The sequence below is a fragment of the Mustela putorius genome, unplaced genomic scaffold, assembly GCF_011764305.1.
Source record: "Mustela putorius furo isolate JIRA1106 unplaced genomic scaffold, ASM1176430v1.1 tig00537295_pilon_pilon_pilon, whole genome shotgun sequence".
Classification (NCBI taxonomy): Eukaryota; Metazoa; Chordata; class Mammalia; order Carnivora; family Mustelidae; genus Mustela; species Mustela putorius.
Genome location: NW_025422433.1, coordinates 1,157,707 through 1,288,474, shown reverse-complemented (window position 1 = coordinate 1,288,474; position 130,768 = coordinate 1,157,707). Strand labels below are relative to the sequence as shown.

General features: G+C 48.1%; 4 protein-coding genes across 30 annotated transcripts; 2 read left to right on the top strand and 2 right to left on the bottom strand.

Annotated features, from left to right (window-relative positions):
* The first annotated feature begins 4,813 nt into the window (after window positions 1-4,813).
* Window positions 4,814-29,850, top strand: PGBD1 (piggyBac transposable element derived 1). Of its 6 annotated transcripts, XM_045073954.1 has the most exons (6): window positions 4,814-5,161; window positions 10,257-10,339; window positions 11,245-11,646; window positions 23,957-24,086; window positions 24,826-24,922; window positions 27,992-29,850. In XM_045073954.1, the coding sequence occupies exons 2-6, from the start codon at window positions 10,316-10,318 to the stop codon at window positions 29,544-29,546; spliced, it is 2,208 nt and encodes a 735-aa protein (XP_044929889.1). In that variant the 5' UTR covers window positions 4,814-5,161; window positions 10,257-10,315; the 3' UTR covers window positions 29,547-29,850. The 6 variants fall into 6 exon arrangements, with proteins under 6 accessions (XP_044929889.1, XP_044929892.1, XP_044929890.1 ...); XM_045073957.1 differs by lacking the exon at window positions 10,257-10,339 and having other exon boundaries at window positions 11,250-11,646; XM_045073955.1 differs by lacking the exon at window positions 10,257-10,339.
* Window positions 29,851-39,915: 10,065 nt separating this feature from the next.
* On the bottom strand, window positions 39,916-78,682 carry ZSCAN31 (zinc finger and SCAN domain containing 31). 10 transcript variants are annotated; one of them, XM_045073972.1, is made up of 8 exons: window positions 61,705-61,813; window positions 51,382-51,853; window positions 50,301-50,451; window positions 48,725-49,823; window positions 48,601-48,630; window positions 47,722-47,802; window positions 43,913-46,767; window positions 39,916-42,190 (listed from the first exon to the last, which is right to left on the bottom strand). In XM_045073972.1, the coding sequence occupies exons 2-4, from the start codon at window positions 51,760-51,762 to the stop codon at window positions 49,024-49,026; spliced, it is 1,332 nt and encodes a 443-aa protein (XP_044929907.1). In that variant the 5' UTR covers window positions 51,763-51,853; window positions 61,705-61,813; the 3' UTR covers window positions 39,916-42,190; window positions 43,913-46,767; window positions 47,722-47,802; window positions 48,601-48,630; window positions 48,725-49,023. The 10 variants fall into 10 exon arrangements, with proteins under 10 accessions (XP_044929907.1, XP_044929904.1, XP_044929908.1 ...); XM_045073969.1 differs by lacking the exon at window positions 48,601-48,630; XM_045073973.1 differs by lacking the exons at window positions 39,916-42,190; window positions 43,913-46,767; window positions 48,601-48,630; window positions 61,705-61,813 and adding exons at window positions 78,112-78,276; window positions 78,608-78,682 and having other exon boundaries at window positions 47,575-47,802.
* Window positions 63,150-69,998, top strand: LOC101673866 (zinc finger protein with KRAB and SCAN domains 4). The gene is made up of 2 exons (XM_045073949.1): window positions 63,150-63,197; window positions 69,477-69,998. The coding sequence occupies exons 1-2, from the start codon at window positions 63,150-63,152 to the stop codon at window positions 69,996-69,998; spliced, it is 570 nt and encodes a 189-aa protein (XP_044929884.1).
* An 8,722-nt stretch (window positions 78,683-87,404) lies between the features above and the next one.
* On the bottom strand, window positions 87,405-122,673 carry LOC101673592 (zinc finger and SCAN domain-containing protein 12). Of its 13 annotated transcripts, XM_045073966.1 has the most exons (8): window positions 122,086-122,673; window positions 118,057-118,560; window positions 117,693-117,837; window positions 116,753-117,348; window positions 105,356-105,359; window positions 97,161-98,043; window positions 90,792-90,903; window positions 87,412-89,140 (listed from the first exon to the last, which is right to left on the bottom strand). In XM_045073966.1, the coding sequence occupies exons 2-8, from the start codon at window positions 118,483-118,485 to the stop codon at window positions 89,054-89,056; spliced, it is 2,256 nt and encodes a 751-aa protein (XP_044929901.1). In that variant the 5' UTR covers window positions 118,486-118,560; window positions 122,086-122,673; the 3' UTR covers window positions 87,412-89,053. The 13 variants fall into 13 exon arrangements, 9 of the variants coding, with proteins under 9 accessions (XP_012905142.2, XP_012905141.2, XP_044929901.1 ...); XM_013049688.2 differs by lacking the exons at window positions 105,356-105,359; window positions 116,753-117,348; window positions 117,693-117,837; window positions 118,057-118,560; window positions 122,086-122,673 and adding exons at window positions 99,764-99,911; window positions 103,024-104,105 and having other exon boundaries at window positions 87,405-88,902; window positions 89,008-89,140; window positions 97,161-98,271; XR_001177429.2 differs by lacking the exons at window positions 105,356-105,359; window positions 116,753-117,348; window positions 117,693-117,837; window positions 118,057-118,560; window positions 122,086-122,673 and adding exons at window positions 99,764-99,911; window positions 103,024-104,105 and having other exon boundaries at window positions 87,406-87,802; window positions 87,986-89,140; window positions 97,161-98,271.
* Window positions 122,674-130,768: the final 8,095 nt, after the last annotated feature.

Sequence of the window (130,768 nt, the reverse complement as noted above, 5' to 3'; positions counted from 1 at the left end):
ACATGCGAGGAGTGACTTCACAATAGCTTGTTTTTATCTCAGAAAAATCCGGTGACAAGCAGTCCAGGACTGATAAAGTGGTTCCATGACACCACTAGGGACCCTGCCTCTGCTTTTCTGTTAACCTCCTAGTGCACACCACCAGTCCTGAAGTTGTCACATGATCCTTGGTGGCTGCTGAAGCTCCAGCCATCACATGCAAAATGCAGACAGAGACAGAAGGAAAAAAATTCCTCGCAGTTCAGCCAGCTCTCCATGCACAGCCTCCCAGAAGTCAGTTCAGCACACTAAAACTTGGGAAAGGGAGTCTGGAGAGTGTCTTGTGGTTTGTGGTGTGCCCAGCCAGAAACTAAGCTTCTATCACTAAGAAGAAGGGGAAACATGAAGGCTGGAACAGGCACTTTGCAGTCTTGACCCACTTCCCAACTGCATCTGGCTGTGTGCAGTCTGACCGGCTGCCACCGTTAATGCCGTTTCCTGGAGGAGGACCAAATAGGTGGGAGAAGCAGGGCAACTTTTTGAGGCAATTTTGAAGAATCCATGGAAACAGTAATGTTCGATTCCTTAGGAAGTCGTAAAGCTGTCTTTCATTCTGCCTTGATGGATAAAGTTAAGTGGATATCAGGGATTTTCTCTCCAAGTGTTTTGACAGCTGTGCTGAGGTCGGTACCTAAGCCCTCAGCTCTGTATCATAGTTAAAATCTGTTTGAGTCTGTTCCTTTTAAGAAGGGAACAAAGAATAAAGAACAAAGAATGTCTTTATTATTCTCATGAAAAAGCAATGAGAGTGACAAGAGTTAAAGTATGAGAGTGATGCACTGTTTTTTTTTAAGATTTTATTTACTTATTTGAGAGTCAGAGGGAGAGTGTAAGAGGGGAGAAGGTTAGAGGGAGAAGCAGACTTCCCGTGGAGCAGGGAGCCCAGTGTGGGACTTGATCCTGGGACTCCGGGATCGTGACCTGAGCCGAAGGCAGTTGCTTAACCAACTGAACCATCCAGGCTCCCAAGAGTGATATATTCTTAAATATCTGAAAAATTTAGCTTTCTTTATGATGATTCTGAGGTCCATGCATTATAAGTGTTCTAAATTCATGGACACCTTAACCAACCTAATCCCTCACACAGTCCCAAAGTCAGTGGTGTTCTCATCAGTACCCTGGGGGCATACCCATAGCCACTTGAACATAAGTGTTGGAAACAGGTATATTTTATTTTTAAATTTTTTTGAATGTGAGCATGGGGACGGGGAGGGGAAGGAGGAGTGGGGACAAGAGATTCTCAAGCAGGCTCCATACTCAGGACCCGAAGATCATGAGCTGAGCTGAAATCAAGAGCAGGTGCCCCTGGATACGGGTATATTTTAATAACATGCTTTTCTTCTCTATTCTTGAAGGTTATAGGAATATTGAGGAAAGGGCAAAATGTTATAGCAGATCTTGATGAAGGTTTTGCTTGTGATGCAACCCATGTTAGATGCTCTAGAAGGAAAGCCGAAAGTCTGTTGAGAGGGCAGCAACCCGGGAGGGATGAGCTGTGTCACAAGGTATCCTACTGATCAGCTTTTCTGTTGGGATAATATCCTGTAATGTTCAGAAAAGATGGTCCTTGTGTGTCTTCATTTCCTGCTCACTTTCTGCTTAAAAAACATAAAGTTATTAGTAATCGTGCCATTATAATATAGTATGGAAAAACAGGAAAATAAAGCACCCTAAATTTTCACCTGTCAGAAATATTCACTGTTTAATGCGTGCGCACACACACACACACACAATCTCTCTCTCAAATGGTGATTAGTAAGTACTGATAATTTTTAATATAATTGTCCATGTTTTTTTTTTAAGATTTTATTTATTTATTTGACAGACAGAGATCACAAGTAGGCAGAGAGGCAGGCAGAGAGAGAGGGAAGCAGGCTCCCTGCAGAGCAGAGAGACCAATGCGGGACTGGATCCCAGGACCCTGAGATCATGACCTGAGCCGAAGGCAGCGGCTTAACCCACTGAGCCACCCAGGCGCCCCTAATTGTCCATGTTTTATCTTCATAAATTCTTAATAAATTAACTCTTACTTGTTTATGATAGAAATTCATATATTTTGTAAAAATCTTGAAAAATGTAAAGAAAGCAAATCATTCTGCTTCGTGGTCCAGATAGAATCCTTTAATAATGTATTTTGAGATACTGATCTTTTTTATGCAAAGAAACACTTTCCTTTTCTGCTGGATTTCATGAACAGTTTTGACTTGTAAAGAGAAGGACAGTCCCTTTGCCTACCTGCTCAGTCCATTCTAGACCAGTTCTGCCATGATCTGGGTGGGCAATGGCCATGTGACCCTTCTCTGACCACTGAGGATTGGACTCGGGTGAGGAACCCCTAAGCCGAGCTTGGTCATTCAGATACTCCTAAAGGGTGATACGGGGTCACAGACTCTGGTCGGTCTCTGTTAAACATTTGAACAAGAAACTGATCTAGAGCTGGAACCATTTTTGTGGTCACATAAAAAGCAAACGGAAACAAAGCAGCCCAGTGAGAAGTAATGAAGGCAGTGAGTCCTGAAGCTGGAACCCATGAAGGCCCAGAGACACTCAGGAGCAGCGACTTGGCCCTCATCTCCCGAGGTCGGCCACACTCCCAGCTGGTCCCGGGAGTCCAAGGAATACCCTTGTTTGCTTCTGCTAAAGATTTCTTTTAAGTCCATTTGATTGGTTTCTGAACCTTGCTAACAATTAAAAAAAAAAAAGTTCCTGATCAAGACACTCAGATAACTAAAAGTTTTCATGGAAGATAATTTAATTTTAAAAAATTTTTAAAGATTTTATTGATCAGAGTGAGCGCGGAATAGAGTACAAGCAGCGGGAGGGGGAGAAGCAGATGGCCAGCTGGGCAGGGAGCAGATGCAGAACTCGATCTCAGGACCCTGAGATGACCTGGGCCAAAGACAGCTGCTTAACTGACTGAGCCACCCAGGTGTCCCAAAGATGATTCTATGGTATATTTTCCCATTTTTAGTCATTTATAGTTCGTCACCACAAACATTCCAGTGAACATCCTCGGACATAAGAGCTTTGCTCACTTTGTAGAACTCTTTTCCTTCACTCATTTCCTAAAACTAGAATGAATGGGACTATGGGGTAGGCACATTTTCTAAGGCTTTGGGTTCATTTGCCAAATTGCCCTCCAGAAAGGTTATACTAATCCGTGCCTTCTGTTAGCAGTCTGTGAAGATGCCCGTTTTTCCATACCCATATCAAACATGGAAATTATTCTTTTGCAAATTTGACAATCTGGTGTGTATGAGATGAGTCCTTTTTTTTTTTTTTTAAGATTTTATTTATTTATTTGACAGAGAGAAATCACAAGTAGACGGAGAGGCAGGCAGAGAGAGAGAAGGAAGCAGGCTCCCTGCTGAGCAGAGAGCCCGATGCGGGACTCGATCCCAGGACTCTGAGATCATGACCTGAGCTGAAGGCAGCGGCTTAACCCACTGAGCCACCCAGGCGCCCCGAGATGAGTCCTTTTTTAAAGCAGTTTTAAAATAATACTTCTCGGGTCCCTAGGTGGCTCAGTAGGTTAAGTGTCCGCCTTTGGCTCAGGTCATGCTCCCAGGGTCCTGGGATTGAGCTCCATGTCTGGTGCTCTGCTGAGCAGGGAGTCTGTCCCTCTCCTTCTGCTCCCTTCTCTGCTCCTGCTCTCTTTCTCTCTCTCTCAAATAAGTGGGATCTTGAACAAATAAGTAAAAGAATACTTTTGCTATCAAAGTTGAACATCTACTTGCATGTGAATTGGTCATTTATAATTCTAATTTTGTGAACAGCCATGCTCACATTTTTCTGGATTTTTTCAATTAGATTTTTCTTTTACTTTTAAACAGCAGTACCCTTAAAAATTAATAAGGGAGCTGTATGTAAAATTTTAAATGCACGTGCTCTTTGACAGATCAATTCCAGTATGTAGTATTTAAGCTGGAATTATTAAAATATATGAAGATATTAAATGTTCTCTGCAGCGTTACTTTATGCACATTTACACAGACACATAAGTACACACATACTATACAACAATAGGGACAATTAGGTAAATTGGGGTGCATCCATACAATGGAAACTATTAAAAAATAAGCTGATATGGAAAGATCCAAACTATCTTAACGGAAAAGGCTAAGGAGCAAATTCATGTGAACCCATAAGTGTTTAAAAATAAATAGCTTACATATTCACTAAACAAATGTTTATTAAATGCTACTATGTGACTGGTAGTGTCCTGGGAAAACATACACAGAGTACCATTAACCATTAACCAATAACCATTAACAATGGTTAGCTTTGGGGATGGGGTACTTTTCATTTTATAGTTTCTGTGCAATTTTAATTTTTATTGGGCATGTATAATCCGCATATTTAAATTTTAAGAATTTGTGCTGCTTGCTCGATTGTAATTGTTCACTCATCTAACCAGCAAGCTGAGAGTATCCTAAAAAGAGAGACTCCCATCTTGTAGGGGTTTTGTTCTTGTTGTTTTTAAATTAATTTGACAGAGAAAGAGCACACGCAGGGGGAGCGGCAGAGGCAGGGGGAGAAGCAGACACCCCGCTGAGTAGGGAGCCGGATGCGGGGCTCGATGTGAGGACCCTGGGTTCACGACCTGAGCCAAAGGCGGACGGTCAACCGACGGAGCCCCCCAGGTGCTCCCCATCCTGTGTTTAATTGAAACGGTTCACAGAGCGGAGGGGCCCGCCCGAGTCCTCCGGCGCGTGCGCGGGGAGGCGGCGGGGTCCTCCGGGCGCACTAGAGAAGGGCGGCGCAATCCTAGAGAGGCCGGGACCGCGTTCCCAGAAAAGCCGCTGCTCGGCTGCGCGAGCGGCGGAAGGAGGCGCTTGGGGACCTTCGCGCTCAGCGGCCGGAGCCGGAGCCGGAGCCGGAGCCGGAGCCGGAGCCGGAGCCGGAGCCCGAGCCCGAGCCCGAGCCCGAGCCCGAGCCCGAGCCCGAGCCCGAGCCGGTGGCGGGCGCCGCGTCTGTGCTGGACGCGTTCCTTGAGCTCTGGGTCCGCTGACCAGCAGTCGGACCCGCAGGCGTCGCGCGCCCGCCTGGCGCCCCCGGGGTGCTCCGGCCGCCGCAGGTGCCCTGCCAGCCGCCTCCGCCCGCCGTGCGGCCCGGACGCCCGGTGAGAGCCGGCCTCGGGGGCTTGTGGACGGGGCCTCGGGCCTCGGGCGCGGGGCGGGAGCCGCGCTCGCCGGCGCTGTGTGGACGGGGCTTCTTAGCTTGGGGGCGGGAGTCACGCCGGCTGTGGTGGGGCTCGGGGCTTCGGACCTCGCAAGGCGGGAGCCTGGCTCGCTGGGGCTGTGGACGGCGCTTGATGTCGGAAGATGGGAGATGCGCTCTCTAGGGCTGTGTGGACGGGGCCTCCGACCTCGGGGGGCGGGAGTCAGGCTCGCTAGAACTGTGTGGATAGGGCCTCTGTCGTCGGGGGACGGAAGCCAGCTTCGCTGGGGCTGTGTGGACAGAACCTCTGACCTCTGGGGGCGGGGGCGGGCTCGCTGGAGCGGTGTGGATGGAGCCTCTGTCGTCGGGTAATGGGAGCTGGGCTCCCGGCCCTTGTGGATGGTACCTCGGACCTTGGTGGGCAGGAGCCAGGCTTGCTGGGGGCTGGGTGCACTGGGCGTCTAACCTCGGAGGGCTGGAGCTGGGCTCCGTGTGCGGGGGCGTTGTGGATGGGGTCTTAGAGCTGGGGGGAGTCAGGAGCCAGGCTCTCTGGGCCTGCGTGGACGGAGCCTCTGACCCGGGAAAGCAGGAGCTGGGCTTCCTGGGGCTGTGTGGACGGACCCACTGACCTTGATGGGGGGAGGGCAGGAGCCGGGCTCGCTGTGGCTGTGTGGACAGGGCTCTGTCGTCAGGTGATGGGAACCCCGCTCGCTGGGGCTTGTGGACGGGAGGGGACCTCTGACCCGGTGGGGCAGTGGGAGCCAGGCTTGCTAGGGCTGTGTGGACGTGCTCTCTGACTTCAGAAGGTGGGAGCCACTCACTGGGGCTGTGTGGACAGGGCCTCTGACTTTGGGGGCGGGGGCTGGGCTCCCTGGGGCTGTGTGGATGGGGCGTCTGACCTCAGTGGGCAGGAACTGGGCTCGCTTGGCTGTTCCGATGGGGCTTCTGACCTCAGTGGGCAGGAGCTGGGTTTACTGGGCTGTGTGGGGAGCTGGGCTTACTGGGCTGTGTGGATGGGGCATCTGACCTCGGAAGGTGGGAGCCTGGCTCCCCGGGGCAGTGTGCACAGGGCCTCTGACCTTGGATGGTGGGAGCTGCACTCGCTGGGGCTGTGTGGACTGGGTTTCTGTCGTCCGGTGACAGGAGCCGGGCTTCCTGGGGCTGTGTGGACGGAACCTCTGACATCCAGGGGTGAGGGCTGGGCTCACTGGATCTGTGTGGACGTCGCCTATGACCTCTGTGGGCAGGAGCCAGGCTTGCTGGGGCTGTGTGGACAGGGCCTCTGACTTGGGAAGGTGGGAGCCGCACTCGCTGTGGTGACGGAATCTTTGACCTCTGGGGCGGGGTGGGAGGAGTGGGAGTCTTCCTCGCAGCGGCTGTATGGATGGGATCTCTGACCTGGGAACACAAGAACCAGCCTCTGGGGCTGTGTGGACCCGGACTCCCTGGGGCCTCTGACCTCAGGGACTGGAGTCATGCTTGCTACGGCTGTGTGGATGGGGTGACTGAGCTTGGAAGGTGGGAACTGGGCTCCCTGGGGGTGTGTGGACGGGACCTCTGACCTTGGTGGGCTGGAGCCGGGCTCACTGGGATTGTGTGGATGGGGCTCTGACCTCGGAAGGTGGGAATCGGGCTCTCTGTGGCTGTGTGGACGGAGCCTCTGATCTCGGGGGACAGGAGGGGCAGGAGCCAGGCTCGCTGGGGATGTGTGGATGGGGCCTTTGTCTTTGTTTGACAGGAGACAGGCTCGCTGAGGATGTGTGGACGAGACCTCTGACATCGTCCGGCGGGAGCCAGGCTCCCTGGATCCGTGTGAACGGGGACTCTGTTGTCGAGGGACGGAAGCCGGGCTTATTGGGGCTTGTGCATGGGGCCTCTGACCTTGGGGAGCCGGGCTTGCGGAGGCTGTGTGGACTTGGCTCTGACCTCGGTGGGTGGAAGCCAGACTTGCCGAGGCTGTGTGAATGGGGCTTTTGACCTCGGTGGGTGGGAGCCCAGCCCGCTGGGGCTGTGTGGACGGCACCTGTGACCTCTGGGAGTGGGAGTTCGGGATTGCTGGAGCTGTATGGACAGGCCTCTGACTTCCGTGGGCCGTAGCCGGGCTTGCTGAGACTGTGTGGACAGGCCTCTGATCTTGAAGGGTGGGAGCTGGGATCGGTGGGGGTGAGTGGACAGGGCCTCTGACCTCAGGGTTGCGGGGAGGCAGGAGCCAGGCTCACTAGGGCTGTATGGACTGGGCCTCTGTCCTCAAGGGACAGGAGCTGGGCTCACTGGGGCATGTATACGGCGCCTCTGACCTTGGGTGGGGTCGGGGGAGCTGCTCACTGGTGCTGTGTGGACACGCCTCTGACCTGGGTGAGTGGAGGCTGGGCTTGCTGGGGTCCTGGGGACAGAGCCTGTCGGCGGCAGACGAGAGCCAGGCTTGCTGGGGTTTGTGGATGGGGCCTCTGACCTCGACGGGGCAGTGGGAGCCAGGCTCCCTGGGACTGTGTGGACGGGGACTCTGACCTCAGAAGGCGGGAGCCCACTGCCTGGGGCTTTTGGACAGAGTGTCTGACCTTGGGGGTGGGCGGGGGAGCCAGGCTCGCTGTGGTTGTGTGGACGGGGCCTCATAGAAAGACAGGAGCCGGCCTTGCTGGGATTTGCAGATGGGATCTATGACCCGGGAAGGCCTGAGCTGGGCTCCCTGGGTCTGTGTGGATAGGGCCTCTGACCTCGGGGACGGGAGTCGTGCTTGCTGCGGGCTGTATGGATGGGGCCTCTGACCTCCGTGGTCGGATGCTGCGGTCTCTGGGGCTGTGTGGACAGAGCCTCTGACCTGGGGGTGGGGGGCGGGCAGGAGCAGGACTCGCTGGGGTTTTATGCACAGCCTCTGTCATCGGGGGTCAGCAGTCAGGCTCTCTGGGGCTCGTGGAGGGCACCTCTGACCTCGGCAGAGCAGCGGGAGCTGGGGTCACTGGGGCTGTGTGGACGGGGCCTCTGACCTTGGGGGGCTGGGGCAGGGGGGCAGGAGCTGGGCTCGCTGGGGCTTGTGGATGCAGCCTCTGACCTCGGGTGGGGTGGGGGGGAGCTGGGCTCTCTGGGGCTCTGTGGACGTGGCTCTGACCCCAGTGGACAGGAGCCGGGCTTGCTCTGACTGTGTGGACAGGGCCTCTGACCTTAGCAGGAGCTGCGTTCGGTGGGCCTGTGTGGATGGAGCCTCTGACTTTGGGGGCCAGAGGGCTGGGAGTTAGGCTCGCTAGGGCTCTGTAGACGGGGCCTCTGTCGTCAGGTGAGGGAGCCGGGCTCGCTGGGGCTGTCTGGATGGAACCTCTGAGCTCCAGGAGCGGGCGCCTTGCTCGCTGGAGCTGTGTGGACGGGGCGTCTGACCTCGGAGGGTGGGATTCGGGCTTGCTGGAGCTGTGTGGACAGAGCGTCTGACCTTGGAAGGTGGGAGTTGGGTTCCCTGGGACTGTATGGACGGGGCCTCTGACCTCGGGGTTGGTGGGGGCAGAAGGGGCAAGAGCAGGGCTCCCTATGGCTGTGTCGAAGGGGCTTTGTCATCGAGGGACGGGCTCTGGGCTGGCTGGGGTTTGTTGATGGGGCCTCTGACCTTGGGGGTGGGAGCAAGGCTCCCTGGGGCTGTGTGGATAGGGTTTCTCACCTCGGAAGGCAGGAGCCAGGCTCCCTGGGACTGTCCGGACTCAGCCTTTAGGGACAGGCCGGGAGCTGGGCTCCCTGGGATTGTGTGGACAGGATCTCTGACCTTGGGCGGTGGAACGGGCGGGAGCCGGGCTTGCTGGGGTTGTGGACAGGGCCTCTGACCTCGGTGGGGTGGGATTCAGGCTTTCTGGGATTGTGTGGACAGGGCCTTAGTCATCAAGGCATGGGAGCTGGGCTCATTGTGGCTTGTGGACGTGGCTGTGATCCCGGTGGGCGGGAGCTGGTCTTGCCAGGGCTGTGTGCTCAGGGCCTCTGACCTCGGGGTGGCAGGAGCCAGGCTCCCTGGGGCTATGTGGACAGAGCCTCTGATCTCAGGGGATGGTGGGGTGGACGGGAGCCCGGCTCGCCGTTCTATGTGGCTGGGGCCTCTGTTATTGAGGGATGGGAACCGGGCTCTCTGGGGCTCGTGGACGGGGCCTCTGACCTCGGTGGGCAGGAGCCGGACTCACTGGGGCTGTGTGAATGGAGCCTCTGACTTCTTGGGCTGGGGGCCAGGCTCGCTGTGGTTGTGTGGACGGGGCCTTTGACTTGGGGTGGGGGGCGGGAGCCAGGCTCACAAGGGCTGTTGGAAGGAGCCTCTGTCCTTGTATGGGTGGGGTGGGGGGAGCCGGTGAGGGACTGGATTTGGATGGCCGGTTGGCTGGCCCTTCTGGGAATATCCTGGATAGAGATCCAGGATCTCCTTGAGGAGAGAATATCCTTGAGGACAGAGGGGTTTCCTGCGTCAGATAGGAGGTGTAGGCGGGCATTTGTACTGGTGCTTGGGAAATGTGCCCTCCTGTAAGGGCCGTCCTGGCCATGAGGGACAAAGTGGGTGGGGAAAAGTCGAGCAGGTCAACATGGCAGTGACGTGAGGAGTCTGCAAAGGGGGTAGGGACTGTGTCTTTTATTTTGGGGTTTCTAGGGAATAGGGACTGTCTTTTAATTTGGGGTTAGCATTGTGCCTGTAAAATAATGTGCTTGGTAGTTTACTGAATGACAAACCAGTAATAAAAAAACACGGAAGGTCAGATCCTGGGGTGTCTGAATCCAGTCCACAGAGGAAGAGTTGAAACCCTGTTTTTGGTGGGGGAGTTGTGTTGAACGTGGTCAGAATGGTGCCTTAGGAAATACTAATGCAGTGACAATAGAGCAGGCTGTGGGGCAGGGATACCACACAGAACGTTATTGTAGTCGTCGGTGGTAATGGGGAATACAAGGGAGGGAGTGGCTGTAAGAGGTGTTCTGGAGGATTCCCTGGACCCAGAATGCTTATGGAAAGGGGCAGGGTTTAAACCTGAATGCATCGGGGTGGTGGTGATGCCAGTGGGAGTGGGGAGAACAGTGAGTGCAGCTGTGACGGACTCCGATTTCAGCTTGGGATGTGTTGAGTTTATGACCCAGGAGGATCTGGAAGGCATCCTACTGGCATTTTATGATGTGCGTCAGGAACGAAAAGGTGAGTTGGAGTCAGCCAGAGGCTTGTGTATTCTTGGAATAGAGATGTGCTGAAATTGGGATTAATGAGATCATAAAAGGAGAGAGAACTGAGAGAAAAAAACCTTGAAGCATGTGTTTCAGTTTCCTATTCTTATGTTAAAAAATTAGTTGAAACCCCAAACAGTGTCTTAAAACGTCCTTAATTTATTATTTTTCATGGTTCTGTGGGCGGACTGGCCATTTCTATTGGTGGGGTTACCTGTGTTGTGATCAGCTGGGAGCTGGGCACTGCTGGACTTCAGCTGGGGCCGCTGGGGTCCCGTCCACGGCCAGTCCGGGCTTTCCCAGAGCGCAGCAGGCCCGCTGCAGTGTGCCAAGGGCTGCGACATGCTTCCTCTTGCAAAGCCGTTTTTGCAAAACATTTTGGCCAAAGCAAGTCCTAGGTCAGCACAGACTCAAGGGAAGAAGAAACAGACTCCACCTCCTGAGGAAAGGAGTGACAAAATTTCATCCTAAGAAATTCTAGGGGACAGGAGACTTGGGAAACAGTCTGTCTCCCCTGCATTTGAGGTGGGCTCTCTGTGGGAAGCACACAGACGAGTAGGTTTGGCTCTGCCGCGGATCCAGTTCTCTCCTCGCTCCGGCTGAGGCAGAGGCTGCTGGAGCCTTCTTCCTGCCTCCCATCCTTCACGTCCCTTACCTGCCGGCTCAGCCCCCTTAGGGTTCAAGATAGATTCTGATGGTCACTGGCAACACAGGCAAGCAGGCTCTGTTTGTGAGCATGACTTAAACGGTGGGGACAAAATACATGTTTCCGGAGTTCTGAAGCTCTTATTAATACATTATTGATCCATTCTTACATCTCGGATGTGGAACAACATTTTTAAAGTGTAGATCTGGGCTAAGTGAACCTTTTCCTTTAAGCTCAGCATGGATGAAGCTTTGCCAGGCCTCACACCTGAAAACGGAGACAGCCTTGTGAAAGTGGAGGAGGAGGACCCCCCCTGGGAGCAGACATGGGGCTCGAGGGAGAGCAGCCGCCACGCTCAGGAGCTCTGCCGCCTGCGCTTCCGGCAGTTCTGCTACCGGGAGACCCCGGGGCCCCGCGAGGCGCTGAGCCGGCTGCGGGAGCTCTGCCGACGCTGGCTGCGGCCCGAGACGCACAGCAAGGAGCAGATCGTGGAGCTGCTGGTGCTGGAGCAGTTCCTGACCATCCTGCCCGAGGAGCTGCAGGCCTGGGTGCGGGAGCAGCAGCCGGAGAGCGGGGAGCAGGCGGTGGCCGCGCTGGAGGACCTGGAGAAAGACACGGGAGACCCAGGACAGCAGGTTGGTGAATACCTGACTGTTAGTTTTTTGTTTTTTTTTTAAAGATTTCATTTATTTATTTGACAGACAGAAATCACAAGTAGGCAGAGAGGCAGGCAGAGAGAGAGGAGGAAGCAGGCTCCCTGCTGAGCAGAGCCCGATGCGGGGCTCCATCCCAGGACCCTGAGATCATGACCTGAGCCGAAGGCAGAGGCTTTAACCCACTGAGCCACCCAGGCGCCCCTGACTGTTAGTTTTGAACTTTTTAATTTTTTTTTTGAAGATTTTATTTATTTGTCATAGTGAGCACAAGCAGGGGGAGCAGGAGGCAGAGGGAACAGCAGACTCCCTGAGCAGGGAGCGTGATGTGGCACTTGATCCCAGGACCCCAGCGATCATGACCTGGGCCGAAGGCAGATGTTTGACTGACTGAGCCTCTCTTACTACTTTTAAATAATTTATAACTGACAGAAGTATCTGGAAAGGTAGCACAGAGAACTCCTGTATCCTCTTCACCCAGATTCACCAGTGAACGCTGGATCCTGATGTGCCCCCTTGCGTGTGGGAGCTGCCCCCATCCTCTCCGCACCTGCACGGTGTGTGGATCACACACAGACTCACGCTGTGTTTTCTTCAACCAGAGGGGTTCTCGGGGACACCTTACTTGTTTATGTAGGAACACTTAAGTGTTCAATACGGATTTCCGAAGCACGGGCACACTATTTTGTGTAACCAGAACACAAAAATCAAGTTGTAGGAAATTGAAATTGTTACGTACTATGATATACAGAGGAGTCCGTGTTCACATTTTGCCGTATCCTCCCAGGAGTGGTTTTGTCCAGTGTCCTCCTGCTCCCAGGATACAGTCCGGCTCGCGCTGCATCTGATCACTTTCCTTTAGTGTCCTTGAACCTGAAATAGCTGCCTGGTCTTCCTTTGTCATGACACTGGTATTTTTGAAGAGGACAAACTGGTTACGTTATAGAACACTCATAAATGTGGGTTTGTCTTCTACTTTTCTCACAATGGAGTCCCACTTGTGCATTTAGGCCAGAAACCCCAGAAGCTCCGTGTTCTCCGTGCGTCCCGTCAGGAGGCACACGGTGATGTGTTGTCCCATTATGAGGCTAAGGGGGGTCTGTCAGATGTCTGCAGTGTAAAGTGACCATCTCCCTCTTCTAATTCGTAAGTAACCCTTGGGAGAGGTTTGAGATCGGGCACATACCCTGTTCCTCATTAAAGTCCCACCCACTAGCGTCAACACCCACCCCCGTTTGTTCTCCTGCCTTCCTGGGCGGCGACTCTGCGTGGGCCTTGCCTCTGCTCTGTCACCACAAGCTCCGCGTGTGGAACAAAGTCCGAGTCCTGGTGCATGGGCAGTCCTTGTCTACTGCACGGATGACCGTCCTGTCTTGCTCCTCTGTCTTACTCGCTGCCGCTTTAAAAGAGGACCGCGGCTCATCTGGCCCTCTGCAAGATGTCCCTAAGTACTGTGCAGTCTGCTTCCCACCAGGATGCCTTTTCAAGGTGAACCTTTTGTCCTCAGGCTTGTGTCTGTACTCAGGGACAGGACATGTACCCATTGGTGTCAGAGTATCAAGGAGCCTCTTTGGAGAGTCAGAGCCTCCAGCTCCTGCCCAGGGTAACTGGCTTGAAGTGTGAACCTCCAGAGCTCTACCAGAAGAACCCCCAAGAAGTGATAATCTGTGAATATTGGTATTTTGACAGTAAGTGTAGAGTAAATGGTTCATGTAATAATGTCATCAGAGGGAGAGGAGAATGTATCGGGCTCACATTGCTTGTGGTGTTTACCCACAGCATACAGCATAAATAGGCCTTGATATTACCCTACTTACATGGCTAACGGTTCTTTTTTTTTTTTTTTTAAGATTTTACTTATTTATTTGACAAGAGACACAGCGAGAGAGGGAACACAAGCATGGGGAGTGGGAGAGGGAAAGCAGACTCCCTGCTGAGCAGGGAGCCCGATGTGGGGCTCGATTCCAGGACGCTGGGATCACAAACTGAGCCAAAGGCAGATGCTTAATGACTGAGCCACCCAGGTGCCTCATGGTTGATGGTTCTATATTATTTCCTCAGCTATGAAAAGCCAGCATTACAATAAAGCCCCAGAATGGTTTATGTGAAGTTGAGAGGTGGTAGGGAGCCCCACAGTGGGCAGACATTACCACTTACTTAGAATATTCATCTGCTGGAAGCAGTTTCATTTTCACTGGAGATAGGAGCGGGGGAATGAATGGAAGTGGGCAGTTGTCAGACTGGTGAGGATGATTGACCAAAAGATAACAGCGGTCATAGGATGGGAGATTCTTTCATATAAGTGAATTTTTTTTTCTCAATGATTTTTTTTTTAATTTAATTTTTTCAGTGTTCTTAGATTCATTATGCACCTCACCCAGTGCTCCATGCAATCCGTGCCCTCCTTAACACCCACCACCAGGCTCACCCAACCTCCCACCCCCCACCCTTCCAAAACCCTTAGTTTGTTTCTTAGAGTCCACAGTCCCTCATAGTTCATCTCCCCCTCCGACTTCCCCCAACTAACTTCTCTCCTTCTCCCAGTGTCCTCCTTGTTATTCCTTACGCTCCACAAGTGAGTGAAACCATATGATAACTGACTCTCTGCCTGACTTATTTCACTCAGCAGAATCTCTTCCAGTCCTGTCCACGTTGATGCAAAAGTTGGGGATTCCTCTTTTCTTATGGAGGCGTAATACTCCATAGTGTATATGGACTATATCTTGATCGATTTGTCTGTTGAAGGGCATCTTGGCTCTTTCCACAGTTTGGCGACTGTGGCCATTGGTGTTATGAACATTGGGGTACATATGGCCCTTCTTTTCAGTATATCTGTATCTTTGGGGTAAATACCCAGTAGTGCAATCGCAGGGTCATAGGGAAGTTCTGTTATTAATTTCTTGAGGAAGCTCCACACTGTTTTTCCAAAGTGGCTGCACCAACTTGCATTCCAACCAGTAGTGTAAGAGGGTTGCCCTTTCCCCACATCCTCTCCAACACACGTGGTTTCCTGTCTTGTTGATTTTGGCCATTCTAACTGGTGTAGGATGGTATCTCAGTGGGGTTTTGATTTGAATCTCCCTGATGGCTAGTGATGATGAACATTTTTTCATGTGTCTGTTAGCCCTTTGTATGTCTTCATTGGAGAAGTGTCTGTTCATGTCTGCTGCCCATTTTTTGACGTTTTGTGTTGAGTTTGAGGAGTTCTTTATAGATCCTGGATATCGGCCCTTTGTCTGTAGTGTCATTTGTAAATATCTTCACCCATTCCATGGGTTGCCTCTTTGTTTTGTTGACTGTTTCCTTTGCTGTGCAGAAGCTTTCGATCTTGATGAAGGCCCAAAAGTTCATTTTCGCTTTTGTTTCCTTTGCCTTTGGAGACATATCTTGAAAGAAGTTGCTGTGGCCGATGTCAGAGAGGTTACTGCCTATGTTCTCCTCTAGGATTTTGATAGATTCCTGCCTCACATAGAGGTCTTTTATCCATTTCAAGTTTATCTTTGTGTATGGTGTGAGAGAATGGTCGAGTTTCATTCTGCTATACCTAGCTGTCCAATTTCCTAGCACCATTTATTGAAGAGACAGTCTCAGGTACGTGAATTCTTAAAAGCTGCCCGAGATGGCTCACAGAGCCAGAAGCCAGAAGCCAGCGGTCATCTGGGCAGAGTGATGCCCTGCTGCGGTTTCCTGCATCCCTGCAGGGAGACACCACTGCTATGGTGTGTGTGATCGGGATGAGAATGCTCTTTGGGCCCTCAGGAAGCAAGTCTTGTCATTTTCAAGTGCTTTTTAAAAAGTATATATCCTTTTAGCTCCTCAGTATTCTAGAGACTCTAGCTAAAGGCCTACCAGTTATCATCCCAGCACATTTCTCCAGGTTACTTGAGACTACATGAACTGAAGACCACTTCCTAGGCTACTGGCATCCCTTTTCCTGTGCTGGTATTTTCAAGGGATAGTAAGTCAACCAGCATGGCTAAAGGGTAGGGTTTATTTAGCAGGAGCGTGAGGGAGGAATGGGGAGATCATGTGGCAACATCTTACAGGGTTAAAGTTTGGAGTCTCATTAAACAGGTGCATGCTGGGTGGCTCAGTCAGCTGCATCTCTGCCGCCAGCTCAGGTCATGATCTCAGGGTCCTGGAATTGAGCCCCACACTGGGCTCCCCGCTTAGCTAGAAGTCTGCTTCTCTCTCTCCCTCTGCCCCTCTCCCAGTCATGCTCTCTCAAATAAATAAATCTTTTGAAAAATAAATTCTCTCCTTATGATGTCCTTTTGCCATTTTAATTACTATGTGTCTTGGTGTGGAACACCTTAGGTGGATCTTTTGGGGGGATCTCTTGCCTCCTGTATAAGGTTTTATTTATTTGAGAGAGCAACAGGGAGCATGAGCAGGGCGAGGAGAAAGGAGAAAGGGGAAAGGGAGAAGCAGACTCTCCGCTGAGCAAGAAACCCAGTGCAGGGCTTGATCCCAAAACCTTGGGATCATGACCTGAGCCAAAGGCAGACCAGCTAAGGCACCCAGGCACTCCAAGAGTCTGTTTTGATTTCTTTTCCCTTTGTTTTATTTTCTAAATTCCACATGTGAGTGAAATCATATGACATTTGTCTTTCTATGAATTATTTCACTTAGCATCATATTGATCTAGATATCCTTCCATGTTGTTGCAGATGGCAAGATTTCATTCTTTTTTGTGGCCAAGTAATATTCCACTATAGAAATATACCATATTTTTATCCATTCATCTGTGGAGGAACACTTTGCTTCCATAATTTGGCCACTATGATGTATAAACACAGTGGTGCCTATATCCTTTTGAATTAGCATTTTCATATTCTTTGGGTAAATATGCAGTAGTGGGATTTCTGGATTGTAGGGTAGGTCTGTTTTTAATTTTTTTGAGGAAACTTCATACTGTTGTCCACAGTGGCTGTACCAATTTGCATTCCCACCAACAGTGCAGAAAGGTTCCTTTTTTCCATATCATCACCAACACTTGTTTCTTGAGTTTTTGGTTGTAGCCATTCAGACCGGTGTGAGGTGGTATCTCCTAGTTTGGATCTGCATTTCCCTGACGCTGAGTGATGCTGAGCATGTTTTTCATGGTTCTGTTTGCATCTGTATGTTGTCTTCAGAGAAATGCCAGTTTGTGTCTTCTGCCCAGTTTGTAGTTAGATTATTTATTTTGTTGGTGTTAAGTTCTTTATATATTTTGGATGTCATTTGCAAATAGCTTCTGCCATTCGGTAGGTTTTCTTTTAGTTTTGCTGATTGTATCCTTTACTGTGCAGAAGCTTTTTATTTTGATAAAGCCCCAATCGTTTATTTTTGCTTTTGTTTCCCTGGCCACTGGGGACATATAAAAAAATGTTATGGACAATTTCAGACACAATACTGCCTGCGCTCTTGTCTACAGTTTCTGTGTATGGTTTCAGAAAGCGTGGCAGTTCCATCCTCTGTGTGGCCGTCCAGTTCTCCCAGCACAGCTTGTGAAGAGACTGCCTTTTCCTCATTGCATGTTCTACCTACTTTGTCGAAAATTAATTGACCATAACATCATGGGCTTATTTCTGGGCTCTCTAGCTGCTCTGGTGATGTGTGTGTTTATTTCTGTGCCAGTATCTTACTTAGTTACTGCCTCTGTGGAGTAGAGCTTGAAATCGGAGATTATAACACCTCCAGCTTTGTTCTTTTTAATGATCGCTTTGGCTATTTGGGAACTTTTGTGGTTCCACACAGATTTGAGGACTATTTGTTCTAGTTCTGTGAAAAATACGTTGGTACTTAGATAGGGATTGCATTAAATCTGTAGGTTTCTTTGCATAGTGAGGATATTTTACCAGGTACTCTTTTTCCAGTATATGAGGAGGAGTATCTTTCTGATTGGGTCATTGTCTGTTTTTGTTTTTGTTTTTTTTAAGATTATTTTTTTATTTATTTGGCAGAGAGAGAGAGATCACAAGTAGGCAGAGAGGCAGAGAGGAGGAAGCAGGCTCCCTGCTGAGCAGAGAGCCCGATGCGGGACTCGGTCCCAGGACCCTGAGATCATGACCCGAGCTGAAGGCAGCAGCTTAACCCACTGAGCCACCCAGGCACCCTCATTGTCCGTTTCTTTCACCCAGGGTTTGTAGTTTGCAGAGTACCGGTCTTTCACCTCCTTAATTAAGTTTGTTCCCAGGATTTCATTATTTCTGGTGCAGTGGTAAATAGGACTGTTTTGTTAATTTCTCCTTCTGCTACTTTTTTACAAGTGTATGTATAGAAATGCAGTGGACTTTTGCATACTGATTTTGTGTCTTGTGACCTTACTGAATTCATTTACTAGTTCTCATAGGTTCCTGGCGGTCTCTAGAGCTTTCTCTATAGAATATCATGTCACTGCAAATAGTTTCCCTCTTCCATACCAATTTGGATGCCTCTGATTTCTTTTCCTGTCCTGATTGTTGTGGCAAGGACTTCCAGTACTACGTTGAATAAAAGTGGTGAGAGTGGAAATTCCTGTCTTGTTCTTGATCTTAGGGGAAAAGTCAGTTTTCACCACTGACTGTGATGTTGGCTTTGATTTTTTCATATATGGCCTTTATTAGGTTGAGGTATGTCCTCTCTAAACCTTCTTGAGGGTTTGTATCACGACTGAATGTTGTACTTTGTCAAGTATTTTTTCTGCATTTATTGAAACGATGATTTCAGTCTTTTTGAATTTGTAAGACTTGTTTTGTGGTCTAATATGTGATCCATTCTAGAGAATATTCTGTGTACACTTCAAAAGAATGTGTATTCTGCTGCGTTAGTATGAAATGTTCTGATTCTGTTAGATCTGTCTGGTCCAGAGTGTCCTCCAAAGCCACTGTTTCCTTGTTGATGTTCTGTTTGGGTGACTTGTCCGGGGATGTGCGCGGGGCGTTCAAGTCCCCTGCTGTTACTGCATTACTCGCAGTTTCTTCATGTTTGTTATTAACTATTTTATACATCTAGGTGCTCCCATGTTGGATACAATAAGCATTTACAAATGGTATATCTTATTGTTGGATTGTTCCTATCATGTAATATCTGTCTTTGTCTCTTGTCTCTGTTTTCAAGTATACTCTGTCTGATAGAAGTGTTCTACCCACGCTTCCTTTCACTTCCATTTGCCCGATGACTGCTTTTCTGTCTCTTCACTTCCCATCCGCCTGGGACTTAGGGCTGAAGTCTCTTGTGGGCAGCATAGCGCCGGGTCTTGCTTTTCTGTCCATGCCATCATTTGTGTTTTGATTGGAGCATTTATTCCTTTTACAGTCAAAAATTATTGATAGGTATGTACACAGAGCCTAGAGCCATTTTGTTACTCTTTTATGTTTTTTAAAGTTCTTTTCTGCTTGTTGCGGAAAATCCCAGGTGACTGAGGAAACTGAAATGGCACACGGAGAGACGGGAGAACACAGCTTTATTAGCGCTAGCGGGCCCAGTGGGATCGTTCCCAAAGACTGAGCACCGGACAGGGTTAGGAGAAGTTTTTATGGTTACAGGCAATGGGGGATGGTGACAGGGTGTTTTTGAGGTCTCTCAAGGCCAAATGGCCCTTCCACTTGGAAGTATAATCTATGTGGAGGTAAGTCAAGAGAGTGCTAAATCACTTAGGGGGCTGTTTCTCTTTCTTATTTAAACAGGACTGGGCACCTGGTCTTTTTCTTGTCTCAGCAGGAGCAAAGACTTGTTATCTTGTCTTAGTCAAATGGGATGGCTATTTGGTCTTTCCTTGGCCAAAGGGGAGCCAGGGGCGGAAAAGGGGCTGGAGCCGGGAGTTTCCGTCCGCCTCATGCTCTCTTGCTTTCTTTGCTCATGGTGTGTTGAGTTTCTTCAGTAAGATTACTTGGATTCCTTCGTTTTTTGCAATTCACTGTTTTGATTTGTGGTTACCATTAGGCTTGTGCATAGTATCTGCACCCGGCAGTCTGTGTTAAGTCGACGGCTGCTTATGTTTAAACCCATTCTTTACTCTTCCCCCTCCGCGGTTTTGGTATGTGGTTTCATATTTCACATCCTTCTGCTTTGTGGATTCCTTGGTTGACTTTTACAGCTACACTTGATTTTCTTCCTCGCGTCCTCCCTGCTGTCCTATTTCTGAGTACGGGCTTCCCTTCCCACTCAAGAGTCCCTCCACCGTTTCTTGTCCGGCTGGTTTAGTGGCAAGTTCCTATAACTTTTGTTTGTCTCAGAAGCTTTTCCTCTCCCATTCTGAGTGATAGCATTTCTGCATAGAATATTTTGGGTGGCAGGTTGTTTTCTTTATGCATTTTTTTTTTTAGATTTATTTATTTATTTATTTGACCGAGAGAGATCACAAGCAGGCAGAGAGGCAGGCAGAGAGAGAGAGAGGGAAGCAGGCTCCCCGCCGAGCAGAGAGCCCGATGTGGGGCTCGATCCCAGGACCCTGAGATCATGACCTGAGCCGAAGGCAGCGGCCCAACCACTGAGCCACCCAGGCGCCCCTTCTTTGCGCATTTTGAATATAACTCGCTACTCCCTTTTGGCCTGTGTAGTTTATCCTGAAAAACCAGCTGATACCCTTAGGTGGTTTTTCTTTGTATGTAATGGTTTTCTTTTTGCTGCTTTTAAAAGTTTCTCTTCCTGAATTTTTGCCATTTTAATTACTATGTGTCTTTTTATCCCCCAGATATTTTATTTATTTATTTATTTGAGAGAGGGAGAACAACCATGAGCCAGGGGGAAGGGTAAAGGGGGAAGCAGGCTCCCCACTGAGCAGGAAGCCCACTTCAGGACTCCATCCCAGGACCCAGAGATCATGACCAGAGCTGAAGGCAGAGGCTTAACTGATTAAGCCACCCAGGCACTCCTGATTTCCGTGTGTGCTGGTGCAGACCACCTTTGGGTTGACTTCACTGGGGGCTCTCTGTGCCTCTAGATTTGGAATCCCGTTTCCTTTTCCAGATTGGGGAGATTTTCAGCTATTAAGGAAATTTTCTGCCTCCCTTCTTTCCTCACATCTGCGATTCCTCTAATGTCAGTTATCATGCTTGATCTATTTTCATCATTTATTCATCTTTGTTCTTTCTGTTCGGCTTGATTACTTTCTGTTCCTCTATCCTCCAGGTCATGGATCCATTTTTCTGCTTCCTTGTCTACTCTTTATTCCCTCTCGTGTATTTTTAATTTGTTGTTCTCCTCCGATTGGTTCTTTTTTATCTTTCCTGTCTCTTTAAGGGTCTCATGGAGATCCTCTGCTCTGAAGTCCAGTGATTACCTTGAATCTGTCGGGTACTTTACTTGCCTGTCTCATCTGGACCATGTTCTCGGTCTCATTTGTCTCTCCTCCGGTGTTAGGACGGTCTGCTGTCTGCGGCTCTTCTAAGCAGCGGCCTCGTGGGGAGTTCCGCCTGCTGGGCAACGTGCCCCACTCATCAGGACACATGCGTGGGGGGTCTGTGTTGTGTGCGCCCCAGGGCTGTTGGGGGAGCTTCGCATGCCCTCGGGGCTCCCTCCGCCTGCTGGAGCCTCGTTAGGTCCCTGTGAGTCAGTTTGAGGCTGCCTCGGGCTCGAGCTGAGACTGTCCCAGTGTTTGCCAAAGAGGCAGTGGCACCGAGTCGCGAGGTACCCCGTGTCCACCCCCGCGCAGCTTCAGAGCAGATGTCTGCCCCGCTCTGCCCCGGGGGAGAGTGGGGCTGGCCCCTCTGGGGACTGCTGGCACACTGCCAGGCATGTGGCCTGGGTCTGGATGGGCTTGGGCTCAGGGTGCGTTGGAGGGGGCAGGGCTGTGGCATTGGCAGCTTGTGGGTAAGGCTGGCCGTGAGGGGTGGCCAGGAGCCTCTTTAGAAAACTCTTGCCACAAGCCAGATTGGGAGGCCCTGAGCATGTGGACGCGCCTTGTGGTGTGGCAGGGCCATCCAGGTCCCAGGGAGGAGGGCACTGCAGCGCCCAGAACTGCTTCGGAGGGACTGTGGCTGGAGGCGAATAGGGGGCGGAGGCTTGCGGGGAGCGCAGCACTGGCCCGGCCCCCACTGGCTGCAGGACACTCAGAGGGCGGCACACAAAGCTCGTGCCCGCAGACCGCGGGCATTTCTCACACTGATGCTGCTCTGCGTCTCCTGGTGGCAGACAGCGGGGCTCCCGTCTCCTCCCGCCCGCCTTTCCCAGAGCTCAGCAGGGGATCTTTAAAGTCCCCGCTGAAGCACCCCTGATCGGATGCCCTGGGGGAACCCGGCTGCTCTGTTTCCGAAGCCAGAGGCTCTGGGCTTCATCTCCTGCCGTGGTTCCCAGGCCAGGCGGGGTCTGCTGCTCTCCCCTCTCGGTGCCCAGGGTGTCCGCCCCCCTCCACAGACAGTGGCAAGGGTCTGTCTGCCTGCTGACCGCACCTCCGCCCTCCCGTCTTCTCTCACGTGGCTGCTTCTCTGCATTTCGCTTGCGAGAGTCTGTCCTGCCAGTCTCTGCGGCATTTTCTGGGCTGTGTGCGCTGAAGCAGGTGCGACCTCGTCCTACCCACGGGACCAGGTAAGCTCAGCGCGCCCTGCTGCACCATCTCCCCTGGATGGCTCTCCACTTCCCCCTGTCGCTGCACTTCGCTCCGATGCCCCTGCACCTGCCAGGATAAATGGAGATGAGGATCTGGACTCGGGATTATTCTGCGCGGGAAATCCTCTTTTCAAGCAGCAGCACGGTGCCCGGCCCCTGCAGTCCTCCTTCCTGTTTGATCACTGTGGGTCCCTTTCGGATGGGCGGCTTCCGACGAGGCGGACTGCCCGCCTTTCCACCGCCTGCCTACAGTGGCTTCGTCTGTGGGAGGGTTTTCGTCTCCCAGAGAGCCCCCCGCGCCCCGCACACACCCGCACACAGCCGCTGCTGCTGTCTGCTCCGCTCCCGCAGCTCTCCTGCAGTCCCGTCTCCCCTTGCCCCCCCCCCCCGCCCCGGCTCAGGTTTCCCTGGAGCACTAGCTTCTTCCTCCTGCTTATTTTCATCTGTGACTTTAAAATTCGCTTTATGTGACAGGGCACTGCTATAAAGCACTTGAAGAGTTCGCACTCGGTCGTGCGGGTGGGGGACCCTGCAGTTTTAGAACTAGGTTCCGGACAGAATGGGGACAGTTGTGGCGCGCCACCTCAGTTTCAGGCATGTTAGAGGCTGTGCAGCGCCCCCCCCCCCCAGGGCACTGCTCCAGGCTCCGGTGGCTCAGACAGGACGCCCGTCTCCTCCCCCACAGGGCCTGCTCCCCCGCAACCAGTCAGAGGTGAGGACACAGCAGGGTCCCAGGTGAGCAGGGTGCCCGGCTCACAGGGGTGTGGCGGGTGGCAGCCCGCTTTCCCGCCATCTCCTCCTTGCCCTTGTCAGGCTGGCGGCCTTCACCGTGGGGAGCTTCTCCAGCAGCTTGTGACGGGTCAGGGCACGGATGCCTCCTGCGGGGCCCGTGTGGGTGACCTGCGCGTGCCCTAGTCTGCGCTGTGACAGGAGGCACAGCCACGTCTCAGTGTGAGAGGGAAGAGGCAGACCCCTGCGTGCGCTTTATCTTGGGGGCCTCCGCCGTATCTCCCCCACCTGGCTTCCAGGATTCTTCCTTCCCGTTCTTGGTTTTCTGGCACAGACCTGACCTTCAGGATGGTAACGATGGTAACGCAAAATTTCCCGTCACCACCCCTTAGCCTCTCAGTGGTTCAGTCATTTTCCTAGTCATTTACCTAATTATTAAGTCTTCCATCAAGGCCTGTGTCGCTGAATCGGTTTTCTCAAAGCACGTGGAGTCAGTCCTCGTGGAGTCCTCCCCTCCCTTGGTCCTTTCTTGTGGCTTCTAATTAGTTCTTGTGCCGTCTATTCTTAACGAATATTTTATCTTTAGGAAAATAACTGTACAGAGAAGAAGTCATCTACATGTTTTTAAATCAATACAGTTGATGCTGTGGGTCGCACTGTGTCCCCCTGAAAGGTACTCTGCAGCCCTAGCACTGTAGGTACCTGTGAACGTTAGCTTATTGGAAAGACACTTTTGGAAATGGGATGCAGGTGAGATGCGGTCGTCCGGGATCAGGGCGGGCGCAGGTCTGGTGCTGTCCTTAGGAGAAGGCTGTGTGAAGGCAGACGGGAGGGACACATCTACAAGCCAGAGAACACGGATTCCTGCCAACCACCAGCAGCCAGGAGAGGGGCAAGGATGACCCCCCCCCCCCGCCGCCAAGACCCTCAGCGAAAGCACGGCCCTGTGGGGGGGGCTGCGCCACTGCCCCTGGAGTGGGGGGACGCGCCCTTCACAACAGGACCCCCAGCTTTACCACAGGGAAGACTAAGAGGCCGTCTTTTGCCTTTTTAGACATCAGTGAAGACTGAGGAAGAAGCCACCCAGGCCCTTGTCACAGAGCAGTGGCCACCTCTGAGTCAGATCCCCGGGAGCCCCCATGGGAAGTCGGCTCAGGAGAAGGTTCCAGATGTCTGTCTGATGGGTGAGGGCAGCCTCTGGCCAGTCCTGTGTCTGTGCGCACCTTCTCCTGGCATTAGCTCTGAATGACCCTTGTGAGCCAACATTCCCGACAGCCCGTCGCTCTCCCTTCCCCTTCTCTGTCCTCTGCCTGCGGACTTGTCCCAGCCCTTGCCCTTTCACATCCCCTCATCTTCTTCCGTCACTCATCACTCAGCTTACTGGCTCTGGTCACCTTCTCGCTCATCCCTCCGTACTCCCTGACCCCCTCACGACTCCTCTGCTTCCCGTCTTCTTTCCTATAAAGGGTTCCACGTAAGTGCCCGGTTGAGACATCTCCAGTCTGGAAACTGCACACACGCCTCTGCCTGATCCCTTCTTTACCTCAGAGAAGCTCTCTTCACGCTCCAAAAAGACTATTGTCCTCACATAATTTTCTTTAAATGTGCTTTATCTTGCTAGACCCTCTTCCCAGCTAACTGACCTTCCTCATTATCTTCCCGTACTGTGCCAGACTTTGTAGGGCCGCGGGACAGCACTCCTGGGACGCCTGATGATTACGTTAATTTGAAAATCCTATTCCCAGGGCGCCTGGCCGGCTCTGGCAGTAGAGCAGGCGACTCCCGATCTCGGGTTGTGAGTCTGAGCCCCACCTTGGCCGTAGAGCTCCCTGAAAAAGACAATTCTGTTCCCTACTCTGGAAATTTTTGTTTTCCTCTTTCTTAATTCAGGCAACAGATGACATATAAATTGTATTATTTTAGCTGAAGAAGTTGTAACTGAAGATGGATTATTTAATGCAAAGACAGAAACTTCTCAAGAAACGGAGCACGCTGCTGAGGCCCCAGGAACAGCCAGTAGGTGAGTGTCCACTGGTCCACAGCTGCTTCCCTGGGACAGTGCAGGACCAGTAACTCTCACTTCTGTCACCGCGGGAGGCCCGAGTCACCGCGACCTACCAGTATCGCATTACACAAAACCTTCAGTTGGGCACAGTTGCCTCCAAGAATCCCATCCTGACTCCGTTTACCTTTCCTCCTTCCCTGAGCGCACTTAGGTCTTTGTAGAACCACAGAAGAGCCAGAGAAGGCAGAGAATTTAGACAAGAGTGAGGCCTGTCGTGGCGGTGGAGAGAGACCTCGCGTTAGCAAAGTGGCTGGTGGTGAAGGAAGTAAAGACAGCAGCGGGTGCTTGGTGCCGACTGCGGGCATGGAGCACGGGGACTCCTCACGCAGGACAGGAGGGACCGGGTCAGAGGCAGAGGGCTGCGTTCGGGTGAAGCCATGAGCCCCTCGGAGCTGAGGAGAGGAGAAAGGAAATACTGCGGGGAAATTAGCCTGCCTCAGGGCAGCGGCGGGGGGGCTCCAAACCGCAGCTGAGTGAGAGCGGAAATGTCTTAAATCCTAAGAAAAGTGAAACTGTTCATAAAGTCCACAGGCCTGAGCCAAGGTCCACCGAAGGAGATGACGCTTTGTGAGTCCTCGTGCGCGTGCAGTGGGAATCCGGTGGTGTCCGCCGGGGGCGCTTGGCCTCAGAGCCCAGAAACCTGACTCCCCAAGTGTCCACCCGCTGCGGCCCCGCCAGCCACAGTTGCTTTACCTCCTTTTCCTGCTACTCGCTCCCCTTTCCTCCTCCCACCATTCTGGGCCATGAGGCGCGTCCATCGTCAATATGTGTTTGTATAAAATACGCACTTTGGCACGTTTTCAGACCTGCGCGTGTGTCCAAGTACTCACAGCCGCCACGGAGCCCGCGGGCCCTCGGCAGGGACACCGCTGCGCGCGGCTGACTCCGCTCCACGCCCTCGTGGGGCACTTCTCTGGGCCAGACTACCGGCCGCAGGACTGCCCAGTCCGAGGACGTGTCTCGGTTCGCTTCTGCTCAGTACCGCTGCCTGGACTCGCGGAGAGAAGCACCGCCTGTGCTCAGACCAGCCGGAGGAGGCTCCTACTCGCCAGCCGGTGTCATCACCCAGTTCTGACCCCCGTGACTGCAGGACGGTCCCTGCGGCGCCAAGTACTAGGTCTACAGCGGGCAGGAGGCCGCTTCTACACATGTGCCCTCCCGGGACCGAGAGTGCAGACGGCTTCCCGGAGGCCCTGCCCGGCTTCCCGTTTCCCACTGGCTGAAAGGGACTCCGGGGACGTCTGGCGGAAAGAGGCTGGTGGCACCGAGTATCGGGAACGGGATTGGAAGGACTGGCGTGGACCGGGTTCCGGCCTTTACTGGACCGCAGCTGCCTCCGGTAGCCCTGGCTTTCTGACGAGCTGACTCGAAGAGGCACCGGCTGCTGGCAGGACAGTCGCAGCCTGCCACTGTCCCCGAGCAGATGGTCTGGGAAAGCTGCTCGGGTTTCTGTCACAGGCCCGACGAGCTACACGGTGTGGATCCAGGATCAGTGATGAGCTGATGGGAGAGGCGGAGGAAGAGCGGTGTTGGACTCTCTAGCCGCTGTGCTTACGCTCCGGCTTTCCACCCGGTTTCCCTTGGCTCCACCGGGTCAGGAAGTGCCTTGTCCCTGCAGGGCACAACCGGGAGGGCACAGCGTGGGGCCGGGGAGGGGCCATCTGGACGGGACTCGGGGCTGGGCGGGGGTCTGGGGCTGCAGATGAGGTGGGAAGGAGAGAGGCCGAGGAGGAACCACGCGGGCGCCGGAGAGGGTCGAGAGCTGGGGGGGAGGGTGTGGCGGGAGCGGGAGCAGGGTCAGCGGCACTTTCTGCCTGAGCCCTTCTGGGGCCTCTCTGGAGCCGGCGCGAGGGTGTGGGGCTGAAGCTTTGAGAAGGATGAAGAGGTGGAGTGTGGGGAGCGGGGAGCGAGGGGCCGGGGAGCAGGACTCCAGACAGGGTGGTGGCTGGCCGAGTCTCGGAGACCGACAGGGTGAGCAGGGAGCGGCGCCCACGCGGGGGCGAGGACTGGAGAAGCCCCAATGGCGGCCTGACCCGGCGCTGAAGTCGGGCTGCAGAAAGTCCCTGGGCAGGTGCTCGGGACGATCCCGGCCAGGGAGGGGCTGAGGTGGCGGACCGCGGGGTCAGCCGACTGAGCAGGAAGGGAAGTGGAAGCAGGAGGCGGGGAGGGGCCGTGAGATGGGAGGGCAGAGGCGTGGGGCGGCGACAAAAAGACGGGACGGCGGCCTCTGCACAGGGTCCCCGCAGCGGGAACGTTAGGCGACCCCGAATGGGCCGCGCGTGCGCGCTGGAGACACCCGGGACAAGTGCTGTAGGCAAACAAGTAAATGCATGCTGCGGAAGTTATAACATTCTTTTCAGTGTCTTTCCCCCTTAGTCTAGACTGTTTCTTTACCAAGAGGACACGAGTGGGGATAATCCAAACTTCTCAGATAAAAAAAGAAACGTGTGTAGAATGTTTCTCGTCTTGGTGACATTAGCTTCCTTCCTTGTAAACCCCATAAAAACCAGTTCAACGGCAGTTAAGTTTTAATTTCTCTTAAGTTTCTCCCCAGAACAGTGTGTCCCCCAGCTGAACGTAGAGCTGGGAGAGACTTAATCCTTCACACTCAGAAGTGCTGAGGGAGCCCAGTAAACAACGACCCCCTTCCTTGTCCAAGTTTTAGACGAACTGATGGAGATACAGGAGTAAAAGAGATGATTCTGGAAACCTCAACTTCATTACCAACAGAAGCTTGGCTAGGAAAGGAGCCCCCCAGCAGACCACCTCCTACACAGGCCTGCCCGGTACAGCTTGGGGCCAAAAGGAGCTTGGGGCATCTGCCACCTGCTCCCAAAGAGGGAGGTGCTGCCCGGAGATGCCCAGCTCCTCCTTCCAGACTCACAGCTGGTTGTCGGGAGGAGTGAGCACAAGCCAGGGAGAGGCCACAGCGTTAGGTCCTAGGAGTGAGAAGCAGGTAATCACACAGGATTCATGTTATAGTGAGACTAAGGATTTTTGTGTTGTTTTCTTTTTTCATTCCAGAGATGGCATGCCCCAGCCACCTTGTACTTCTGTCCCTGCTGACAGGACAGTTGCACATTTGAACACCCTGAAGGACCGTTACCCGGGTGACTTGTGGGCCCGAATGCACATCTCCTCCTTGGAATATGCTGCAGGAGACATGACCCGCAAGGGGAGGAGAAAGGACAGAGCTCGGGTGAGTGAACTGCTCCAAGGCCTTGCATTCTCTGGGGACTCAGATGTGGAAGAAGATAATAAGCTTGAGGCCCACCACGCTCAAAAGAAGCTAAAGATGTCAGATGTACCAGAGAAGAACTGGACCAAAAGAGACATTAAACCCAACTTCCCAAGCTGGTCAGTGCTGGATTCTGGACTTTTGAATCTCAAGAGTGAGAAGCTGAACCCAGTAGAGCTCTTTGAGTTATTTTTTGATGATGAAATATTCAACATGATTGTCAATGAAACCAATAATTACGCATCTCAGAAAAATGTCAGCCTGGATGTCACAGTTCCGGAAATAAGGTGTGTCTTGGGTATCTTGCTTTTGAGTGGATTTGTGAGGCGTCCCCGAAGGGGAATGTACTGGGACATCTCTGATGCTGACCAGAACCTGGTTAGAGATGCAATTAGAAGGGACAGATTTGAATTGATTTTCTCATACCTACATTTTGCAGATAATAGCCATCTAGATCAAAAAGATAAGTTTACAAAGTTGAGGCCTCTCATAAAGCAAATGAATAGAAATTTCCTCCTGTATGCTCCCCTGGAAGAGTACTATTATTTTGGTAAGACGATGTGTGAATGCTTTGACAGTGACCAGTTCCTGAATGGGAAACCTCTTAGAATTGGCTATAAAATCTGGTGTGGCACAACCACACAGGGTTATCTGGTGTGGTTTGAGCCTTATCAAGAAGACTCAGCAGTGATGGTGGGTAAGGATGTCGATCTGGGTTTAGGTGGGAATCTAGTGCTGCATTTTGCTGATGTTCTTCTAGAGAGAGGCCAGTATCCCTACCACCTGTTTTTTGATAGCTTCTTTACGAGTATCAAATTGGTGTCAGCCTTGAAGAAAAAAGGACTGAGGGCAACAGGAACAATTCGAGAGAACAGGACTGAAAAATGTCCCCTCATGAATGCAGAACATATGAGGAAAATGAAGAAGGGATATTTTGATTTCCGAGTAGAAGAAAATGAAGAGATAATTTTGTGTCGTTGGCATGGCGATGGCATTATCAGTCTGTGCTCCAACGCTGTGGGCATAGCACCAGCCCGGGAGTTCAGGGGTTCTACTAATGAGGAGGACGTCCACCAGGGAGCTCAGCCGGCCCTAGTGAAACTGTATGGTGAGTGCAGGGAAGGTGTCGCTAAAATGGATCAAATCATTTCCAAGTACAGGGTGAGAATAAGAAGCAAGAAATGGTACTCAATTTTGGTGAGTTACATAATTGATGTGGCCATGAACAACGCCTGGCAACTACATAGAGCCTGTAACCCGGGCACCGCTCTAGACCTCCTAGAGTTTCGGAGATACGTTGCACATTTCTACTTGGAGCACAACGCTAATCCATCAGATTAAGGCAGAAAAAATGAACATGATGCCAATATTAACAGGACAAAAATATCACAGGTACAAATCCGATTGTACCCTTCCAAAGCAAACCTGATGCATGTAATGGAATTATTAAGTAAATATTTTTTAAAAAGACGAGCATCTGTGTAGAGTTTCAAAGACTACTGTAACAAGTAATTTTTCAAAAATTATCTGTAAAAATGTTGAACTTGAGTGTTACCTTTTTCTATGACTAATGTTTGATGTGAGATATGGGAAATCATTTGTTGAATTGATTAAAGAGGTACAGTTCATTCTTTCAGTGCACAAATTAATTTTTTGTGGAGATTTTTTAAAAATGCAAGTGCTGTCATAGTACACAGGGTGGTGCTAAATCTGCAGTTGAAAATCCAGGCAGATGGGTGGCTCAGTTGGTTGAGCAACTGCCTTCAGTTCAGGTCACGGTCCTGGAGTCCCGGGATCAAGTCCCACATTGGGCTCCCAGCTCCATGGGGAGTCTGCTTCTCCCTCTGACCTTCTCGCCTCTCATGTTCTCTCTCACTGTCTCTCTCTCAAATAAATAAATAAAATCTTTTTAAAAAAAAAAAGAAAATCCAGGCAGAGCCCATGACATAAAGATGATCTAAGAAAGACCTTAGGTGATAACAGGCTGAAAACCTCAGTGCTGCTATAAAACTGGACCAGATGGTGGGCAGGAGAGGAGGGCCAGGCCGGCGCGCTGGCAGGGGGTACTGTAAAGGAGAAACGGGGGAAGCAGTGCCTCTGGAGGCTGAAATGGAAAGCTGTGTGCTGCTGGGACTCGGAACTGGCAGAAGCAGCTAAGAGTAAAGAAAACTGAGGAAACAGGAAGCAAATCAAGTAACAACAGCATCTTCATGGGAGGAAAGGAGAAGTCACCAGCAGGGTGAAGTGGACATAAAGCCCATGGAGAAAAAGCTGTATGTCAAACTGAACAGCCTAGAAGAAATGGATAAATTCCTCAAAGCACAAACTATCAAAACTGAATCAGGAACAGGGGCACCTGGATGGCTCAGTGGGTTAAGCCTCTGCCTTTGGCTCAGGTCATGATCCCAGGGTCCTGGGATCAAGCACCACATTGGGCTCTCTGCTCAGCAGGGAGCCTGCTCCCCACCCCCTGCCCTGCCTGCTGCTCTGCCTACTTGTGATCTGTCTCTCTGTTAAATATATATATATATAATCTTAAAAAGAAAAAAAAACTCAATCAGGAAAAAAAAGAGAAAACCTCAAACATGCCCATAACCAGCAAAGAAATTAAATCAGTAATCAAAAATCTCCAACAAAAATCCAGGACCAGATGGATTCACAGGAGAATTCCACCAAGCATTTAAAGAAGAGTTAATACCAATTCTACACCCAGAATATCCCAAAAAAAGAGGAAGGAAAACTTCCAAATCATTCCATGATACCAAAACCAGATAAAGACACCACCAAAAAAGGAACTAGAGGCTACAGCACAGAAATAGAGATGAATGGACCTTGTGGTCCCTTACTCACAGTAGAGTAGAGGTGGCAGAAACAGGAGGGCAGTCCTGGCAGGATGGAGCAATGTGCGCACGAGCGGGCTCATCTGAGAATACAGGCCATCGCCCGAGGCTCTCCCAAGCTGCTGACTTGAGGGTGATCTGTCTGGGACTTGCACTCCCAAAACCAAGCCACCTCTTTCTATTCCCAGATCTCCCATCATCTTGGGGCAAATCTCATGAAATCCCAGCCCAACTCTCACGAGATCTCGGGGCATATCTTGCAGGAACCGGTAGGAGAGGGAGGCCCCTAGCTAGCCTCCTTTGTGTAATAAGTAGGTCATGATGCACATGATGCAAAAATCCTCAACAAAATATCAGCAAACTGAATCCAACAATATATTTAAAAAAATAATACACTACTATCAAGTGAGATTGATTTCCTAGACGCAAGGGTGGTTCAATATTCACCAAACAATCAACATGGTATATCAAATTAATAAGGGAAAACACTAAAAATGCTTTTATGATCATTTCAATAGATGCAGAAAAACATTTGACAAAATACAACATCCATTCATGACAGAAACCCTCCGGAACATAGGTCCAAAGGGAACAGATCTCAACATAATTAAGGTCTAATATGAAAAATCCACAGCCATCATACTCAGTGGTGAAAAACATAGCTTTTCTCCTCAGATCAGGAACAAGACAAGGAATTCCACTCTCATCACTTTTATTCACCATAGTTCTGGAAGTCCTCACCGCAGAAATTAAACAACATAAAGAAAAGGCATACACATTGGTAAGTAATTAATAAAACTCTTCCTGTTTATAGATGACATGATACTATATATAGAAAACCCTAGAGACTCCACCAAAAAACTTCTTTAGCTGAGAAATAAATTCATAAGGAAGCAGGACACAAAATCGGTAAGCAGAAACCCACTGAGTTTCTATACACTTGTAATGAACTAACAGAAATTAAGAAAACAGCCCCGCAGCTGCACCAAAAATAATACCTAGGAACAAATGTAACCATGGAGGTGAAAGACCTGTACTCGGAAAATAATGGAACACTGATGAAGGAAATTCAAGACAACACAAATGAAAGGCATTCCATGCTCATGAGCTGGAAAAACAAATAGTGTTAAAACATCTATACTATGCAAAGCAACCTACAGATGTAACGCAATCCCTTTCAAAACACCAATAGCATTTTTCACAGAACTAGAAAAAATTTCAAAATTTCCTAAACAAAAGACCCCAAAGAGCCAGAGCAGTTTTGAAAAAGAACAAAATGGGAGATAGCACAATTGCAGATATCAAGTTATATTACAGAGTAGTAGTAACTAAAATTGTATGGTACTACATAAGAACAGACACACAGATCTATTAAAGAGAACACAAAATCCAGAAATAACTCCACAGTTATAGTCGATCTGACAAAGGAGGAATGAATATACAATGGGAAAGAGTGTCTCCAACAAATGGTGTTGGGAAAACTGCTTGGGTATAGACATTGCTTAAAATGCACACACATACACACACTCACTCTCTCTGATCGCTTTGTATTTCTACTTTCTTTGCATTTTTTAAAAAATTGTTTAAAAGCTTTTATTTTCAAGTAATGTCTACATCCAGTGTGGGGCTTGAACTCACAACCCAAGATCAAAAGCCACATGTTCTACTGACTGAGCCAGCCAGAAGCCCCAGAATGCTTTCTTTCACCACACACAAAAATAAACTCAAAATGGATTAAAGACCTAAATGTGAGATCTGAAACCCTAAAAATCTTTGAAGAGCACACAGGCAGTGATTTCTCTGACACTGATCATCAATAGCAACATTATTCTCCTGATGCAAGGTAAATAAAAGCCAAAATAAACCACTGGGTTCTCCACAGCAAAGGAAACAAGAAAACTGAGAGGCAACCTACTGAATGGAAGAATGTCTTTGCAAATGAAGTATCAGATAAAGGGTTAGTAGCCAACTTAACTTATATGGCTCAACACTGACAAAACAAATACTCCAATTAAAACATGGGCAGAAGACATGTACAGACATTTCTTCAGAGAAGACATCTAGACGGTCAACAGACACATGACAAGATGCTCCCCTTCACTTGGCATCAGGGAAATACAAATCAAAACCACAATGAGATACTGCCTCACACCTCAGAATGGCTAAAATCAACAACACAACACAAACAAGTGTTGGCAAGAAAGCAGAGAAAGGGGAACCCTCTTAAACCCAAGGGAGTCCACATCAAGACACATACTAATTAAAATGGCCAAAATCAAGATAAAATGTCAGCTCTTGCCCCCAAGGGAGGAGGCAAGATGGTGGAGGAGTAGGAGACTGAAACAGCATCAGGTCCCAGGAGATCAGCTAGATAGTTATCAAACCACTCTGAACACCTAAAAACTCAACAGGAGACAGAAGAGCAGCAATTCTAGGAACAAAATCACTACTTTCAGGAAGGTAAGACGCTCAGAGAAGTGAATCAGAAGCAACGGGAAGATAGACCACGGTGGGGAGGGACCAGGCCCGGAAAGCGGCAGAGCAACAGAGCACAAAATCGGAACTTCTACAAGTCTGCTCCACCGAGGGATGCTGCTCCAGAAGCTAATTGGGGGTAGAGCCTCTGGGGAATTCTGGGGGATAGTGTGGTCTCAGGTCCCATGGAGTCACAGAAAGACTGGAGGTGCCTGAGTGTGGTAGAGCCCCCAGGCATCAGAGTGGGGAAGCCAAATACAGAGACAGAGCCAAGGAGTGAGCTCTCAGTTCGGGCTTACCTTAAACCCTGATGCGAGGGACACTCTGGCCACTGTTCTTCGAGCAGGGACCCCACAAGTGGCAGATCCAGGGAGACCCCCTTCTTCCTCCTCTGGGAAGAACAGCATAAGGGAGCACACAGCAGGGCATAGGGCCATGCGCCAGAGATAGAAATGCTCAGTCAGAGTGCTCAGAGCGTGGCCGGAGACCAGGGATACAGGAGGGACTGAGCATTTTTCTCCGAGGGCTCACTGAGGAGCAGGGCCCTGAGCTCTCGGCTCCTCTGGGCCAGAGATAGGGAGGCCAGCATCTTCATTCCTGTCCTCCAGAGATCCAAGGAAAGCATTCGGGGAACAAAAACTCCCAAGAGTGAACCCAAGCAGATTACTTAGCTGGACCCTGGCAAGGGCGGTGCAGTTCCGCCTCGGGCAGACACTTGAGAATCACCACAACAGGCCCCTCCCCCAGAAGATGAGCAAGAACATCCAGCCAAGATCAAGCTGACCGATCAAGAAGAACAGTGGAACTCCAGAGCTAAGGGAAAACAATGCATAGAATTCATGGCTTTCCCCCCAAGATCCTTTAAAAAAAACTTAACTTTGCAGGACTAAAGGTTTTATTTATTTATTTGACAGAGATCACAAGTAGGCAGGGAGGCAGGCACAGAGAGAGGAAGGGAAGAAGTCTCCTCGCTGAGCAGAGAGCCCGATGCAGGGCTCAATCCCAGGACACCAGGATCAAGACCTAAGCCAAAGGCAGAGGCTTAACCCACTGAGCCACCCAAGTGCCCTGCAAAGTTAAAATTTTTTAAATTTATTTTTGTCTTATTCTATTTTTTTTAACTTTTCCTCTTTTCTCTTCTAATTTTTTAAACTATTTTATCAATACCTTTAAAAAACCTTTTAAAATTTTCATTGTTATAGTCATATTTTATCCCGCCATTGTATTTAACCTTATTTTTTGTAAACATATAGGTTTTAATCAAAATATACCCTAAATCTAGCTCCAGCCTGATCATACTCTCTCCTTTTTCCCCCTTCTTTTTCCAACCAACTTATCAATTCCTTTTTTAGAATCTTTTTAAATTTTCATCTTTACAGTCATATTACATCCCTTCACCATGTTTACCCTTATTTTTGTATATGTAAGTTTTCTTTTCTTTAAAATTCTGGAAGGTAGTTTCTTCTAAGAGATGAGAATATACCCAAAATCAAGTGGGTTTTTCTGTTCTATTCACCAGTCTAATATATGTGTGTTTTTTTATTTTTTAATTTTTTCCTCCATTCTTCTCCCCACAGTTTCGGGTCTCTTCTGGTTTTGTTAGCATATATTTATCTGGGGTCTTTGCCATCCTTTTAGTATTTTATTCTCTCATTCATATATTCTTTTTTTTTTTTTTAAAGATTTTATTTATTTATTTGACAGAGAGAGATCACAAGTAGGCAGAGAGGCAGGCAGAGAGAGGAGGAAGCAGGCTCCCTGCCGAGCAGAGAGCCCGATGCGGGACTCGATCCCAGGACCCTGAGATCATGACCTGAGCCGAAGGCAGCGGCTTAACCCACTGAGCCACCCAGGCGCCCTCATTCATATATTCTTATCTGGACAATATTACAAGGCGGAAAAACTCACCACAAAAAAAAAAAGAACAAGAGGCAGTACTGACGGCTAGGGACCTAATCAATACAGACACTGGTAATATGTCAGAACTAGAGTTCAGAATGACGAGTCTCAAGGTGCAAACTGGGCTTGAAAAAGCATGGAAGATATTAGAGAATTTCTTTCTGGAGAAATAAAAGAACTAAAATCTAACCAAGTTGAATTATTTATTTATTTATTTATTTATTTATTTATTTATAAAAGGTTTTATTTATTTATTTCACAGATCACAAGCAGGCAGAGAGGCAGGCAGAGAGAGAGAAGCAAGCTCCCTGCTGAGCAGAGAGCCCGACATGGAGCTCGGTCCCAGGACCGTGGGATCATGACCTGAGCCGAAAGCAGAGGCTTCAACCCACTGAGCCACCCAGGCGCCCCCAAGTTGAATTTTTTTTAAAAAGCTATTAATGAGGTGCAATAAAAAATGGAGGCTCTTACTGCTAGGATAAATGAGGCAGAAGAGAGAATTAGTGATATAAAAGACCAAATGATGGAGAATAAAGAAGCTGAGAAAAAGAGAAACAACTACTGGACCATGAGGGGAGAATGTGAGAGATAAGTGAGATCATAAGATGAAACAATATCAGAATAATTGGGATCCCAGAAGAAGAAAGAGAGAGGGGGGCAGAAGGTATTTTGGAGCAAATTATAATAGAGAATTATCCTAATATGGTAAGAGGAACAAGCATCAAAATCCAGGAGGTGCAGAGAACGCCCCTCAAAATCAGTAAAAATGGGCCCACACTCCGTCATCTAACAGTAAAACTTACAAGTCTTAGTCGCAAAGAGAAAATCCTGAAACCAGCTTGGGAAAAGAAGTGTGTAACATACAATGGTAGAAATATTAGATTGACAGTGGACTTATCCACAGAGACCTGGCAGGCCAGAAAGAACTGACATGATATATTCAGAGCACTAAATGAGAAAAATATGCAGCCAAGAATACTATATCCAGTTAGGCTGTCACTGGAAAAGAAAGAGATAAAAAGCTTCCAGGACAAACAAAAACTAAAAGAATTTGCAAACACCAAACCAGCCCTACAGGAAATACTGAAAGGGATCCTCTAAGCCAAGAGAGAGCCTAAAGGTAACATACACCAGAAAGGAACAGAGACAATATACAGTAACGGTCACTTTACAGGCAATACAGTGGCACTAAATTCATATCGTTCAATAGTTACCCTGAATGTAAATGGGCTAAATGGCCCCAAACAATAGACAAAGGGTAACAGAATGGATTAAAAAAAAAAAAAACAAGACCCATCAATATGCTATCTACAAGAACTTATTTTAGACCCAAAGATACCTCCAGATTTAAAGTGAAGGGGTGGGGCGCCTGGGTGGCTCAGTGGGTTAAGCCACTGCCTTCGGCTCAGGTCATGATCTCAGGGTCCTGGGATCCAGTCCCGATCGGGCTCTCTGCTCAGCAGGAGCCTGCTTCCCTTCCTCTCTCTCTGCCTGCCTCTCTGCCTACTTGTGATCTCTCTCTGTCAAATAAATAAATAAAATTCTTAAAGTGAAGGGGTGGAAAACAATTTACCATGCTAATGGAAATCAAAAGAAAGCTGGGGTGGCAATTTTTATATCAGACCAATTAGATTTTTAAGCCAGAGACTATAATAAGAGATGAAGAAAGACACTATATCATACTTAAAGGGTCCGTCCAACAAGAAGATCTAACAATTTAAAATATCTATGCCCCTAACATGGGAGCAGCCAATTATATAAATCCATTAATAACAAAATCGCGGCACCTGGGTGGCTCAGTGGATTAAAGCTTCTACCTTCAGCTCAGGTCATGATCCCAGGGTCCTGGGATCGAGCCCCACATCGGGCTCTCTGCTCAGCAGGGAGCCTTGCTTCCCCTTCTCTCTCTGCCTGCCTCTCTGGTTACTTGTGATCTCTGTCAAATAAATAAATAAAATCTTTTTAAAAAATAACAAAATCAAACACATCAACAATAATACAGTAATTGTGGGGGGACTTTAACAGCACCTGACTGAAATGGACAGATTCATCTAACCAAAGATCAACAAGGAAATAAAGGCTTTAAATGACACAGTGGACTAGATGGGCATACAGATATATTCAGAACATTCCATCCCAAAGCAACAGAATACACATTCTTCTCTAGTGCACATGGAACATTCTCCATAATAGATCAAATCCTGGGGCACAAATCAGGTCTTAACTGTGATCATTCCCTGCATATTTTCAGACCATAATGCTCTGAAGCTAGAACTCAATAACAAGAGGAAAGTTAGAAAGAACTGAAATACATGGAGGCTAAAGAGCATCCTGCTAAAGAATGAATGGTCAACCAGGAAATTAAAGAAGAACTGAAAAAAATTCATGGAAACAAATGAAAATGAAAACACAACTGTTCAAATCTTTGGGACACAGCAAAGGCAGTCCTGAGAGGAAAGTATATAGCAGTACAGACCTTTCTCAAGAAACAAGAAAGGTCTCAAGTGCACAACCTAACCCTACACCTAAAGGAGCTGGAGAAGGAACAGCAAAGAAAGCCTAAACCCAGCAGGAGAAGAGAAATCATAAAGATCGGAGAAGAAATCAATGAAACAGAAACCAAAAGAAAAGTAGAACAAATCAACGAAACTAGGAGCTGTTTCTTTGAAAGAATTCATTAACCCCTGGCCAAATTTATCAAAAAGAAAAGAGGAAGGACCCAAATAAATAAAATCATGAATGAAGGAGGAGAGATCACAACCAACACCAAAGAAATACAATTATAAGAACATACTATGAGCAATTATATGCCAGCAAAATTGACAATCTGGAAGAAATGGATGCATTCCTAGAGACATATAAACTACCAGAACTAAACCAGGAAGAATTAGAAAACCTGAACAGACCCATAACCAGTAAGGAGATTGAAGCAGTCATCAAAAATCTCCCAACAAACAGGAGCCCAGGGCCAGATGACTTCCCAGGGGAATTCTACCAAACATTTAAAGAAGAATTAATTCCCCTTCTCCTGAAACTGTTCCAAAAAATAGAAATGGGAGGGAAACTTCCAAACTCATTTTATGAGGCCAGCATTACCTTGATCCCCAAACCAGAAAAAGACCCCATCAAAAAGGAGAATTATAGACTAATATCCTTAATGAACATGGATGTGAAAATTCTCACCAAAATACTAGCCAATAGGATCCAACAGTATATTCAAAGAATCATTCACCATGACCAAGTGGAATTTATTCCTGGCCTGCAAGGTTGGTTCAACATCCACAAATCAATCAATGTGATACAATACATTAATAAAAGAACAAGAACCATATTATACTCTCAACAAATGCTGGAAAAGCATTTGAGAAAGTACAACATCCTTTCTTGATCAAAACTCCTCACAGTGTTGGGATAGAGGGTACACATCTCAATATCATAAAAGCCATCCACAAAAAACACACCTGAATATCATTCTCAATGGGGGAAAACTGAGAGCTTTTCCCTAAGGTCAGGAACACAGCAGGGCTGTCCATTACCACCACTGCTATTCAACATAGTACTAGAAGTCCTAGCCTCAGCAATCAGACAACAAAAAGAAATCAAAGGCGTCTAAATCAGCAAAGAAGAAGTCAAACTATCACTCTTTGCAGAGGATATGATACTTTATGTGGAAAACCCAAAAGACTCCACTCCGTAATTGCTAGAACTCATAGAGGAATTCAGTAGTGTCAGGATATAAAATCAATGCACCAAAATCAGTTGCATTTCTATACACCAACAGCAAGACAGAAGAAAGAGAAATTAAGGAGTTGATCCCATTTACAATTGCACCCAAAGCTATAAGATAACTAGGAATAAACCTAACCAAAGAGGCAAAGAATATGTACTCAGAAAACTATAAAGTAGTCATGAAAGAGACTGAGGAAGACATAAAGAAATGGAAAAATGTTCCATGCTCATGAATTGGAAAAACAAATATTGTGAAAGTGTCTATGCTCCCTAAAGCAATCTATACATTTAATGCAATCCCTATCAAAATACCATCCATTTTTTTCAAAGAAATGGAACAAATAATCCTAAAGTTTATATGGAACCAGAAAAGACCCTGAACAGCCAGAGGAATATTGAAAAAGAAAGCCAAAGTTGGTGGCATCACAATTCCAGACTTCAAGCTCCTTTACAAAGCTGTGATCATCAAGACAGTATGGTACTGGCACAAAAACAGACACATAGATCAATGGAACAGAATAGAGAGCCCAGAAATAGACCCTCAACTCTATGGTCAACTAATCTTCAACAAAGCAGGAAAGAATGTCCAATGGGAAAAAAGTCTCTTCAACAAATGGTGTTGGGAAAATTGGACAGCCACGTGCAGAAGAATGAAACTGGACCATGTCCTTAAACCACACAAAAAATAGACTCAAAATGGATGAAAGACCTCAATGTGAGAGAGGAATCCATCAAAATTCTTAAGGAGAACAAAGGCAGAAACCTCTTCGACCTCAGCTGCAGCAACTTCTTCCTAGAAACATCGCCAAAGGCAAGGGAAGCAAGGGCAAAAGTGAACTACTGGGACTTGTTGGGAGCTATGAGGCCTGGTCAAGGGTATTGCCCCCGTTGGTTAAGGTTTGAACTGATGCAGGCCTAATCCTGCCAAGGGTTAGGCAGATAAGCATGGTCTGATAGTCTCTTGCTTTTTTCTCTGATCCACGTATCTCTCTCAAATAAAGAGCCCCTTACTAATCTACTGCAAACATCTGAGGCTTGTGGGCCGGAGCAACTTCAAGGAGGTAAATTATTCTGTACCTAGGACACTGGAGAGCTTTAGTTAATGTAGCCGAGTTAGACGGATTCCTCCGTAAGTTGATGTTAGTCCACAAAAAAAGCAGCACAGGCCAATATCCCTGACAAAAACAGATGCAAAAATCCTTAACAGTATTCAGTATTAGCAAACTGAATCCAAAAATACATTTTTTAAAGTGTCACTTTACATACTTTATATACACTGTATATAGAAGTATATATAAAAGAACATACTTTAAAAAGCATGCATCAATCCCATCAAGTGGGATTCATCCCTCAGATGCAAGTGTGGTTTGATATTTGCAAATCAATCAACAGGAAACCTCACATCAACTAGACAAAAAGTAACAACCATATCTTTTCAATGCACACAGAAAAAGTATATGACAAAGTACAACATCCACTCACGATACAAACCCTCGACAAAGAAGGTTTAGAGGCAATACCTCAACATAATGAAAGCGATATATGAAAAACCACAGTGAACATCACACTCAATGGTGAAAAAAATCAGAGCTTTTCTCCTTAGGTCAGGAACAAGAGGAGGATCCACTGTCGCCATCTTTATTCAATATAGTACCGGAAATCCCAGCTCCAGCAACCAGAACAGAGAAAGAAAGGCATCTAAATTGGTTAGGAGGAAAGAAACTCACTATTTGCAGATGACATGACACTACATAGAGAAAACTCTTAAGGCACCACCAGAAAACCATTAGAACTGATACATTCAGTGAAGTTGTAAGGGCCTGCCCCTCCCAGAGGAACTTGCTTGTGGACCCCGGATGTAGGGGTGGGGTAGGCCAGGTGAAGATGTCCAATCGGTGCAGCATGTGGATATCCACTAGGGTGAATTGAGATCCGATTGGCCACCTGTATGGGGGTGGGGCTCAACCAACCGCATAAAGGTTGCTCTGCGAGGCTAGCGGGAGAGAGGAGAGCTGTGATGGGAGCAGAAGAGTCGGTGGGAGTGGAAGAGTCCACGGGAGCGAAGAGTCCGTGGAGTGGAGGAGCTGTAACAGCTCTTGTAAGAGCTATAACCCCCGCGAGCAGTCCCACCACTGGCGGTCCCTGCCCCGGCAGTCCTGCCTCCGGTGGCCCCGAGCAGCCGCCTGCAGCTTCAAGCCGCCTGAGGCCCCGCCTCCGGCGGCCCTGAGCCACCTGCAGTCTTCAGCCATGTGCAGCTTCCAGCAGCCTCGAGCTGCCCAGACACCAGTGGTCCAGCTGTCAGTGGTCCCTCGATGCCTGCGGCCCTGAGACTCCAGTGGTCCAGCGGCCCAGCAGTCAGCGGTCCCGAGATACCAGCGGTCCAGCAGTCCAGTGGTCAGCGGTCCCCACGCCTGCAGCCCCTAGATGTCAGAGGTGCCAAGACACCAGCAGTCCAGCGGCCCAGCGGTTAGCGGTCCTGACACCTGCAGCCCCTGGATGCCAGCGGTCCCGAGACGCCAGTGGCCCTGAGATGTCAATGGCCCCTAGCAGCCAGCAGCATTGCTGCAAAATGCCTCGCCACCGCGAGCCACGAGTGGCCTCGTCCGCAGCGGTGGCTTCCTCTGGGTGGCAGCCTTGTCAGAGTGGTATCGTGGGGAGCAGAGTCTGTGTCATCCGGGTTGTCCTCCTCGTCATCGTCGCTGTCATCGTTGCCTCTTTGACAACGGCCTTGTCCGGGAAGCGGTCTTGTCCAGAATGGCGTCTTCTTGGGAGCGGCCCTGTCTGGGGAGCAACCTCATGGAGCAGCGGCCTCATCTTGGGAGTGGCCTCTTCTTGGGAGCGGCTCTGATCATGGAGCGGCCTCATCTGCGGAGCAGCCTCGTCAGGAGCGGCCTTCTTGGGAGTGACCTTGTCGGGAACATCGTCCTCGCCTTTTTGTAAGAGATAGTCCTGACCGGTCAGTTTGATTCTTGATGCTTGGCGCGAAATAAAGTTTTGTTTGACCTTGGCTTTGTATCAGTCTCGTTCCTTTGATCACGGACCCTAACAAAGTCACAAAAAACAATCAATACACAGAAAAACTGCTGTATTTCTGTACACTTATAATGAACTAAAAAAGAGAAATTAAGTAAAGTCCCATTTACAGTTGCACCAAATATAATGAAATACGCAGGGACAAACTTAATCAAGGAGGTGAAAGACTTGTACTGTCAAAACTATAAAATACTGTGAAAGAAACTGGTGATGACACAATTTGACACATGCCATGCTCATGGAGTGGGAGAACAATTATCCTTAAAATGTCCATACTACCCAACGCAATCTACCCATCTAACGCAACCCCAATAGGGCGCCTGGGTGGCGGAGTAGGTTAAATGGATCAGTGTCTGCCTTCGGCTCAGGTCATGATCTCAGGGTCCTGGGACAGAGCCCTCTGTCCTGCTCCCTGCTTAGCGGGGAGTCTTGATTTTCCCCTTCCCTCTGCCGCTCCCAGCCCACCCTGCAGGGCATGCCTGTGTGCGTGAGCTCTCAAGTAACTAAAATCTCTCAACTTAAAAAAAAAAAAAAAAGATTTTGCTTATTGGAGAGAGAGACGGATTGAGAGGACGGCGGGAGGAGGGCAGAGGGAGAAGCAGGCTCCCTGCAGCGGGGAGCCGCACGCAAACCTCTATCCCGGGACGTGGGATCACGACCCACGGCAAAGGCAGACACTCGAACCAGGCGCCCTAAATAGAATCTCATCACAATAGCGGTGACACAACCCCTGCGAAAACGCCCACAGTCGTCTTCACGGACCCGAGCAAATAGTGGTAAAATCCGTGCGGAGGCGACCCGGGAACGAGCGGGCTCGGCGGCGCCGCAGGCCGGGGTTCCGGCCGCACTCGCGGTGCCGTACCGCGCACACGCTCCCCGTGGTCACACGCGTCCCGGGACGAAGCCCGGTTTGAGGTTGACCAGCCTTCGACAGAGGCGCCCCGTGAGCCGTGTCGGCGGGACGGCGCGGCAGTCACAGCGAGGGGACGGACCGGGCCGCTCCGCTCAGCGCGGACGGCAACCGGCCCCCGATGCAGGACTAAGGCCTGCGGCAGGAGGCCTTCCCCACCCGGCGGGAGACCGCGGGCCGCAACCCCGGCCCCGCGGCAGAACCTGCGGCCGCACCTGCCCCGCAAAGCCGGGGAACAAAAGCAGAAGTCGGCCCCCGGGGCTCCGTGGACACAGAGGCTTCCAGGGAGGGACGTGACCTAAGAGACCAAAGTGCGAGACGACCCACAGAACCAATGCTCGACCCGGAGGCGCATCAGCGAGGCGGGTGCACGGTGGGCGCGGGGCCGGGACTGCGAGGCGGGTGCACGGTGGGCGCGGGGCCGGGACTGCTCACCGCGTGGCCCCGATGAGCGGGGCGGGGAGGACGCGCCTGCGCCGGGATGGTGCGCGGGCGCCGCCTGCGGCCGTGCTCGGGACTACAGCCTGACGCGCACGGGCCCCGCGGCCTCGGAGCAGCGGGGCGGGGAGGACGCGCATGCGCCGGGATGGTGCGCGGGCGCCGCCTGCGGCCGTGCTCGGGACTACAGCCTGACGCGCACGGGCCCCGCGGCCCACCGACGCTGCGCTAACCCGGGCCGGGGCCAGTCCCGCCGCGAGCGCGCCGCGCTTCTCCCGGAGGCGGACTCAGGAGCACACGGGTTTGGGCCGTGGTCCGCACCAGCGCAGCGCCAGCCACCGGCAGCAGCAGCGTCGGGACCAGGCCCAAGATGCGGGGCTTACCTTGCCGGGTCCCCCGCGCTCGGCGCCGTCACCGCAGGACCGAGACCGCACTGACGCCGGCCGAAGGGGGCTCCCGCCGAGCGCGCACCGCCAGAACGCCGCACCCTGTCCGCCGAGGCCGCACCGACCCCCTCCCGGCGCGGGGCACTCTGCAGGCGGCTTCGCGGCTGCTCCGGCTTCTCCCAGACCTAGAAATCCCCCCCGCCCCGCGTCCGCCCCCGCAGAACGGGACTTCCTGCCAGAGACCCGCGCGGCCTTTGCCCGCCCTCCACGCCGCGAGAATGAGTCCGTGAGTCGGGGGCATCGCCCCGCTGTCTTCCGGCCTCCTGTGCGCGGGAGCAAGACGCCAACTCTCCACGCACCGAGCAGGAAACCGGAGACGAGGGCCCCCGGCGCGCCGAGTATCCGCCGCAGCGCGGGGCCGCGGCTCTGACGGCCAGCGGGAACCACGCGCGCCTTCCTCCCGCGGGGCGACTGTGCGGTCAGTGCACAAGCTCAGCGGGCGGCTGTTTCATCCCTTCCCTCAGCCTGACCCCCTTGCTGGGAGGTGCACCCCAAGTGTCCACCCGTCCCTGCGTGTGGGCGCTGCCCCTGGGCTCTGGGGAAGCTCTACACCAACATTTACCCAGGTCAGAAGACCCGTTCAAACCTCGGGCCGCGGGCTCTGCTTCTAGCCCCAGCAGTCTGTACATCTGCCTCCCTAAAGAAAATAACCCAAAAGGAGCATTCAGAACACAAAGGCATGGACGGATGTCCCTGGCTGCTGTGAGTCGCGCAGCCTGCGGACACTAAAACAGGAACACAAGCCCTGCAGGTTGCTGAAATGCCCTTTGTCTAATGATTTGTAACTTCTGTAAAAACCTGAATCTAGCCCTACACCAAGTGCCCCCTCACCAGAGCACTCCCTTCGTCATGCACACGGTATTCTGGGCAGTAGCCCTCACTTGGGTTTGAATAAAAAACTCTCCCTTTTTAAAAGAAATTCTAAAAGGTTTGTTCATTTTGCATCAACATTTCTTGGCACAGCTGTAGGATCTGAGTCACTTGCCTACCAACACCTGGGGGTCGTCTGGAAATGGGTGCGTGGAACCAGCATGGCCCCTCAGAGGTGTACCTACTGAACTCTGCGGACATCCAGACCTGACCCTGACTTCAGCTGTTGAGGGTTACTGGTCATGTTCTCTGGGTGGGACTAATCTGGGGGGTAGTTTATGGGTCGTTTGTCTTAATTTGGTGTTATACTAATTGATGTTATTGATATAAGGCTGGAATAAAATTTTTTGACTGAAAAAATGAAAGACTGAATCATTCAAATGAGAAGAGAAGGGACACGTGCTCCTTCTAGGCACGTGGTGCTTTCAGGAGACTGAGAGCCTCGCGGAAGTGTATGAGAATATTCCTCGCGATGCCGAGCTCTCCCACAGGATTTCCCACCTCAAAGGAAACGAAGGATTGGTTTGTCTGGGGATGCACACATAAGGACAGGCCATCAGTGTCCTGAGCACCTTCGGTGGTCTTGGGCCTTGCTGGGAAAAACCAAAGCATATATGAGACACACGTGCAGCACTCTCTTGATCCACATCGAATATCCTTAGATCTGACTCAAGCCGTAGTCTGCAAATGAAACGGAGACTAAAAGGAACAGGGAACCATGTTTCAAAACCACTGGAAAAGCAACAACCACCCACAGAGAACCGCGGCAGGCTTTCTGAATAATGCATACACGCTTTTATGTGCAAGTACTTCCTAATTTACAGATAATCTGAGTCTCAGACGGGCCAGGTAGGGTTCTTCCGTCAGGTCTGAGTATCTTTTGTGCACACCACGAGAGAAAGCCAGCTGTAAGACTAAGCAATCAGGAAAGCCCCCAACTCTGGGGAGGAACGAACACTCACAAAGACACTCTGGGTTTCATTTGGTTTGTTTCTGCTGTCTCTTTTGGTATCTTTGCGCCAAACAGGCCATGTTCTAATTGGAAAATGGAAAATAACTAATTAATAGATTCATAAATTATAGTGTTATTTTATGACTAATTTTAATAAAGGGGATATTTGGAAATTGAGTCTTTAAATAATTTTTTTTAAGATTTTATTTATTTATCAGAGAGAGAGAGAGGGAGCGAGTGAGCACAGGCAGACAGAATGGCAGGCAGAGGCAGAGGGAGAAGCAGGCTCCCTGCTGAGCAAGGAGCCCGATGTGGGACTCGATCCCAGGACTCTGGGATCATGACCTGAGCCGAAGGCAGCTGCTCAACCAACTGAGCCACCCAAGTGTCCCAGGAAATTGAGTCTTTAATGTTTTCTTCACAAATATTACTGAAACTGTTAGAGCAGGCAGTTAATGAGGCTCTAAACAGATGCCCGGAGGCCAGCGGGGAGACCAGGGGCCCTGGGGTCTCAACTCAGCACATCCCAAGGAGGAGGCCATGGCCAGCTGTGGGGAGTCAGAGGCCCGTCCGGGCAGTATCTGCAAGAAGCCGGATCCCACCAGACATGCCCACAATGGCACCACGCCTGGAAACCCCTGGTCAAATAAGAAAAAGGCACAAAATCCTGCTGCAAGAAATGCCCACCTCCAATAATGAGTATGTCCCTCCCTTAAGAACAAAAGGCAAAACTCCAACTCAGGAAGGCAGCTCTTTCTCTCAAGCCGGCCTGCTCGCACGTCTCGAGTGGACTCTGCTTTAGTAAACTTTCCTGTTTGTGTCACACTCCTCTGCTGTGCTGAAGGTCTGTCCTTGAATTCTTCCTCACAAGGAGACCAAAAGCCTCTGCTGACATCTTTGGGGTGTGCTGAATTGAGACCCCACAGCCCCCAGTCTCTCCAGTTCACCAGGCAACATTTGAACCAGATTGCTGAAAGAGAATCCACAAAAATAAATAAATAAAACATCCCCAAATTCCCCCTTCAACTTTCTCCTCGTGGCAGGACCGCCCCTTCAGGCCTTTCTTCGGGCCCCCACCCCACGGGGAGGCCTCTCCTCCCTCTGCTCTTCTCCTTTTGTGGCTGTTGGGTCCTCAGCGAGGAGGGGAGAAGGGAAGCAGCTGCGAGCACTGGGGGCTGAGCACTGGGGGCTGAGCGCCCGGAGGGACCGAGCTGGAGCTGAGTGCGGTCTGTGCTGCCGCGGCGGGGAAGGACACCGCAGCAGAGACCTCATGTCCTGAATGCCCGCCGGCCGCACGGAGGGCCGTGGGGGAGGCCCGTGGTCTGCAGTGTGGTCAGAAGCAGGTCTGCCCCGCCCACCCCTCCTCCCAGCCCCGCTCGGAGAGGACAAGTAGCTACCGCGGTTTCTCAATGGGTTCAGGGTCCCATGCTGCTGTCCCTGGAGGATGCGGGGATAAGGGGGCTGTTGCTGGGAAGAGGCGCGCACAGCTGAAGCACCACATCCGCGTTCAGGGAGCGCCTCTGGAAGCAGCGGCGTCGGGGGCACAGGGAGCTGGCCGAAAATCCAGCTTCCTGGCCTCCGTTCTGAGCTTCTGAATTATAGACTCTGTTTTAAGAAAATCCCAACTGATTTGTAGCTACTCTAAAATCTGACACATACTCCAAATAATCTGAATTCAGCTAATTGTTCTATTCACAAATAAAACAGTCAAGGAATATTAAAGAGTTTTGTTTGCTGTGGTCCCTGAAGTCTAAGGAAAGCCAAATATACACACATGTACACGCACTCTTCTAACTTTTTATCAACTCCTAAGACAAAGGTTTAGCACAGTACACTTCTAAGCTGAACTTTTATCTCCTCTCTCAGGAAGTCCGGCTTCGGATTTTGGTGCCGGGGAAAGTATATGAGCCGAGACATTTATTACCCCAGTCGGTCCCAGAAACTCCTCCTCCGCTCCTCAGATGGGACCATCTCTTCATAAATCCGAGCGCACGTTTGCAGAGCACTGCAGTAAATGTTTTAAAGTTTACATTAATTTAATATCCGTTTAAATTAGCTTTCTTATTAATTAAAATAGCTGAAATCTCTAATTCAAGCGCCCCATGAGAAGGGCACAGTTAATCACCCCCCGGTACAGAGGGGGAGACTGCACGACAGGTTGAATAAGTCATGCAAAGTCACCCAGCTCACATGTGGAGCAGGATCTGAACCCAGACTGTCTGGAGCCAGAGCCCGTGTGTCACTCAGACAGTTCAAGGCCCAGGCCTGGTGGTCTCCACAGCTGCTCCTACTCACGGAGTCGCAGGACGTTGCCTACAAGGGCCCCCGACTAACCTCCAAAAGGGCTGCGGTGGGGGCGGGGTGATTTGGGCAGAAAGGCTATGAATGAAAGCGTTTTACAGTGTGCGTGTTTTCAAGCGTCCCCTTATCATCTGTAACAAACAGAGGCCTTCAGTACGGTAATGACCTGCACTTGGATAGCAAGGGCTCACCTCTCCAAACCGCCAGGATGGAGGTGTCCCAGCTCTGGTAAGGCCATGCTGCCACCCCTTCCGATGGACGCACTGGACAGATCATCTACCACAGTCCTTGGGGAGACCCAGGCAATGGTCCCCCATGCAAAAGGCAAGGAGTCTTACTCCCAGCACTTCAGTGTGTTGAAAATGTTAACTTTTGGGGCGCCTGGGTGGCTTAGCTATTAAGCATCTGCCTTTGGCTCAGGTCATGATCTCAGGTCCTGGAATCGAGCCCCACATCGGGCTCCCTGGTCCACGGGAAGCCTGCTTCTCCCTCTCCCACTCACCCTGCTTGTGTTCCCTCTCTCGCCGTGTCTCTGTCAAATAAATAAACAAAATCTTAAAAAATAAAAAAGGTTAACTTTTACAGGGGGAGAAAAAGCCTCCCATCTGAATATCCCTTGAACTTACCCGGCCTTTGAAGAGTACGCACAGATACCAGTCCTGCAGAGCTGTGCGGTGTTGAGTATCACTCAAGAACAGCCCCTCCATACCAATCTATTTCCAGGTAATTTTTGGTCCCTTTTTAGGGAAATCCTCAGAAATGAAGCGAGGGTCGGGGAGGACGAGGCTGCCAGGCAACTGCCACACCCACAGTCACCGCGGAGACGCAGCCCAGGCTGCAGACAAGCTCCTCGTTCCAAAGCAGAATAAAGTTGGTAAAAACAAAATACGCCGCCCGAAAATCTTCCTTTCCTAGACGGCCCCACTCAAGGGTCTGGGGGTGCACGGAGTGAGGCCAGCTTGGCAACCGTGTGGGTTCTGAAATGCCGAACGAGGTTGCAGTGGTGGCCGAAGGCCTTCCCGCACAGCTCGCAGGCGAACGGCCGCTCGCCGGTGTGGCTCCTCTGGTGCTTGACGAGCAGCGTTCTCCGGCTGAAGCGCTTGCCGCACTGGCCGCACGGGTAGGGCTTCTCCCCGGTGTGCACGCGCAGGTGCTGGAAGAGCCCCGCGTTCTGGCTGAAGGCCTTCCCGCACTCGGGGCAGCGGTAGCGCTTCTCCCCGGTGTGGATCCTCTGGTGCTGCGCGAGATACGAGCTCAGGCGGAAGGCCTTCCCGCACGCCTCGCACTCGTACGGCTTCTCCCCCGTGTGGATCCTCCTGTGTCTGATGAGGCCGTTGCTGGCGCTGAAGGCTTTGCCGCACTCCTTACACTTGTAGGGTTTCTCTCCGGTGTGGCTCCGCTGGTGCTCGATCAGGCCCGACCTCTGGCTGAAGGTCTTCCCGCATTCTTCGCACTCGTAGGGCTTCTCCCCCGTGTGGGTTCTCCGGTGCTGGACGAGGACTGAGCTCTGAGTAAAGCCTTTCCCACACTCACTGCACCTGTGCCTTCTCTCTCCGGCCGCCTGTCCCCTCTGCTTTTCCGCTCTGCTCTGCGGTGCACAAAGTTCTCTGTACTTACAATCTACGGGGACATCTCCGGGCAGTCTGCGGTTTCCAAAGTGTTCCACTTCCTTCAAGACTTCCTGCTTCGATGCCAGCTCCTGGCGTTCAGGTACAGGTTCACAACCTGGGAGAATGCACGCGCCGAACACCGTCACCTCTCTCCCTTCAGGAAAGAGCTCAACCACAGGAGGGGGCCCAGGGAGCCCCGAGACACACACACGTTCCCAGAACACAACACTGGAGGTGGGAAGGGCAGAAGGGCTACACGAGGAGGCCGGGCCAGGGCGGGTCAGCAGCACCGTGGGCATGGCTGGGGCCGAGGCTCCCGAGAGCACGTGTGAGCAGGTGCTGTTCCCGCTTCACCTGTGTTAATTTCTTACACGTCCACACGACTCCGTGACTGAGGGACTGTGACTCTCTGCCCCATGCACGCGCAAGCTGAGGGTGCAGGGATGCTACCTGACCTGCCCAATGTCGCAGAGCTACTAAGACGCAGTGTTTAAGGGCCAGCCCAGGCCAACTGACCCCAGAGTCCAGAGCCGTAACTGCTGCCCTCTGCAGAGCCACCAGAGATCCCGAGGGGACCCAGCCACGTCCTTACCTCGTTCTCCGAGTCTGTGGGGACTCAAAGATTCACCCTGGAGCTGTGTCACGATGGACTGAAGCTGGATGGCTACCGAGTCCTGCTTGGCCTTCAAATGCGGCACATCCTCTGAGAGCGTCTCAGAAGGGCCATGTTCGTGAGCCAGGGCCTGAAGGCAGGTAGGGACATTTGCTTTCATGAGACGGGACCCAGGAGCCCCGGCTAACGCTCAGTGAAGGACATCGCATGCAACCACAGGAAACACTCTAGAGGAACGGCACAGCGAGAGGCCCAGAGTGCGACCCCACATGCCAACGGTGGCCTGGCGTGCTGATGCTGCTTTAAACCGCTGCCTTAAGTTTTTAGACGCGCCTTCCTTTAGAAAGGTGGACCCTAATTCCCCTCTGGAGAGGAAGCAGCGCTTAGTGACTCATTTCTACAGAAGAGAACCTGGGGCAGAAGTGACAGTCCACAACCTCAGAAACCAAGTCCTACGGAGCGCCGGGGCTCCCTCCTCATCCTCCCTCTCCCTCGGTCTCTCTCGGGGAAGCCGGTGGACGCGAGGACACTCAGTGAGCCCTAAGCGCACACGCACATGGCAGAGAACAAAGCCCCCTGCCAACAGCCGGTGAGCACTGCGCCCCCTGCCCACGTCCATGGAGGAGGGAAGCCATCCCGGCAGCCCGTGCACCGGTCCCGGCTCCCCGCCGCCTGGGGCTGAAACGAGCAAGCCCAAAAGAACCCTGCTACCCCCGCGCTGCACCCCCTCACGGCGTCTGGGTCCTGACTCCCTGTAGGGCCTTGCTGCTCTGTGCCTCAGTTTCCCTCCCCACCTCAGGAGAGTGGATTAGATCACCCCATCCCCACAGGACTGGAAAAGACAGACTTCAAGTTAAAAAAAAATCTTCACCGCAACCTCATGGGAGAGCCCCTAACTGGCTTCCTAATACGAGACAATGCTTGCGGGTTTGAAGCCGTGCAGGCTGGGGGCAGACGGTTCCACGGCACCCGAGAACTGGCCGCAGCCACCTGCCTGCGTCCGCAAACTCGCCCTGTTCCGTGTCTGGGAAGTGTCTGGGAGCCCGTGTCCCCCTCTCACCTGGTTCTTGGGCTCACTAAGCTCCCTTTCCAGATCTTCAACCACTGCCACCGCCTGCTCCCCGCTCTCCGGCTGCTGCTCCCGCACCCGGGCCTGCAGCTCCTCGGGCAGGATGGTCAGGAACTGCTCCAGCACCAGCAGCTCCACGATCTGCTCCTTGCTGTGCGTCTCGGGCCGCAGCCACTGGCGGCAGAGCTCCCGCAGCCGGCTCAGCGCTTCTCGGGGCCCAGGGGTCTCTTGGTAACAAAAGTGCCTAAAAAGCTGGCGGGAGGCCTCCTGGGTAGAAAAGCTGTTCTCTCGAAGGCAGGTTTCCTGGTCCCAGATCACGTCTTCCTCCACCTTCACAATCTTCAGTCCCTCCTGCTCCTCTGCTGAAGCCATTCTAGGGTGAATTCAGAAGGTTCACTCCAGCTGGGGGTCAAGAGGAACCTCATTTAAGATTTCCTGATGTGTTCTTCTTTAGAAGACACACCTGATGATGAAACGTCACATGTTAATGGAAATTAAAAAGTGGGGACAAGTGAAGGACAGAACAATGACTCACGCTCTCGTCTAGGTTACGGGTGTAGCATCTGGAGAAAAGCGCATGGCAGCATCCACCAGCTGCCCCCATCCTTCCCTCTTTCCTGTACAACCCCCCCAACCCCCCCGTGAGTCTGTGCTCAAGCACGTGACCAGATTTGGCCAGGGTGACACCAGCAAATGTCACACGAGCAAAGGCTAGGGAAGTACTCGTGTGACTCGGTAGCTGGCTTGCCCTTTGCCCTCCACAACTGCAAGGAGCATCTGCTTCCTGATGGAGGAGGCGTGTGGGACAGGGCCCGTCACCCCTGCAGGGCAGATGGAGTGTCCCCTTTGCTCCGCCCCAGGAACGTGAGCGAGCCCGGATGAGGTCTGCAGAACTGCCTGGCAGACCCACAGGGCACTGCAGATACACAAGTAAGTCCTGCCCAGGTCAGCTCAACCCCACAGATTCATGGGCTAAACACTGAAGGAATTAAATTAAATTAAATTTAAAAAAAAAAATAAAGAAATGCCAATTGCTGCTGGCCACCAAAGATTTATGGCTGTTTGTTATACCACGCTATCAGGGCAACGAAAAACTGACGGCACAGGGGCGGCCACTGGGGAAGGATTAGGTAAGTGCAGAAGAGAGAAAAGGCCATTTACATTCACAGAAAACTGTATTTTTTCTCATTTTTGTACCATTTGAAATACTTACAGAAAGAGCTTTGTGCAGTGGCAGTATCGTAGCCAATGAGGCACGATTATTGCTAATTGAAATACTTACAGAAAGGAAACAAATAGTGATGGAAAAGGCATCAGGTAAGGAACCGGACACGCACGACCAGCGGTTCGATCAGACGAGGGCTATCAGAGAGCACTCACCCACGTGTCGAGCCCCGGAGAGTAGAAAAAGTAATTCTGACTGGGTTCGGAGCAGGGAACGACTGTGGCTTGGGAGCAGGCGCGTGTGAGCGACGCCCACGAGAACAAATGGGAACTTCTCAGGCAAGGCCAGGGCGCTGGGAGGGCACTCAACACGACAGGCCAAGCATACGACAGACCTCGGCTATTTACGGTCACACCGCACAGGAGTCCTGTGGGCCCAACTGCACACGGCTGGGTGCAGGCAGAAGCGTGTGGAAGTCAGGCGAGGAAAGATACGCCGAACCAGAAAACAGCCTCGAACGCTGGGCTGAGCTGCTCAGACTAGACTCTACTGTAAAGTGAGGGGCAGCGAGGCTTGTATTTCACTGTCCCGCAGTAGATCTGTACGAGAGAGAGTGCGATTCGGAGAGGAAATGGTAGGAGTATAGGCAGGGCTGTGGCACTGACATTGGGAGGCTGAATGGTGGCTACACTCGTAGTTCACTTTTGTGGTAGAATTTGCATTTCATATATGACTTCAGCCTGTGTTAATAAATGATTAATGTCGGAGAGAATTTAGAAGTTTCTCAGCGATGCTCCATTGTGGGAAAATGTCTTCATTCCATTCAGGCAAATGCTGTGTGTCCAGCAGACGCCCGGCACAGTGTGGGGTGCCTTGGCCACAGCAGCGAGAGGAAGCAGACCCGGCCCTTGCCGTCCTGGCGTTTCCAGGGGGAGAGACAAACGTTCGTGCAATGTTCATGTAAAATTAGGTTACAGAGTTGAGAGCATGGAGAGTTAACCAAGATTGTGGAGCCTGCTCTTTGCCAGTGTCCAAGGCCAACAACCGCACCATTTTCACTCATTACCGCAGAATCTGCGTGTCAGTGTTTTTGAGTATTCAGTCCAGAAGCCTGTAAATCTGAGAATCCCTAACTATGAGCTTGCACTGAATTTTGTTATTACTGAAAGTGTGGCTTCCCATGGGGTTAGATTCACAGGCACGAACTGTCGTGTGATTGATTCTGGGGCCACGACTTCTGCTCCTGAAAAACTATGGAGCACAAGGCAGACTCCTCAGAGCCCCACGGCCACGGGTGGGGCGGCCTCAGCTGCTGTGCTGCTCCCCCACCGCTGCTGGGCTTAGGACTGACCTCCTGGTCTGTGCCCCTGAGAGCCCTGTCTCTACCCTCGGTCCCAGCCGGTGCCGCCCGCTGCAAGGGCTGCAGGGATGTTCTCAGGATCAGTAACGGAGTCGTCATGTCGTCAAGCTGTGGCAAGGGAAGGGAAGAAGCACGGGCAGAGAGATTCTCTGTTCTCCCCACGCCACCCCTGCTCCCAGGATCTGTATGCATCACCCAGTGCTCCTAACCAGGCCTCCCCTGTCTGTCTCCACTCCAACCAGGAACCACCCTAATACCGATCCCAAATACCTCCCATGACAAAACACCAAGAGGATTCGTTTGCTTGGCCTGTCGTGTTGAGTCCCCTCCCAGCGCCCTGGCCTTGCCTGAGAAGTTCCCGTTTGTTCTCGTGGGCGATTTGCCACGAAATTATGGATCAATCTTTCCCAATGTTTTATTTACTTGCTCAATTCAATTATGTGCAATTTGGCATCCTCTGGTGAACCAAGTAGAATGTATTCTTTAAAATCGTCTTTAGAGAAACAGTGCTGCACAGCAATGTTCATATCATACAGCCTCTCTCAAGTAGGACTGACCAAAGCACCCCTCTCAGAAGACTGTTGTGACTGCAAAAGAATGAAACTGGACTATTTCCTTACACTACACACAAAAACAGACTCGAAATGGATAAAATTCCTGTCTCAATGTGAGACAGGAATCCACCAAAATCCCTGAGGAGAACACAGGAAGCAACCTCTTCGACCTCAGTTGCAGCAACTTCTTCCTAGAAACATCATCAAAGGCAAGGGAAGCAAGGGCAAAAATGAACTATTGGGGCTTCAACAAGATCAAAAGCTTTTGCACAGCAAAGGAAACAGTCAACAAAACTAAAGACAACTGACAGAATGGGAGAAGATATTCGCAAATGACATATCAGATAAAGGGCTAGTATCCAAAGACTATAAAAAACTTACCAAACTCAACACCCAAAGAACAAAGAATCCAATCAAGAAATGGGCAGAGGACATAAACAGTCATTTCGGCAAAAAAGACATCCACATGGCCAAAAGACACATGAAAAAGTGCTCACATCACTCGGCATCTGGGAAATACAAATCAAAACCACAATGCGATACCACCTCACACCAGTCAGAATGGCTAAAATCAACAAGTCAGGAAATGACAGATGCTGGCGAGGATGCGGAGAAAGGGGAGCCCTCCTACACTGCTGGTGGGAATGCAAGCTGGTGCAGCCACTCTGGAAAACAGCATGGAGGTTCCTCAAAAAGTTGAAAATAGAGGTACCCGAAGACCCAGCAATCATCCACAAATACCCAGTAAATACTGGGTATTTACCCTGAAGATACAAATGTAGTGATCCGAAGGGGCACATGCACCCGAATGTTTATAGCAGCAATGTCCATAAGAGCCAAACTATGGAAAGAACCTAGATGTCCATCAACAGATGAATGGATCAAGAAGATGTGGTATATATACACAATGGAATACTATGCAGCCATCAAAAGAAATGAAATCTTGCCATTTGTGACGACGTGGATGGAACTAGAGGGTATTATGCTGAGTGAAATAAGTCAATCAGAGAAAGACAATTATCATATGATCTCCCTGATACAAGGAATTTGAGAGGCAGGGCAGAGGGTTTGGGGGGTAGGGAAGGACAAAATGAAAAAAGATGGGATCAGGAGGGAGACAAACCATAAGAGACAATTAATCTCACAAAACAAACTGATGGTTGCTGGGGGAAGCGGGGTAGGAATAGGGTGGTTGGGTTATGGACATTGGGGAGGGTATGTGCTATGGTGAGTGCTGTGAAATGTTTAAGCATGACGATTCACAGACCTGTACCCCTGGGGCAAATAATACATTATATGTTAATAAAAATAATTTTTAAAAAAAGAAGATGGTTGTGATAATTATATAACGAAATGCATATTAAAAGCTCAGCACATCTGTTACACTGAAAAGAAATAAAAAAACAAAAAAGCTCAGAACAGTTTCTGGCCCACAGCAACTGCTAAACTAATTACTAACCTGGTATTCTTAGCAACGCAGTATTAATGAGTTGAACATCCTCTTTTAGAGAAGAAATAGGACAAACAAAATAAAGCACTGAATACATGGGCCAATATTCAGGAGGTAGTTAAAATCCTGGAAGAAATATTCAAGAAAGCTCAAGACAGACTAAAGGATCTGCGGTGACCTTCCAAATGTGTGCCGAAGCCTACCTCTAGATCCCATGAGGGACATAACCCTGAAAATCCCAATGGCAGCTCAAAAGTAACAATCTGAAGGTTGGATTCAGATTTCCAGAGTAACACGGCACAGCTGGTTACCCCTAATTACCAACTGGTTCCAAACATTAGGAGATGATATGTTTTTGTATTGTTTTTTAAAGATTTTACTTAATTATTTGACAGACAGAGATCACAATTAGGCAGAGAGGCAGGCAGAGAGAGGGGGGGAAGCAGGCTTCCTGCGGAACAAAGAGCCTGATGTGGGGCTCGATCCCAGGATCCTGGGATCATGACCTGAGCCGAAGGCAGAGGCTTTAACCCCCTGAGCCACCCAGGCGCCCCATAGGAGATATGTTAAAAAAAAAAGATGAAGAAAAGGACATGACCAGCCATAAATACGAGATAAAAATGACAGTGGACCAGAAACAGACACACAGAGCAGCAAGTGCAGTGAAGCTACGGGTTAATGGGTCTGTATGCAGCCAGCAGCAGCCTAGAATTCAGCTCTGGAGGGATTAAAGATTCGAGGTGACGGTCTGTGACAGAGTGCAGGCATCCGGGCTCACTTTCTGACACAAGGGGCATCAAGGGAGTTCCACACTCATGGGGGTGAGGGGTGTGGCAGGGGAAAAATGATCTGCTGCTGACTTGGCCTCTGGTTTTATCAGGAGCTACAGGCCAGGGGCCCAGCAACAGGCCCAGCCTCATTTACAGTAACCAACGCTGAGACCTGGCCCCATACCAGGTCTGCCCACCTAATAACCGCTCAGGGGAGCAACATGAAAGCCCTAAGCATAAGACCCAGAAAGGGTCTTAGATGTGATGCTGAATGAAGTAAGAGAAATCTAAAACGCTTTCCCATTCCAAAGAAATTCCAAAACATGCAAAACTCTAACCCTAAGAAAGACAATCAACAATTCAAATAGAAATTCACTTTTGGAGGGGGGGGCGGGTGCTGGGTGGCTCAGTTGTTAAGCATCTGCCTTCAGCTCAGGTCATGATCCCAGTGTCCTGGGATAGAGCTCTGCATCGGGCTCCCTGCTTGGCAGGAAGCCTGCTTCTCCCTCTCCCACTCCCCCTACTTGTGTTCCCTCTTTCACTGTGTCTCTGTCAAAGAAATAAAACCCTTAAAAATAAAAAAAAGAAATTCACTTGGGATGAAATTTATTCTATCCATAGTCCAAGAAATTTTTATAGTAAGTGATTTTGAAAACTACAGTGAAACCAAAACCAAAACCAAAACAGTGAAACCAATAACATCAGGTAGATATAAAAAAGAATTCAAAATCTTAGAATAGAAAAAACTTTGACACTGAAAATACACTAGAGGATACACCACAGAAGTGACCCAGCTGAAGAGTAACAGAAGTTTTTGACTGTTCAGTATCTGACGACACTAACGAATGCAGCAGGAAATGGGAACTACGGGGCAATTCAGATGAAATGACCTGTGCCAAGAGAATACGACTTTGATACACGAGCTTCGGAAGACAAGAAAGTACTGAATGGCTGAGAAAAAAATCACTGATGATAATAAAACTAAGAATTTTCCAGAGCTGAAGGAGTGACTTCTCCAATCAAGAGCACACACGGAGACAGAATACAGTGAAGCGGCAGCTGTTGCGGACAAAGAGACGATTTTTTTTTTTTAAGATTTTATTTATTTATTTGACAGAGACCACAAGTAGGCAGAGAGAGAGAGAGAGAAGGAGGGAGAGAAGCAGGCTCCCTGCTGAACAGAGAGCCCGATGCGGGACTCGATCCCAGGACCCTGAGATCATGACCTGAGCCGAAGGCAGCGGCTTAACCCACTGAGCCACCCAGGCACCCCAAAGAGACGATCTTAAAAGCTGCCAGAGGAAGAGCCAGATGGCCTACAAGGGAAACGGTCCAGACGAACAGAACCGGAGTCCAGAACACAAGCAGAGTGCGCAGAAGGACGAACAACGCAGAACCCGCCCGCAGCCAGAGAGAAGTAAGCAGTGGGCGCAGCAAAGTCACACGCCACCCACGGACCCCTCGTAAAGTCAAGGGTGCAGCACAGCAAATACAACTGAAATCAGAGAGAAGGTGTGAAACAAGAAATAACGGAAGCCCAAGAACTGACGAAATCTGACAGTAAATATAAACGATTATGGCAAAAAAATCCCTAAAAAGTAATATATTCAGTCATACGAAAAGTGCTGTACATACAAGGTTATCACTGAAAGGCCGCTTTGCGACAGGAAAAGGCCGGGAACGACACAAGCGTGGGCCCGCGGGGCACTGCTTCCGCAGACTGCAGGAGCTGGTTTATTGCATTACGATGCAGTTTTAAAAAAAGCTCTTTACGACAAATATGAAAGGGCTGCCAAGACAGTTAACTGAAAAGAGGAAGGTGAGAAACGAGTGTAACTAACATGCTAGTGTTTGTATTAAAAAAGAAGAATCTATTTGAATTCCCAAGCAACATTATTTGTCTTTGAGATGGAAGAGGAGTGTTGGGGCAGAGGCAACCTGCAATTTCTCGAAGGCTATCCTTCCTCACATTTTTGTTTTTACGTAAGAATGTTTTACTACACAAAAGGGGAAGGGTATGAAATTAAAATCGAACGTATAATGACAAGATGTGGTGCATGTTCAGTTCAATGTTAGAGTGTTAAGGTCCCTGTTGCCAGGAGAATGGAAATACCAAACAATGACACACTTCATTTAAAAAATTCAAAAAGTGAATACATTTCTTATAATTTAAGGGTGAATCACAAGCATACGGAACGAATGGAGTGCTCAGCTGTGAATGCTGATAGTTCAAGGTATACAACACTTTGGAAAATTCTTTTTTTTTTTTTTTAAGATTTTATTTATTTAGCTGAGAGAGCAAGCAAGAGCGCATGAGCTGGGGGGAAGAGCAGAGGGAGAGGGAGAAGCAGGCTCTCTGCTGAGCAGGAAGCCCACAGAGGTTCAATCCCAGGATCCTGAGGATCTCCTCAGGAGATCATGACCTGAGACCAAGGCAGACGCTTAACTGAGCCACCGAGATGCCCCCGGAAAATTCTTTAGAACTATCTACTAAAGCTTTAGAATGAGGGGTGCCTGGGTGGCTCAGTGGGTTAAGCCTCTACCTTCAGCTCGGGTCATGATCTCAGGGTCCTGGGATCGAGCCCCCATCAGGCTTTCTGCTCAGGAGGGAGCCTGCTTCCTCCTCTCTCTGCCTGCCTCTCTGTCTACTTGTGATCTCTCTCTCTCTGTGTCAAATAAATAAATAAAGACTTTAAAAAAAAAAAAGCTTTAGAATGAAAAAAAATTCGCTCATTCCTAGGAAAAGACTGCTTGGTCTGTACCCATGGTGTCCAGTAGCCCAGATGCGGTTTGTTCAATCATTTCAACAATTCACTTCAGAGAACATATTTTTGCAAGTCAATCAATCAGTGACACCACAGCTTCTGAAAATCAGCCAATTCAGAATAACTCATCCCAATAAACACATCTAAGTCCCAACAATGGACAACAGTCTGTTCCATGAAACCACGCTTCCACAGATGATGTCAGCCCCCTTGACCCCATTAAGACCCAGCAATACTGAACTCCGTGCTTCTCAAAGCGCCTAGAGAAGATCAGCAATCTCTTCTGTTTGGAAGGACTTTACCTAGTCAGCACACGTCTTCAGCTCTGTCCTCGAGTTTCAGATACTGAGTGATAGTGTCATCATTTTTTAACAAGTGGAACACAGGTGTTACTAAGTAATTCCACTCCTGGATACAGATCCTAAAGAAACGAGTGTTCACTCCACTAAAAACTAAATACATGTTCAGAGCAGATTTAGTCATAGTAACTCCAAAGTAGAAACAACCCAAATATCCATCAACTGCCTAACAAATAAATAGTAGGACTGTGGTAGGCAGAATTCAAAGATGGCCCCATGATCTCTGTCCTCCAGTATTTCTCTTTTGACTGTTTGTTTCCACGGCAAAGGTATAATTAAGATCTAATTGTCAGAGCAGGCAGTCAGTGAGGCTCTAACAGGATGCCTGGAGGCCAGTAAGGAGGAGCTCATGGCCAGCTGTAGGGAAGGTCAGAGGCCCACCCTGGCAGTACTCCAAAACAAAGCCAAAAGAAGCCAAATCAAACTAGCACGAAACCTTGCTTCCACGAAATCCCCGCCCCAGGTAATGAATATTCCACCCCTTACTGACAACTGTCAGTAAAAAAGACCCAAACTTCAGTGGGCAGCAATGCACTGGCGCTCTCACATCTCTGAGAAGGTGTCATTACTGTGTTGTGTCTGTCCTTAAATTCTTTATGTCACGAGACAAGACCCTTTGGCGATATCTTTGGGACCAGCTAAGTCAAAGCCTCAGGGCCTGGGGTCTCCCAAGTTCACCCAGCAACATAATTAAGATTACAAATTAGTTGTCCTTATGACAGCAAGACTGCTCTCTGGGTGGGGCTAAACTACTTGCATGATTTCTTTAACAGTAGAGGATTCTTGAGCTGGTGGCAGAAGAGCGCATCAGATTTGAAGCATGAGGAGAATCTGAGGCACATCTGCTGGCTTGTCAACACAAGACGGAGCCTCGGGTAGAGGAAAGCATGCCGCCTCTAGAAGCTGAGGCATGAGGGGGACCTCAGTTCTACCAAGAACTTCAGTCCTACAACCCCCAAAAATTGAATTTTGACAACTTATGACTTTAAGACTCTTGTGTTTTTTAAATATACTACATAGATTTGGTGCAGTTTATATTAAGCACTCAAAGTTTCCCTATTTGATTTCTCCTGATATCCTGGTTCCTGACTGTGTTCTAAGACAGAGACCGTCGCCATTTATTCACTCATTTTACTCAAAAGATGGTCCCTGAGCACCTGTGACATAGCAGGCCACTTTGGGAGGCACTAGTGATACGATGGTGAAAAAGAGAGGACCCCTCTCTGTTTTGCTGGCGCTTACATTCCAATAGAAAAGACAAACTAAAAGTAACATCAACAACAAAAGTGGGTAAGGAGGCAGACATATGAAATAAGGACTTGGTGACAGAAGTACTGTGAGGAAAACCAACCAAACCCTGAGGTACCAAATAAATGGAGGACCTGTGAAGACAGAGTGGTGGGAAGTGAGGTAACAACTAGGTGAAGCCCTTAAGAGTGAAAAGGAGTGACCCATGCAACCAGCAGAAGTGGGGACAGGAATAGCACCCGACTCTGTTCAAAGGCCCTGAGGTAGAAGAGGTGTGGTCAAACAAATGAGAGGAGCCCGGAGTGGATCCAGACAAGTGAGAGAAGGTGGTAAAAACTGAGGCTGGCAAGACACGCCAGATCATGCAGGGCCCAGGAGCCTGGACTTTAAGTGCAAAAGTCATGGAAGGCTTTTAAGAAAGGACGTGAAAAGACTGGATTGATGTGTGAAGAAGCCCTGCTCCTGGACAGTGAATGAGCTGAGGGAAGGAGGGTGGAGGCAGCGGTGGAAGCACAAAAGCCCAGAGTGGAAAGAAGAGCTGAAAGAAGGGGGTAGAGCATATTGCACTGGATCTGGAAAGACTTCCACGGATGTATAACGTTACTGTATTCTTCAAGTTAGTTCAACTTTGAAAGATACTAACAAAGCAAAAAGCTTAATCTTTGTAAAAAAGTGCTTCGGTCTTCGCACAGATGTTTCTGGAGCTGTGCTATGAGCTGGGTATGCACAGGAGTTTGTAGGTCACGGAGGGGCAGGGAAGATTTACAACTTGGTGAAACAGAAGTCATAACGTTGGAGGCGAGTTGGGTACGCGTAGGTAGGTAGGTAGGTAGGTAGATGCACAGTCCCGAAGGAAGCCGGAGAGCTCATCCTAAGTCCAATATCCAGTTTCTGTGCGTTACGTGTCACCCACAAAAGAAGTCACTTCACAGATGCTCGGTGCCTGCTGGGTGTCAGCCAGCGAACACAGGATAAAGGTGCGGAACTGCAGAATTTGTAAGAGAATTTCCTGTTACTTAACTAAAATCAGGAAGGAAAAGCCCAGAAGAGCATTTTTCTTACTGGCTTCCGCGTACTAGCAACAAGAGATTCGGAAACCCGTAAACCTCCGGGTGGTGGTGGTGCCCCAAGCACTATCAAGTTACAGTGACCAGTAAGTGGAGGAGCCACTGAACACCACGAGGCATCGGGCAAGTCCGGAAGCGGCGTCCTCTCCCGGGGGACCGGCCGGCCCGCCCCGCGACCAGGCACTGGACGGCGCCGGGACGGGCAGGAGGCCGGCTCCCGCTCGCACGGTCTGTGGCTGCGTCCGACGCCGCGACCCAGAGCGGGACAGACACTCACTCGGCGGGGCGCACAGGCGGGCGTCGCGCGGCTGTCCGGGCGCTGCCAAGCGCTGACGGCACGGCCGGCTCCATTCGCCGCCGCGACGCGCCGCTTTTGGAAGACACACGCTCGGACTGTTCCAGAACGACCACTCCCGAGGCTCGCTATTTCCTCCGAAACGTCGGCAGAAAAGAACACTCCATCACGCGAACACCGGCTAAACGGAGCGCGTGGGTACGCGGGTGCGGCCGCCCCCGGGCGCAGTCCCAGCCGGGTGCCCCCCGCCCCACACTCCGGCGCCCGCGGGGTCTCTCCCTCTCCTCGCGGCTGCAGGCGGCGTCCGGGGGCCAGGCCAGCGCCCACGGCTCCTCCCGCCTAGTCCAAGGCGCGGGCCCTCACTCTTCCCGGGGCCCGACACTCACCTCCCGCCCAGGGACGCTCCGGAGCCCCGGCAGGAGCAGCAGCCCGGCAACCCTGCAGCCCCGAAGGCCGGAAGTGCGTCAGCAGCCTGAGCCGCGTCGCCCTCCAAGAGCTTTCCTGTCCCCTCTAGGACGCCGGAGGGCGCTGCGTCTCGTTGGCCACCTCGGCCCGGCTCCCGCCCCGGAGCGCCAGTCCTTTGCGCTCTGGCGGCCTCAGACACGCGGCGGTCCCTCCAGCTCCAGTGCTCGGCCCTGGTGTCGGCAGCACGACCGGAGACGGCGGTCGTGAGGCTGAGGATGCAGGGTTTTGCTGCGACTGCGGTCTGGAGTCGAGGAGCCGAGGATGGGCCGCGGACAGGTGCACACGCAGCGACACAAAGCTGACGCGGAGGTGAAGTGAAACACGCGCTGGAGTCGACTACGGCGCAGTTACCGCTGTGCCCGCGGAACACAGGCACCCGTGCTAAGCCGGACCGGCGGCCCTCCCCGGGAGCGTCGGCCGAGGGCCTGGGAGCGTCGGAGGAGGATGGGGGAGGAGCGCGCGGGAGCCTGGGGGAGGGGCGGGGGCCGGGAGAGGCCACCGGGGCATCCGCGGAGTCCCACCGGAGCATCCCGGGAGTCCCACCGGGGCATCCGGGGAGTCCCACCGGGGCATCCGCGGAGTCCCACCGGGGCATCCGGGGAGTCCCACCGGGGCATCCCGGGAGTCCCACCGGGGCATCCGCGGAGTCCCACCGGGGCATCCGGGGAGTCCCACCGGAGCATCCCGGGAGTCCCACCGGGGCATCCGCGGAGTCCCACCGGGGGCTCAATCTCACAACCCTGAGCCGAAATCAACAGTCAGACGCTCAACAGACTGAACCTCCCAGGTGCCCCATCAAACTCATTTTATATTTGTTCACATTTGGGTAAACCTTCAGAAAGTTTCTTCCAGGGGGGCCTGGATGGCTCAACTGCTTGAGCCTCAACTCCTGGTTTTGGCTTGGGTCATGATCTCATGGATCGTAGCATCGAGGCCTGCATGGGGCTCCCTGCTCAGTGGGGAGTCTGCTGGAGATTCTCTCCCTCTGCCCCTCCCCCCACAAGCACTCCCTCTCTCAAATAAATAAATCTTAAAAAAAAAACAACAACAACAACAATAAAAATGGGCATTAGACATGAATGGACATTTCTCCAGAGAAGACATGCCAATGGCTAACACACCTAAAAAGATGCCCAATATCACCCATCATCAGAGAAATGAAAATCAAAACCACAATGATGTCATACCTGTCAGAATGGCGAAACTCAAAAAACATAAGAAACAACAAAATGTTGGCGAGTTTGTGGAGAAAAGGAACCCTTGTGCTCTATTGGTGGGAATGTAAACTGGCACAGTCACTGTGGAAAACAATATGGAGGCTCCTTGAAAAATTAAAACAGAACTACCATATAATCTCATAACTCCACTACTGGGTATTTGTCCAAAGTAAAAAAACAGTAATTCAAAAAGATATATGCACCCTTATGTTCATAGCAGCATTATTTACAACAGCAAATATATGGAAGCAGCTCATATGTCCATTGATAGATGAGTGGTTAAAGAAGAATGGTATATTCATGTATATAAATGGAACAGAGTATTGCTCAACCATAACAAAGAATGAAATCTTGCCATTTGCAATGATATGGATGGACCTAGAATGTATAATGTTAAGTGAAAAAAGTCACAGAAACACAAATACCATATGATTTATTTTTAAGATCTTATTTATTTATTTATTTGACAGAGAGAGACATAGAGAAAGAGGGAACACAAGCAGGGGGAGTGGGAGAGGGAGAAGCAGGCTTCCCACCAAGCAGGGAGCCCGATGTGGGGCTCGATCCCAAGACCCCAGGACCATGACCAGAGCTGAAGACAGACCCCTAACAACTGATCCACCCAGGCGCCCCTGATTTCACACTCATGTGTGGAATTTAAGAAACAAAACAAATGATCAAAGTAAAAACAGAGACAAAGAAACCACACTCTTAAATATACAGTGGTGGGAGGATGGGTGAAGCAGGGGAAGGGGATTAAGGAAACACTTATTGTGATAAGCACTGAATAATGTACAGAATTGTTGAGCCACACATTGTACATCTGAAACTAATATAACACTGTACGGTAATCACACTGGTATTAAACAAGCAAAGAAGTAAAAACCATGGAGATCTAAAATGCACATGGGACATTCTCAAAGACAGACTTATGGTAAGTCATAAAACAAGCCTCAGCAAATTTCAAGTGATTAAAATCATACAGAGTATGTTCTCCAACCACACTGGGATGAAATTAGAAATCAATAATCAAAGGAAATTTGGGGAATTCACATATATTTGGAAATTAGGCAACACACTCCTAAGTAATCAATGAGTCAGAGATGAAACTTCAAGGGAAATTAGAAAATACTTCAAGATGCCTATTAACAAAATGACAGTATACCAAAATGTATGGGATGTAGCTAAAGCCATGCTTAGCGGGAAACTGATAGCTGTAAGCACCTGTATCAAAAAAGAAAGATCTCACATCAATAGCCTATCCTCTCAGCATAAGGAGCTAGATAAAGAACTAAACTCAAAGCAAGTAGAACATATAAACATGTATGTACATATGTATATAGAGGATACAGATATAGAGAATATATAGAGATATGTATCTATACACAGAATATAGAAGAATGTATGTATCATAAACTCAAAGCAAGGAGAACAGGGGGTACTCCTAACAGGATTCACATTTGCCTCTGTCAGGTAAGAGGCGAGTAACTTTAAACTGAATGCATGATTCGAGACTTTTTGGCCCATCTCAGTTTTGTGGATTTGGAAGGCAAATCTGTGCGAGAGCGACCTTGTAGTTACAATTGTCAGGCACTGTTTTGTTCTGTTCTGTTCATACCGAGGCAACTTCCTTCCCAGTCTGCAGCAGGTAGATGTGGGAAGGAGTCGGGTTACTTTGGGTCCATGGCTGCATCTGCCCCATGGAAGCTGCGTTTATCAAAGGAGGGTCTCTTAGCAGATGCTTACCTTAGGCAGGCTTGCAGCTTTGTCTTATACTTTCAAGACCGTCAGACTGGGGGTGGCTGGAGGCCTCAGTGGGTTGAGCCTTCGCCTTTGGCTCAGGTCATGTTCTCAGGGTTCTGGGATCGAACTCCGCATCGGGCTCTCTGCTCAGCGGGGAGCCTGCCTCCTCTCTGCCTACTTGTGATTTCTATCAAATAAATAAATAAAATCTTAAAAAAAAAAAAAGACTATCAGACTGAAGATCAAGTTGTTGTTTGGCAAAAGGTCTCAGGATAAAAATCAGCCTAAGTACTTGCTCGCCTCTCTGAACTTTCACTTCTACTTAGATTTTACATAGAGAATCCTTACTATCTTAGGAGCTCTGCAACGCTTTTAAGAAGTTACTTCTAAATAATGCATGCTGCACGGGTTGTTTTCGCTAAGAGTGGGTCTGAATAATTAAGCTCATGTTTCAGAAATGGGAAAAATACCCTTTCTTTTATAAACCCACTGAAATCTTTTTTTGTTGTTGTTTTTGTCCTTGCCATATTCCACTGAAACTTCTTGATTTCCACGTTCCCAACTCTAGTGATAAATTGTCATCTTAGCCTCTTGGCAACCTTTCCCGTTTTTTAATACTCCTTCTTCCTTGAAACACACTCTTCTTTGGGGCACCAGTCTCCCTCTCACAGTTTTCTACCTGGTTGTTTACTGCATCGTTTCCATTGTGCATCCTATCTAGATCATTTCACTCTCTAAATGTGGGATATTAGACTTCAGTCATTGATTCTTGCAGTGAATCTATTGCTTGGTGGTCAGCTCCTTCTGTCACAACTGAGGCACACATTCCCCCCACTGCTTCAGTGAATGAGAAGCTCTTGATACACATCATTCGGGCACAAGGACAACTCCACAGCTCAAGATCATGTCCCCAAACATGGCCCGTCACGTTCAGCGGCCACTGACTTCTGAGGGCTTTGTGCAATGTTGACTCCTTGCTTTGAGGCAAGACACTCCCAAGGACAATTGCTCTGATTCCAGAGCTCCTTGCAGAATTTGTTGAAGTGTCTTTTCAACCTCCCTCTCCACCCAATAGTGCTTCTCTACGGCACTCAATAAATGTCTTGCACATACATCTCAGAATCTCTTACCTAGAGAACTGAACCTACATTTGTGTAGGTTCTGTGCCTCAGCGGACTGCTCTATAAAATGGGGAGAGAATGAGGTCACCTAATCCACGGGCTTGTGAGCCACCTGCGAGTTACGGTGAGTAAGGCCCCTAAGACAGTGCCAGGCACGGAGTAAGAACTGCTTAAAGATTTGCCATGGTTGTTACTGTGGTTCTTTCTAATTATGACCGCGCATTCTCTCTCATGCGTGGTCTTGGCTTTTCGGACGTTTATTTTTTATTTTTTTTTAAAGATTATTTATTTATTTATTTGACAGGGAGAGATTACAAGTAGGCAGAGAGGCAGGCAGAGAGAGAGAGGAGGAAGCAGGCTCCCTGCTGAGCAGAGAGCCCGATGTGGGACTCGATCCCAGGACCCTGAGATCATGACCTGAGCCGAAGGCAGCGGCTTAACCCACTGAGCCACCGAGGCGCCCTCGGACGTTTCTTTAAACCTTATCTTCCATCAGTTCTCTTTGTAATGGATGATGTCTCTATTTTAAGAGGGAGAAGTAAAATACAGAAAAATCTGTCCCTAAGCAAAGACCCAAACTGGTGTGTGTTGTGATGCTTACAATCCCCAAGGCGTTACAGTTTGGGGATGCCTTTTCCTTGGGGCCGCCTGGATTCAGCAGGAGCAAGAATGGTTTTTTACAGTGAAGGTGGAGGGCCTCATGTATTAGGAATGAGGGTCTGGCTCAGTGCCAGACATGTGCCAGCGTCTGAGCTCGAGAGTCCGGAATCCTGGCCTGATGTACTTCAGTACAGACCTTATGTGTTTCTGTGTTGTTACTTAAGTGTGGGAAATTGAGTTCATATTAACACTGCTAACTCCAATTCAAACCAGATTGGGTTTTTTCTGCATTTGTAATTCTCTTCTCTGATAATCAGCAACTTTGCTCCCATTACCGTCCATACGTTTCCTTGTTTGACCAACATGGCCTCTTTTTAACAAGTTTCTCAGTCGGGTGCCTTCTCACTCCGTTCCCCTGGCTGAAACCCCAAATAGGACAGGCGGTGACATGTGAATAGGGATGTGAAATAGGTGGTGGTAGTTCTCCTGTCATTCCCGCCTCCCCCACTCCCACGACACCCTCCTCACACCACAGAGGCTCCAAAGTGGCCCCCAAAGTGGGCTCCCACCTCCCGTGACCCCACCTAAATGCTTTTACGCTGTTAATGCAGGAAGGAAAGTAGGAAGGTAGGACTTGGTTTTTAAATGCAGGAGGGGGTGGATCTCAAACATTTCAGATGAACCTTGAATTCAACAACCACAGTCTTTTGGCCATTTTCTTTCATTCTTCTCTCCCCTCCCTCTCCTCCTCCTCTCCCCTTCCCCCAACTCCCCGACTTTCATCTTTCTCTCATTCTCCTTTCCTTTAGTAAAGAAAACCCAGCGACAATCTTATCTGTTTACCAATTAATACAAATACTTCAGTGTGAATTTCTAAAAAGGACCTTAATGTAATCTTATTATTAGACTCAACAAAATCAACAGTAATTCCTAAATATCACTGTGTTCAAGTTTTCCTAATTATTTGAAAGGATTTTTTTAAGATTTTATTTTTAAGTAATCTCTATACTCAAAGTGGGTCTCAAAGCCATGACTCTGAGATCAAGAGCTGCGTGTTCTACCAACGGAGCCAGCCAGGTGCCCCTGAAATAGGTCTTTTTTACAGCTGTTTTTCCTTATAGGATCCGAAAATAACTTACCACTTGCATTCGGTTGATTTGTCTATTAAGTCTCTTATTTATTTATTTTAAATATTTTATTTATCTTAGAGGAAGTATGAGCTGGGGAGGCAGGGAAGAGCAAAGCAGAGGGACAGGCAGATTCTGGGCTGTGGGTGGAGCCCAACCCAGGGCTCGATTGCAGGACCCTGAGATTCCAGGGCCTGAGATCATGATCTGAGCCGAGGGCAGATGCTTAGCCAACGGAGCCGCGCAGGTGCCCCAACTCAGTTCCTTTGATCTATGACAGTTTTCCTTACCCCTCTACTCCTTTAAAAAAAAAAATTTTTTTTATTTATGGAACAATTTCAGTCTTCTGTCCTATAAAATGTCTCACACTCTTAGCTGATTGCTTATTTTAGTATCTTTAACTTACTAGTTTTCAAACTCAGCTGCACATTGGAATCATCTAAAAAAATTTAAGTTATTAAATGCCCAGGTCCCCCCCTCCCCCACAGACTGATGTAATTGATCTTGGTTCACCCAAGGTATCGGGTTATTTTTAAAGTTCTCTAATTATTCCAATGTGTAGAAAATTTGAAAAACCTTCATTTAATTTGTTTCTGTATTTCACCTGTTTGCTGGTATTTGGATCTAGAGACTTGATGAGACTCAGTTTCACTGACTTAGGCAAGATTTGTGGATGTAGCAGTGTCCCCAGAGCTCCCCAGCAATGTCCTTGAGCCCTGGGCACAGGGAGATGAGGGACTGCTAACACTTCACTGGTTAATACCGCTCTCCCACGAGCAGGAATCTTCTGCAGAAGTACAGCTGCCCACTAGCGTGAGGCCCAAGTCCCTGCCTTGGTCCAGGATATCTCGAGAATCAAAGGAAGGCACAGCCCTGGACAGCCAATCTGCAAAGAACCAGATTGGGCTTCTGGTCGTAAAGGAGGAAGAGGAAGAGGCCTCTGCCGTGGTGGGGGAGGCCAACCCTGTGCAGTGTTCAGAAAACTCCTGCTGGCGCTTCTGGGGCTTCCACTACCCCGAGGCCCAGGGACCCCGAGAAGCGCTGAGCCGGCTGCGGGAGCTCTGCCGACACTGGCTGCGGCCCGAGACACACAGCAAGGAGCAGATCGTGGAGCTGCTGGTGCTGGAGCAGTTCCTGACCATCCTGCCCGAGGCGCTGCAGGCCTGGGTGCGGGAGCAGCAGCCGGAGAGCGGCGACGAGGTGGTGGTGCTCCTGGAGTATCTGCAGAGGCATCTGGAGGAGCCAGGGCCGCAGGTCGAGGCGAAGGGCTTCGTGTCAGAGACGAGCTCTGTCTCTTCCTGAAGTCTCAGCATCGGAGTGAGGGTCGTTTCTGGAAGACCCACAAGTTCTCAGTCTCTTTTCGTATCATAAACCTCTTTGCCCCTTCAGAGTACTGGTATTTTTAAGAACATGAAGGATTAGAAAAGAACTCGATTGTACTGAAACACAGTTAACCAAGCGTGAAACAATTCAGTGATAAAATTATCTATGTGTTCTTTAAAATTAATGCACCAAATAGTAAGACCAAGGGACAGGTCCAGTAACGGAAAGAGTTTCCAAGTTTTTTAAGCATGAATGACTTTGACAATGTCTGCCCGGCTGTGATGTGGTATGAAAACATCTGTACTTTCTACTGGTGACTCAGTCCTATGGCTTAACACCACATCGGTTTGTTGCTTCCATTTAAAATGGAAGGAAATGCCAAATTTCTCTTAGAGGCTAGGAATCATTAAAATGCTTTTTTCTGGACCACTTGAGTGGGAGTTCAAGAATCTCAGGCTCAAAAACAGCCCTGCGTCTTCTATGAGCTTGTGTCTTCCATACGCTGACTTGTGGATGTTCCTTCAGAGGACACGTGGTGGAGCCCTCCAGGCAGAGACCCGGTGCCCAGGGCTGTGGACTGGGATCTGCGGCCTGCCAGCCCTTGAGCACTGAAGTCGTTTCAAGGGTCTTAGCTTCAGGCTCCTCATTCTCCACAGAAGTGGTTAAGTCTGAGCTCCATGGGAGAAAGTAACTAGAAAACAGTTGTTTATAAATTTCTGAAAGGAAGCCTGCTTTTTGTGGGGACAAACCACGTACAGCATTCTGAGTCAGGTGATTGTACGTACTGATTATTGGTCCCAAAGCCCTGTAGGCAAGAAATGTTGCCCTCAACTTTTCAGATACAAAAAGACAGGAGTATTCTGGAAACTTAACACTAGCTCCCAAAGTCTTCATAAGAGCACAACGTATGTAACGAGGGAGCACGCGATAGTGGCTAAGAGCATGGGCTCTGGGGTCCCTCTGCCTGACCCCCCCACACTAGCATCACCACTGATTAGCTGGATGACCTTGGGCAAGTTGCTTCAACTCTGGGCCTCCATTACCTCAGCACAGATAATAGTAGTTCCTCGCTCATAGAGCTGTTGCTACCTGCATTCAATGAATCGTGATTCATAAGGTTCTTAGAACTAGTGCCTGGAAAACAGAAAGTACTAGCACAGAGAAAGCATACTAGAAGTTCTGATGAATCAGTAAGTGAAACTTCCAGGTCCTCGGTGGTGACCAGAGGCAGCTGCTCTGTTGCAAGATGGCAGTGCTGACACCAGCTCAGAAGCCTTGGAGTACCGACTTGCAGCCAAAGAAGGCTCTGCTCAAGCGCGAATCTCTGGGAACCGAGGCCTCAGCAGACAGCGGTGAGTGTTGTCTCCTGGGCAGCTTGAATTCTACAGCCTTCGTCCAGCTTCATTAAGGATCACGTGATAGGTCCTCTGACCACTACGCTGGTCATCGTTGACTGTACTTTGAGACTAAAAGGAAAATTTTAAACAGTGGCGGAACGTATTCCTAATCGAGCCCAGACATAATACAAAGGTAGACAAGTGAAACTTGGTTTGGAAAGAATTGGTTTTCTGTTCATTTCACACGTAACCGTGGAGGCCTCTAAGTGGTAGTCCGTGGGTCTAGGGGGACGGCGGCAGGTAAGCAGAGTGATACAGCTCGAGACGGGGAGAAGTGCCAAGAAGAAAATGACAGAATCTGTCAAGCCAGCTGGAATACCCCACAGATTACAGGACTATTGCAAATGACAGAAATCCTCTAAACCCTGGCTCTGTTACTAGAATAGCATGAATCACCCCCAAGGATGAGGCTGTATGTCGGGAATGTGTGTGCAGCTTAAGGCAGTCAGGCAAGAGGAGTTCCCCCTTATCAAGGCAAGGTCAGCACTTTAGTGCTGTTCAGGCCTTCAACTATCTGAACGAGGGCCATCCACAGTAGGGAAATGATTCTGCTTTATGCATATACCAGCTCAGACGTTAGTGTCCTCCCCAAACATCCTCAGTCATGCCCAGAACAATGCGTGACCACATGTCTGGGCACCCTGTGCTCTGGTCATGTTGACCCATAAAACTGACCATTACGATACTGAGTATTCACTACAGAATTAGGACTTAACCATGCTCCTCCCCACTCCCCTCTTTTGATTCCCAGTTATTCCAACTGATAGTAAGAACCTAGGAAATAACCTTTATGCCTCCTGCCCCTGCTTCCAGATCAGGACAGAGAAGGGCGGGTACGAAGCTGAGAGACAGAGATAAGTGACGGGCTCCGTATTGTTCGCTCAGCACCAGGCAAGCCTGACGAATGGATGATTCTAAAGCTGGGTTGATTCTACTCGCTCTCTTATTAACACAAATTCCCTCCTGCTAGAGACCACAGTGTTCACGCTCCCATTTCCGGAAGTAAACTTTTCTTTCCTATTGCTAAACTCGGTCAGCAAATCTCACAGTGTTAAGTCACACACTAAGGAACCAAAGATGAGCAGTTTTCTCCCCTTCGAAGAGCAGGAGAACTGAACTCTCCCCTAAGATGTTCCCCATCCATGTCTGTCCTCATTCTGTGAGTCTGCCTGACAGCCCATGTCCACACGCAGGAGCCGCACAGACCAGCGTTCAAGAGCAGCTGCTGTGGGCCTGTGATCCACCCAGAAAGTGGGACTGGGTGAGCATGGTGCGCAGCCTGTCCAAGGCCGCCTGCCATGCCCCTGGCCTGTGTGGCGACTGTCGCGGGGCAGTCTCCTCTCCTGCAGAGTGGGGCTCGCTCAGCTGCAGCACCACACCAGCTCCTCTGCAGCAGGACATTCTACCACATGCGCTGCTGACACATGGCTTCCTTGGGTGCCATCCTGTGGGACACAGGACACAGGGAGCAAACATATCTGCGTATTCCTGCTTGTGGTTTACATAGATTTAAAAACTGCCAGGGCGCCTGGGCAGCCCAATCGGCTAAGCAGCCGACTCGATTGTGGCTCAGGTCACAATCCCAGGATTGTGAGATTCGCCCCACGCTGGGCTCCACCCAGTGTGGAGTCTGATTGAGATTCCCTCTCCCTCCGCCCCTCCCGTTTACATGCTCTTTTTCTTTCAAATAAGTAAATCTTTAAAACATTTTTAAAGATATTGCTTCAATCTAAAAAGGGCTGTTTGTTTTCTGACCAAACCTGTCAGCCTTTCTTTTAAAAAAAATCTGGTGCCACACCGGGGGCTGTTAAGGCCACAGTGCTCTTTCTGAAGATGGTGGCCACACAGAACAGGTAAGAATTCCTGGGATCTGGGAGCACGTGTTCTTGACTATGCAGTGGGTGAGAGATACAGCGAGGGTCTTCCTGCTCCTGCACCTGTACTGCACTTGCTAAGTTACAGGGTACACGGGGCACATGCTACCTGCTGATGAACGTTCACAGCCTGTCTCCAAAGGCAGGACGGCAGCCAGGTGCCCCATGACGTAACCGGAAGTAAAAGTCTGTCTCCTGGGGCTGAGTAGATGGCCACTTAAAAATCAAAGTCAGAGTCAATCTAGGCTTAGGAGCGTGGAGCTGATCCTTCCCGCCCTGCACCCCAGCCGCACCTCGGGGAAGGAAGGAAGGCTCCCCAGTGCTCTGGCCACCGCTGCGGTGGACTCGACCACAGTGCTCCTGTGCTCCCTGAGCTGCCAGCGAGTCACACAGTGTCCTCCCCTGGCAGCTGTAGCCCTCCACCTGTCTTGGTATTTCTGTTGGAGAGAAACGTGTCTAAATTCATCTGACGGAATCTGAGAAACACCTGCAACGAGCAGCAGAAAGTGAAAGCAGCCCAGTGAGTGCGGGTGCCCGGGAGGCGGCGCGGCTGCGGCGTGAATGCCCGTTGCGGGCTGTTCTGCAGGCCAGCCTCTGATGGACTTCTGCCCAGAGCTGCTGCTTGCGAGCTGATGCCTCTTCTATATTCCAGACCAAGTGCTCTGTTAGAGATACGGTTTGCAAATATCTTTCCGTATCTGTAGCTTGGCTTTCAATCCTTAAGTCTTTCACAGAGCAACACTTTTAAATTTTGATCAAGACCAAATTATTAATTTTTCCTTTAATCAACCACGGTTTTGATATCAATTCTAAGAATCTCAGCCTAAATCTAGGTCCTGATGATTTCCCAGCTTTTCTTTTAAACATTTTATAGTTTTAGGTCTTATGTTGTAGTCCATGATTCATTTTGAGCTGATTTTTGTATGAGGTGTGAAATTTAAGCTATTTTTATTTTATTTTGCCTATGGATGCCCAACTGTGCCAGCACCATTTTCTGAAAAGACTATCCTTCCTCCACTAAACTGTTTCTGCACCTTTGTGAAGAATCTGTTGGGCATTTTTGTGTGGATCTGCTTCTGGGTTCTCCAGTCTGAACTCTATGTCTACACCACGTTCTCTTTTTTTTTTTTTTTTTTTAAGATTTTATTTATTTATTTGACAGACAGAGATCACAAGTAGGCCGAGAAGCAGGCAGAGAGAGAAGGGGAAGCAGGCTCCCTGCTGAGCAGAGAGCCCAACGTGGGGCTCGATCCCAGGACCCTGGGATCATGACCTGAGCTGATGGCAGAGGATTTAACCCACTGAGCCACCCAGGCGCCCCTACACCACGTTCTCTTGAGCACTGTAGACAGACCGTAGCCCTAGCATCAGCCAAAGTGATTCTTCCCACTTTATTCTTTTTCAAGCTTTAGTTTTTCCTAGGTCCCTTGCCTTTCCATATAAATCTTAGAATAAGTTTATATCTACAAAAAATTTCTGGTGAGATTTTGAGAGTATCTGTATTAAACCAAAAATCAGTGTAGAGAGAACTGATATTTTTACTGTGTTGTGTCTTCTAACCCATGAACACTGTGTGACTCCACTGATTCTTATCTTTGCTTTCTCTCACCGGGATATGGGCAACGCAGTTCTGAACTGAATTACACCAATAACCAGAATGAGCATAAAATCAGATTCTTTCTAAGAGCGTACAAAAAAGAACCCAAATGGCTAACACTTTCATTGTGGCCTTGTGGCACCTGGAGTAGAGAAACAAGCTAGTTAACTGGGATTTCTGACTTAAAGAACTGTGAAATAATAAATTTATGTTGTTTTAAACCACTGGGAGTTTGTGGTAATCTGTTAAGGTGGCAACAGAAAATAAAATACAAGTAACATTATAGGCATCACCTGGGAAATTATTAAAAATTAAAACCCAGACCTGCAGAATCTGAACACACATTTAACATGATACCCAAGTGAATTGAATACACTCATTTTTGAAAATCACTGGTAATACTTTGCCTGCTATGGAAGTGGAACAAAGAAATTGAAAAAGAACACATGTTTGCATGGGTTCCAAAGAAAGACAAATAAAGCCACAAATTTTAATGACCAGAAGAAAAAAAAGGAAAGAAAAAGACCACCACAGAAGGGGTGTGGGCCAAAGATCCCGAATCTATTTTGCATGGATTTCTGGGTGCGGTATAAGAAAGTGGTCCAGTTTCATTCTTCTGCACGTGGCTCTCCAGCTTTTCCTTGACTGTTTACAAGACTTTTTCCATTGGACATTCTTTCCTGCGTTGTCAAAGATTAACTGACCATAGAGTTGTGGCTTCATTTTTGGGTTTTCTGTTCTGTTCTATTGAGTTATGTGTCTATTTTTGTGCCAGTACCATACTGTTTTGATGATCACAGCTTTGTAATAGAACTTAAAGTCCAGAACTGTGATGTCTCCAGTTTTGTTTTTCTTTTTTCAAGGTTGCTATGGCTTTCAGGGTCTTCTGTGACTCCATATGAATTTTAGGTTTGTTGGAGCTCTGTGAAAAATGCTGCTGGTATTTTGACAGAGATTGCATTGGGACCTGCCAATGTTTTTAAGAGACATCTCTATCTACCACTAACGGTTCAAGAACCACTGGATATGCTTTATTATGTGGAAGGAGTTTCTAGTTCCTAAATGAGCTCTATAAGGGGCTATAAGCCAACCTACTCAACGGATGAATCTGGAAGTTTGGGTTATGTCAGAGAGTAGTGAGCCAAAGCTAGATTTGACTTAGATGGCCTTTAGGTAAACATGTAAAAAAAACAGCCATTGGTAAAGGTTGGGTGCTGCTAGACATCTAACGGGAAGGAAAGCAGATGAAGAGACAAGTACTAATATTTATTGAATATCCTCTATGTGGCAGGCACTGTGCTGGGCTTATATATATGGCGCTTATATTGATGATCTAGTTTCTACAAATGACTGATTTGGGGATTATAATCTGTTTACAAATGAGGGAATTCAAGTTCAGAAGAGCTCAGTAGCATATGTAAGAAAAGAGGAAGAAACTATATAAAGTTTTTTATTTAAATGTAGGTCTCCAACTCCAAAATTCATATGGCTTTCTCTACTTCAGGGCAAATAACGGAAGGGAAGAAAGCAGCTGAGGTACGCAGAGAGGACTATCATTTAGGAATAACTAGATAGAGGAGTAAAGAGGGAAAGGGGGTGAAAAAGGCAGATGGGTGCTAAATGAGCAAGATGGCCGTCCTTCAAATGGTAAAAGCAGGGCAAGAGGTAAAAGGTGGTCATTGTGAGTGCTGGTCTCCTATACCTATATATGCATGTATTTTGAGGGAAACGGAATTTTAATAAACATTTTTACTTATTATTTATTTATTTATTTATCTGGGAAGGGGGAGAGCTTGAGTGGAGGGGAACGGCAGAGGGAGAGGGAGAAGCAGACTCCTCACTGAGCAGGAAGCCTGACACAGGGCTCAATCCCTGAGACTATGACCTGAGCCCACAGCAGACACTTAACTGAACCACCCAGGTGCCCCAAGGGAAGTAGAATTTTTTTCTTAATGGTATTTATTTATTTGACAGAGACACAAGTGAGAGAGGGAACACAAGCAGGAGAAGGGGGAAAGGGAGAAGCAGGCTTCCCGCAGAGCAGGGAGCCCGATGTAGGGCTCGATCCCAGGACCCTGGGACCATAATGCAAGTGGAAGGCAGACACTTTGCAACTAAGCCACCACGTGCCCCAGGAAATAGAATTAAAAAAAAAAAAAAAAAGTTATGCACACAAAATTTTATCACCATAAAACTGAAAGGCAACAAATGAATCTAAAAAGAAAATCCATAAAAGGTGCTCCAAAGTTTGAGATATATATGCATATAAGGTCCGACTTTTACAGATACCCTGAATAAACAATCCAACAAGGATATGTCTTCTGCCCTAAAAGCCACCTTTTACAGGAGGTTTCAGTCATACAGAGACAGAAAGTAAAACACTGATATCCAGGCCCCTCAATAAATACAATTTTGGAGGTAGTAAATTTTAAATGACATTAATAAGTGACGGAGTCTTGGGCTAAATTATACTTCCTTATTTGAATGTGTTCAGTTCAGTAGGTATGTGTTATTTTAAGCTCTCAAATTATTTACTGGATACCTCAGCTAACTGGATTTAATCCTGTGAATAGAAAAGATTATGCCCCAGCAATAATCCTGTATAATTATTGCCTTCTAAAAGATGTGTTCTTTTAAGTGATTACGGACAATATGCATGTAGAATTCTTTGGCTAATAACAGTGTAACAAAGTGAAAGCATTAAAACGGAGTTGCTAAAATGTCAGGAAATAGAAGTCGTTAATCCCATTTGTCTCATTCCATGTCCAACAGCAAATATCTCATAGCTTAGATCCAACTAAAACCGCCAACCAGCAAGTACACCCAACAAACAGAAAGCTCCAAGGAAGCATGTACCAGCATTCTCGCTGAGGTCACAAACACTTCTTCCCCTTTTCATTCCACATTTTAATTCCCCCGCATTACTTCCAGGGAGCGGCGTGCTGCACTGTCTCTCTAGCTCTGTCTTCGCCGAACAGGTGCACGGAACCTAACGTCCTGTGGCCACTGACGCCAGCGGTGCGGAGACTGGACGCCAGGTACCAAACAGCATGACTAAGTAACCCCCAGAGCCTGCCGCTGGGAACCAGAGCGGCATTAGCACTGTCTGCCCGTTTGCTGTCAATAATCTAGATTGAAACCTGCCCCCCCCCAGCTCCAGACGCCTCTCCCTGGGAATCTTCATGTCCCGAGCCCAGCTCAGTGCCCCACGGAGAAGCACTTACTGGCCGCTTAGCTAATGACGGGAAAAGGCTCCCCTTCTTCGTCACAGGATTCTGGCAGGAACGGCACCCACTCGTCATTCCTCCGTCCGTCCGTCCGTCCGTCCGTCCGCTCAAGAAGCAGGGCGTTCCTGCGGCGTGCCGGGCCTGCGTCAAGCGCCTCGGGTGCTGCAGACAACGGCCAGCACCGTTAACCCCGCCGGGCACAGCTGTGGGCCACCGGCAACCGCCCCAAACGTCTGCCCGGAGGAGCCGCCGCGGCTGCTCGGCAGAAGCTGGGGTTTCCCAGACGGGGGTGGCAGGGGCTGTAGACGCGGACGCGGCGGTTCCGACAGGCCTCCCTGAGCCGCCCCGACTGCCCTCGGAGAGGCCGGCCCTGCCCTGCGCCAACAGAATGACCCGCGACGGAGGGCCGCCCGCCCCTCCCCCCCCCCCCCCCCCCCCCCCCCCGGCCCCTGCCCAGAGCCCCCACTGCGCGTCCCCCGTACTCCAGCCCTACCCGCCGCGCAGGCCGCCGAGAGGAACTGGCGCATGCCCCGCCCCCGCCGCGGGGGCTGCCGGGACTTCTCCGGCCGGATGCACTTCCGGGCCGCTCTAGGATGGCAGGAAGGTCCTCAAACTCGGTGGCTGCTGGGAACCCCTGGCAGGAAGCGGCTGGCTAGGCCCGGCCGGCAACGTGGTCACGGTCAGCTAGCCCGCCGTCTCTCCCCCTGCTCCGCGCCCCTTCCGCCGGGCGGGCCGCCCACCAGTCTTAGTGGAGTCACCCTCCCTTTGTCTGTAAAATCCGGACACTTCCCTCACAGGGTTGTTGCCGGCTTGCCCAGACCTGCTATGCAGGGGCCTGGCGTGAGTGAGGGCTTCTGTGAGTCTTCGCCCCATAACTAGTGCCGTACCCTGCTGGCCTGATACTCCTCTGTCCTGCTTTGACCGCCGGCCAGCCTGGTCTTCGTTTCTAACCGCAGGGCCCAGACCAAGTCGAAGGAGGAAAGTTACGGGGTAAACGTGCGTAGACACGTTTCCCTAAAACAGTACCGAAAGAGTATTCTTAGTCCAGAGTTAGTGTCCGACCTCAGAACGCAGCACCAGGGCAGGACATCGCTGAAGAAACTAGCCTGCTCCGTCGGGCATCTAGGACTGGAATGATCAGTGTCCCGTGTTGTGCTCAGAAAAACACGAGGGTCGTCCCTCGGCAATCCAAAGACAGTTTGGGGGTCTAGGAAATCGGTACTTCCAGATGCACCTGGTAGGGCTGGCACGAAGCCACACGGGCAGCCGTTGCAGTGGGACTACCTCTGCTGCCGGTGAGCAAGATCCAAGGGAAGGCTCTTGCTTGTAGGCAGTATGGGTGGGCTGAACTGTTGATTCTTTTTCCTCCTCCTCTCCTGCATCTTCTCCTTTCTCCTCCTGATGAGGGAGATCTGTGTGCCAAGGGAGCGGGCCAATCCAGCAGGGAAATCCCAGTCCTGGCCACGGGGCCATTCTGGGTTTCTGCCCCTGCCCCGCCGGCTGTGGGCACAGATACGGAAGTCAAAGCATATAAACTACCCCTTTTGCTTGTGCTGGGGGCTCACACCTTGAGAGATGACTCTCCTCTGAGCCCGCTGGCATTAAATAAACCTCCTATCCTCAAGGTCTCAGTGCGGCTTGGTTCTTGTCAGGATCCAGTCCAGGTTCTGAAACACGCCCTCTCTCTGTTGTTAATATACCTTACTGAGAAAACAAACTCCCAACATAAAAACCTTCACTCAGTAATGGTGGGGACATGAACCAGAGGATGGCCGTTTCCGTCCTTTACTTTCTGGTCAGGAGAATGCAGCCTAAGGAATCAGGTAATACCTTTAAAAAGCTCAAAATGTACTACAATTTCAACCAAGAAAATGTGTATTTCCTACTTCCATTTCTTGCCACTTTCCTTCAACAAGAGTCTCTCAACTTGAGCACTATTGACGCCATGGGCTGCAGAACTTGGTTGTGAGGCAGCCCTGTGCATTGTAGGATTACAGCATTCCCGACCTCCACTCACTAGCTTCCAGCAGCTCCTTCCTTTCCAATCTGCCACTGCAACCTCCTTGCCAGCTATGAAACCACAAGTCTCTTGACATGGTCAAACGTTTCATGGGGGACAAAGTCACCCTGGTTGAGAAGCACTGATTTAAACCAAGCCTACTTGAGATATCTGAAAATATTTTGAAGACCTTGTTCATATAGTCTTTTCCCATTTGCATCTCATGGCAACTCCTAGCCCCCAACCAGTCCAAATCGCCCTTTTCCCCGACCTTTCAAAATCTCATAGTCCACATGAAATCTAAGTTACCACGGTGCCTGGGTGGCTCAGTTGGTTGGGTCCCCAACCTGGTTTCAGCTGGGGTCATGGTCTCGTGTCCTTGGATCAAGGGCCATGTAGTTCCAAGTCAGCTTTTCCCTCTCCTTCCAGCCCCAGCCCCCATCCCGTGCACACACACTCGTGCTCTCTCTCAAATAGATAAATGAATGAGTAATCGTTAAGAATTAAAAAGACTTTGGGGTGTCTGGGTGGCTCAGTCGTTTAAACATCTGCCTTGGGCTCAGGTCATGATCTCGGGGTCTTGGGCTCAAGCCCTGCATTAGGCTCCCTGCTCAGCAAGAAGTCTGCTTCTGCACCTCTCCCCTGTCCTTCTGAACCCCTCCCGTGGCTTGTGCGCATGTACACTCTCTCTCAAAAAAAATCTTTTTAAAAAAGGAATTTAAAAGGCCTTTTAAAAAATCTAAGTCACCCCATCTTTAGCATTTAGTCGAATGACATATCACCCCTGTACATCTTCTGTTATGCCTGACAGCATTGCCCATGTATTACTATCCTTTCCTCCAAACAAGGGGAGACTCTTATGAGGAGACATCATTATTCTATTTTGTAGGGTAGAAACAGTGGAAAGAAACAACTAAATAAAATGTCAGGGCTCCAGGTCATGGATTTCCTTCACATCTACAGACCAGTGGAGAAAACGGTCTCATGAAGGGATGTATGGAGTGAGGGACAGTTGGTCATTGCTACCTGATGGCAGTAGCTCCATAGGTATTCTTGAGGTTTAAAGTTCTCTCTTCCCAAGTAGTAAGTGCCCTGGAGGGTAGAAGGTCAAGTTTTAATACTTGGCTTTTTGCCTTTAACAAATGCCTGACCCAGCACAATGCACCTATCAAAGTTGATTGACAAAACAGCACCTCTTTGAGATGGATACACCAGAAGGAAGCTGAGTGACAACATTTAAAGACAGAGGGTTCAAAACCACTGAAAGGACAAGTTTGGAGGGCTTTGGGAGATTATCTGCTACAACATTCTCTCAATTATTTTGAATATGGCCTATACAAATTATAACTTTACACATGATAGTACACATACAAATACAGAATACTGAAACAAAAGTATCATGAAACAGTATTATCATTATGAGTGAATTCTGGTATTTTCTGTTCTAAATGCTTCCATTTCATTTTTTGGAATACCTACTGATAGAGGATAATGACAGCCGCTTCCACCTGTGTCACCAAACATCCTCCAAAAATGATGTAGAACAAGAAAAACAAAACTACACAAAACAGAAAGTGCCTAAACTTTAAATTACCTGGAATACAAAGTGAGAAAACAGCAGAAACCCGCATGGCAAGCCTTTGTGGTAGGCAATGGACAGTCTGAGAAAGTTCTAGAAGAGAGAAATGGCCCTAAAAACTGCTCTAAAATCACCACCAGATGGATAATTGTATCCTAAGTGTGAAATGAGTGTATCCTAAGTGATCCTAAGTGTGAAAATTGGGAAGAATATACTGGGAGATGATAACACTAACTAGAGCAAGGGGCTTAAAAAGGTATGTAATTCAAAGTGACAGTCTTCAAAAGACATACTTTTGCAGGGAGAGGAGTAAAGGAAAAAAAATCACTTTTTGGGAAACATGTACTGAAAAGGATACAGAGTGAAAAAGGAAAACTTTCAGATTCCTTCAAGATATGTACACACGAAGAATCCAAAACCAGTAATCACAGAGTCCACATTAAATAATTAAGATTTTGTTACTTGGACATTACATTAAATAAAAAAGATTGTGTTACTTGGACAGAAGGGACCATTGATAAAGGAATCCAGTACACACTCTAAGTTTAGGAAATAGGAGAAAACATGGAAAAGCCTAGGAAAAGGCACTACATGGAAACAGAAAATCAGAACCAACGCACCTCAACTAGTAAGAATCACCTAGCCCACTCCTCCAAAAATCCTTGAAGAAAAAGAAAAATGAAACAGCACTGCAAAGTAAACTGAACACCTCAAACAAGCATCGCGGATATGAAAAACACCTTGAATCAGAAACTCAAAAATTAAAAGCAAAGATGGATCAAAAAACTAGAAGGAAATGAAAAGAGGGCTGACTGACCTCAGGAAAGAAATGGAAGAGAGTCACCTCAGAAACAAACGCTATATCCAAAGACCCCTAGGGAAGAAAACCCCAAGGGTGAATTGTAAACCGTAAACAGTGCACTGCGGCAGGAAAACAAAGAGAATGAAAGTAAAAGGAAAGAAGAAAGAGGAAAGTATGGGGAAGGAGTGACTGAAATAGAAGCTGGGCCAATGAAGTCCCTGAAAAATAAAACAATGAAACAAAATTAGTATTGAAACCCATAATCCAAGAAAACTTCACATTGAAGCACTGAAAACAAGACCTGAATATGCAAAGAGCTCACAGGATACCTGGGAAGATTATCCTGGGACAGGAAACACTCTGTGTGTGTGTGTGTGTGTGTGTATTTAATTCAATGAAGAAAGGTATGACCCAGGACCCCTGAGTGGCTCAGCCAATTAAATGTCTGCTTTTGGCTCAGGTGATGTTCCCCAGGTCCTGGGACCGAGTCCCACATCAGCCTCCCTGCTCAGCGAGGAGCCTGCTTCTCCCTCTGCTCATACTCTGACAATTAAATAAATAAAATCTTTAAAAAAAAAATGTGTGACCCAAGGGGTGCCTGGGTGTCTCAGTCCATTAAATGTCCGACCCTGTCTCAGCTCATGTCTTGATCTCAGGGTCGTGAGTTCAATCCCTGAGGCTGGATCCTTGCTGGGCGTGAAACTTAATTAAAAAAATTTTAATTATTTATGTGACAAAGAGAGATCACAAGTAGGCAGAGAGGCAGGCAGAGAGGGACGAAGCAGGCTCCCCGCTGAGCAGAGAGCCTGATGTGGGTCTCAATGCCAGGACCCTGAGATCATGACCTGATCCAAAGGCAGCGGCTTAACCAGCAGGTTTAAGCACCTAGGAGCACCCCCCACAAAAATGTTTTTTAAAGTACAACTCAGGAATTTAATTTTCAGCTCAGCTGTCCTTCAAGTATCAAGATTAGACAAATAGTTTGAGATCTAGAAGAACTCAGGGATTTCTGAATCCATGAGTCTTTCTGGAGTAATCACCTGGAAACAGGCTTTATTCAACCATAAGACTTGGAACACTCCAAAATAATCAAGAATATTTTAATATATGTTACTGTAGATCTAAAATTAAAACAAAAGTAGCATCAAGGGTAGAAGTAAACATGCATAAATACTGTATATTGTGACGAAGTAGAAATAATACATCTATAAAATGGGAGAAAGGAGAGGTGCCTGGCTGGCTCAGTCAGAAGAGCATGAGACTTTTTTTTTTTTAAGATTTTATTTCTTTGACAGACAGAGATCACAAGCAGGCAGAGGGGCAGGCAGTGAGAGAGGAGGAAGCAGGCTCCCTGCTGAGCAGAGAGCCCGATTCGGGGCTCGATCCCAGGACCCTGAGCTCATGGCCTGAGCCGAAAGCAGAGACTTAAACCACTGAGCCACCCAGGCACCCCAAGCATGAGACTCTTTATCTTGGTGTATTGAGTTCGAGCTCCACACCAGGCACAGAGATTCTAGGGGGGAAAAAAACCTTTAGAAAAAATGGGAGAAAGGAGAATAAGCTCACTAACTGTTGCATAGGCAATGGACTGGAGGTGAAGGAAGCAAAAACTGACAAAATCAAAAGTAAAAAGGCTGGAAAAGAAAATAGATGACTAAGGGCATTAAAATATTATAAATATGTTATCATTGTAATAAAACTGCATATCTTTCTAAATACTAAGAATACTTCTAAAGAACAAAATATCCCACAAGAATCCCACAAAATATCCCACAAAATAATCCCACAAGAAATAAATATAGCAAACATGACATAATAAACATTAAAAACTAAATTGACAGTTGGGATTAAAATATGTCAAATCATATAAAAAATGTGAATGAACCTAATACCTAATAAAAGATTTTTTTAGTTAAGCTACAAATTAAGACCTGTTTATATGTGTACCCTATTCACTGAATGCTGCTGAGATAAGTTCAAAAAAATCTAAATAAATGAGAGAAATATACCACAGTCATGTATTAGAATATTCAGTAATATTAGGATGTCAGTTCTCCCCAAATTGATTTATATATTCAATGGAATCCAAAGTAAAATCCCAGAAATTTGGGGAGAAATTGACAAGCTGTTTCCAAAACTCATATGGAAATGGAAATGACCTACAATAGCCAAAACAACTTTGAAAAGGTTGAAGGGCTGATACACCCTATTTCAAGAATTACTGTAAAGATATTAGTAATCAAAAGAGAAAGATACTTGAGTAAAGGTAGACAAATAGATCATTTGAACAGAACACAAAGTCCAGAAATAGACTCACATGAATATGAATGTTTAAGCAAACATTTGAAGGCAATTCATGGAGGAAAAAAAACTAAAAATTACACAGCATCTAAAAGCAATTATAGAACATTTGTGACCTTGGCATAGGCAAAGATTTCTCAGCCATATCACCAACCTGACCATTAAAAAAAAAAAAAAAAAGATAAAATTGCAATTCATGAATATTTAAAATTCTATCTTCAGGGACACCTGGGTGGCTCAGTTGGTTAAGCAGCTGCCTTCAGCTCAGGTCATGATCCCAGAGTCCTGGGATCTAGTCCCACATCGGGCTCCTTGCTCAGCGGGGAGCCTGCTTCTCCCTCTGCCTCTGCCTACCATTCTGCCTGCCTGTGCTTGCTCTCTCCCCCCTTCTCTCTCTGGTAAATAAGTAAAATCTTAAAAAAAAAAAAATTCTATCTTCAAAGTACACTATTAAGAAAGTGAAGACAGCCCACAGACTGGAAGAAATATTCACACATCATTGCATTGATAAAGGACTGGCATAGAAAACAAACAGCCCAAGGGAAAAAATGGGCAAAGTCTTGAACGGATAATTCAGCAAAAGGTTTTGTAGGAATGACAAATAATCCCCCAAAAAGATGCTCAATATCATTAGTCATTAGAAAATGCAAGTTAAAATTACAGTAAGTTACACACCTATTAGTTTGTCTACAATGAAACACTGACCTTACCAAATGTTGGCAGGAATGCGTAGTGAAGGAAAGCTCATACACTGCTGGTAGGGATGTGAAAGAGAATAAATATTACAAAATAATCTGAGTCTCTTAGAAGTCGAAAATAGTCTTAGCAGGTAGAGCCAACCACCCCACTCTTAGGTATTTACTGAAGAGAAATGAAATCATATGTCTATACGAAGACTTGTACACAAATGTCCTTACCAACTTCATTTTTTAAAAAAGATTTTATTTATTTGACACACACAGACAGAGACACAGTGAGAGAGGAACACAAACAGGGGGAGTGAGAGAGGGAGAAGCTGGCTTCCTGATGAGCAGGGAGCCCGATGGGGCGGCTCCATCCTGGGACCCTGGAATCATGACCTGAGCCAAAGGCAGACACTTAACAACTGAGCCACCCAGGCGCCCCACCAACTTAATTTTTAAGAGACCCCAAATGAAAAGAACCCAAATGTCTAGCATAGGTAAATGTACAAACGTGTATATCCAGTTTCGTGAACACTCAACAAGAACATGAAGGGATTACTGACGCCTGCAAAGACATGCATGAATCTCCAAATAATTGTGCGGAATGAAAGAAGCCAGACCAAAAAAGGATGGAACATACTGTATTCCATTCATATCCAATTCTAAAAAATGCAAACGAAGTCTGTAGCAACAGGAAGCCCGGCAGAGGTTGCCTGGAGATGAGAGTGGTGTGGAGGGAGGAATCACCGCGGCACACACATCAACATTTTCGGGGGATCGATACGTTCGTTGTCTTGATGGTGGTGATTATTTCACAGGTGTGCACATGTTAAAACATGTACAACTGTATCCTTCTGCAGTTTACTGCATATCAATTTCCTTCGGTAAAACTGTTTAAAAATTGTAGCTGATTATATTACAGATTCAAGGCAAATAAATTTAAAAATCTAGATGAAATGGGTAATTTTCTAGGCAAACAATATATTACTAAAATTGACCCCCATTATAAACAGAAAGCCTAAACAGACTGGTTTTGTAGAAGAAACAGAAAAAGTTACCATGGAACTCTCACAGGAAAGCACCCAGCCCAGATTGTTTCACATCAGAATTCAACCTTCAAAGACCAGCTAATTCCAGTGCCCTATAAATTGTTCTAGAATACTAAAAATGAACAAAAATGTAATGGCTTTCATGATGCAATTAAAATGTTGAAACCTAAAACCTGGAAAATATAGTACAAAAAAATAAAAAGAAAGAAAGTTAGGGACCAATTTCATACAAACATTGAAGAAAAATGTATGAAACAAAATATGAGCAGTTAAGCTCATTACCATTTTAAGAACAGAACATGCCCAGTCTAAGCAGGACTTGTTGCAGGAATGTAAGGTTGGTTCAATATTAGAAAATCCTTCCACATAAAGAATAAAGTTCCTTCCACATAGGAATAAAGTTAAGGAAAAAACCTTGTGATTTCTACAGATGCTCTAAAGGCCTTTTACAGAATGCAGCCATTCTTCCTTTTTGTTAAGATTTTGAGAGCGTCAGCGAGAGAGCCCAAGTTGGGGGGTGCAGAGGGGGAGGAAGCCGACTCCCCAATGAGTATGGAGCCTGACATAGGCTCAATCCCAGGACCCCAGGATCATGACCTGAGCAGAAGGCAAATGCTGAACTGACTGAGCCATGCCAGTGCCCTGAATGCAGCCTATCTTCTTCTTTTTTTAAGAAAGATAATTTTTAAAAAAGATTTTTATTAGAGAGAGTAAGCAAGAAAGAGCAGGAGCAGTGGGGAGAGGCTGAAGGAGAGGGAGAAGCAGACTCCCCGCTGAGCAGGGAGCCCAATGTGGGACTTGATCCCAGGACTCTGGGATCATGACCTGAGCCGAAGGCAGATTCTTAACTGACTGAGCCACCCAGGCACCTCTGCAGTCCATCTTCTAACACCTATTCTTATTTTTTTTTCCTTTGAGAGAGAAAGAGAGCACACAGGGCAGGGGAGGGGCAGAGAGAAGGATGGAGAGAATCTTCAGCTGGCTCCACGTCCGCACTGAGCTTGACAGGGGACTCAATCTCATCACCCTGAGATCATGACCTAGGCCGAAATCAAGATGCTTAACTGGCTGAGCCACCCAGGCACCCCAGTAATACCGACTCAGAAAAACTTAAGAAAAAAACTTAGGAATAATCACTGCAAAGTTTTAAAATCTGTGTTTCCTAAATTCAGTGACCTACCATAAATTACGAAAGCCTCATTCTCTCTCACAGAGATTGGGCTGTAAGAACAACTTGCTGAAGAGCTTCCAAGATTCTTTTCACCTGTTTTAGAACTAAAAAGAATAAGCAAGTTACTTAAAGTCTTAGCCTTCACAACATCATATTATGTATTATCTGTAAGGGAAAATATCTCCATCACTATCTATCAATAGGCTGTATGGTAATTATCTTTCACTATCTTAAGGAAGACAATCAAACCAAAGCTGGAAAATCTATATTCTCCGAAGAACACTTACATGACCTTATGCAGGAGAACACGGAGGCAGTCTCAAATTTAGGAAAGTGTCCAACAAATGAATGATGAGGTTTCTTTCATTATATGTACTAAAACTTCATAAATGTGATTTTTGTGTCCTGATACAGATAAGCCTTTTCAGCTCATAAAGAAAATAAAATGTAACTGCAGACAATAATCTACTCTTGTTGAATGAATTAAAGCTATGAGAGCAGGCCTGGGGGAAACACGTATGCACAGTCATCCAGGGGACAGAATCACAAGCCCTGGGGTGCAGGGAAGCAACTTATTTCAAAAGTCCTGGGTGCTTACATCTATAGACTCCTCCAGAAAGAAGAACTGCTGGCCTTTCCTTTCCTTGACCTGAGGTCTTCATTCAGTGGCTAAACTGGGCAATCAAGAATGCCCATTCCCCATAAATCCTGCCCATTTACACTATTTAATTTCCCAGCACTGTGGAGATTCTGTTGTGGAGACTTGGTCTCCATCCACTCAACTTCCCACGATCCTCTCGTTTATAAGAACGTCCGTGATAGCGATGCAAGTACTAAAGTACGTTTACCGAGGTCCAACCATGTCTGTACTCATCGCACTGTCTGGGTTTCCCGAGGTGTGAACTCTCCAACGCTGAATACAGCCGGTGATTCCATGCAAAGCATTTCCACATTCATCACGTTTATACGATTCCTCTCCTGTGCGGATTCTCTGGTGCACAGTCATCCTGACTTGTGGGTAAAGGCGCTCCTCCGTACTCCACATAAGGTTCTGTAAGGTGTCAGTGCTGCACGAAGGCTTCCTCGAGGTCAGTACATCTCTGCAGTCTCTCGTTCATGTGATTCTCTGATGTACAATGAGGCCATGGTAACTGAAAGCTTTCCAACATTCCTTACACTGAGCACTCTTTCATGTGGTGGATCTCTGGTGGGAAAAGAGGAACCCACTCTAAACCAAAGCCTTCCCAAACTTGTTCTCAAAGAGATTTTCTTCGGTCTCTGGACTCCCTAAAGCTGAATAAGGACTCACCAGTGACTGAAACTTTTCCTGTGCTTACTGCATAGGTGCTGCATTTCTACAGAGACCCCACCGCATGATTTAGCATCTTCATAATTTTTTTGTGTTGGAGACAAGTCTTTATTTTCATTCCCAGTAACACCATCTAAAAAAAAATGCAAAAAATTCAGATGTTGGTCATCTCTCTGCTAAGGTGAGACTTAAGATGAAGAATAGTGATAAAAATAAAACCCAGTTTTACCTCAAGTGCATGCCATTACTGTGCATCTGAACTGTCATCTCAATTTGGCCAAGTGCCCAAAAAGGCACGCAAGTTTCCAGTTTGAGGGAAGAAGAGACAGCTCGGGGGAAAGTTTGGAAAAACATGCAGGATTCTCTCACAAAATGAGACAATGAATCAGGAAGGCATAATCAAAAAAGTTAAGAGGAGATAAGTTTGAATCCAGAGATGAAAAATGGAGTATCATGAAATCAAGAGAAATTTTAATTTGCCAGTGCAACTTAAAAGGATCATTTAGGGGCGCCTGGGTGGCTTTGTGGGTTAAGCCTCTGCCTTCGGCTCAGGTCCTGATCTCAGGGTCCTGGGATCAAGCCCGGAATCAGGCTCTCTGCTCGGTGGGGAGCCTACTTTACCCGCTCTCTCTGCCTGCTTCTGATCTCTGTCAAATAAATAAGTAAAATCTAAAAAAAGAAAAAAGGATCATTTATACCGACTGATATGTACCTAGGCCACTACTACAGACAAGCAAATGCTCCACAAGTAAACATTTATTGAGTCAATCAATGAACAGTGCTCTACGATAACAGTTAACTTCAAGCAACAGCTAGAACAGTTTCAAAATACACACCGTTTTGAAATGGAAAAACTAAAGTGGAGAAAATAACTTTTTCAGTAATGTCAGGACTAAAATATAGGAAGAAAGCTGCACTTTGAAGTTAAAGGAGTTGAACAGGTCAAAGTAAACCAAACAAAACTCCTCACAGATATGGCTGAGAGCTTCTACCTCAAGAATCAGGCAAATAATGAGAAGGCGATGGGTAGAGCCAAGTCTTCAAGGGAAGGACGTCACTGAGAGTTCTAAAGCGCTTCCTTTCAAGGGTCTCGCAGATACCTTTTCTCATCAGCTTTCCATTCCAAAAGGCGATAATGCTCAAACTATGACAGCGGCTTAACAGGCTGCACTTAAAACCCTGGATTCCATCACACTATCTGTGCTATAAGCACTTCTTGTGCTGTTCTATAGCCTGGGCCCTAAAGGCAACGGGATGAAGCCGGTCTTGGAAAACTGGATTTGAAGTCGCCCAAACAACAACCCAATACAGAACTTCCCAGAGGCGCACACGAACACCAAGGGGAATTAAAGCTCACGAGGGAGGTGCTGGGTTTGGGCTGCAAAGACGTGGTGGATCCCAAGTTTGGTTTTACTGCTTTCTCTATTCCAGAAGACTTTCACTACTCAACCCGTAATATACGTGATTATGCCAACCCTTCCCATCTGACGGTTTTCCTCCAAGCTGTCTCCAACTTTTCTAGCTTAAGTGATACCTCTTCTCCACATTCTGGGTACTATCCCTGCCTGAATCTGCAGCTTCCCAGCGAGGTGTGAGGACTGGCTTCAGCGCCTGCTCCTTGGTGGTCTCAGCAACCGCGGGCGAAGCTCTCGGACAGCCCTGGGAGGCCCAGGTAACTACCTCCTGATAGCAGGAACGTAAAGTCTGAAGGACTATCTGCGACTTCTTTGCCAGAGGGTCCCAGGCCCGGCCCTCTCCCTCTGCCATCAGTCACCATCAGGGACCTTGCCGCAGGAGGACCGCCATTCTGGAATGAGCGCACTCAGGAGAAGATTCACACCAGCCTGAGGTCCGCACCGGTTTTTCAGAAGGATTTCCTTGTAGCTAGTCTTCTTCCTGGGGCACAAATAACACTGTTATCAGAAACTCTAGTTTTTGTTTAGCTCCTTGACTCAGGAAGTCACTAGCCAGACAAGGCACTTCGTCAGGAAGCTAAATAAAGGAAGTGGGAGGGAATCTGCAAATCCTTCATTAGCACCGTGTGCTAAAATCCTTTACTTCCTAAATGTTTGTTCATGAAACTTGATAGACCGCGACCCTCCTCCCCTGGGTTCTCACCTTCAGAGAATCCCGAACGGACGGTAGAGAAAATAGCATCAGAACGAGAGAATAAGAACAGCTCATCTTTACTTAGAGCTCTGCACCTTCTCGTTTAAGTGGGTTATAGGCCCACGACGGTCGGAGGATTCCGCGGCACGGAGCGAAGTCACCTGCTCCCACCAGAAGGGGCCGCGGACCTCCCGCACCGCACGCAGGGCGGACGCAGCCCTCTCCCGACCCGCCCCTCTGTTCACAAAGCCGGGACCCCAGACAGCCCGACACAGCGCACACCTCGGAAGCCGTCCGCGACTCCCGCGGCCACTCCCGGAGCGCGGGCCCCGCCCGCCCACGCCCGCCCCGCCCAGGCCCGGGGCGCAGGAGGGAGGCCGCGCCCCGCCCCCGCCCAGGTGCGCGCCGAGTCTCGCGGGCTCGCGCTTCCGGGCCGGCCGCAGCCCCTGCCGCTGCGCCGTCCGGTCTCCTCTAGGCGTCTGGAGGCTTTCTCCTCTCGGTGGTCGCCTGGCTGCGTCCCCGCCCCGCACAGCCTCCCGCGGCGCCCGCAGGTGAGCGGGGCCCAGGCTCCCAGGACAAAGAGCGCGAACCTGGGCTGCGCGGAGATAAAGCTGGGGGCGACGTGTCCCCGAGGGAGGGCGAGGTCTGTTCCCGCCGACCCCGGCGGCGCCCCACGCAAAGGTCCTGGGGACACTGCACGCGATCCCAGTGACCCGCGGCTGCGGCGCGCACCCCAGCGCGAAGCTAGGTGTAGACAGCCCATCTACCCCACGGAACGCCCAGTCAGTCGGTGGCTGCTCCGGTCACCACTCACCCTGTGGGGAAACCGAGACCCCCTGGGGTAAATCACTCGCCCGAATTGTTCGATTACAGAAAACGCGTTTTTTAGAGGGTGTGAAATGATGAGATCACTGGAGTAGGCAGAGTGAGGCACTAGACCCAAAAGTCAAGTCCGCGTAAAGAGCCCAAGAGGGATCAGTAAGATCTAACCGTAATTCACAGATGACAAATAACGGCCACTTAGAGGTCCTTCTGGGGATACCCAGGACCAGTCTATCCGGGCTGAGATGATCCGTGGAAAAAACATGTATCCCCCAAAGATCATCTTCAGCTGAGCTGGGCGAAAGCTCCGGGAGCCTTGACCGATGGGCTTTCAGACCTGGTAGTGTGAGCGAGGAGTTTCCACAAAATCAAGGGAAAACCGCTGGCTCTCCACGATGGTCTTACAATGTGAGCCAAGGAGCTACTCAACTGAGTTTACTTATCATGAATGGCTTTGTCAAAATCAAATTATATGTATAAAATAAAACCTATGTATAACACATTTTTATATAGTCATACATATATTCTCTCTCTATAAAATACTATACATATATAAAAATGTGCAAGGACTCCTTACCAATTACACCCAAAAACATTTGGCACGAGAGAAGACCCAAAGAAATTCCAATAAAATGAACTGCTAGGGGTGTCTGGGTGGCTCAGTGGGTTGAACCTCTGCCTTCCGCTCCAGTCATGATCTCAGGGTCCTGGGATGGAGCCCAGCCCTACCTACTTGTGATCTGTCAAATAAATGAATCTTAAAAAAAAAAAAAAAAAATGAACTGCTAGAGGGATTGTGATATGAGAACTATTGCGATATGAGAACTTTTAAGTGTGAAAGGATGGAAGTTGAGAATATTTAACTAAAGGTAATCAGATGATTATCCCTAAGCTGAATAGGACAATTTGTTGCCCAAATAAATTCTGGGCTGTGGAGTCAGGATAGGCACCTGAAAGAACTATTTTATATAATTATGTTTCCTTTAATCCTAGCCATGGTATTAGCTACAAATATAAAACCCTCATCAAGAACAGATCCATATCGGTTACTGGACAGATCTATAATGGGACATTATAGATCTATACAGATCTATAGATCTACAATGGGACATTATAATCTACATCTTTATGATCTGTATTACTGAAGACTGCCCCAAATCCCATATTCTGTCAGAATGGAGGGTGATCCTTTCCTATCAAGAGCCCATTTTTAGTGGAATGTCTCCTGTGGACACCCTCCCTGTGTCAGCAACAAGCATTAGGGCTCACGTTCCACTGACCAAACCTCATCTGCAACCTAGCGAGCAGAAAGGGTGGCGATATTATTACCTTGGGTGCTTGGACCTAGGATTCTGGGGTTTCTGAAGTATCTTTTAAAAAAGAGTGACAGGAGTAGAAAAGTTACACAGATATCAATTACCACTGCAACACAGGGCTCCTTTAACTGAAACAAAGTGTGGGCTCTAGAATTGGGCTGCTTGGGTTCAAAGCTGGGCCCCACCATATACTAACGTTGTGACCTCAGGCAGCTTCAATGCTAAAAATAAAATAAAGCACCTAGTAAGGCCTAGCCCTTAGTAAACTGTATAAGTTACATATTTTTAATAAATTTTATTCTCGACTCCCAAAGATGGCCAATAACGGCTTTGAGTGTGAGAACTCTGTAATAAATAATCTAGGGGAGATAGATAACAAGAGGCTACTTCTGTTCAGAGCACAGTAGTGTGAACCTGCTCTCCACTGCTGGCCTCACCCCACAACTGACATTTCTCAATTCAGAGCCTGCTCAATCCCATTCTCTTTCCTCAGTAGCTTTACCTCACACTGAAAATTCCAGCAACCTCTTCATACACCTGGGGGGTTCTGGAGGGGGGCTGGCTTTCTTCCCTTTGCAGTCCGTTATACCCTCTGCAACCCGTTTGTCAGGTTACTCTTCATTCAAAGCCCCCTTCACTTTTTATTGCTTTAAGGAATTTGATTCTCCCCCAACCTCTCCAGCTTTTTGTCTTGAACACTCAGTATCTTATTCACCTTGAATCAATGAGAAAAGCCGCTCGATCTCACTCTCATCCTTAATATTATTTCTAAGTAACTGCTTTGTGATTCGAGTGTTACACCAGTGCCTCAACCTGGTTGTTCCATCACTACCCTTGACTGACATCCTTTCTTGGACTTGCTTCCATTTCACATTTTTCCTTTCTATCCTACTGCCTGTTATTGCTGATGGTTTCAAAATCCACAAAGGTTAGCTGCTTCAGAGGACCCTGATTTCCTAGATCCTGTCCCTGTTAGACCGCATCTACCTTTTATCCATAAAGACGCACTCTGGGTTTCATCACTTCGTCATTCTCTGTTCACCACACACTCCCATTCTGTGTCTGACCTGTCCTGTCCTCCACTTGCCCCCCGGGGCCTTCTACTTCCATGTTGCCAATTCGGCTGCAGTTACACGGTTTCCCCCTAATCCTGGATAGTTTGACCCCTTTGATGCCTACCTGGAAATGCCACGCCACCCCACCCCTTCTTGGTACTGCAACGATATTTAAGTACAAGGAACAACCAGAACAAAACCCCCACCTTTATGAGTTATGAACTGCATGCTAGGTAACAGGCATATCCCGGTGTTCTGGGTCTCTGTCTATGGCTCCTTTGTATTAGGGAACTAAAGGCGTTAGAGGCAAATGGACGAATGCGTCTGCGCTGAGAACGTGTTAAGCAGAAGATGTAAGTAAGAGCACTGTGAACAGAAAGCCAAGTTAAAGTAAGAATCACGGGGTGCCTGGGTGGCTCAGTGGGTTAAGCCTCTGCCTTCGGCTTGGGTCATAATCTCAGGGTCCTGGGATCGAGCCCCACGTCAGGGTCTCTGTTTAGTGGGGAACCTGCTTCCCCCCCACACCGCCTGCCTCTCTGCCTACTTGTGATCTCTGTCAAATAAATAAAATTTTTTAAAAATAAAAAAATAGAAAAGAACCGTGTTCCCGTAAGCAGTAGGCTTCGAAACACTCAAAGGGACTCCTAGGAGTGACATCAGTTTGGCCACCATGTCTGAAGTCCGATCCGGTGACGAGACATGCTCATACAGGTTCTCGTCACTAAGCACCGAGCAGCGTGCGGGAGTGAGAGATGCAAGGCAGGCCGAGCTGGGAAAGGGAACAGGAACACACACAGCTCGGAGCTCTCAGGCTCACTCGGGGCAACAAACTGTTTCCTGGATGTAAAAAAGCGTTAGTTCCCAACCCCAGCTGCCTCAGTGTCTCATGTGCGCAGCTCCCAGGCTGGTCTTAGGAAAAAACACCTAAATAAGAAGTCCTCAACTTGTGACTGAGTTTTCAAATGTTCACAGGCTTTGCTCTGTTGTGAACTCAGAATGTTCTCCCATGGTCACGTAAATTCCAATCCCAAAGCAAATCTGACACATGTCATAATATGCCCGTTATGGTACTAACACCATTGTTATTTTTATGGGAAAACGTGCTCACACTTACAGCTCAGAAGGGACATCACAAGTATTTCTCCAGGGACTCTTCTGGCTCCAAACCAGTGATAATACTCTTGTGTTCTCTGGACAGGGCAACAGACGGAGAGGCCAGAGACGGGGGCCGTGGGGAAAGGTGGCAGAGTGCATTACAGGAGCCGGGAGGAGATGGGCTGGAGGCTCGGGGCTAGGTACAACAGCAGTTAGGAGTGCTTAAAGGAGGGTCATTATCTGTTTCTCCCCTCCCCCTTTCCTCACCACTTCAGACCACTCAGCCGCTAGAGGTGAGGGGTGAGAGGACCCTGGAGTTGTGTAGGGTGAGGGGTTAATCTCAGAAGCTGCAGAGTTGGCCATGCCAAGGTAGCAAGGGAAGGAAATCAAAGGACAGCTCAATGAAGGTCAAAAATCCTCTGTAAAGAAGACAAACAGACCAGGAGCCACGTGCGCCTCTCTGTGGCTGCCGGCTACCCCCAGTAATGGCCACAGGCCGTCGTCCGGGACGGAATTGCTCACCCAGTAGAACAGGAGCAGAGCCAACCAGTCATCGGCTCATCTGTTCTCACGAGTCCCAAGAGACAGTCACTAACTTTGGCTCTTTGATATGCTCAAGAAGGTATGCAAACCAAGAAATTGTAAACCAGTTCTGCAGAGCAGTTGTTAGGGAATTGAGAACACGAGAACTATGTAACTGGGGGAAAGAGAGGTTAGAGGCAAAGAGAACCCTAGTGCCCTCCCTAACTAAACGCGAAGCCTTGTGCTCAGACGACCCCAGGAGCCTTCGAATGTAGGTCAGTCTCCTATTTTGACGCCCTTAAATTTGAAGAGGTGGAAAGGCCAGCCTGAAGCCCTTACAGCGGGATGGTGGTCAGGTTCCCTGTGCTCTCTATGGTCCTGCTGGCACCTGTCCACTGTACGGCTTCCATTATGCTCTGAACCAGCAGCAGTGCCTGCTTACGGGCAAGTGTTCCCATGTCCACGCTCCACAGGCAACCATGAAGGCAGCTGGGATTCAATGCAGTGAGGCAGAAGGTCTGTGAGTGGGACTCGGGCGTTCTCCTCAGTGAAGTGGGGGGATCCCTAGAGCACCAGACAGGACTTGAGGTCAGAGACCTACACTTCAGTGGCTGGGCTTTCCCTTGTGACACTGTAGCTACATCACCGTCTCTGCACGCAAGAGTGTCCTCACCTTTCCAATGGCCAATAATTTTAGAGATACTTTAGGAATGAAGTCAAAGAGGCATTCTTACCCTCCCAGTCTGTCCCCAAGTTCCGTTGCCAACGTACCGCCAACAACTGCCCAACTGAACAGACCCCGTACCTCAGGTCGACTCGCGTGCTTCCAAATCATGAGCGCTCTTGCCTCTGCCTATATTTCCTTCACCCTAAATGCTTTCCATTTTGCCCTCCAATTCTGCCCATCCAATCCTTAGCGTCAGTAAGATCTTTCCTGACCTCCCGAGGCACCGGTGGTCCGTCCTCTCAGATGGACAGCACTTACTGTGTGCCACAAGCCACTTCCAAGATACAGGACCTGTGTCATTTCTCCTGTCCTGCTGCGGTCTCACCTAACCTCACATGCAGATCTTAGCTATCCCCAACTAAACCGTCAACTTCGGAGAAGAGGAATGTGGTGTTCTGCTTCTGATGTTGAGTAAGAGCTGAGGTCTGCCTGAACGACTCCCCACACTCTTTACCTGTACAAGGACCACCTCTAGCATGGGTTCTCTGGTGTTTACTAAGATCTGACCTCTGTCTGAAGGCTTTGCCACATTCATCACATTGGTAGGGTTTCTCCCCAGTGTGGATTCTCTGGTGCTGGATGAGGCTGGTGATTCCTCGGAAGGCGTTCCCACACTCGTCGCACTTGTAGGGCCTCTCTCCAGTGTGGATTCTCTGATGTTCCGTGAGGACGGATCTTTGCGTGAAAGCCTTCCCACACTCATCACATTTATAAGGTCTCTCCCCAGTGTGAATTCGCTGATGTTCTACAAGACTTGTCCTCTGAATAAAGGCTTTTCCACATACATCACACTTGTAAGGTTTTTCCCCAGTGTGGATCCTCTGGTGCTGAACAAGGCCACTCTGGCTGAAGGATTTCCCACATTCCTTACACTGATGGCACTTTTCTTTGTGGTGGATCTCCTGGTGGGAAACCAGGGATGAGTTATACACAAAGGCTTTTCCACACTCGCTGCACTCATAGGGCTTCGCCCCAGTGTGAACTCCTTGATGCTGAGTAAGTATCGAACGCCGACTGAAACTCTTATTACACTGAGTACAATGGTACGGTTTGTCTCTCGTGTGGATCTTGAGATGGTGAAAGAGGCCTGCTTTCTGGCTGAAGGCTTTGCCGCACTCATTACAGTGGTAGTGCTTCTCTCCTGTGTGAAGTCTCTGATGCTGGTTAAGAGCTGACCACCGGCCAAAGGCTTTGTCACACTCATTACACTTATACGGTTTCTCTCCAGTGTGGATTATTTTGTGCCGGATAAGCACAGTTCTCCCACGGAATGTTTTCCCACATTCCTCGCACTTGTAAGGCCTGTCTCCAGTATGGACCCTCTGATGTTCTACAAGGCGCGAGTGCTGACTGAAGGCTTTCCCACACTCCTCGCACTCATGAGGTTTTCCTCCCGGACAGAACCTCTGCTGTTCATCCAGAAGGACTGTAGGTTGTTCACCTTCCCTGGAGTGTCCAGAAGACTCTTCTGGTTTTGCCTCAGGATCGTCAGCTTCTCTGCACTGAGCAGGCCAGAACACTTCACGTTTAAATGCAGACATGTTCTCATGTGGTTCCATTTCTTCAGAAATTTCTTGCTTTAAATTCCCATACTCGTTCCCAGTCTCAACACCTGAAACTGCAATGGATCACCGAGTCAACGAGTTTCCAACATAAGATTCGTCGGTGTAAAACACTAAGAACCCAGAGTTTCTGCAGGACCATGAAATGGCCTAAGAACACAGGACGGACATAATACGTAAAACTCCAAAAATTGTTATGGAAAAGACCAGTAACCCAATAGAAACTGGGCAAAGGAAAAATTGTCTCCAGAAAAATTAATACAGTAGTTCTTAAATGTGAGATGCTCCACCTCAAAATAAGGGAAAAGCAAATTCAAACAATACGGAGATAAACTTTTCACCCATCATCCTGCCATGTTCATGAATGTCCCACGTTGCTGGTGGGTGTAAACTGACCCAGGCCTGACAGAGCATCTGACAGCATCCATCACAATGACAAACCTTTGGCTTAGTAATTCCACAAACAGGAATTTATCCTGCAGTGCACCACACACCATGTGTTAGAATAAAACACTGGGGACAACTTAGGGGGGTGGGTAAGTAAACTGTGTGGTTCATCCAAACATTTTATTACTAAGTTGCTGTTAAGAAATAAAAAATGCAAGCTTTTACAATCTTAGTGATAAAGAGAAGAAAAGGTATTTGTTTGAATATGAAAACATATATACCTCTAGGGAAGGACACATAAGAACTTAATACACTGACAACCTATTTCAGGGCTGGAAGACCAGACGGCCGAGGAAATGAAGTGGAATGAAAACTTTTCACTAAATAATTTAAAATTTTTGTCTTTGAACTAGATGAACTTTTACCTACTTTAAAAAACTAAATGGAAAAGAATATAGGGGTGCCTGGGTGGCTCAGTCATTAAGCATCTGCCTTTGGCTCAAGTCATGATCTCAAGGTCATGGGATGAAGCCCCAAATAGGGCTCTACTCCATGGGAAGCTGCTTCTCCCTCTCCCACTCCCCCTGCTTGTGTTCTCTCTCTCGCTGTCTCTCTCTCTCTGTCAAATAAATAAGTAAAACCTTTAAAAAAGAAAAAAAAGGAAAAGAATAAATATAAATGAAGTAGAGATAAGGAAGTTATGGAGTCTTTCATCCATTCATCAACTTTTAATATTCTGCCACGTCTGCTTTATTGTTCCTCTCTTTGTAAGCGTACACAAATATACACTGTTTCCTGAACCATCTGAAAAATGCGGTCATCATGGGGCAGAGGCTTGTTTATGAAGGAGGAAGGAAATAGCCAGAGTGAAGACAGTAGCACCGTCTGACAGCATAAAGGCTAGAAAGAGCAAGACCAGTACCATGGAAAACAACTACCAGAAAGACTAAATTAAGTGATCTCAAATAAAACAGTGCAAGAATTCGAAAAATATTTAAATATAAAGAGAACACCTGAAGAGCGAGAAACTGAAGTGGCCGAGAGTGTGCACGAGAGACTTCGTGACTCTGGCCATCAGGAACAGTGCGGAGTACTAGGGCGGCCTGCTGGCCCGTGCTGGCCCGTCCTCCCCTTCCCCCCAGACGGCTCTGTCTGCCCTACCTGGCTCCTCCAGCGGGGCTTCAGGTTCTGGAGACTCACACTTGGGCTGTGCCATCAGGGGTGGGAGGGACACACCGGGCTCCTGTTCTGTTCCCAGAGGGGCTGTCTCCTCCAAGGGCTGGCCTTGTTCCTCGGTGTGGACTGAGACCTGCGGCAAGATAAACAGCTCACACAGTCTGTGAACAGCAAGTAAGAGTACACGATCCACGGCGGTGACGTCCAGCTCTCTGACACCTTAACTTTCCCCCGGACACCAGCCTGCCGTAACCCTCCCCACGGCGCCTCCTCTGGGAAACCTTCCCTGCTCCTGTTCTTCACAGCTAAACGCTGCTGGTTGTGTCACCTTCACTGTTTATGCCTGGAGAAAGGCAGAAGGAAACGAAGGAGTGACAGAGGGTGCAGGACAGAGGAGAAATCTCTTCCCCGTAGGCTCCGGAAGCTGTTCCCTACAGCCAGCCTTCCCCAGGCCCCACTCTACCTCCTTCCAGGACAGGACCTTATTTTCTCCTTGCCCAAGGTCATGGTCACATGAGAGGCCACCCACCATTCATTTCATCACTCCCTGTACCCCCCACTTCTTCCCTTCTACTTAAAGGAAGAAGCCTGTTCTCTTCAAGGTGCGTAGGTCTCCACTCTTGCCTTCAATCCCATCCCTTACTGCACCCGACCCCTGCTCTGGCCACCAACTCATTTATTTAGCAGTGTAAGCCATCCTGTAGTTTCTGTGCCTGCAGCGAAATCACTCCCCTTGTATTCGAAAATACCACGTCTCCCCAGCAGGGTGTGAAATGCTGGGATCTGGGACCACTCTTGTTCCTAAGTCTGTGTCTTAGTTCAGGAACTCTGGGAGCGGGGGCTGGTTACCTCGACTACATGGCACCATGTACACAAAGCACACTGCAGGGGGCATTGCCACAGTAGGCCCTCGAACTGCTCCCCAGTCCTCTACAGTGGCTACACTCTGTAAATAAGAAATCACCCCACACTGCCTCTATTTTGACAGTTTCATTGTGCAACCTCTGCCCCCAGAATAAGAGCCAAAATCAGAAGGATGCTGAGATGGACAGAAAAAGATGTTTCAACTTCAAATGTGGAGGGAGAAAAAAGCCAGTACAGTGGTCTGTGTCTTCCATCTGTGGATCTCTGGCAAGGCTCAGAAATCGAGTTTAAATTCTGTTAGCTGCCCCCAGCATGCTTTGAGGGAAGGGGTTGGCTTGCAAAACAAACTCAACATGTTTCATTTTGTTCTGTTTTTTTAATCAGGGGAAAGCACAAACTCAAGACGTTTAAAACCGCATTACTTCTGCCTGCACTCGAGAATCCCTTCTTTCTTTTGGTTCTCTTCCTGTCTCCTCGGCCACTCCTCCATTTCCACTGCCCTGATGACCCCCTTCCATCTCAAAGCCTGAAATATCATCCATAACCTGACCAGTCCCAGTTCTGCATCTCTAGCGCGGGTCCCTGCTCAGTGGCTTGCTCAACTTCTCCAGGTGGATTCTACTAGGAATCTCAAAATCGACACACATCCAAAAACCTAGTAACCCTTGATCCCTGTCTGACCCAAAACCTTCCTCTCTCCCAGCCTTTACCATCTTTGTGAATGATGAATCTATGAGTCATAATGTTCAGAACAAAAACCCTAGCTGAACCCTGAACTTTCATATCCCACGTCCTACAGAAAAACAAATCATGTCAAGTGCCACCTCCGGAACAGGCAGGATCCAACCGCATCTCACCACTTCCACAGCTACTGCCCTAGTCCAAGCCACCAGCACCTGTTTCCTGGACAGGTGCTGAGCCTGTCTCCCTGCTTCTGCATTTGACTTCTTGGCCTCCCGTACCCCCCCACCAAGCACCATGTACAACTCTTCCAACAGAGTGGCTGGAGTGATTATATTTACAATTTAGGTCAGGTTAAACCTCTCTTCTGTTCAACTCTCCGGTGACTCAGCACCACGTTTATTGTCTGCCTCCTTATTAGACTAGACTCCAGCTGGGAGACAACAGCAGCTTCTGCGCTTTGTTCATGGCTATGTTTCCAGTGCCCAGAATGGTGCCTGGTACAAAAACCCACATTAGTAAATGTCTCCTCAACAAATGAGCTTTCCCCAATCCACCTTCCCCTAACCCCTTGAACTCTGTTAGGAGCACCTGGATCCCGCCAGTCTCTCAAGCCGGAAGTCCCCAGTGCTCAGCCTGGAAGAGATCGCTCCCTGCAGTCTTGCCTTCATCCTTCCTTTTTCATCCACTCATCGTCATCATTTCCAATGGATACTTACCTAAGACATGCTTCATCCTTTGAAGTCTCACGGTCACAACTCTCTTTGAAACTCGTGTCTTTCTGCCACAGGTTCCTCCCCTCCAGTGTTTCATGCCCCCAGTGCTGGGTACCCTTCTTGTTTCTCCACTTTATAGCCTTCCTACCAAGACTTCCCAGCCTTGCCTCTACTGACCAGCTGGGTCAGATCATTCCCTGTTGTCTGATGCTGTCCTATACGGGTAATGTCCCTGGCCCATCAGCCACTAGATGTTGGTAGCACCTTGCCCCATCTGACAACCAAAAATGTCCCAAGACATTGCCCGATGCCTCTAGGGCACAAAACTGCCACTGGTTGAGAACCAGTATCAGTATTGAAACAAAACAGAACAGAACAAGATCCTACATACTTTGGTTACATCCTCGGGTTAGAGAAGCTCATTTAGACTCAAAGAGAAAGCGTTAGAAGCTTGTGTCCTACAGAATAAAATCTAAACTCCAGGGGTGGTATTCAAGGTCCTGGACTCTGTTTTCAATCCCTATTCACAACTCACCTGTCCAACCCACCCTGAGCTTTCTACTACTCCCAGTAACTCCCCCCCTGCCCGGCCCCTCCCTCCTAACCTTCCACTCCGCTCATACCTCCCACTCCTCCAAGGTGGTGACTTTGATTTCTCCTTCGTTTAATCCTTTAATGGAGAAAGGGCAGTGGACACACTGTTGTGCAAGAGCGCGAGGTCCCTTTGAAGACACTGCTGCCCACTCCCTTACCATGACCTAACATTTGCTCTTAGATTTTTTGAGCTGCATTTCATCAACCAGAACTCTGTAGGCCTAGTACAGAAGTACATGATCCGTCCCCAGAGAAGCTATAAGTAAGTTAGGACTACATTAATCAAGTTTCCATGAGGCTAAGGCCTGATACACCCATGTGTCAAGAACACACGGGCCTAGAAATCCATAATTCATTTTTTCTCAATCACAAAACATCTCTTTTTCTCACCTGTTCTCCTGGCTCGTCCAGCTCCCTCTCCAGGTCCTCCAGCGCGGCCACCGCCTGCTCCCCGCTCTCCGGCTGCTGCTCCCGCACCCAGGCCTGCAGCTCCTCGGGCAGGATGGTCAGGAACTGCTCCAGCACCAGCAGCTCCACGATCTGCTCCTTGCTGTGCGTCTCGGGCCGCAGCCAGCGTCGGCAGAGCTCCCGCAGCCGGCTCAGCGCCTCGCGCGGCCCAGAGGTCTCCTGGTAGCAGAACTGCCGGAAGGACTGTCGGAAGACCTCCCTGCTGTGGGTGTTGTTCTTCCGCAGGATCTGATGCTGTCTAGGGGTGTCCTTCTCCTCCTCCTCAGTCTTTACTTCCAAAAGGTCATCCTGGTCCTCGTGGGCCTGGAGAGCCCAAGCAGATGCCATCATAGCTGGGCAAGAGCTTTACCAGCGCTGCAAGCAAGATTCCCCGTTAAGATCTCCCTGGGTGGGCCTGAGGGAGAGGCCGCCCCTTCCAACACAGGCTACACCGCAGGCAAAACCTGCAAATGCTAAGACTTTACTTCCGCGCAGTGCAAGCCAGCTCCAGGCCAACTCACGCTACTCCGGGAAATGCTCCGATTTCAAGACTGAAGAACAGACCAAGCTACAGAGACGGAGTGAACCGTACGACGCGGCCTGAGGAGTCCACGAACCAACAGCGCGGCCCGGCAGGAACCCCGCATGGAGTCCTAGAACGAAGGGCAACGGGAGTCCACCAACGCCTGCAGCAAACGGACCGTCTCGCGGCGTCGGACACCTGGCTCGGGCGCCTCCGGCAGTGGCCGCACGTCCGGGGGACACGCACGTCCGGGGGACACGCACGTCCGGGGGACACGCTGCCGTCACGGCGTCCCGACGGGCCCCGGGGTCGCGCGCAGTCTCCGCCCCTGCCCCCGCGGCTCTCCAGGGGCACAGCGCCGCACGCTCGCTCCCCCGCTGCCCGCGGGCACTGCATAAGGGTCCCTCCGGAGGCACGAAAGGCCGCGGCCCGCAGACCGCCCACAGCCTGCGCCGCCGACAGCGCCCCACAAAGGCCGGAAGCGAGCGGGCTGGGCGCGCGCGCACTTCCGCCGCCGCCGCAGGGAGGGGCGAGCGCGGCCGGCAGTTCCCGCGCGGCTGCGCTAGGTGGCGGGAGTGAGGCGGGTCCGCGGGCGCGCACTTCCGCCGCCGCCGCCGGGAGGGGGCGGGCACTGCGGCGGAAGTTAGACGGCGAGCTGGCGGGGGCGGCAGGTCTCACCCCAGCTCCTGCCTGCCCGCGCCGCTGTGGGCGGGGCCTGGCAACACCTGCCGTAGGTGCCGCTCTGTCCTGTACGTCTCTTTACAAGTGATTAGCGTCAACGTGCCGGTGTTTTGTTGGGGGTTTTGCATCCCCGCTCGGGGACACACTGGCCGGTAGCTTTCCTTTCCGAAACGTCTTCGGGTAATGCTGCCCCAGGACGCGCGGCTCCCTGCGGAAGGCTGCCGGAGGACCAGCCAGCGCCAGAGAAACGGGCCAAGGGCAAGCAGTCCGCCTCGGTCACATGCAAGGCAGCCACAGAAAAGAGCCTCCGAGCTCCGAGCACGCGAGACACGGGGGAGGCCCCGGAACGGCATGCCCCGTCTGCACGGGGGACTCGGGGATGCCGGGTACGGAACGGACGGCGACGTAAACACGATCTCTGGAAAGCTCCTTTCTCATTCTTTTTGTCCAAGCGCATGGAGAACACCTGGCCATTTTATACGCCAGGTAACTCCAACATTTTGAAAAAAAGATTGTTTCTCGTGATATTTTTTTTTCTTGTGATATTTTGATAAACCTTCTAAGTACTTCTAAAATCAAGAGGAAAAAAAAAAAAGACTTTGAAATCCAGGACTCAAGAAAGACATGGTGAAACTGTAATGTCAGATCACTGTTACTTTGTGTATAAAAAATAAACCTATATATACACTTCATTAGCTTATAATAATGTTGGGTGTACTTAGGGAGGTTGAAAAGGAAGCAAGAAAGGAGAAAAAAAATTGAACGATTATTTAGGAAAAGAAAATCCAAAAAGTACTTTATGTATACCCCAAGCTTTAAATCTGGGTGGACAAGGGTGTTTTGGAAAATTAAAGAGGACTACAAATTCTTTAGCACTTTTCCCATTACGAGGTGCGGGTCTATGTCATTTCCCCTGGAGTCTGAGTGGATTTGATGACTCCTCTGATAAAATAAAGCAAAAGTGATGATGTTTGAGTTTTCCAGCCTGAGCCTTTAAAGCAGCAGCTTTCATTTTTTGTTTTTTGGAACAACTGCTCTTTGAGCCCTGAGCCATCACAGAAACAGGCTGACTGCCCTGCTGGAAGATCACCTAAGGAGGCCCTGAGCCCACCCCTCTAGCCAAGGCACTGGGCATGGCAGGGCAGCTGTCTTGGGATTTTCTAGGCAAATCCAGAAGATGCCATATGAAATGGAAGAACCTTTTAGCTGAGTCCTCCCCAGATTCCTGGCAGAAAACATCATGGGATGGTTATTCTAAGCCTTCATTTTGGGGTAACTTTTTATGCATCAATATGTTACTATAACAATTTGGTCACGCTAGTCCCTGAAGATACTAAATTTCCTTAGATTAAATGGTACAGAAGACAAGGAATTTTAAATTTGTAATTGATTTCTTGACTTCTAACCAGAAAATGGTGTTGAGGACATGCTACATTTTTTTTTAAGTTGAGTTTATAAGGGAACTATGAGAGGCAGAGATACCCCAGTGACAGAAGAAAATTCTGAAAATGTCTCTTCAAGCCAAGTGGGGGTCGACTTTGACCTCCCCAAAAGGACAAGAAACTGGTGGGTTAGCAGTGAAATTCTGCGGTGGCCACCTTGCCAGGGCATGAGTGTCTCAGCCAGGACTGCCTCTCAGCCCCCCACCAAAGGTGGAGAGGAGACAAAGGTGTTTATAGACCCAATGCAGAGGCAGTGAGAGGTGTAAGGAAAGTAGGGATGGGGGTTTGGCTCTGGGAACTCAAATACTTTGACAAATAGTTCTACAAAATGTTACTTAAAAGATAAAATGCCTAATACTCCTGAGTTCTGCAGGTTCACAACCAGGTGTTTGTTGGGGTTTTTTTTTTTTTTAAACAAACCAATTTGTATCTGACTAACTACTGAATACATTGGATCCTTGAACAACAAAGGGCTTGAATTTTGCAAATCACTTATACATGGACATTTTCCCATACACTACAGTACCATAAATGTATTTTCTCTTCTAAGATTTTATTTACCTGAGAGACAAGAGATGGAGCGAGCGAGTGGCAGGGAGCAGAGAGGGACAAGCAGACTCCACACTGAGCACGGCCCTTCCCAGGGCTGGATCCTAGGACCCTGAGATCATGACCTGGGCTGAAATCAAGAGTCGGACTTTTAACTGACTGATCCACAGGGGCCCTCTGTAAATGTATTTTCTTTACATTTTCTTGGGGCCCCTTGCTGGCTCATTGAGTATGTGACTCTTGATCTCAGGGTAGTTAAGTTTGAGCCAAACATTGGGGGTCAGAGATTACTTTTTAAAATATCCTAAAAATATATTTTCTTTGTATACAGTATATGATGCATGTAACATGTGGAATATGTGTTAATCAACTGTTATCAGTAAGTCTCTGGTCAACAGTAGGCTGTCAGTGGTTAAGTCAAATTATACTCGGATTTTTGACTGTGAAGGGGGTCAGTGCCCCAACACCCATGTTGTTCAAGGGTCAATGGTACGATACTCAAAAGTATGAAAAGATCATTGTGTTTACAGTGGTTGCGCAATGCCTGGGGCACCTGGGTGGCTCAGTTAGGTTAAAAGGTAGAACAAAAGATCAAGGGAAAGGTAGACAAAAATTTTAGTGATGAGGTTCATTTGGACAAACACAAGAAGACATTTCCTGTCTTTTTCCCCGGTGGAATCTCCTCACCTTTCTCCTGAACAGAGGGCAGCTCCCAAGTTTCAGAATTGAACTGACCCATTCTGGCTGGAGCTGGACCCCTGTGAGTCCTGGGCCCCTGGAGCAGCAGAGGTGCTGCTGCCAGATAAGCTATCTGCTCCTGGGGCCCTTCCTGTCCCTATAGCAAGACTAGGACCCACGGACAATGAAATAAATTTGACCAGCGTGATGTATGCTGAAAGGTCTAGAACTTTGATCCCAGTATTAATGGGGAACATAGAACAGTTGGGCAGAAAGCAGAGTTTCCCTTGACCTGCAAGGGCAGGAAATAAAAAAGGACAGGGAAGGGGATACAACTCTGGCCAGTGCATCTGGCCATTTCCCTCACTACACTTGAGAGGAGATCTCAACTCTCTTATCTCTCTCTAGAGAGAACACCTGCCTTCTGAGGATAGATCATTTCTTCCTCATCTCACCTTTCCTCAGGAATATTCAGCTTCCTGGACAAGCCCTCCAAGTCCAGAAACAGCTTCCTCCCTGTACTCTCGGCTGCTCCCGCATCCGGGCCTAGAGCTCCTCGGGCAGGATGGTCAGGAACTGCTCGGGCACCAGCAGCTCCACGATCTGCTCCTTGCTGTGGGTCTCGGGCTGCAGCCACTGACGACAGAGAGCCTACAGTTGGACTTCTGAGGCCCAAGGGAATCCTCCCAGCAGAACTGCCTTAAGTTTTTTCTGAAGAACTCCTGTCAGAAGCACCATTTTTGTGCAGGCTAGATTCTGTAACTAGTTGACATTCCTTCTGTTCTGCAGCCCAAAAGGGCTGGACTGAATCCATTCCTGGGCACAATGGCAGGGAGAGCTTTAAGGCTCATGATAACACGTAACACATCACTGTTAACAGAGATCAATTCCAAACTAAGAACATATTTAGTCAGAGTGAATCGCTGTGGTCAGGTCAATGATTTGAAGGTAAAGATGCTCTGTAAAAGATAAAACAAACACAAAATGTCATTAGGATAATATAAAATTAAGGAAAAGACAATTCAGTTACTTTAGGATTAAAAAACAATACTAGTAGCTTTTAGATCTAGAAACTTTAGTGACATATTCAGATAATGTGAAATATTCCGATAATGAAGAAAAACAATGCAAACAGCTTTGCCTGCTTAAATTGCATGTCACAGATCAAGTCAGTTATATTTACAAATCAACTTCTCTGTGCCAAGAATTGTGCTAGATACTTTCAAAGGTGTTTTTAATTTCAGAAAAGAACAGTCTGTGGGTCAGTGTGCCCCACCTTTGAGTCAGGGATCCCAAGTCATTAACCAAGGTCCGCTTTGTATGCAAATCCAGTGAGTACTTTTCAGTCCTTTGCTTACCAGATGCCCCTGCAGCATCTAACACCGCTAGCCACTCCCAGTCTTATCAGAGCTATAATCTTCTGGCTCTTTCCCCTGAGTTGGTTTTTGTAAAGTGCTTAGACCAATGCCTGATGCTCAGGTAGTATTATATGAGGCCTTGTCAAATAGCTCATTCTTAAGTCTACTTTATGGCTCTTCTTCAGTTTCCCAAGAAATGTTTAGATACTCTAAGCTGAGACCCAGCCTTCTTATTCCACATTCATTCTGTGCAACCTTGTCCATTCAGTAGCATCTGAGAACTGAGATGTTGTCACCCAAGAACTCCTAAATCTGATTCTCTTATCCAAATTTTAGCTTGGAACTGCAGACCATTACATAGTCCAATGGTGTATTGGATCCTTTCACTTGTATGTCTTAAAAGCATCTCAACACTACTAAAAATTAACTAATTTCCCCCTCACAATCAATGCCTCCTCCAAAATTTCCTGGTTTTTCTTTTGTTTTTTGTTGTTGTTTTTTAAACCCATTTCTTTTTAAATGGCACATTTATGGGGCACCTGGCTCAGTCAGTTAAGCATCCAAATTCTGATCTCAGCTCAGATATTGATTTCAGGGTTGTTGAGTTCAAGCCCTGCACTGGGCCCATGGAGCCTACTTAAAAACAAAAAACAAAAACCGCATATTCATTTATTTAATCATGTAATCCAAAACCTATTCCTGACTATATTTTATTTTTTGAAAAGATTTTTTAAAAATATTTTATTTATTTGACAGAGAGATCACAAGTAGGCAGAGAGGCAGGCAGAGAGAGAGAGGAGGAAGCAGGCTCCCCACTGAGCAGAGAGCCCAATTCGGGGCTTGATCCCAGAACCCCGAGATCATGACCTGAGCCGAAGGCAGAGGCTTAACCCACTGAGCAACCCAGGCGCCCCTGGAAAAATTTTCTTTATTTGAGAGAGAGCAGGGGAGGAGCAGAGGGAGAGTGACAAGCGGACTGCACAGTGAGCGCTGAGCTCTTTTCGAGGCTGGACCCCACAACCCCGAGATCACGACTTCAGCGGAAATCAAGCATCAGATGCTCCAAGGCTGAATCCACTGAGCCAACCAGGGGACTTGCCTTGACTATGTATTTTTTTTCAAAGTTTGTAGTACTTACTGTATGTCGTGCCCTGTACTCAGCACTTTTTAATCTTTAGTCTTCAAGCCTAGTTCAGTCTGCCTTTCGCACAAAATTCCATGACACCTCCTCACTTCCACAGCCACCACGTTCCTTGCGCCAGCTCCTAATACCGGTTCTCTCTGCGACAACCGCGGCGCTCCTGTCCGGCATCCACTCTTGCCCCCTTCCCGTGCATCCACCATTTTTGCAGACGTGTAGGCGGATCCCATTACCTCCCTCTCAATGACGGATCCCGTGGCTCTGAGGAGCAGCCCTTCCCGCGCCCCGCGCCGGCTCTTGTGCGACGCGCGCACACTCGTTTTCTGCACGAGCGGTCACGTTGGAAACGGACGCGCACCGCCTTTCATGCCCCGGTTCTCGGCACATCCCCGGAATGACCGACCTGCCCACGTCGCCCCGTCGCGGTCCACGGTCCCTCCCTCCTCGCCAGCCCCCACCGCCAAAGGCCACGCAAGGGGCAGCCGACTTCCCGGGGCGCGCGGCGCAGCGCCCCCGCCCGCCGGCTTCCTCCCACGCTGAGCCCGAGGCCCCGGCGCACACGGGCCCCGGCGTGTGCTGGACCGACGCGCTGACCTCCGTCTTCCTCGCACGGAAACGACCGGGCGCGCGTGCGGCCACGTTACCGCACTTCAGAGGGAAACTCCTCCAGGCCGCGGCGGGCCTCCCCGCGGCTACGCCGCACCCGCCGACCCCCGCTCGGCGCTGTGCCCGGACTCCGGGGACCCACGCGAGGAAGCGGCACCGAGCGCGGCGGGGAAGCCTCGCTGCGGAGCGAGCACGAGGCACCCGCCAACGCCCGCGCCCGCGGCTCCAAAGTGCGTCACGACGTCCGGGCGCGCCTCCACGGACAGCCCGCCGCCTCTCTAGGAAGCCTGGAAGACCCATCATCTCGGTGGTCGGTCGGCTCCCACCTCCCGCAGGCGGCCGCGAGCGCCGCAGCCCGTGAGCGGCTTAGGCAGGCGGGTCCTCCCGGTGCCCCCGGCCACTCGGTCTGGGCCCCTAGCTCTCTATCCCACCGAGGACACCTGTCCGCTGCCACACAATGCCGCGCAGCCCTCCGCTTCCTAGGACCCAGGTCGTCCCGGGTCCGAGCCCGCAGGGTCCCTGCAGACCGCCCTCGCGCAGACCCTGCTGTGCGCGGGGCCCCCGGGTCAGAGGCAATGACCAGCAGCACCCTGAGCGAAGCGGCCCGTGGGCGTGCTCTCCACGGCTTCAAGTCCCGTCCTTCTGTGGAAGGGAACCCCTCGCACTCCTGCGCGGGACCAGCAGAAAGCTCCGGGAACGCGGCGACGTGGCCCCGGCTCCACAGCCAGTGAAGTAGCCCCATCAGGAAGAGCTCCCGGGCACGGGATCTGGTCCTCATCCATCCGACTTGCTTAAGATGGCTCACGCTCTGCCTCATTCCCCTACGTTTCTCCTCTAGTGCCCTATACTCCCACTTTTCCTCCAGTTTTCCAAGTGAGCATCCCACACTAGTCCATCAGTCCGATACACCGAGCCGCTCCTTAAGCTTCGGATAGGTCATTCATTTTGTCCGGTAAACCACGATCTCAACAGGTTCACATTCGGTAACTATCTTAACTGCTTCGTGGTTTGGGGGGATCCTTTTAGGAGGAGTGTGGTTTTTGTAGACAACCCACCCTTGCTGAGCTAATCCAATAGACAGGTTAACAGGAATTATTTCAAACCAGGCAGGTGGTGGCTCCACTAAATCTCCCACAGCCTCCGTCATAGATGTCCTCCCTGTTTTCATGAGAACATTGTATTCTTTCTTATTCCATCTGGTCTTCTCTCTCCTCGGCTGTAAAAGTCCTAAGTGGAAGACCACCCATCCTGCGATGCCTCTAGTCTGGGTGTAATTATTAATGCCAGTCTCTTTTATTCTCAAGTGTCCCAGATTGGGCAATAAATTATATATAGTTACCTTTTATCTGAGAACCAGGGACAAGCTGGCTAAAATGCAGATTCCCAGGTTCTGCCCTCAGAAACATTCAGCCAGTCTGGGTAGTGCCCAGGAAGCTGTGAAGTTCAAACAGCACAGATGATTCTGACAAGGTATATATTCAGAAACAGTGGCTTCATCATAGAGCGGAGACGTTCGCGTGGAAAACTGGGTGCGGGTCCACAGAGACCTAAAAACAAAAATCAGTAATGTATACACTGTGCTCTTCTCCTTCTTTTGATGTAAAGCACTGAAATGGGTTTGGAATGAAGAGCAGTGGGTCTGTTTCCACTGCTAGGACATATGGACCAAATGAGAGACAGAGGGATCTCTAGTAATAGCGATTATAAAGATAAAGCACATTTCTTGGTAACTGTCTCTGCATCTTTTTATTTTTCCTTCTCTTTGGTCACCATTTCTGGGTCTAAACCAGTCTTAACATGTAATTTTGCCCGAGTCCTTTTTATTTTCTCCCGCTTTGTTCGTCCCTTTTCTCTTTCCCTCTCATTTTGTTGCTGTTGTTTACAGATGCCTAAAATGTGTCCCAGCCCCCAAGTCTAAGTGTCTATGAAACTACATATAATTCACAATGATCTTTGTTCATTGTTTTTTAAAATTTTAATACAACTGAAAAATAGATCACTACAAGTGTTTAACCACTTTGGGCTTTGCTTTTCTCATGTACATATGAAATGGGTAAACTCAAAGTTTCTTCCTAAAGCTAACACTCTTACTCTGTGTTAAAAAGCCCCTATAGCACAACAAAATACTCTCAATGATCCCTTACCAAACAAAGACCAAATCCAAAGGAAAATTGTCCAAGGACCTCTCAATCTGGCCCCCACTCCTGCACTTCCTTGTAAGAGTTCCACGACCTGTCAAGCTGGAAAACTCATGGCTCTTGAGCATATCTTAGTTGGGACTTCCTCATCCTGTTCCCTCTGCTAAAACACTTTCCTCTATCCTCCAACTCCTTCTACAAGTAATCTTCTCTTCTCTCAACTTCTAACCCAACATTTAACCAATGACACACATGTATACTGGTATAGATTTTATATTGTAAAATTGCTCCTGAGAAAGTACTTAGTATTTTATATTTTGACTTCAGAATCACTTTTGTAAAAGATCTTATTTATCTGAGAAAGTGAGCAAGCATGAGTAGGGGTAGGGGTAGTTGGAGAGGGAGAGCAGGAAGCTGAGCAGGAAGCCCAACACGGGGCTCACCGCAGGATCCTAGGATCATGGCCTGAGCTGAAGGCAGATGTTTAACTGACTGAGCCACCCAGGCACCCGGACTTTAGATATACCTTTATTTTAAAATATCCCCAGAGAGTGTTTTCCCTCTCTGACTCTCCCGACTGTCATGCTCTCTCTCTCTCTCTCATTCTCTTTCAAATAAATAAATATTTTTAAAAATGTTTTAAATAAATAAATAAAATATCCTCAGAGATAATTTTTAGCTTATAGGAAAAATATAAAACAATCTTCCACTATATTTTTATGAATCATATTTCAATTATAATTATTGATATCATATTATCAATTATATTTATTATATTATTTTTACATATTAAGTTAATTTATTATATTTATTATAATATAATAAAATTATTTTTTTTAAAGAAAAAGTATTGTCAGATATAGAAAATAGGAGTCACTTCCAAATACAAAATGTGGACAGAGACTTGGTTCTCCTTGAGTCCTGACCTTCAAATAAAAATTACAGTGAAAGACAGTCTTCAGGGTTCTTACATACAGATCTAGACAGGTTTTGGTTCCAAAATTCTCAGCCATTTCTTGACAGGTAGCGTCCAATCTCCTAACTGTGCTCAGGGGGTGTTGGACTATCCCTCAATAACCAATAAGGCCTTTTAACTGGATTTGAATCAGTATTTCTTACACCTTGCCCGGCCATAAATGGACTACTCTTTCAGACCAGACTTTCAAAGGCACAGGGAGGGATGGTTACTGGTTTCCAGAGCACCTGAAAGGAGCTCAATGCCAGAGACTTTATGGGTTGGTTAAGAGGAGGCAGGGTAGAAACAGCAAAGAGAGAAGTGAGCGTAATGTAGGAATGTGAAAGAGAAACAACTGAGGAAGAAACAGCCCACAGGCCACAGGCCAGTGCAACAGCACTGCTCAACTCAAGAGAGCTGCTCGTCCCACATGAGAGAATTAGCTGAAGCGAAGCAGAACCGTTAGTATCACAGAACAAGTAGTCAGTCTGGTGAACTGGAGGTCGTTTAATCACGTGAACCATCACTGCACTCTAAGTGGCATATGTCTCTACAGCATATATAACATCTTCTGTTCCTTGGCATTTCATCAGTTGCTGAGAAAATTTAGAATTTCTGAGAAGCTGTGAACAAAACAAAACAAAAAAAGACAAGCACAAAACAAACATCCAATCTTCAGCTGCAGGTATGAAACCAGTCCATTAGAAATACATCCTTTAAAATCCTGATCTGTTTGCATTTTAAATCTTCCAAGCGCCAACATAACAGAATTATACAAGCATGCTGCTTCGGCACATGCAGAGGCGTCTGAGACACTTATGGGCTCAGGTTATAACAGCATATGTATTATATTACTATGTGGAATACATATTTACTGGAGAAGTTGATTCTATTTCAAACTCAAGTCTACTATATTTTCCTTAACTTCACTTGAAAATCCATATGTATTTCTTTTGGAAATAATTAAACCTCAAGACAATACACTCTTGAGAAAATTTAAGAGTTTTGATAAGACCTACAATTAGCCACAAATGGTAATGGAAACGGTTTGAAATGTTATGACTAAGGATGTATAATAGAGCCAAATACACAAGACTGTAAACCACCCCCAGCACTCTGCATTTCTCTGGAAAGAATGAGGCGCAAGTCTAGTTGCCCAAACCCTGTTTCCGAGCTCATGCGGAAGTTATTATTTTAAACAGAATTTGGCTTGAACCACACTTGGAAGAAGAACGAAACAATTTATGACCTTTTCAAGTACTGACTGTGCACCTACAGGAGAGTGTTAAAGACTGTGGAGCACCACCAAATTAAATACCGTCCACCTGTAAACAGAACGAGGAAGCTCTGTTACTCTAAAGACCCCACTGTTTCAGGAACACAGCCAAGTGCAGAAGAGTGTAAGCACTATGCCATCTTTCTGTGTAACACAGGAAATGAGGCGACATGTATTCACGTTTTTTGTATTTACATAAAGAAACACTGAAGATACATGAAATAGAAAAATGGCTACCTCTAAGGGAAAAGATAGACTCCCTTTTTAATGTTGTTCTGATACTTGAATCAAATGAAGAGTGAGTTCTTTTTCTTGAGAAGTCTCTCTAAGAAAATTAAAATTTAAAGGTTAAAAATAACCGGGTTGCCTGGCTGGCTCTGTTGGTGGAGCATGCAACTCTTGATCTTGGGGTTGTGAGTTCGAGCCCCACGTTGGGTGGAGAGACTGCTTAAAAATAAAATGAGATGCCCCAAATGAGGGATAAGTGGTGAGTCTTTCCTGCAACTCCACTGTAAATTGAACAGAGGAGCTATGCATTTATTTATTTTTATTTTTTTACATATATATATTTTTTAAGATTTTATTTATTTATTTATTTATTTATTTTTATTTTTTTTTAAAGATTTTATTTATTTATTTGACAGAGAGAAATCACAAGTAGATGGAGAGGCAGGCAGAGAGAGAGAAAGAGAGAGGGAAGCAGGCTCCCTGCTGAGCAGAGAGCCCGATGCGGGACTCGATCCCAGGACCCTGAGATCATGACCTGAACCGAAGGCAGCGGCTTAACCCACTGAGCCACCCAGGCGCCCCTAAGATTTTATTTATTTATTTGACAGAGATCACAAGTAGGCAGAGCAGCAGGCAGATAAGGAAGGGGAAGCAGGCTCCCTGCTAAGCAGAGAGCCTGATATTGGGCTTGATCCCAGAACCCTGGGATCATGACCTGAGCCGAAGGCAGAGGCTTTAACCCACTAAGCCACCCAGGTGCTCCGAGCTGCACATAGACGGGAGGCCCTGTTGAGCTAAAAAGCAAAACCTCAGAGCCTTCTAAATCTTCTAAGTTCCATATGCTAATAATTTCTATTTGGAGATAAACTGCTTGCAGTGGCTTAGCAGAAAGAGAACTTAGAAGACAGGGTTCTAGCTCCAGCTCCATTAACTAGCTGTCTGTGGGATCTTACAGCTACTTCCCAAAGCCTCCGTTTCTGCATCAATTACAGAAGGAGATGGAGAAGTGATCCTTAACGTCCCTTACGGGATTTCTACTATTGTGTACTCTGATCCAGATTGTCAACACCAGACATTTTCCATTTCTGTGTGTGCTGGGCTTAGTATAAAGCAAATACTCAATTACTGTTAAGGGAAAGAAACTTTTTTTATGCATGACCTTGGTGGTAATCAACAGGTAATGCTGAGAAGCAAGGCACTTACAAAAGCAACATGAAGACTGTTCATACTTTTCTACTTTTGTGTTTGAAAATTTCCATAATGAAGGGTTAAAGAAAGAAAGCAAAAACTGAAAATGCTTTTAAGCATTTTCACAGGAGAAGTGCAGAGAGGCCCATATTTTCATAACAAAGATTGGAAGTGAGATATCCGATTTTTAGCTATGTTTCTTGGCCTGGACAAATTTAAAATCTTGAGCAGTATCTACCGCATCTAGCCACTGAGCTACAGTAGCTTGCTTCAATTCCTCAGATCCAAACTGGAGGCTGAGTTACTGGAACCCTGCAGAGTTCTCCAGTAGGGAAAAGCCTTTGTGTATTTATGGGAGAATTCATCTGCCCCCTGTTGTAGGTCAAAAAGCAAATTATCATATCTTACAAAAACAGAAAAGAGTCAAATTGTTTACATTACAGGTTTTACTGCAATTATTTTTAAATTAATTTTTAAATACTCAGTGAGCTCAGCTTTAACATAATTTTGTGTTTAGGCAGTGTATGATTTTTAAAAACTTTTTTAAAAGTTTCTTAAAACTGGGGTGAAGAAGTTTCCCTGAAAGACACGTAGAAAACTTTTTGCACAGGTGGTGTGAGGCTGGAGACCACGCGGATAAAGTCAACACAAGATTCAGTATCGCACAGAGGGGATGCCAAACCCCCAGAGAACTTGACAGATGAACTTCAGATATTATGCTTCTCTCAGCATAAAAACATGGACAATTTCACTGGCTCTCCTTGGAGCTTCCTCCTCAAGAGGATTAGACTAGTTTTTCCCATTACCTTGCTCGGGGACAAAGTAAGAACCTACCCTGCGACCGTGCTAGTGGTCCGAAGGCAGGATGCGCGGCGCCACCTGCTCCAAGGGGCCGGCCAGCCCGGGCGCGGGGTGGACCTTTCGATGCTGAATGAGGTTGCAGTGGTAAATGAAATTCTTGCCGCACTCCTCACACTCGTAAGGCCTCTCCCCGGTGTGAATTCTCTGATGCTTAATAAGGACAGAGCGTCGGCTAAAGCTCTTGCTGCACTGGCCGCACTGGAAGGGCTTCTCTCCCGTGTGGATCCGGAGGTGATGGAAGAGCCCAGCGTTCTGGCTGAAGGCTTTCCCGCAGATGCCGCACTGGTAGCGCTTCTCCCCGGTGTGGAGCCTCTGGTGCTGGAACAGGCCCGAGCGCTGGCCGAAGGCGCGCCCACACTCCTCGCACTCGTACGGCTTCTCCCCCGTGTGCGTCCTCTGGTGCTCGATAAGGATGGAATTCTGGGTGAAGCTCTTCCCACATTCACCACAGACATAGGGTCTCTCCACGGAAGAGCTTGGCCGCTGCCTCTCCAGCCTGCCGTCCCGCTCACAGGGGTCTCTGCACTCAGGCATCTCAACAGCATCACCATTCCGTTTCTCTGCGGCTTCCAAAAGAGGCCTCGTCTCTGTAGAAAGCTCCCTCGCTGGGCCTACCTCCACGTTCCAAGTCCCGGCCTCCCCACCTGAAACAGCAAGGGGAGCATGAGGGTGTCAGATGTCCAAAGGGGGAGGGGGAAACCAGCCGGGAGAGGGGGTGGGAGGGGACGAACAGGCGCGGCTTCTCTTCACTTCTCCTTTGCCCTTGGGGAGAAGACGGGCTGAACTGTAACTGCACGGTCAGCTGTCCGCCTGTCCCAGGGGGCCACAGTCTTCCTGAGGGCAGGGGCGCATCTACCTTGTTTGGCATGGTCTCCCCAGGAACAACCGCAGCACCTGGTGCCCAGCAGACGCGGAACAGATGTGCTGAACCTGGAGGGGGGCACTCAGGGAGTGAAGGAGGCCTCCTGAGAAAAATCCCGATCCTCACCGATCTGAACCGGGCGCAGCTCGCGGGCACGGCACTGATGCAGCTCTTCCGAGGACTGGAGCCGGCCCCCTGGCAACTCCTGGGCTGCTCCCCGAGCTGCTTTCTCCTTTGCAAACTCTCCCTGTTCACAAGCATAGCTTGGGACCTGGCGGAAATTAAGGATGGTTAGGAACCAAATGTGAGAGGCACCTTGTAAGGGGGCCTCCCCAGGACCGCCGTATAGGAAAAGGCGGCCCAAGAAACTGGCAACGAGGAAGAGGCAGAGAGATGGAGAGCCCACAACGGACCACATCAGGCACAAAAAGTCCTCCTCCCCTACCTCTTGCTGCACGAAAACCCCATGCTTGCTCCTGCAGGTACAAACCTCTGTGCTCCCATCTTCCACCAGCTCTCCTGGCTCGTCCAGCTCCCTCTCCAGGTCCTCCAGCGCAGTCACTGCCTGCTCCCCGCTCTCGGGTCGGTGCTCCCGCACCCAGGCCTGCAGCTCCTCGGGCAGGATGGTCAGGAACTGCTCCAGCACCAGCAGCTCCACGATCTGCTCCTTGCTGTGCGTCTCGGGCCGCAGCCACTGATGGCAGAGCTCCCGGAGTCTTCGAAGAGCCTCGCGGGGCCCAGGGGTCTCCTGGTAGCAGAACTGCCGGAAGCGTCTCCGAAAGATCTCTCTGGTGTGAGGGTTCTCTCTCAGCAGGCCAGATTCCTGCCCACAGCCACAATCCCCCTCTTTCTCTTCTACCTTTACTGCCTGAAGTCCTTCCTGCATCTCTAAAGTCTCAAGGACCAAGGCTGTGGCCATCTTAGGCTTAACTCTTCAGAAAGAGTCTATTCTCGATGATTCCTCTTTGATCTTTTCTTCTGGAAATCCCAAAATCTAAAAAATAATTGCAGAGAAAAAAATACTAAAATGTTAAAAATCTTCTCTGCTGGCAGACACAGAAGTATCTGCAACAAAGGCAGTCACTGTCACATTTATATTGAGACTCAGAACACGCATATTCATGTACATATGAATGTATGTTTGTGCATGAGATACACACCTATACAAGTAACTAAAATAATAATTTCACAAAACACTATGTATCCTTAATTATGTGACACACATTATTATTTTTAAAATCTTGCCTTTTTTTTTAAACCCCAAAACAAAAAGCCCTGGTCATAGCCTACCATAAGGACTTCATGATTCACATACGAATCATGACCTATAGCTTTAAAAAGTTTCTAAATTTAAGAAAAAGAATTATAATTCACTGTAAATGTAACCCAACACTATTCTTGGGTATTGGCATGCACTGTAAAATAAAAACAAGGAACAGTGTATTTAAGTTCTGAACACAGCTCACACTACAACTACGAGAAAAGTTAAATCCATATTGCCACTATTAGTTCTGCTTCTCAAGGAGGGAAGAACCACTGGGGTGGGGAAGCATCCTTGTGGATGCAAACATAACCCCCTCCACAAATCTCTACCACTTCTGGCTTCACTGACCTCTCTAGTCACCACTCCAGGAGTCGAGAGGGTTCCCCCCTCCAAAGACAAGGATCCCTGAGCTCTTACTCCCCCCTCCCCCACTTTTCTTGGTGCTGACTCGCTGTCACTTTGAGATCCACATTATTTTCTTTCAAAACTTCTCACAGGCCACTCATTCATCTGGCAGTATTCATTCCGATACTGCTCTCGGCACTAGACAAGGGGCCCCAACAGAACAAAGTCCCTACCTTGATGGAACGCACATTCTAAGCACAGTACCGATAGCAGCTGACACTTCTCTTGCTTTCAAGGTACCAGGTTTTGTACTAGATGTTTCACATGCGTCAACTCACGGACTCCTCGAAACAACTGTTAAGGGTTTGTTACTACCCACATAAGGACAGATGAGAAAACGGAGGCCCAAAGAGCTGGAGTCACTTGCCCAAGGTCTCACACACAGGAAACAGTGAAGCTGCCTTTCCAAAAATCTACTTCAGAATTCACAGGCTCAACCACCACCCCACTGTCTCTCCTGTATGTGGACAGGAAGAAGGGAAAAGGATGAACGAAGGAGCCGGCAGGCACAGACAATAGTGAAATAGATGTTAAACAGCATAACAGAGTATATATTATAGTGTGTATGTGTGTGTGTGTTTAGTATAATTATTATACCATAATTAATTATGGTATAATTATATATTATAATTTTGTATAATTATACTATAATTAGTATATATGTTTATACTAAATATTATATATAATATATGTACATATTATAGTATGTCATAATTATATGATATTATACTCATATGATTATATTATATATTACATAATAATATATAATTATAATGCAATATAATATATATTATATTATTATATATATTATATATAATATACAAAATATATAATATATTATATATAATCATGTAAGTATATCATATAATTATGATATTATACTATAATATATAATATATACAAATATATTAGTATTATTTATATATTATATAATACTGTACTATAATATATAATATATTAATTATAATATATTAAAAAATATATTTTAAGGATTTTATTTATTTATTTGAGGGAGAGTAAGAGAGAGCATGAGAGAGGAGAAGCAGACTTCCCAGAGCTGGGAGCCCAATGTGGGACTCAATCCCGGGAATCCAGGAACATGACCTGAGCAGAAGGCAGTGGCTTAACCAACTGAGCCACCCAGGCGCCCTTCCACTCTGGTTTTAAGTCAAAGATTTTCTATTCACAGAAAATTAATCCGAAGCTTTGTGCTCTGCTCATAGAAAATCATTCTGCTATACGGTGTTTCCAATCTTTACTCAGTTTCACTACAATCAATCCCCTCTATTCTCTGTATGGCCTAGGCTCCCTTTTGCTTTCCTCTCCTGCTCTTGCTTCTGTCTGGTGGCCTAAAATCCCATGGCCTCACACCCGCACATCGCAGCTCCTCTTTGAACCCAGTGCCTCTAAAATGCTTCCCAAGTGTTTAACAACTCTGCCCTCCCGGTCACAAACAGTTCTTAAGGTCTTTTAGGTTCACCACCCCACTGTAAGGTCTTCCTCGACTTACACTGGGTTATGGCCTCATGAACCCATCACAAGTTGAAAACAACACACACTGAAAGTGCACTGAATGTACCTCACCCTCCAAACAGCATACATTAGCCTCACCTACCTTAAATCTGCTCAGAGCACTGACGCTATGCTCCAGTAGGGCAAACGTGTCTTCATCATAACGTACCCCCACATTCTCCTCTGGTGTCACCGTCTAAGCCCCCACAACTTACCGGACACATCCCCACATTCCCAAGCCTGGCTCAAGGCTAGTCACCTCTCCAGCTTCAACTGTGGGGCCCCACTCTATTTTTTCTGTTTTCCTCTATTTCACATGCAAAAACCGCCCGTGCCACTTGGGCTTTTCTTCTCACTATTCATCAGGCTCTCCTCATCCATGTTCCACGCCCGTGGTCTTGCCTTGGGCACTTACGCAAACCCCAACCAGTCTCTGCACCTTGATTCGACTCTCCCGTCCTCTGAGGTCTTCCTCATCCATTCCATCACCCTCTTCCTCCTTCCGGCTCTTAGGTCACCAGCCCCATCTTTTACCTCAGTCACAATCTATCCTGTGGTTACTTCTCATATTAAAAAAAAATCCATGGGGCGCCTGGGTGGCTCAGTGGGTTAAGCCGCTGCCTTCGGCTCAGGTCATGATCTCAGGGTCCTGGGATCGAGCCCCGCATCGGGCTCTCTGCTCAGCAGGGAACCTGCTTCCTCCTCTCTCTCTCTCTGTCTGCCTCTCTGCCTACTTGTGATCTCTCTGTCAAATAAATAAATAAAATCTTTAAAAAAAAAAAATCCAAATCGTACAGGGTAAAGAACCCCTTCATCAGAAGCGGACACTGGTAAAGAGTGGAATGGGCCTGCAGACTTTCTGTCCATCTTTAACCGCGGGCACGCGCGTGCGCATCACACACGTGCGCACGACGCAGCTCGCAGCCTCCCTACTGTCGGCAGCACGTGGAGGGGAGCACGAGGCAGCAGATCCAGCCGCGAACGCTGCCCTCCGAGCGTGTGACCTTGGGCGAGGTACCTGGTTTTTCTGGCCCTGCATCTGGTTAAGGAAACGAGGACAGCTACGCGGCAAGGTGGTCAAGGGCAGGAAATGAGACAACCTACATAAACTGGTTTTGCACGACGCCTGGCGCTTAGCGAGCTTGCCAGTTGACCACCTTCTCGAGGGAGGATGTGCGATTTGGGGTTTAGGCGGCCGCGTGAGACGCTGCTACCTCCCCTCGGCGCCAGGAGGGTCGAGTCTCCTGCGGCCCGAAGCACAGGGCGGGGAAGCGGGCGGGTGAGCGCGCCGCACCGGTGCGCACCGCTCAGGTCTGTTCTCCCATCCTAAGCGCTGACCTGAAGCCCAGCACGACCGAGGTCCGCAAGCGGAGGCGGCTCCGGCGCGGGAACCGTCCTGCGGTGGGGCTGCAAGGCTGGCGCGGAGCCCGGCAGCCCCGAGGCGCGTCCGAGGGCGGCAGCTCCCCTGCGACGGCGCTGACCTCCTCCCCACGTTACACAGGGGAAGGCGCGGAGCTCCCGGTCCCGACAGGGGCTGGTCCTCGGAATGCCTTCCGCGACGCCTGCCCGAACAACGACGGCTCCTCAAGCACTGCTACAGAGGGAGAGTCGAGAGCAGGCCCGAGCCGCGCCGCCGGCGGAGCGGACCACCGGAGGCCGCGGCGCACCGCGGCGCGACTCCTGCTCTCCTCAGTCGGCCCCCGGCAGCGGCCGCAAGCGGACGCCGGCGGGGCGACGGGCGGGTCCGGGCCGCCTCCCCCACCCAGGCCGGGCGCCGCGCACACACCGGCCGCTTGGACGGCGCGGCCGGACTCCGCAGCTCACCCGGCATCCGGGGGAGGAGGAGGCCAGCGGGCCGGACCGCACCCCTGCGAGTCCTCGACAACCGCCGCGGAGGACCGCCGCGCGACAAAGGCCGGAAGTGCGTCACGCGGACCGCCTCCCGGGAACAGCGCTTCCGGAAGCATTCCTTCTAGCGCGCCCGGAGGTCTCACGCCTCTGTGGTCGCCTCGCGAATCTCCTCCGCAGTGGAGTGAGGCGCGGCGAGGCGTGGTGTCTCCCCGGCGGGCAAGTGCAGTCACGGCCGGCTTAGAGTTTTGCACGTATAAACTCATTCATTCTAAATAGCAACGCTGTAGGTTCGGCGCAATTATCCCCATGGGACAAATGAGGAAACTGACGTGCATTCCCTCCGCCTTTCTTAGTGTCATTCCTGCAAAGAAACAGTTTTTGTGCATTTATTCAAGATATTTCAGGCTCCTTTTACGCTTTTCCTGCTCTAGACCTAGAACCCACCGTTGTTCCATGAAGCTCGGGTTCCTTTCAGCGGAGACGGTGTACAGAAACCAACGGATCCTCTCACTGGCACCAGGATACAGCTTTGTTCTAGGCCCTATCCACAATTTTATTTTCTTCGGAATTGTATACATTGTCTCCAATTCAAATACAATTTCAGTTTGTTTTGCCTTTTCCTTTCTGTTTTTCCCGAAAACCTGGTTCCTAACAGGTCCATATATATTCACCCAATTTGCTCTGTCTTGCAATGTAAACAAAATAGTTTCAAATTCACAGTGCCCGTGTCACTAGCAACAGTATACCTGCTGTGTGGAGTTCAGAATTTCTTTGTTTGCTTTGCTTGTTTATTGGTTCTTGAAATATATCCCATTAGGGGAGTTCAGTCAGAGTACTGTATACATGCATTAATTTGAATTCTTTTCTCTTTATACTTATGTTATAAGCTTGATACACAGGATCATTTGTTTCTGTTTGTTTTTCTATTTCAGGGTTTGTTTACCTTTCATCCCTTTTCATTTCCTTTATGAACATGCAAAACACTTAGTTTAAAATCTAAATGATATAAAAGGATATATCCAGAGTTCTGTTTCCATCCCTAACTCCTTTACTCTATATATAGTTGACCCTGGAACACCATGGGTTTGAACTGTGCAGGTTCACTTACACACAGATTTTTTCATTAACTATAGTACAGTTCTATTTTCCTTATGACATCCTTTTTTAAAAGATTTTGTTTAATTGATTAATTAATTTATTTCTTTAAAATATTTTATTTATTTATTTGACAGACAGAGATCACAACTAGGCAGAGAGACAGAACGGGGAGGGGAAGTAGACTCCCCATTGAGCAGAGAACCTGAGGTGAGGCTCAATCCCAGGACCCTGGGATCATGACCTGAGCGGAAGGCAGAAGCTTAACCCACTGAGCCACCCAGGCCCCCTCCTTATAATTTCCTTAACATTTATTTTCTCTAGCTTACTGTACTATAAGAATACAGTATATACATGTAACATACAAAGTGTCTATAAATCTACTAATTATGTTATTGGTAAGACTTCCAGTTAAGAGTAACCTGTTAGGGGTGCCTGGGTGGCTCAGTGGGTTAAAGCCTCTGCCTTTGGCTCAGGTCATGATCCCAGGGTTCTGGGGCCAAGCCCTGCATTGGGCTCTCTGCTCAGTGGGGAGCCTGCTTCCCCCGCCATCTCTCTCTGCCTGCCTCTCTGCCTACTTGTGACCTCTGCCTGTCAAATAAATAAATAAAATCTTAAAAAAAAAAAAAAGAAATTTCATGTTTAAAGAGTAACCTGTTAGTAGTTCAGTTTGGAGGCGTCAATAGTTATACATGGATTTTTGACTGCGTGGGGGTCAGTACTCCAACCCCTGCATTGTTCAAGGGTCAACTGTATATCCACGCCCCATTTTCATTAGTTTTAATTTATCCTGTCTTTCCTTCCTCTTTTCCGTCTTTCCTTTCTTCTCTATTCTCTTTTCTCACAAATTTAAGCATTTGCCTTCTTTATTGCTATGAATTATCATATTATATGCATTCCTTGGCACATTGCTTTATCACTTACTAAAATAACCTGGAAATTATCTGCTCATTGAAATATCCTTCTATCTATCTATCTATCTATCTACTTATTGCTTGCTTGCTTGCTTGTTTATAGTGGCATAGTACTCCATCATGTGGCCATACCAGAATTTTCCCAACCAGTCTGTAAGGGATGGGTATTTGGATTGTTTCCAGTATTTTGTTTTAACAAATAATGCTACATTGAATAATGAAGAAAGAGGAAGGAAGAGAGAAAGGAAAGTGCCTTTGCAAGCATTGTTTTATTTTACACTCGCAACAGCAAAGTGTGAAAATGCCTGTTTTCACACAGCCTCCCCAACTCTACGTTTTCGGGCTTTTGAACATTGTCAATAGGACAAGCGATTAGGTATTTCTTAAACAACCACAACCCCAATGCTGAAATCCCTGTTAAAAATGGATTCATGTATATTTCAAAAACTGTAAAATACTGGTGGAAGAAATTGAAGATGGCACAAACAGATGCAAAGATATTCCATGCTTGGTGAATTAGAAGAACCGATGTTGTTAGAATGTCCATACTACCCAATGCAACCTACTGATTCAATACAATCTCTATCGAAATACCAACAACATTTTTCACAAAATTAGAATAAATAGTACTAAAATTTGTATGGAACCACAACAGACCTTGAATAGCCAAAGCAATCTTGAAAAGAACAAAGCTGGAGGTATCCGACAGATCTCAAGGTATCCTACAAACGTCTAGTTATCAAAATGGTATGGTCCTGGCACAAAGATGAACACACAGATCAATGGAACAGAATACACAACCTAGAAATAAACCCACACATATGTGGTCAACTAATCTTTGAGGAAGGAGGCAAGAATATCCAATGGGGGAAAGAGTCTCTTCAATGAATGCTGCTGGGAAAACTGAGCAGCTACATGCATGAAACTGGACCGCATTCTCACACACAAAAATGAACTAATGGGTTAAAGACCTAAATTTGAGACTCAATACCACAAAACTCCTAGGAGAAAACATAGGCAATAATTTCTTGACATTGGACCAAGCAACATTTTTCTAGATATATCTCCTCAGGCAAGGGAAACAAAAGCAAAATTAAACTACCAAGACTACACCAAAATAAACAGCTTTTGCACAGCAAAGGAAAACATCAACATAAAGCAAGACAAAATACTAAATGGGAGAAGATATTTGCAAGTGACATATTCAATAAGGGGCTAATATCCAAAATATATAAAGAATTTATACAGCTCAGCACCAAAGAGCCCCCAAATAATACAATTGCAAAAAGGGCAGAAGACAGGAATAGACATTTTTCCACAGAAGACATACCCATGGCCAACAGACACATGAAAAGATGCTCAACATCACTGATCATCAGGAGAATGCATATCAAAACCACAATATCATGTCACACCTGTCAGAATGGCCAAGCCCAAAAAGAAAGAAGTAAGAAGTGTTGGTGAGGATGCGGGGAAGAGGAACTCTCCGTGCATTGTCAGTAGGAATGTAAATTGGTGCCACCACTGTGGGAAACAGCATGAAGTTCCTCAAAAAATTAATAGAATTACCTTAGGACCCAGTTTTCCACACTTGGATATCTTCCCAAAGAAAACAAAAACATTAATTCAAAAAGATACATGCACTGTTATGTTTATTGTAGCATTATTTACAACAGCCAAGATATGGAAGAAGCCTGTGTTCACTCATAGATATTTAAAAAATGGATCCACAGTGCCACATGTTAGCAAGGATTATGGAACAATGAGAACTTCCACACATTCTTGATGAGAGTGTAAGTTGGTAATATTATTTTGGGGAAACTCTTTGGCATATCCCAAAAGCTAAACACATGCGTATTCTATGACTGGGAGTTTTACTTTCAGAGATAGCCACCAGAAATGAATATATATTTGCATCTAAAGACATGTGCATACAGCATTTTCATAGCTCTAAAGTGGAAACAACCCAAATGACCGTTAACAGTAGGATAGATTCAAAAACTTAAGTTTATTTGCATCTAAAGACATGTGCATACAGCATTTTCATAGCTCTAAAGTGGAAACAACCCAAATGACCGTTAACAGTAGGATAGATTCAAAAACTTAAGTTTAGGGACAACTGGTTGGCTCAGTCGGTTAAGCATCTGCCTTTAGCTTAGGTCATGATCCCTGGGTCCTCAGATCAAGTCCTGCATTGGGCTCTTTGCTCCGTGGGGAGTCTGCTTCTCCCTCTGCCTGCCATTCCCCCTGCTGTGTGCACGCTCTCTCTCCCAAATAAATAAATAAAATCTTTTTTAAAAGATTAGGAAAATCTTTTTTTTTAAAGATTTTATTTTATTTATTTGTCATAGAGAGAGAAGCGAGAGCAAGCACAGGCAGACAGAGTGGCAGGCAGAGGCAGAGGGAGAAGCAGGCTCCCTGCCAAACAAGGAGCCCGATGTGGGACTTGATCCCAGTACGCTGGGATCATGACCTGAGCTGAAGGCAGCCACTTAACCAACTGAGCCACCCAGGCATCCATATTAGGAAAATCTTTTAAGATTTAAAAAATCTTTAGGGGTGGCTGAGTGGCTCAGTGGGTTAAGCCTCTGCCTTCGGCTCAGGTCATGATCTCAGGGTCTGGGATCGAGCCCCACACTGGGCTCCTTGCTCAGTGGGGAGCTTGCTTCCCCTTCTCTCTCTCTGCCTGCCTCTCTGCCTACTTGTGATATCTCTCTGTCAAATAAATAAATAAAATATTTTTAAAAAAAGATTTAAAGAATCTTTAAACATCTTTAAATCTTTTTAAAAAATCACAAATAAATAAAATCTTTTTTAAAAGATTTTTTAAAAATCTTTAAAAAACTGAAAATAAGTTTATTCATACAATGGAATATTATGCAACAATCAAAATGGACTACAGCTACAAGCCACAGTGATAAACTTCACAAACATAATAGCGAAAGAAGGCAGACACAAAAAGACACATGCTTCGTGACTTCATTTACATAAAGTTCAAACTGGGAAAACTAATATCTGGTGTTGGAAGTCACAACAGGAAGGAGGAATGGAGCACAAGTGGGTCTTCCGAGAAACGGGTAGTGTTCTACTTCCTGACTTTGGTGGTAGTTACATGGGTGGTTTCACTTTATGAATTTCATTTACTTGTGTACCTATAACTTGTGTATTTTCAAATATAGGTATATTTCAATAAAAAGTTTTTTGCATATGTTTTTTAAATTCAAACCATTTTACAGTTGAAGAAACCAAGGTTCAGGGAAATGAAGTATGTTATTGAGGTCAGCGGAGCCAGGACCTAAATCCAAGTTTCCTGATCAGGTAGCTTCCTTAGCCCTGAAGGATCATTTAGCCAGGAATCCTTGCATGTGGGTCTTTTAGGGGCCATTTCTTTTGTTGTAAATTTAACACAGTGTTCATTAGACAAAAATATAGTTATTAGTAATACTTAGATACATATGTATAATAGTCTTCTTACTCACCTATCCCACAAATGCTTCTCAAGAAATAGAGGTGGAGATTGATGTAGATATATATGTTTATATATCTATTATATATAATATTTATATATTATATATATAATATATATATAATATATAATCAGGCTCCTTGCTCAGTGGGAAGCCTGCTTCTCTCTCTCTCTCACTCCCCCTGCTTGTGTTCCCTCTCTCACTGTCTCAAATAAATAAATAAAATCTTTAAAATCTATATATTATTATATAATTATATTATATATTATTATATTATCTATTTTATATATAAATAAATAAATTTATATAATAAATAAATTAAATATTTAATATATATTATTATATTATATATTTATTATATAATATATACTTTAAAGATTTTATTTATATATTTATATATTTATTTATATATATTAAATATTTTAATTAATTAATTAAAAATTTAATTTAATTTAATTTAATAATTTAAATATATATTTTAAAGATTTTATTTATTTATTTGGCAGAGAGTGAGACAGTGAGAGAGGGAACACAAGCAGGGGAGTGAGAGAGAGAAGCAGGCTTCCCACTGAGCAAGGAGCCCCATGCAGGACTCCATCCCAGGACCCCGTGATCATGACCTGAGGCAAAGACAGATGCTTAACTGACTAAGCCACCCAGGCATCCGAGAGGATAATATATTTCAAAGTCAAAAGAGACCTAAAATTATTATACAAGCCCTCGGGTCATTATATAGAAATATGATGGAGTGTTTTATTTAAATACAGGTGATTGATAAAATAGATCAGAAAAATTTGAAATACATTATCTAAAATTTTGTTCTCTCTTTCCCTCTCTATATAAGTATGTATGTGTGTGTGTTTATGTATATATATTTTTTTAATCTTTTCAAATACACAATGTAAATCAGTAAAAATAATTCTCAAATTAGAGCGTTAGGAATCTAGAGGAACTTTTTTCTTTAAAAAATATCCTCTTGGGGGCACCTGGGTGGCTCAGTGGGTTAAGCCTCTGCCTTCAGCTCAGGTCATGGTCTCAGGGTCCTGGGATCAAGCCCCACATCGGGGCTCTCTGCTTAGCAGGGAGCCTGCTTCCCCCTCTCTCTCTGCCTGTTGCTCTGCCTACTTGTGATCTCTCTCTGTCTCTCTCTGTGTCAAACAAATAAATAAAATCTTTAAAAAAAAATATATATATATATATATCCTCTTGGGGCACCTGGGTGGCTCAGTGGGTTGGGCCTCTGCCTTCAGCTTAGGTCATGATCTCAGGGTCCTGGGATCGAGCCCTGCATTGGGCTCTCTGCTCAGCAGGGAGCCTGCTTCCCCCTCTCTCTGCCTGCCTCTCTACCTACTTGTGATCTCTGTCTGTCAAATAAATAAATATTCTTTTAAAAAATAAAATAAAAAATTAAAAAATAAATTTAAAATATCCTCTAAGGGCACTTGATTGGCTCAGTTGGTAAAGCATCTGCCTTTGGCTCAGGTCATGATCTTGGAGTCCTGGAATCAAGCCTCGCATTGGGCTCCCGGCTCAGCGGGGAGTCTGCTTCTCCCTTTCCCTCTGCCTCTCCCCATGCTTCTGCTCTCTCTTTATGCCAAATAAATAAAACAATTTTTTCAACAAATGAAGAAAAGAAAAGTCCTTTCAGCAGACAAGTTTCAAATATATTTTTTTCCTAAACCAAAGCACCGTATGATCGGTTAGTGGACATTATTGGTTATGCTGCTTGCCGCAGGGCAGTGAACAGTGTATTCTCCGAGCAGCTATACAGCTAAGGTGCATCTGACCTCAACTGGGTCAATCAGATGCTTCCATAGAGGGTTTGAATCTTGGAAAAATGAGGTAAAAATATGAGGTTGGGGGAGGGACTGTCAGAGCAGATGCCTTCCGGATTAGCATCCCAGGTGACAGCACTAAAAGATATGTCCTACATGGTCTCTTTCCGGAGTGGGATCTTGGCTATAGCTTGTTTCCCTTCACGTCTGCTTGTTTGTGAAATCTGGTTCTTCACCTCTCACATCGATTCTGTAAACTACCGTTCTTCCAATATCTGTTTAAATTCTCAGTATTATATTTTTTTGAAGATTTTATTTGAGAGACAGAGTGCGAGGGAGAGAGCACATGAGTGGGGCAAGGGGCAGAGAGAGCAGCAGACTCCCCGCTGAGCAGGGAGCCTGATGCAGGACTCCATTCCAGACCCTGGGATCATGACCTGAACCGAAGCAGACACTTAACTGACTGAGCCACCCAGGCTCCCCCAGAATTGTTTTCTTTGTTTACAACAAAAGACCTTGACTAATACAGAAAATGGTACCAGAAAGTGGGTTGAAATTTTCTGAAGATCTCTTATTAGTCAGGGGAAAGAGTGGGACTTATTAGATGAGGAAAGAGTGGGACTCTGAGAATTGGAATGAGGAGAAATGTGGCATCCAGGGTTCATGGTTCCCCACCGCACAGCCTCCCATTCTAGCCAAGGAGCATTTCTTTTGTCTAATAAAGCTGACTTGCTTGACAATGCTGCACCTATCAAGAAGATGAAAATATCAGCTACAGACTGGGAGCAAATATTTGTAAAAGATATATCCAATAAAGGACCATTATTCAAAATACATAAAGAACTCTTAAAATTCAACAATAAACAACCTGATTTTAAAACAGGCCATAAACAATGAATCTTGGAACACTGCACCAAAA

What these genes read in the sequence shown, in the direction of transcription:
- PGBD1 (XM_045073954.1), top strand. Translation starts at nt 10,316, where the DNA reads ATGATGTGCGTCAGGAACGAAAAG. An exon ending in CGGGAGACCCAGGACAGCAG is followed by an intron (nt 11,647 to 23,956) that starts GTTGGTGAATAC and finishes TTGCCTTTTTAG; the next exon opens with ACATCAGTGAAGACTGAGGA. An exon ending in GCCCCAGGAACAGCCAGTAG is followed by an intron (nt 24,923 to 27,991) that starts GTGAGTGTCCAC and finishes TTTTCATTCCAG; the next exon opens with AGATGGCATGCCCCAGCCAC.
- ZSCAN31 (XM_045073973.1), bottom strand. Translation starts at nt 51,762, where the DNA reads ATGGCTTCAGCAGAGGAGCAGGAGGGACTGAAGATTGTGAAGGTGGAG. An exon ending in TTAGTGAGCCCAAGAACCAG is followed by an intron (nt 50,452 to 51,381) that starts GTGAGAGGGGGA and finishes ACCTGCCTTCAG; the next exon opens with GCCCTGGCTCACGAACATGG. An exon ending in CCACAGACTCGGAGAACGAG is followed by an intron (nt 49,824 to 50,300) that starts GTAAGGACGTGG and finishes GCATTCTCCCAG; the next exon opens with GTTGTGAACCTGTACCTGAA.
- LOC101673866 (XM_045073949.1), top strand. Translation starts at nt 63,150, where the DNA reads ATGGGCCGCGGACAGGTGCACACGCAGCGACACAAAGCTGACGCGGAG. An exon ending in GACACAAAGCTGACGCGGAG is followed by an intron (nt 63,198 to 69,476) that starts GTGAAGTGAAAC and finishes TCCCACGAGCAG; the next exon opens with GAATCTTCTGCAGAAGTACA.
- LOC101673592 (XM_045073966.1), bottom strand. Translation starts at nt 118,485, where the DNA reads ATGGCCACAGCCTTGGTCCTTGAGACTTTAGAGATGCAGGAAGGACTT. An exon ending in GGCAAAGCCTTCAGACAGAG is followed by an intron (nt 90,904 to 97,160) that starts GTCAGATCTTAG and finishes TTTGTGCCCCAG; the next exon opens with GAAGAAGACTAGCTACAAGG. An exon ending in GGCGGTCCTCCTGCGGCAAG is followed by an intron (nt 89,141 to 90,791) that starts GTCCCTGATGGT and finishes ATTTTTTTTTAG; the next exon opens with ATGGTGTTACTGGGAATGAA.